Source organism: Mya arenaria, chromosome 3, assembly GCF_026914265.1.
Source record: "Mya arenaria isolate MELC-2E11 chromosome 3, ASM2691426v1".
Lineage (NCBI taxonomy): Eukaryota > Metazoa > Mollusca > Bivalvia > Myida > Myidae > Mya > Mya arenaria.
The window spans coordinates 15,394,453-15,505,054 of record NC_069124.1 but is presented as its reverse complement, the minus strand read 5'-3'; the positions used below and the strand labels follow the sequence as shown (position 1 = coordinate 15,505,054).

At 34.7% G+C, this 110,602-nt stretch overlaps 3 protein-coding genes across 8 annotated transcripts; 1 reads left to right on the top strand and 2 right to left on the bottom strand.

Moving 5' to 3' along the window:
• The first annotated feature begins 902 nt into the window (after positions 1 to 902).
• Positions 903 to 15,974, top strand: LOC128228457 (sulfotransferase 1C2-like). 2 transcript variants are annotated; one of them, XR_008259924.1, is made up of 4 exons: positions 903 to 1,137; positions 11,549 to 11,635; positions 15,096 to 15,279; positions 15,450 to 15,974. XR_008259924.1 is itself a non-coding variant. In XM_052939777.1 (4 exons), exons 1-4 carry the CDS (start codon positions 1,026 to 1,028, stop codon positions 15,554 to 15,556), a joined length of 459 nt encoding a protein of 152 aa, XP_052795737.1. In that variant the 5' UTR covers positions 903 to 1,025; the 3' UTR covers positions 15,557 to 15,974. The 2 variants fall into 2 exon arrangements, 1 of the variants encoding a protein (XP_052795737.1); XM_052939777.1 differs by having other exon boundaries at positions 15,127 to 15,279.
• Positions 15,975 to 32,158: 16,184 nt separating this feature from the next.
• LOC128228456 (multiple epidermal growth factor-like domains protein 6) lies at positions 32,159 to 55,413 on the bottom strand. Of its 4 annotated transcripts, XM_052939775.1 has the most exons (10): positions 46,304 to 47,370; positions 45,925 to 46,140; positions 45,229 to 45,423; positions 44,061 to 44,204; positions 42,828 to 42,965; positions 42,529 to 42,666; positions 42,127 to 42,261; positions 41,182 to 41,257; positions 38,700 to 39,609; positions 38,147 to 38,159 (listed from the first exon to the last, which is right to left on the bottom strand). In XM_052939775.1, the coding sequence occupies exons 3-9, from the start codon at positions 45,326 to 45,328 to the stop codon at positions 39,471 to 39,473; spliced, it is 870 nt and encodes a 289-aa protein (XP_052795735.1). In that variant the 5' UTR covers positions 45,329 to 45,423; positions 45,925 to 46,140; positions 46,304 to 47,370; the 3' UTR covers positions 38,147 to 38,159; positions 38,700 to 39,470. The 4 variants fall into 4 exon arrangements, 2 of the variants coding, with proteins under 2 accessions (XP_052795735.1, XP_052795736.1); XR_008259922.1 differs by lacking the exons at positions 38,147 to 38,159; positions 41,182 to 41,257; positions 42,127 to 42,261; ... (4 more) ...; positions 45,925 to 46,140; positions 46,304 to 47,370 and adding exons at positions 32,159 to 32,604; positions 33,254 to 33,407; positions 33,952 to 34,089; positions 36,790 to 37,023; positions 37,999 to 38,109 and having other exon boundaries at positions 38,700 to 39,467; XM_052939776.1 differs by lacking the exons at positions 38,147 to 38,159; positions 38,700 to 39,609; positions 41,182 to 41,257; ... (1 more) ...; positions 42,529 to 42,666; positions 42,828 to 42,965 and adding exons at positions 52,975 to 53,130; positions 55,298 to 55,413 and having other exon boundaries at positions 44,080 to 44,204; positions 46,304 to 46,546.
• Positions 55,414 to 69,102: 13,689 nt separating this feature from the next.
• LOC128228452 (receptor-type tyrosine-protein phosphatase T-like) lies at positions 69,103 to 90,636 on the bottom strand. 2 transcript variants are annotated; one of them, XM_052939768.1, is made up of 28 exons: positions 90,521 to 90,636; positions 86,926 to 87,081; positions 86,477 to 86,716; positions 84,539 to 84,781; positions 84,189 to 84,392; positions 83,531 to 83,725; positions 82,376 to 82,519; positions 81,619 to 81,756; positions 81,335 to 81,472; positions 80,939 to 81,073; positions 80,578 to 80,692; positions 80,316 to 80,437; positions 78,293 to 78,489; positions 77,973 to 78,060; positions 77,655 to 77,716; positions 76,470 to 76,506; positions 75,884 to 75,981; positions 75,521 to 75,649; positions 75,151 to 75,305; positions 74,697 to 74,832; positions 73,719 to 73,874; positions 73,333 to 73,441; positions 72,740 to 72,813; positions 72,352 to 72,483; positions 71,645 to 71,770; positions 71,399 to 71,550; positions 70,838 to 70,973; positions 69,103 to 69,542 (listed from the first exon to the last, which is right to left on the bottom strand). In XM_052939768.1, exons 1-28 carry the CDS (start codon positions 90,585 to 90,587, stop codon positions 69,450 to 69,452), a joined length of 3,777 nt encoding a protein of 1,258 aa, XP_052795728.1. In that variant the 5' UTR covers positions 90,588 to 90,636; the 3' UTR covers positions 69,103 to 69,449. The 2 variants fall into 2 exon arrangements, with proteins under 2 accessions (XP_052795728.1, XP_052795729.1); XM_052939769.1 differs by having other exon boundaries at positions 84,539 to 84,751.
• Between the last annotated feature and the right edge of the window lie 19,966 nt (positions 90,637 to 110,602).

Below are 110,602 nucleotides of genomic sequence, written 5' to 3'. Positions count from 1 at the left end.
ACATTTGTATCATTAAAGTTGCATTTGCTTAGCTGAGAACTCTATTTAAAACAATTGCGTATTGTAAATATTACGAATTTAAAATCTGGGTATTTCACATATTAATATTTTTTTTTGTATTTCTAAAGTGACACTCGTCTTTAAAATCAATATGAACATATTTATAACAAACCCATATTTTGAGTTATAAGCCTTTATCTACTTACTAATATGCATTTTGGGGAAATATTAACTACTGATAACAAAAACATAACCGTGTATCTTATATCTGAATACGGACAAATATTAAATGACTGGTGAATACTAATATATTTATAGTGATCAACTATCGAATTATGACGTACAACAACGTGTGTTCTGCACCGTTTCTTCAAATTAAACACGGTATCTTTCATAAGAACCATTGTTTTCGATATGCAATCATCCTTTTCTGTAAATTGTAACAATTTCATTAATTGTTGTATAAATTATTTCGGGGTAAGAGTGCATCTTTTATTGTTTAACCATAATTTGTGCGCTTTCTTCTCTTATAATATCAGATTATAAACAAAAAATGTGTGAACATTTAACAAACGTGATAACGTTAACTTTTCTATACGATTTATTTCTGTCAATTATCTATACGAACATTTTTCATCAATAAAATCTATGAGAAAATATGATTCTTACACTGTTAAACTGTTGAGCAAAACAGGGCTGACTAGTGGGAAAATGAGTTGAGTAAGTAAATGAATTATGACGTAACTATTTCCCTAAAGCTGGGGCCTTCTGCTACCTAAACGTTTAGCTGCTTCACACATTTTCACCGAGATGTAATGCACACAGTGGAAGTTAGTAATGCAAAACACATGCGAAATCAAGTTCAAATTATACAGTGTAGCGTGTTTGGAGATAAAGCTTGATTCTCATCATTCTGTGGCTTCGTGTTGTTGATTCTTTGGATGTAACCGTCACTTGATAAATGTGCGAAATTCATAATAACTGGTGATTAATGATTCTTCTGTTGTTTCCTAAACTGGTTAACAATGGCTGAAGAAATATCGGCTCCTCAAACTTTGTTTGAATATGAATATGACCGATTTGAAGCGATGTACACATTTGACGACGACATCCGGCTTTGTGGATACCCTAGACCAGGTGAGTTCTACTGAGATTCAATGTGTTGGATAATTATATAAATATTGACTCAAACTAAAGCAAAGGTAAATGAATAGCTGTACTGACGGATATAGTATATTTGGGTCGACTTTGCCTGATGCTGGAATACTGCATAAAACATCACGGTTTTTTCATTAAAAAGGAATTCAAAAAAAAGTAGAGCGCGATAAATGGATTTTTATCTCTTTGTAGTTATATACCTGATATAGTAATTTTGAAATTACTAGACAGAACCTCAAATTAACATTATTTTATCATATGATTATATATATCATATTACAGTTATTTACTTTGAGTAGTCTAGTGTGTGGCATGATATAGAGGACATTTGTTGATTTCAGTGTCAGATCGTATTTCATTTAACCAAGTAACATATAAAGACCTGTTTTCACAAGTTGCGAAACTACGAGTTAAATTAAATTTCATTCTATAAAAACGAGAAGCAAAACACGATCAAACATTGAATCACTATTAGTAGGATTTTAATATGCTTGGTTTCGGGGTTTTATTGGTATTTCATTTTTATAAAAAAACACACCCTTTTCTGTGTTATGAACGCCGCTACACACGAGATAACCCTCACGCAACTTTTTGACAGCTGATGACTTTGCTGTCAATTCAATATCCGGTCAGTGGATAAATTGTTTCAAGATATTTTGTACAATTTGTCATTTACTCGTGTTTTAGGGCTAACAGTTTATAAATATTCACCTGTGACATTTTATTTTTGCCTCTTTGTTCATATTTACTGGAAATACACGAAATATTTTTTATTGAACAGAGCATGCCGTCATAAACAAAAACAAACACAGGTCGCCATTAATTGAATGCGCATTTGGAAATGTCGAACGAGTTTTGAAATAAAAAAAATGCGAATAAACATTGGTTTAAAACAGTTTCTCTAGTTTTGGAGTTTATTTTAGAATACACTTGTAGACAGTCACAACTCATTGTCAGAGATAAAACTGAATCGCTTGAAGACGGGTCATTTTCCAGACAAAGACTGAAGTCATAAAGATATGAACATATATTTGCTTAATTGTACAACATTAAATATATGTTTGAGCAACATCTGTTTACTTTTGTTATTTGTTTTGTACGAACAAAAATCTTCGAACACTCAGCTTCATATTAAAAAGACAGTTTAAAAAACATTAAAAATATTAACTTGAATAAACGGTCAAGGGATCTCTTTCAAAAATATCTTTTCTGAACACATACATACTTTTAATATCTTTTAATTACTTCGGCAATATCAACAAGTTCAAATGTGATTAATTTAGTTTGGATTAAGGGGAAGTAATTTCCCTTATTTTTCAAATAAATCCAAAAGTTGATATTTACACACCTTAGTTTGCATTGAAAATATTCAATTTATATTTTCAAGGTTTTTTTTCACTGATAAAACTTCTTGTTTGATCAAAAATCATAAAATTAATAATTATATCGATTCTGGACTACTAAAAATTCAAGATCAAATTGACGAGAAAGGATCAGTCATATAAACTAGGGATGGCAATTGTAGTAAAAGTGGTACTCGAGTACTCGGACAATCTTTCGATCGAGTACTCAGGTACTCGTAATTACTCGGATAACTTGAATTAGTTTTCGGGGTAACATGTTTGTGTATACATGTATCGGTCATGTACATTGTGTGTTGGTCGTAATATTGGCCATTTCATCTTCAAATTAGACTGTCATTATGTACCGTAACAGAGAAATCAATAAAAAACAAATTAATTCATGCTTTAAATTGTCGTTTTTATTTCATTATACACGTATATGTGTTCTACAATATAAATGGAAAGTAAAACTCGTAATATGTTCGAGCGTCTAGATGATCGAGACTACATTCAATAATGAGCAACATTCAGAATTACAATAAACGAAATTTTCTATAAATAGTTCAGTTGTTTACTCTACGAAATACTATTTGAAATGACAGCTTTGTTGTTTTCCTCATAAATATTCATTTTTCTAATATATCCACCATTGAATTGTGATAATCAATGCAAATATTACGCCCATTTAGGAATCATTGCACGTAACGGTCGTTCCTAATTCGCTCATCATCGTCTATTGTTTGATAAAAACACACTAATTGGTATACCAATACAATTCTGTATGAGATGTACCGCTATCAAAACTTTGCTAATTGACATCAGTGCTATTTACAAATTACGGCCCCTTGTTTACATTTTGTAACTATCACATCAACTGTCAAGAACTTCTAAAAACATACACTAAAAGGGAAATCCTTGAAAGGCAAAAATATTTTCCAAAACTTAAAGATTTAAGTTCTTACTGGATTTAAACTGTTAACTAATAATTATGAGAATAACCATAATGTCATCGCTTTTAATGACAATTTTAAGGCTCATATGGACACATCAGACCAAAAGGCCAATATGAAATGACCAAATTAATAACATAATAAAATAATAAACCACGTGGCGGCTGTAATTATGTAAGATAATAATAACCGTACACCTTTTTAACCGTGTAAGGTAATTTCCACGTCATCTATGCCAGTTGTAGGTGTCGAGATAAAACTTGATACAGGGACATCGCCAGATTCGGGAGTGGTAAAGTTTTCTGTTAGCGGGGAATGGGGCGTTATCTGCGATATGAACTGGACTAATATGGACGCCAGGGTAGCCTGTCGGCACTTGGGCTTTAAAGACGGTTATGTTGGTATCAAGGTTATCAAATTATTAGAAACAGGTACAATACTCACAAAATGGTACTCCTTAAGAAATTATTTTAAAAACTCAGGCAATGTTGTATTCATTAGAATTATTTTTTTCTGTTATTTTGTTTAATAGGATATGACGATTATGTTTAAATCAATGAGTGACAATTTTAACAATTAGTATGTTTTAATAACGTATGTGACCAACATCTTAAATGGTGGTTTGATCTAATATGTGTGTTTAAACTCTTGTGTTTGTAGGGCGTTTATGGTTGTACAACATTGATTGCACCGGGGTAAAGCAGTCTATATTCTCCTGTCCGGCACATTTCAATGTTACGAACCAATAGTACAATGCTTACCGCTTGCCGTACGTTTTCTGTTCAAAAAATGGTGCGGTCACATTTGCATTTGTTTAAGTTTACAAAATTAGCTGTATTATATATTGTACAAGATAAGCTTACTTCTGCATCTGTTTAGTTCGCTCAAAATGGAAGGGTCTGACAAAGAATCCCTAATCGGGATCGTTCCGGTGCCTATAAATGAAGCAGAAGTATTGTGTATTCATACATTTTCTATGTTTGGAAATTGTACGAATTTGTGATAAAAAAAGAAAACCTAATTATGCTTAATGAATATGCTTTTATTGATGTAAAATCATACTTAAAAAATACGAATGTATAGTTCTGAAATGTTGCAATATGCGTTTTTATGAAATGATAATTAATTATCAACATTGTCTAGTCGTAACAACTTTCTTATCACTCACATAACTATTATCGTTACCAGTTCGTCTCCAATCCAGTGTGACATTTGGAGTAGTTAAGTATGGGACAGGGATAACTATCACCTTGTGTGTGCGGAAGGTTTTGATGTTCTTGCTGCACAAGCAGTGTGTCGATCTCTTGGGTTCGCCTACGGGACAAGCATATGCTGCTCCGCTTTCGGAAGGATGGAATACATCATTGTTTATAGCAATATGAAATATATTGGTATCTAGTCAGATTTACTCGAATGCAATTATGTTCAATACGTTCCCAACTGCACTTGTGGACATTACACCTATGTAGCGTTATCAAATAATCCTGAAAATGAAGGTTTGTTGAAGCATTTTATTCGTTCTCACGTTTGATCATACCAACGTATACAGTTTGTTACTTGAACAATTTTCTAAATAGTTATTCAAACGCTTCTGTTTAGAAACAATTTAAACAGTTCACAATTGTCTTCTTATCAAACGTCCGATTGTGTTTTAATCATGTTTGTTCGGAGTGCGATGATAAACAGTTGTTCGGGTTAGTTGAAGTGTCAATAATGTAGTTGTCTTTACCTGTTTTTCATAAACAACTGAGTCTCAAAGCATTCTTTACAGATTATAAATTAAAGATACATCCATCTGGAAAAGTAACCACTAGATATTTTGATAATTCGGGCTTTATCTGCGCTAATGGTTTTGACGATAAAGAAGCGACAGTTATTTGCAAGGAGATGGAATATAAAGGTGGATCTGCGTACTTCCATTCAAGGCATGCGAAATATACAATAGTCCCTCTTCTAAGTATATCAAATATTTTACTATAATGGAATTCCGATTGAGGCGAACGGTTTCCGTTTCAAATATATCTCGGAGTTTGGTTATCATTGATGATTTACTGTTTAGATAACACTCATTCTGTATGATTAAATGTTTCCAGTATTAAACTGAATAGAGTTAATATATCAAAGCAATGTTAGCAAATATTGCTTGCAAGGGAAACAAAAAGAATCTAGGAAAATGTGAAATAATCTGTTGGGGCTCAGTTGGTTCTTGCGATGATAACAGAATACCTGCAGTTTACTGTTACAACAAATCGGGTACATACGTTTTTTGTTGTTGAGCTTAAGCTTAGTTTAGGTCATGCGTACCTAAGCATATGTCTAGCTTAGGCTGCTCTAGATTGTTTTACCAATGGTTCTTAACCTTATTTCTGGATACGGATATTTCAGCAAAAGTTAGGCTACGGCTGCTCAATGTTAATGTTTCATGCTACGAGTTTTTAACAGTTTAGGCGAAGCTTACTTAACATTGTTCTAGGCTACATCAATTAAACTTAGTATTGACCGTTGTGTATTTAAGTTTTGTTAGGGTTACGCTTCCGTATTTATAATTTCATCCTAGCTTACAGGTACTTGAGTTTTATTATAGGCTCCTATGTAGCTAAATTTAACTGATTGCTAGTTATGGGAAAGAACGCTTGCATTTGGCTCTAAGTATTTGAGGCCACGGATATATACGAGTTATAACGCATAATTGTGTTGAAGCATGTCTCGTCTTCGGCCATGTCGATTTCTTGTATTCTTTGGATACTAATTATGTTTATTGTAAATTTGGAACAATTAATGTTTATGACCAATGCCAGTACTAACCAGTACTACATTTTTACTTCACGTTTATTGATACGACAAAACGGTTACTGAACGTTATTTAAGGCTCCAATCATGGTACTTTCTTGTCTTCTTTATCATGATAGTTTTACATTTGTTATCTGCTGTTATTTCCTTTTGAAATATACACAACATAGTTCATGCATTTTACGGGTACAAGGGTGTTAATTTAACATTTGCAAACACCACTTATCTTTAACAATAATGAACATCATCGACTAATATTTCATAGTGTTCCATGATATCTACGTGTTAATTTATTTCCTTTAAATACAGGTTTCGCTTTCGCATAAAGACATCTACTATTTCTTGAAACGGTATACCTGTAGCTGTACATATATTCAAATATATTAAATGTATAAACAAACAACCCAACAGAATTAAAGAAGTACATCCTCGTTCACAATTCCCGGCTTCGTTTTCAGCTTTCGGAACATTTGGAACACGGCTACTTTCAATGTTTCCCATGACGTGAAAAAACAATGGTCTTTTTTATTAATTGTGCATAGTTATGTTCGGATCAAATGTTATATCGGCTGAAAATGAATTCCCCAATAAATGTCCTTCTCTCTTATATGTAATACCCAAAGTAATAATTCAATCCTGCAATAATTTATAGTGTTGTCAGACTCTTCCTTTTTTCTAATTCAATGTATATCACATGAGTAAAATAATCAGGCAGTATCTTTGAAAATTGATCGATGAAAATTAAATTTTGAATCTCAGACAATAACTATTGTATGAAAGTGACAGAAAGTAAATACAAAATATATATTGACTACTTGTTTAAATGAGTTGTGATTTTCCATATGATGACTGTATCAAATGAAACTCGTCATTGCCAAAATATGCTTCGATTTACGATTGCTTGGCCTTAAATTAGGTTCTATTGTGTCGTCTGAAGAATGAATCAGATGAAAATGTTTTCTTTTGTTATTCTGACCTTAGAGGAGACATGGACATTCACATCTGGAAAATTTCTTCACAGACAATCATGTGGATATTTTCCCAGTAATCCTAGTTATGCCCCGAAGGTGAGCATATTAAAATCGCACCGTCCGTCCGTCCGTCCGCCCGGCTCTGTAACTTTCTCTTGTATGGACAGATTTCAAAATAACTTGCCACATGTGTTCCACATACCAAGACGACGTGTCGCGTGCAAGACTCGTGTCCCTACCTCAAAGGTCAAGATCACACTTAGTGTTTATTCACAATGGAGTGCTGCATATAAAGACATAGAGTAAAGGTTGTCGTGTCCGGGCTGTAACTTTCTCTTGTATTGAAAGATTTTAAAATAACTTGCCACATGTGTACCACATACCAAGACGACGTGTTGCGTGCAAGATCCGTGTCCCTACCTCAAAGGTCAAGGTCAAACTTAGTGTTTATTTACAATGGAGTGTTGCATATAAGGACATAGAGTATAGGTTGTCGTGACCGGGCTGTAACTTTCTCTTGTATTGAAAGATTTTAAAATAACTTGCCACATGTGTTCCACATACCAAGACGACGTGTTGCGTGCAAGACCTGTGTCCCTGCCTCAAAGGTCAAGGTCACACATAGTGTTTATTCACAATGGAGTGTTGCATATAAGGACATAGAGTATAGGTTGTCGTGTCCGGGCTGTAACTTTCCCTTGTATGGACAGATTTTAAAATAACTTGCCACATGTGTTCCACATACCAAGACGACGTGTCGCGTGCAAGACCCGTGTCCCTGTCTCAAAGGTCAAGGTCACACATAGTGTTTATTTACAATGGAGTGCTGCATATAAGGACAAAGAGTATAGGTTGTCGTATCCGGGCTGTAACTTTCCCTTGTATGGACAGATTTTAAAATAACTTTCCAAATGTGTTCCACATACCAAGACGACGTGTCGCGTGCAAGACCTGTGTCCCTGCCTCAAAGGTCAAGGTCACACTTAGTGTTTATTCACAATGGTGTGCGGCATATAAGGACATAGAGTATAGGTTGTGTCCGGGATTAACTTTTCCTTGTATGGACAGATTTTAAAATCACTTGCTACATGTGTTCCACATACAAAGATGACGTGTCGTGTGCAAGACCCATGTCCCTACCTCTAAGGTGAAAGATACACTAAGTGTTTATTCACAAGGGAATTCTGAATATAAGGACATAACAGTGTAGGTTGTCAAGTATGGGTGGTATTGTTTGATGTTCAGAAGCAATTTAAAATAACTTGCCATATTTATTTGACACGTAAAGGCAAGATCAACTTTTCATGTACTGACCTTGTTCGTAGGTCAATGTCACATTCGGGGGCATTCGTCACATACTGTGACAGCTTTTGTTATTTAATAATAATTACAAACAAAAACAAAATAAACAAAACCACGCTATGTTTTCACTTGTGTACCTGGTCTATAGTAATGATGTGAACATAGGAAAATAGTATTCTTGTTTATGTTGTGTTAATATGTCACTAAAATGCTTTCATTTAACATTTTAGTCACAACCAAAGACCAACTTGCCTATTTATATTATTTGTTATAATTCATTGTTTCAAACATTGAACTAACAATTTGATATTGCTCAATTTTTTTTTTAATTTAAGTCTCTCTCTTCCAAACAGTGACACTCGTAAGAAGGATTTTTGACATATTAACATTTTTTCTCTCCTTTAACGGATAATTGAGTAAAGAATCGTAAAAAATCTGTTGCTATCTGGCCGAATTATTATGAGATCTTACACTGAATAAACTATACAATAATGTTACATACTATAAAAATAATTATCCTCTTAAGTTTTAACTTATATACATGTACAATCATACAATAATGTTGACGAGAGTGCTTATGCCATCTAGAGCATGGCAAAAAAGTTATCAAGAAATGGTCATATAATACCTGTTTCAAAACATCATCAAAGCGAGAACTTATCTCAGACATTACCACCTTTTGTTCCAGGTTTTCGTGCAAAACAGACATTGTAAAAGGTATCATAGTAAAGCTATAACATGTTTAAGCTCATAAATTTGACTTTTGGATGTCTGGATGTTTGGATGTTACTTTTGTATCATCTTAAAAGGTTTTATGTCTAGAAGAAGAATATGTGAAAAAAGGAATATCCTCATGCAGACAAGCTGTTGTGGTCTTGTAACTGTATTAAATAGTTAATAAGTGGGATTTAAGTAGAAGCTACAATATTTATTTTCTGTCAGTTATATTACAGACAACTCATCCGCAACCAATATCCTTCAAATGAAAAAAAAAACAGGTATGAGGTTACCATGCACCAAATGATACTTTGTCATGATCTATATGAATCTGCTCAATGTGTATAAGCACAATTCCAGTGATACCCCATACTTTACTAAAACATGTGGACCTTGATAACAATGTATAAACAATTATAATATCGGCAACCCTCATAATTGAAAATGTTCACTCACGCTTAAGCACTCCTGTACATTTTCCAAAATCGATTTGTTGGTGCCGTATCCTTTGAACAGTTAATTATTTTTAACCAAATACTACACTGCTCAGTAGTTCATTTCATTTTGAATCTTAACCCTATTTTTTTCCAAATAAGAAAGGGTTAAAAATAAGAAGGGGTGTTAACCATACGCATAGTCAGGGCTTCGTGAAACACCCCGTTTTGTGAAATATATTATTTCCACATTTTTCTAGTATATGTATCAATGATTGGGGGTGATTTTACTAATCTGAAAGGAAATTTGCATTAGAATTCAAACAAAGCAGTTTGATTTTATACCTATGTAAGTGGAATAAAAATGCCTCTGTCTCGAGACAAATTGTGTGATTGTTAAATTGTTAAACTCAATAAATATGACTATTTTTGTTTGCTGAAATTGAACAAACATAATTATTCATGAGTGCTATTACGCATTTTATACTCTGTTTCCTCAATCAATATGTCCATAGGTGACGTAACTGTAATAGTGGACCTCTATGTTATACATTTGACTCGAATAATACGACACAAATTTCAACACACTTTCCGCCATATTTTAGTTTCAATCTATTAAACAGCCATGCTTGTAGTTGATATATGTCATGGTGTCGGTCAGCACCAGCAGCATCCATTTTAGGTCATTTACTCGCACGCAGCCAATCTGTCACACAGACATAGTGATGCATGGTAATAGAAGACGCTCTCGCGAATAAAGTACACCTGGGAGGAAATGTGTGCCCGGTATGGGCCTGGAGCCCATGAGCACCATTACACCAGCACGTTTCTCCAACCAACCAAGCACCCGCCGGTCCATCCTTACCCGTACCCACACACTGTACAATGTCCATATCTTTAGTATCTCTCACAAGACACTATGTATGTTTGCTGAAGGGGACACCCCTACCGAACATTCCGGTAAAACTTTTTAGTATACTTCTCTTGCACAGAATCAACATTATTTTAGTAGTTGTTTATTTATCAATCAGCCATGCTGATGGTTTGACATATGTTATCATTGTTTGACTATTTGTTTGAGTCACAATGAGTTAATCTCCCACAAACTCTAACCATACCTCAGTCATAGTGATTTCAAATAAAATTATTACATCATAATTATCATACCCATCTCAACTGTCAAACTGACAGTATAGACAACAACATATTTATACAGGACGTTTTACGTGACCAACTCTGCTAAGTGTTGACAAAAATCGAAATTATATCTGTAATCAAGGAGGAATGCATTCTAAATTATGTCCGAAATGTATTCCAAAATCCAACAATGCCCGTCGATGATGACCTAAATCCTCACCATCGTGTGTATGCATATTTTTATTGAAAAATTGAATACAAAGTATTTTTCTCCCAAAACATAAAGGGTAATTATTTGTTTGTGTGTTATTTAACTACACTGTTCGTATTATTTGTTAATAACTATACTTTAAAGAATGTTGATAATTGCTGGAGAACAATATTTTGCATCTAATATTCTTCCTTTTTCCATGTTTATATTTTTACTGCCTAATTTACGATGACGAACACTCTCGAATGCAGTTTTATCACGCCCTGATTAAATTTTGGTTTTCGGCATTCATGCGCTTTTTATAATTTATTGACCGGATAATAGTGGTTTCATCAAATTCACGTGTTTTTATGCTCAGAGTGGTTGAACTTTCAAAGGAAATTAAGGCTAATTGTAAACGCGTATACATATAGCCTTAATAATGTCGGCCGATAAAATGATTTCCATTCATAATCATTTCATTTGTGCATGAATGTTTTGACTTCACGTGTATATGTATATTTATTTAGAAAATGTTCATTTAAACACATTGTAGGTGTTGATGCCGTTGAAGAGCTAAAACGACCACGAACTGTTAAATGCCATCTTCCTTCACAAACAGCTTTAAGATGGGAAAGGGAAGGTAAAAGTTATATCTTTATCTTTAATGTTTCTTAGATAACATTTTTCACTTTTAAGCGAGCGGTTTTTGACAAAGACGAAATTAACAACAACAATCAAAGTTTATGAAAATTTCAAAATTTGAACTTGGTTTCCGGCACATTAAAGCAACGTTTAAGATTGCAAACAGGACACGTTTGCGCTACCCACCTTATTTTTCTAGATCAAATGTAATAATTGTAAGTGTGCATTTTGTTTTCCTTAAGGCGTTATGTTTTTTTTTCTTTAAGTGTTTGGCTTGCCTATATTTGTATTCATTTTAAAGATGTATTGCTTAAAGTTTATGCAACTGAGCTTGTCCCTGTAAGTTCAATCATTTGATTGCAATGCAAGGCATTTCACTATCCGCGCTCTGCTTGTAGACCAAAATGTAAAAATAACATCTCTGCAAGAAATAATGTATGTTAGTGCAGTTTCGAGTCCACCCTCTAAGCAGGGTTTTATACTTGTATGTTTGACCAATGGTCTTGTGGTAGTTGTTGTCATTGTATTATTGGCTCCAATTTAAGTATTTAAAAAAGGACACACATTTGGTTGGTCATCTTTGTCTGACCAGTTTGAAACTGAGGATAAAGTCGCTTTGAACCGCTCCACACGGGGAGCATGAGTCAACAAAACGCAAGGTAATTTTTAACAAATATCTTGGACATTTGTAACCGTATTCGTGTCACCATATAGACCAAGTTTATTATACGCTCAGGCCACAACAAATTGATCATTTGATTGTCGGATTGCAGCACCTAGAATTCGAAAAAAAATGCGCCTGCACATATTATTTGGCCGCGCGTATTTTTTTTTTGTATACTTCTGAATTTCCCCTATTTTCTGAATTTCTTTTACTTCAGATTTAAACCTGCAACGTCGACTTAGTCGTTTTTTAAGGTATTTCCATGCTTTACATTCTTCGCGAGCAAACTTTCCTCGTGTCAGGACAAAATCAGGTCCGGGTAACCGTAAAACAGCTGATATTTGTTGAGGCATATTTGGCAGGAAGCACCGTTTTTAATCATTTCCGGTATTAATTTTAGCTTACTAAATCAGTTTTCGTAATGTAAAATACACATTTTAAGTGAAAATCAGTTTCATAGTCAATGGATTACAGTCTTCAGTAAACAACAGCAGTTTCACAGCGTTGAAGGCAATAGTTATCTTTGTGTGTTTTAAGTAATTCATTGTTTTGTACTCAAAATTTGGTGCTAAATAATAACTAAATCAGATTTTGAGTGCAAAACTTCTATTTAAATTTACGCTGGACACATGACTTACAACCATTGAACATGTTTTCGTGAGTTTTTGCTTTTTTAAATTAAAATGCATTTCTTACTATTTATATACTCGTAAGTGTTATAAACAGATAAAAAAAAGTCTGTATTTACACATACAGTATTAAAATAACATCAGTAAAATCAGAAAATAAAACCTTTTATAAGTATAATGACTGTTTTAATTTTCTAAATTCTTTGATCTTATGCACCAGTCAATTGCAGCCAGGGCCCGCCCAGGTCCATGTGTATACCGGGGATAGCAGGGGAAATGGGCCGTGTTTTTACATGTATCTTCGAGGTGGCCCCGCATTGCCGGGTGGATGCTGTGTTTTTGTCTTCCAGCCAAATTAAGCGTGTAATGGGCCTTACCAAGAGTCCCTTGGGTGCGTGGGCATTTGGCGAGGGTTTCACGAGCAGTTTGTCACCACAAGGCGGGGACTTTGCCCTGGCTTGGCTGGACCGAAAGTCAAAGTCCTCGCTATTCCCCGGACCTGGGGGGCAGGTTACAATTGACTGGTGCATTATCGCACTTCATATCTTTGATCATCTAGTGATAAAGAGGCCTGTTTCTTACAGGCATTGAAGCTATGAAGGCTGCTTTGTTATTGTTTTTCAAGGCACGGACCTACGTGGTCAAGGCGTGGTCTTGAAACGGAAACATCTTTAATCCAACCCCTGCACTTAATATAATGACAATTGCCATGTCAATGTCACTACAATTTTATCGTGTGATTCAAGAGGGTCAAATTCAGACCTGACCCAATATTTAGAAATGCTCAAATGATGAATTACTCTTACTTTTCCAAAAAGGTTTTTTGTGATAGTAAGTTGGATTAGTACGGAATGAATACAATAGTTGTTCTTTTTGGATAATTGCACGTTACTGTGAGGAATGCTGTCTTTACAATAATATCAACATTTAAATTGCTAATGGAATGAAAGTTAATAGTAAAGCACTGGATCTTATTGCCATTTGTTAAATATTGAGACAGATTTTCATGTGATACAATCAAAACCTTTTCATTTATAACTGAGAACCTTTTTTGCAATTAAAAAGCATTTTTTAACATAGTTGTATGATAAATTTGATAAGAAATATACATTTTTTATTTTTCGCTCGCTCGCTCCTACTTTTTTTGGTAAAATCTGTAGAAAAAATGATCAATTTGTTGTGGCCTCAAAAAAAAATTGTTTCCATTTTCATATGGATATGGTCTCATTGTAGGATGTTTATACTTCCCGCAACCCAAAGGACTTTGTCCAGTCTTTTTTATAGGCTCATGGTGTGCTATTACCAGCTCGACGATTTTGAACAAAGTATCTTTATAACGTATCTAATCGGCAATGCACATTTGTATCACATATCTCTTCGCAGAAAAATAATGTTGGGTTCATCGTTTTGATATTTAATCGCTGTGCATAAGAATCAGAAACATCATTCACATATTGTATCAAGAAAGACGTGGTGCCATTTAACAAGCTGTAGATTTTGGTTGCTAGGGCTGTGATATAGTTAATATAGCAATACATAAAATAATTGATATAACATGCCAACCCGCAATCCCACATTTTTCAGTGTTTTATTATCACATCTAAAAACACTTTCATGAGATAAAAAGTCGTTGTGTAAATATTAACTTGTGTTTATGCGTAATTGGACTCTTCCGTCATATTTATAACACCAATACGTTATGACATTTTATATTATGCAAATTCTTGTGCGCAGTAAACAACATGAACAACTCAAACGGTTGTAAGAAAAATATGACTTGGTATCTTAATAGTATGGGCATTACAACATACCGCAACGCAATTTTTAAATTAAGTAGACAAACTTTACTTTAGGTGTATATTAACATCCAAATGATTCTTTGTGTTTATTAACATTTGCGTTGAATGTTCACATGGAGATGCACGTGAACCGGACGGCTAGTTGTTGGTAATCTAGCACTTTAGAGCTAGCGATTATCGAATCGACTATAACCGTTCATCAAATCGTGTATTTCCGTACTAATTATTGGTATGAAATATCATTATAGGGTTAATACATGTTTTTGATCCAGATGCCATCAGAACGGTTAACAGCCCTAATGCGTAGCAAGGGGGCTTAAAGGCTTATGGGGCTTGTATTCTTCGTTTTAACAAATTCCCTTTCAGGATTTGTCCAAGGCAGATAAAAATATTGCAGGCTTTCTAGGCAAGTCCCTAACGGAAGATGACGTCACAAAGATCAGTGCTCAATGTCACATAAAACAAATGAGCCAAAACCCGACAACAAATGGAGAATATTTTTCCAAGTACATGCACGCAAGGGACGGCGTTGGAAAATTCATCAACAAAGGTATCACTTTGTTTAAAAATAATACGTATTATATTAACATGGTGAGTAAGGACATTATTTTCGACTAAATATAACCCTTTCTTTGCTAATGTTAATATTAACCATCGTTTCAATGTAGTCTTATCTATTAAATATTGTTATAATTTTTACAGTCTATGTTTTTTTTACAGGACAGCCGGGGATCTGGCGAGACATTTTATCATCGGAAATGAGTGACAAGCTTGACGTGTTGATTAAAAGATTGGACGGATCTGGACTTTCATATGGTTTTTGTTAACGTGTTAAAATATTTTCTAATATATTCAATCAGAATGTTTATGAAAAAGAGTACTTGTTTTATGTGTCAAACATAAAATCTGTGTTGAAGTTTTACGTACAATTTTCAAAAATTGCACTAGAAAGAGTGTAATTAAAAAAAAATAATGTGATGTACAATTGATCTGCTGTAAATAGTAAAATATGTATCAGTATATGTGCGTGTTTGGTGGACATTTTTGGTGTGTAAGTATACACAAAATAGTATTTCCTTTCTATAAATGTGGATGGGAACGCGATTTTGATCATTGTGGCGCTAACGTGAATAACGAGAAAAGGTGAGAATAAAATCGCGCACTTTTTTCCCCTTGATTTTTCATGATATTTTCGAGCTTAAAACTTAGTTATTTGTTGTCAACATAAAAAAACACGTCAATTTCAGCAATAAACCCTCTACAACACTATTCGTTGACATTTAGTTGATCATAACCGTTTAATGTGTGTTTAATTTACCATAAGAGTTGGTCAGCTGACCTGTTCGGCTTTTATATTTAATATAGATTTATGAGTAAAATAAATATTCAGTAAACGTTGAATTTGCATATGATTTTTAAACTTCAGGATTTTAATCAGTAAACAAAAGCAAATGGTATTAAAAATATTAAGTTATTAGCCATGTAATACAACTCGGGAAACATCGGGTAACATCGACATATATCGCCACTCGCCGTAACAGATCGTGACGAACATCGGACGAATATTCGGCCTGTACCGGATGTTGCTATTTTTAGAAACAGAAGGTATTTCCCGGCTATTCATAGGTCAATAATGGAATTTCTACATCATAGGATTTGGAAACATTGTGATGTTTTTCTCATGAATATACGTTTAAAATAAATAAACACTAAAAGTACACGCTGACAGTTGATTACGATACATCTAACAATTTGAGTCATTACAGTTAAACATGGATTATAAGTGAAATATACGCGTAAGAGAAGATTTTCTCTCGAAAAAACGAACTGTCAACAATCGGCATGGAACTGGGATATTCGTATCAAAGGGCTCTGAATGTAAGTATCCTTGAGCAGTTTTGTACGTTTGTGTTCAAAAACGTTTGTTTTTTAATTTATCTTTGGAATTCTTAAATCATTTTTATTAGCTAAATGTTTAGACAGCATGTTCATATTTTACATGTACTTATGTACATGTTACATATTTTTATATGTACTTATGTACATAACTTATGTTTAAGATATAATATGAGTATGTAATCTTTAAATTGATTGTTTTATGTTAGAAAAATATTAGACTTAAAATTTTGTTTAAAAATGATGTGTTTTGGTACGTGACCTATTTCTAACATACCACAAAACATGTACATACCCGTTATTTGTTTACAAAATGCATATTTTCAAAATTAACCTGTGAAAAAAAGTTGTATGTGGTTTGGGGCTTGAAGCCGCATCTGCTAGGACACTTTTGACATTCATTGGCTTGGTGTAGATCTCGTTAAAACCCCATACTGTTGTGATTCATTATCAACCATATGCACAACAACTACACATTTGTGCCTACCAACCCTTACTCTTGGCTAAAACAGATTTTAGTGCAGAATGTATAATACTTGTGCATTTGTATTTTACGGTGGTAGTTTCTGCTGGTTGATAATTAGAAGTCTAATTTCTTCCAGGCAGGAAAATGACTGAATATTACATAGTCAACAACACTGGGTTATGAAGAATTCCAGCCTGCATTAAATACTATGTTGGATCCTTGAGAGCAGACTTGACAGCCATGTCCATCCACAAGGCCGTCGTATCTGATCGAGATGATGTGAGTATTTCATATAAAACATATTTGACTTGGTTTTTGTTTTTATAAACCTACGGTATTCAATAATCAAGTGGTGGTGGTGGTGATGGTGGTCAAGTGGTGGTGGTGGTGGTGGTGGTGGTGGTGATGATGATGATGATGATGATGATGATGATGATGATGATGATGATGATGATGATGATGATGATGAATTTTATTGATAAATTTAATAATTTTCTTTATATATATATATACATGTATGTATAAGCTTGTTGTTGTTTTTTCAAAGAAGAGAAATATTAAACTGTTTATATTTTATTTTGTATATGTATGGCAGTATAATTATCTATACTAATTAGTTAGAAAGGCTTTAAAGTACAACTTTTTTCCTTTACAGCACTAAACATTCATGATGGGTAAAGTACCTGAAGGTGCATGAAAACCAAATCAGCATTGACTCAGCATTGAGTTATCATCTGTGCACACACTACATGTACAAAGCATGGGAACAGACCAAACTTCAAATGTTGAAGAGTGAAGAATTATTGTAAAAAATACTGTTTGTTAGAATACCAATGACAAAATAAAACAAATATACATCAAATTACCCACAGAGATTGTTTACATGTTATAATATTAAAAAAAAAACATTAGTTGAGAACTTTCACTCTGATACTTTTGGAGGGGCGAGCCCACTTAGTGTTCTTGTTTCTTCACATATTTTAGTTTAAAAGTACACTCATTTGTTTCAAACTCTGTATTCTGAGTTAGTATCATAGGTAAAATTCATTTATTTGAAAGAGTACATTTTATGAATAAGTCCAATTAAGCTTTATATTTTTTTACAAGAAAAAGGTTGATTTTTAAGCATTTTATTAGCTATAAAAATGTATGGTAACATGACATTATGTATATTTTCTTCAAAACTGGACGGTAAACTATCATAAATTGTCTTTTAAATTGTTCAATAGACATCATAGATAATATTTAAAATGATTTCAGCAGCTTGTCTTATAGTTAACTATTTTTTTATGAATTTTATAAAACTGCTTTATATTTTCAAACATCGAAAAACTGCTCTTTTCCGAAGAATCATAAGATCAATCAAAATGATTTTTTCCATGTTTATCAATAATGTGTTCGTTTGAACTTTAGTTTTCTGTTAACTGAAGTTTGTTTTACCAGAAACTGTTGTGTTTATTTTATAATCTCTGATAATGCGAAAAAAAATCAAATATAGACAAAATATTTACTTGTCGCTCTTTGTAGCCCTTGGAGTTTGGGGGTGGGTGTAATGAAACATAAATAACTTTTTTAATTCATGGTAAAAAATCTTCAAAATTTGGATAAAAGTCCCATAGCGTACCGTGATTATAACTATGTTGTCGGTTAAAGCTTTTAAAAAAGTGCGTATTACGCGGCTAATACCTTAATTAAAAAATCAGTCCTTTTTCACCTTTTGTTAGCCTAAATTACGGAATCTACATCATAACTTTGTTATGGTCATTCCAATAATATCTATGTTAACTTATTGAACAAAGGTCCTTGCTTTCGCTATTAGAACGATTTCCCCAAAATGTAATAACTGTAATTTAGATTAAGATTAGTTGCTAAGTAATTCGCCAGCTACTTATTATGCTCTTGATCTTAATATAAATTAAACAAAATACCACATAGACCAGCTGGATTGGACAGTATTGCAGTTATGATTACAGTCAGTTTTAATGAAACCAATAGAGCTGTTTTAATACCTTGAATGCATTGTGTCCTTCTACAGAATCCCTATCTAAGAAAAAGCTCTACCATCTTCATCACAGAAATGTGGATACGTGATCCACAAGTGTATTCACGTTTGCGCAGGTAAATCTTAATTCGTAGAAATTAGAGTATATAAATACACAATTTCATATTTATCAAGATCATTAGTATGCATAAGTGCGTGTAGCAATTATTTATCCATGTTCGTATGGTATTATTAAAGAAAGTGTTTTAAACCAGTTTACATTTGACCCTAAATTAAATGCAAATACTCGTCAAGTATCCAACTGTATGAATATTATTAATTATTTGTTTGTGTCATCAATCAAAATTATCCATTCTTTAAATATTTAACCAACCAAATCATTTATATCTGCAATAAAGTCTTTTTCAACATGAGAAAAACGTCTCCAGTTATTTTAAAAATAAGCTGTTGTACTTTCACTACCCTACTCAATTTCCTAAAAAAAATAAGGAACAAGTTGCGGTGATCATTATTAGGGTATAATTGCAGTTTGGCTGGTTACAGTGTTTAAAATCCGAAGAACCAATAATTCATTGTTTCATTCAAGAATTAAATATAATAAATGACCTCGTATCATTTAAAATAATCTAACTGTATTTTTAACCCATTCTGTAAATGGAACCACCCGACCGTAATCGGAACCAGTTAGTCATATTAACTTCACAATAACGCGGGAAAATATCAACTACTTGAAAATCTTTTAAACGTACAATTGAAACACTTATTGATGAAAAAATGCAATTGACAATTATGCACGATCAAAAACAAAATAGGTTGAACCTTGCTTTTAATCCGGCTATCTGGAAGCAATACACGTCCACAAAAAGTAAAGCGTTTTAGTCAAAACTGTTCAGTTCACCCAAGACAACAAGCCTGGAAAAAGTGACAATGTTTGAGTCAATGTTTTGATATTATACATGAAACCCTGTTACACTGTTTCTCATGATCGAAAGTTAAATTTTCGCAACCAAACAACATATATTTTGATATGTTAGTGTATGCCTAAATTTGTATGAAATTACGAGAGTTACGTTATGTACTAGCCTTACGCGCACTGACGTCTGATGTTCAATGAAAAATATATATCATTTTACTCATAAATCTATATTCGTAGACAGGAAATACTATTTTTTGTATTCTTACACACCAAAAATATCCACCAATCAGGCACGTATACTGAAACATATTTTTCAATTAACTGCAGATCAACTTTACCTCACATTTAATAATATGTTTTTAATTACACTCTTTCTAGTGTTCGACTCGTATAACAGTAAACATGAAAAATAATTATCTTGTTATTGTTTGTATTGTGTAAGCAGGCCCTGAAAAAACATAAATCAACATTTAAGAAAGTGCTAATCTATGCTATGTTAACTTTTTTTTGTCATATTAAGTGTTTCAATTGTACGTTTAAGGGATTTCAAGTGATTTATCTTTTCCCGCGTTATTGTGAAGTTAATTTGATAAACTGTTTTCGGTTACGGTCGGCTGGTTCTATTTAAAATACAGTTAGATTATCTTAAATGATACGAGATAATTTATAAACATTCTTAAATGAAACAATGAATTATTGGTTCTTCGGACTTCAAACACTTTAACCAGCCAAACTGCATTTATACCCCGATAATGACATTATCACCACAACTCGTTCCTTAATATTTTTTTAGGAAATTGAGTAGGGTAGTGAAATTACAACAGCTAATATTTTAAATAACTGGAGACGTTTTTCTCACATTAAAAAAGACTTCATTGCAGATATAAATGGTTTGGTTGGTTAAATATTTAATGAATGGATAATTTTGATTGATGGCGCAAACAAAAAAAATAATCATTTTCATACAGTTTGATACTGGACGAGTATTTGTATTCAATTTAGGGTCAAATGTAAACTAGTTAAAAAAACTTCCTTTAATAATATCATACAAACATGGATATAAAATAGCTACAATCACTTACGCATACTATTTCTCTTAATAGATATTACCAAATTGTGTCTTTCTGTGCTATAATTTCTACGAATTAAGATTTACCTGCACAAACGTGAATACACTTGTGGATCACGCATCCACTTTTCAGTGATGAAGAATTGGTAGAGCTTTTTCTGAAATAGAGATTCTTTGGAAGCACACAATGCATTCAAAGTATAATAACAGCTGTATTGGTTTCATTAAAACTGACTGTGATCATAACTGCAACAATGTCCACGCCAACTGGTCTAGGTGGTATTTTGTTTTAAGATATATTAAGATCAAGAGCATTATAAGTAGCTGGCGAATTACTAAGCAACTAATCGTAGTCTAAATTACAGTTATATATTTTTGAGAAATCGTTCAATTAGCGAAAGCACCCATAATGGTCATTTGTTCAATAAGTTAACACAGATATTGTTGGAATGATCATAACTATTTGAAGAGATGATGCAGATTGCGTGATTTATGCTAACAGACAGTGAAAATGGACTGATATACATTTAATACCAAAGCTATTTGCTTTTGTTTACTGATTAAAATCCTGAAGTTTAAAATGCAAATTAGAATAAATTCAACGTTTATTGCTGTGATTTCCGACATGCCATGAATGAGCGCTTTTCTGATGATTAAGTGTAAAGGACTCTATATGAAGAAAGGTGTATTATATTCGATTTCCCCTAAAGAAGTTATAGGCGAATATACAATAAAGTGCAGAAGAGGCGTTAGTTAAAGGCACTGCAATGCTTACTTAGTCTAGCATGTATGACCCGCAGATTTCTCGTTCCCTGGTAGAAGTAGGAAGAGCAAGTTGAAAACTGAAGAAACCGTTTAAAAGTTAAAAACTATTCTGGGAATGTTCTGGAAGGGCATTCAAAGCTTCAACATTAGAAAACAAGAAAAGCAATTATCGACAGCTGGTACGTGAAAATACAGTTCTGATAAAAGATAATTGAGGTGTGCGCAATTCCGAGAAATGAGAGTGTGAGGGATGGAAAAAAACATTGGGTCCATAGCGTTCTACATTTTATATGGGAGACAAATAAATCGAAAAGAGTGGACTAGCTATGCTCTCTTTGCATGACAGAAAAAATATTCATACTTTGTCCCTATGCAGCTAATTTGTTAAGCCTCGTTCATTCCTTTTTTTCGTCGTCAGTGCAGTTAGCCACCCAAATTAACTTAGCAAATTCAAGCCATATGTATGAAAAATTGATAAATTACCTGCTATCAAGTGGAAATGTAAGTTTGTTTTTTTTAAATTATGCATATTCATATACGGATACAATCTGAGTTTTTATACCATGTACAGCCACTATAAAGATTTAAGACAAGGTGCTTATTATTAAAAAGATAATTTTTGAAACTGCTTGCCATTCAAAAATGCTTAGGATAGATACGAGGTTATCGTTTTCATAGAACATAATGAGCATTGTTTTCGCTAAACTAAACGTAACACTATTTTATGAAAACTACAGAAACAAGTCAGGTGGTCAAAAAAATAAAAATAAACTCCGTTAAATGGCAAAGACCCAAACCCAGAAACAAAGAACACCAACAAAAACATCCAGAAACAAAAACGCATGGTCTAGCCGTAAAACAAAGGTGACTGAGGTATAACTTACACCTGGGACTGTTCACCGTCTCGAACGGCAGCGTTCAACCGAGTAGTGTTGTCATATGGATTGGCGGAAAATACTTGAACTTACGCTCAAGCGGTGACATCGTTGAGGAGTAAGAAATATATTTTGTGATTTGACATCTTTGACCCGATTTCATTTGTTTGTCATTTATATGCCACAGCTCATGCCACGGTTGTGTACAAGATATCCACCTCCTGCTGTCTACCATAGACGTGTTACAATTTTCAACTCCAGGAGATGAAGCTATTCTGTGTTAATTTCAAAAACATTCATTTCTGGAAGTTGCGATATTTCTCCACGTCGCGACATAATTCCTAGTCGAATTGGTTACACTAAAACGATCAAGGCATGCAGCATTTGTTCCACAATCTGCGCGGGGCCTTTACCAATTGCGCCGATTGAGTTTGTAACCTATGATGCTAGTTGCGTGACCTTTTTTTGACCGCTAAATATATATTGTGCCACTAATAAATTTTGATATGTGTTCTAGTGCTAATGTGCTGTTTAATTCTTCTAACCGCAAAGTGTTTAATAATACGGGCTCTAAACCGAGCGAAGATCGGTGGAGCCCTATAACGGCTAGATTTAGCACTACTTTCTGTCAAAAGTGCAACCACTATGAGCCTCAAAAAAAAAGACGTAAAGGTGATGGAACCAGTATTTTACCAGACGACACCGAATGGCATATGTCTAATGAAAATTGAAACTACGAGAATGTCGGCGATATATATATTGTTTTCACTTGTTTATTATTGATATTCAAACGCATTGTTTACCATTCTAAACGAAGGTCACTGTTCTGACAGTTCATTCTCAAGTAGTTGTCATTTTAGATTTTACAATATCGATACTGTTTAAATGTTTGACAATTGTTGATCGGATAGAAATTGCGAAGAATTTATTCATGTTGGATTACCGATTTAATAACGACAATGGATTACACCGGTACACATAGCAGAGCTTATCACGTACATGTACAGGTATGATTTTTTTTTTTTAAAAAGAACACTTTTCAGTAGATCATAAAATGAAAATATCAAGTTATAAAATTATGATCTGCGGTTGACCAGTTCAGAAATCGCTATTGCTGAGCGAGATATTGTCACTGAAAAGATGGATGGGGTGTCTGTGAGCCACAACCATATTGCTGAGTGAGATGTTTTGACTGAGATTAAAGGATGGTAACACCTTTCAATTATCAACTCGCTGGTTGAGAGATTAAAACTAAAAATATATACAGGAATTGTGTAACAGGAAAACTTTTGTGCCATGCAACACCACTTTTGTGTGACAGATTGTTATTAAATTAAGATGCTGGATGGGGAGGATTTCGGATGGGTATCCCATCCTTGCAAGCGAAATCCATGGCTGCGCCCTCCGTGGGAGAATGCGTGATTATGACTGAAAAGATAAATGGCCAGTTGCGCACCGACACCATGGCTTTGTGAGTGATTGTTAATGTCAAGATTAAAAAGTAGAACGGGGACGGTGCGGGAGGGGTATCCCCTCCTGATAGGCGAAACCCTTGCGGCTACCGCCCCTAGCTGAGTGCGAGATTATGACTGAAAAGATAAATGGACGGTTGCGGTCTAACACCATGGCTTTGAGAGTGGTTATGACTGTAAAGATTAAGAAGTCGGACGAGGAGAGTGCGGGAGGGGTATCACCTCCTGCAAAGCGAAACACTTTCGGCGACCCCCCAGGCTGAGTGTGAGATTATGACTGAAAAAAATTAATGGACAGTTGCGGTACCGACACCATGGCTTTGGGAGTGATCGTGAATGTCAAGATTAAGAAGTTAGATGGAGAGGGTGCGGGGGGAAAGCCCCTCCTGCCAAGCAAAACCCTGGCTGCGCCCCCTGACGGGATGCGAGATTATGACGGAAAAGATAAGTGGACGGTTCGGTTACGGTCGGCTGGTTCTATAACACATGGCATAGTGATGTGGCCGTGCTGTGGGCCATAGATCCTGTGAAATACTTAACTTAATATTCTGTCCAGGGTGTGGGGAAGGCGACCCGTCCCACCAAACACCACCATGGCCGAGTGAGAGTTGCAGTACCCTTTTCAAATGGTAAGTTAAGCTGTACTGGCTTGCTGAAAATCAATCTCATGCTCAAGTTTGTTATAAATAGCCATTGTGTCAAAATTGCTGCAAAAAAAGTATCGATGAGATGCCCCAGACCCATTGCCGTTTGAAAGAAGTTTATGTTGTTACTTGTAAAGACTGTATACACCCTTTGCCTTTCACTCAAGTCTGCATGCGATAAGACCCCAGTTTCTCCATAAATCTCAAGCTTAACCAACTTAAATGGCTTGAACCTGTTATACTTTAATATGTGCTAGTCTAAATATATTTTAAAACATTAAAATGGAGGTGCACCTCTTTCATAAATACAACTGCACCTCTAAATTTAAAATGAAGGTGCACCTCTTAAATATATACAACTGCACCTTTTTATTAAGACCGTCATGCCTTTTCTAAGACCTGCTTCTTAAAAATTTAGGTGCAAATCCATTTTTTCAACTTACATCGCCATTTAGTAACTTTTCACCAAAATGGTAAGTCAAGCTGTACTGGCTTGCTCAAACTCAATCTCATGCTCAAGTTTGTTCATAGCCATTGTGTCAAAATTGCTGCTTGTTATTAAGTAAAACAGTCTGGATGAGATGCCTCAGACCCATTGCCGTCTGACAGAAGTTTATGTTGTTACTTGTAAAGACTGTATACACCCTCTGCCATTCACTCAAATCTGATTGCGATAAGACCCCAGCTTCTCCATAAATCTCAAGCCTAACCAACTTAAATGGCTTCAACCTGTTATAAATAAAATATTTCCATAAATTTGGGCAAAGAAACATGGCATACAAAATGAAAAAGTCATGTACATACAGTGTACTAATGCTAAAAAGCAATATGTTTGGTCATAAAGAACTTGTGTTACTATAGTATAGGACAATAAGATTTCAGTGTAAATCACTTGTCCATGCCACCTGGTTTCTGACATTACGGCTGTGGACTGATTTTCAGCAATGCAGGTATTGCGATTTTATGTTTAATTGGAGGCAATTAGTTTGGAAATAAACCGAACAATATTGTGCTCAGATTGGATTAGCGTGTCGTCATTTTACCATTGATATCGAGGTTACAAATATCAGCTATTCTTAATCATATAAGCTCATTGATATACTGTTTGTTTCTTTCCCAATTGAATTTCTTTCATGTCGTTTTTGGTGCTGCTCTGAAATAATATCATTTGCTAATGAAACTGCTGACATGTACCTTTGGTCTGTATTGTGCTTCTATTCGCACGTTTTGTTTGCTCTTTTTAGCAAAAATTACATTAATTGCAAACAAGTATCAAACTTTACTACACATGTGATGCAGAATGATGTTTCATTTAGTGGGCATATAATTTATAGCTAATGAACAAGAAAAACATCTACTTTAACAATCACAGCAACTCAATAGGATCCCTATCTAAACAAATATTGCTTCTTTTCATTTAATTATACTGTCAATCATTCATTAATATATTCACTTATTTGAAGTTTATACATTGAAAAACTTTACAATTCTGAAGGCCAAAGAAATAAAAAGTGAGCAGGTTTCATTGCGATTAGAACCTTTCCCTTAATGCATTAAAGAAAAAAACCTAAATACACTAAAAATGCCTGAAAGGGACTGAACACCAGATTGGCACCAAAAAGTTTTTTCTTTATCGAATCTCAAGACAATTATTTAATAAAATGTTGTCAAAACGTTCAATCTGTGAGAGTGCAGCTTTAAAACACTAATTTATTGTTTACATATGTAGCCAGCCTGGTTGCTGAAGTCACAGAGGTATTTTCAGGGAAAAGAACCAATGCTGATCAAAACGTGGTCTTGTGATGGAATTCCATACCCGTTCTCGGCATGGTCTACCGAGAAAGGAATATTGTCTCGAAGTAAGAAAGAATTCTAAGTATGTCTGGTTTCAACGGTTTCAAAATGCATCTAGGTACTCAATTAGTAAAGATTAACCTTTGAGTTGTTAAAAGGTTATTGCAATATGTTCAAAAGACTACATTTTTAATAATTTTTGTCATGAAAATCTTTGAATAAATGAACTTTTTTGCACCTTTATCACATTAATGAACCAGTGTAACCACGGACTCCCCAGGTCCGGGGGTATACCAGGGATAGCCGGGGAAAAGGGCTGTGTTTTAACCTTTCAGGTGTCCCCGTAGTGCCGGGTGAATGCGGTGGTTTTGTCTAAGCGCCAAATATAGCACTGAATTGGCCTTCTTAGGGTTCATTACCGCAAGGCGGGGATTTTACCCGGAATTAGCTGGACGAAAAGTCGAAGTCCCCGCTTTTCCCCGGACCTGGATAGAGGGAAGCTGTGGTTACAATTGACTGGTGCATAATGCCTACATAAAAGGTTTTGTATGCCTCAAATGAGTGTTTACAGGCATTATTCATACTTAAACAATAAAAGAATATTGTTTTTCTATTCTGTGTCAAACATTGATTTTGTGTCTTACTTGCAGATTACTATGTGCCAATAAGCTCCAGTTTGCTGCGGCTTTTTGCCCTAGGCAGTAGTCCTGCAATCTGAGTCCAGGAGATGCAGCTCTGAATCCCATATTTCAGAAGAATGAAGATGTAAGTCAGCTCTGTAGTACTTGTGTAAATGATTTCAAAGACTGAGATTTATAGCAAATCAGGTGTAAATAAGCAGCTTATCGACAATGGTAAAGTGCTGTACTCTTAATTTTAAGTCAATTCTAGAAACTTGAAACATGTAAACTTGAAACTTGTTTATTTGCTTAAACGCCTATTTCTACATATGAATACATATTCAATGGCGTTGTACAATAATGAATTATAAGATAATAAAAGCAATACAGCAATACAGACACAAGAATTCTAGCCTTCAAAACAGATACTTAAAGCAAAAATAAATAAATAAATAACACTGGGCATAATCATGTTATTGCTGCATTTTCTACATCATTTAGCCACCCCATACATGAAAACACTAGCAGTTGTCATGAATCTTTCAGTTTTGGTGTTTTTTGCCATTTCCTTTGCAGCGCCATTTGTCCCGGAAGCAAATAATTTGGCATATAGTGGTGTTTAGACTGTCTATTAACACATGATCAATAAAATTTAAAAAAAAACATTGTTAAACTGAACAGTAATGTTACCTTTGTATATTATTGGACCAGAAAAAGCATAAATTTGACTAGTTGAAGCATTATAGTTTGGCACTATGTCATTTTTATATAAAACGCTTTGCCGATTAAGTGGATTTTTTTTTATTTTGTTTTGAGGAAATCTTAAAACAGTAGGCAGGCCATTTTTGTGGTGCTGTTTTATGAACACCATTGAATGCTACAAGGAAAACTTTACTTGGTCAGATAATTCCAATGCATGAGGAAAAAATGGCTCTTCAAACGTTTGCGGCTTACTATTTGATGGAAATTGCTATTTCTGCTTTTTAAGAAAACACCACAGGTGCTTATGCTCATTCTTTAAGTGTTTAATATACCATTGCCAAACTTACAGTATGTGATGCATACAGCCTGAAATTGAACTTCAGTAGTTTGAAATCTGTTTCTTCAAAAATATTATATGCAAGGACTGTTTTGAAGAGATAAGCTTGGTTAGTGTCTATATAAAACATATAGTTAAAATAACTGTGGTCATATTTTTAACAACGGTGACTTCATTTGTTAGTGTGATAGCCTCTTCATCTGTGTCAATATGAACAAATTGACCCTTGTGTATTACTTTAGTTAAGTGTAAATCTGTTTAAGATCGGGATCCATCACTTCAGTACCGTATTCACCAGTAAGGTTTTATCCAGGATACCATATTGGCATCAGGGAATGATCACTTCAGTACCGTATTCACAACTTACATTTTATCCAGGATACCATAGTGATATCAGGGATTGATCTCTTCAGAACAGTAATCACCAGTTACGTTTTATCCAGGATACCAGAGTGGCATCAGGGATTGATCATTTCAGAACCGTTTTCACCAGTAACGTTTTATCCAGGATACAAGAGCGGCATCAGTGATTGATCACTTCAGTACTGTATTCACCAGTAATGTTTTATCCAGGATACCAGAGTTGACATATGTGACTAATCACATCAGTACCCTATACCAGAGTGCATGATGTATTTTGGATCGATGACTTCAGTACAGTAATCACCAATAACATTTGAAGTAAGAAACAAGAATTGCATTCACCAGTAATGTTTTATCCAGGATACCAGAGTTGACATATGTGACTAATCACATCAGTACCCTATACCAGAGTGCATGATGTATTTTGGATCGATGACTTCAGTACAGTAATCACCAAGAACATTTGAAGTAAGAAACAAGAATTGCAGCATCATAAACTATCATGAATATTTTTTATTTTTAATACCAAGTTAAGTTGGTTAAATTTTATGAAAAAAAAACATTAAAACACTAGTGGTTTTTTTTTTTGAAAGTGTTTGTAGAAGATCTTTATTTCCTTTACTTTACAAATCTTTCTTATCATATTATAAATTATTGAAATTGTTTTTAAACATCTTGCAGAATTGTTTTTGTCAATATCGTAGAATTACCATTTTATGTTTTTGTACCATATGATGGCATATCTTCTTTAGCTTATAAAGCATGTCCTGATTCTATGATATTTCCAATTTTCATAGATATATGTTAAATTTGTATATTAGCTCAAAAATTGAAGTTATCGGATGTTCATTTATGAGTCGTATAAAATAATGTGAGAGCGCTGTATATAATGTTGGAACTAACTGTGTTAGCCCAGGCACAGATTCAGCCCAGGGCTTTAGGGCTGAAGCCTCCCCCCACCTGCTGGACTCGAAGATATGCTTAGGGGACGGCTGGTCTTTTTTTTACTTGATTTGTTAACAAATGCAGGGCGGATGGGTCAATTTTGTTGCAGAGTATTCCCCACGATGTGCTCAAGGTGAGCTATTGTTATCGCCCTGTGTCCGTTGTAGTCTTCCGTCGTCAACAATTGGACTGTTAATACTCTAGAAGTCACAATATGGGCACAATCTTAATGAAACTTGGTCAGAATATTGCCCCCAATAAAATCTTAGACAAGTTCGATATTGGGTCATCTGGGGTTAAAAACTAGGTCACCAGGTAAAATTTAAGGAGAAGATTGTTAACACTCTAGAGGTCACATTTATGAATGTATCTTCATGAAAGTTAGTCAGAACATATGTATTAATACTATTTAATTCCATTTTTAAATCTGGGTCATGTGCAGTCAAAAACTAGGTCACCAGGTCAAACCATAGGAAAAGTTTGTTAGCACTCTAGAGGTCATATTTTTGACTGTATGTTCATGAAACTTGGTCAGAATGTATAAATTGATTAGCGCTAGGTCAAGTTTGAATCTTGGTCAGGTACGGTTAAAATTAGGTCACCAGGTAAAATTTAAGGAAAAGCTTGTTAACAATATAGAGGTCACATTTATAAGTGTTCCTTCATGAAAGTTTGTCAGAATGTTTATATTTATAATCTCTAAGTCAAGTTTATGACTGGGTCATGTACAGTCAAAAACTAGGTCATTAGTTCAAATCATAGGACAAGATTTTTTTGCACTTTAGATTTCACTTTTATGGCCATATGTGCATGAAACCTCGTCAGAATGTTCATAAAAATTCGAATCTGCGTCATGTGCGGTCAAAAACTAGGTCACCAGGTCAAATTTAGGGAAAAACTTGTTGACACACTAAAGATCACATTTATAACTGTATCTTCACGAAAGTTGGTCAGAATGTTTATATTAATAATCTCTTAAGTTAAGTTTGAATCCGGGTCATGTGTGGTCAAAACCTAGGTCATTAGGTCATTCATAGGAAAAGCTTGTTAGCACTCTAGAGGTCACATTTATGACTGTATGCGCATGAAACTTAGTCAGAATGTTTATATTGATTAGCTCTAGGCCAAGTTCGAATCTGGGTCAGGTGCGGTCAAAATCTTGGTCACCAGGTCAAATAATAGGAAAAGCATGTTTACACCCTAATGTTATAGATGTATTGTTTTTGAATGTTTATAATTCAGTTTAATGTCTTATACTCTATGCTGAGGTTGTCAAACCATTTTTCCGGATTATTTGCAGAACCTTAAAAATCTAAAATTTGCACAATGTTGTTTTGCATATTAAAATAGGTAAGTACAGGTTGATTGTCAGATAACTGTGATAATTAATTTTAAGTAAACTCAATCTGTTTCGTTAACCTTGTTATGTTTAAAGCAGGAATAATTATTTTATACTGTAAATGATTGGATGATATTCAGTATTTGGTAAATTAATATAATTGGGTTTGTAATTATGAGTTTTCTCAAACATTAAAATGATGAATTTGCTTTGGATTGCCTTAACCTAACTTGTCATGCACCTAAATAATCTAATTGGTCGTAGTCATAGTCATAGTATGTCATATATAATGAATTTTGCCTTTGACAATTGTTTACCTAAGAAAAAAATGTACTGCATTAGCAGTTTCTGAAGTTGATAACATACCTAGAGCCCGTCTAAGGCAGTGCCTTATTTCATTATATTTTCACCCATTCGTAATTATATCATAATAAGATTTGAAATTGTTATCTCAGATGTATTGTTAGTACAGATGAAAACACATACAGAAGTTTGATAAGTTATCTTTATCTTATGATTTTATTCCATATTATATTGGTTTGAGAGATATTGCCATTGATTTAATTTTCTTTCCATGTTTAATTGTACTGCATTAGCCTGATATGAGTACGCATTATTTACTTTCCGTTAACATCCCGGTCTTAGCATAGTGTACCTCATTTATGTTCTTGCACTCTGGCCTAGGGGCGTATGAAATCTCGAGGCGCTTGAATGTTTGGCTTCGAATAGTGTCCGATCGCGAGAGATATATTAGCTCCGATATGATTTAGATCCCGGTAAATTTGCATTCATAGGATACACAGATTTGTATCTTTTTATATTTTCAATTGTTCTTCCATTGTAACTTTAAATATGCATCTTGATTTCTAATTTCACATTTGTTTAAGCATAGTAACTGTCATATTGACAAAAAATCATTTTGATACAATTATGCACGTTTCTATATCTGACATTATTATATTGTTCTAATTACCATACTACGAGATAGTGCTTATTTATGTTATAACCTTATTAAACAACTTGAAAAACAGGATGAAAAACATTAGTAGATATTGGTGTTTTAACAAGTTCACAAAAAAAACTGCAATTGTTGAAGGTACAATTTGAACTATTCCTTGTTGGAATTGTTGCAATCGTACTTATTAGGTTAACTTGAAGTTGCTTTGTGAATACAGGTTCTGTGCTCACAGTAAGGAATATAAAGTCAAGTCAATATTTGTTTAATTTTGGTTGTTTTACATTCAACATTTGTTGAACATAAGCTATGTAAAGTTTTTACCGACAAATATTTAACAAATAACAACAGAGTCTATCAAGTTATTACCAACATAATTGCGGCATTGAATTAAAAACTTATAGGATAACTTATTTATATATAGTGTTTTGGTAACGTATGCAATACACAAGACGCATGAAGCATAACCCCGTACATATAATTTGAACACTGCAGTAGTAGCTCAATTTCACATCATAAATATGAGAATAAGACAGCATATGTACCTAAGAGCATTTACATTCATAAATGTACGTGGACCTTTTACGTCGATTGCTTCTTCCTTTTTGACACGTGTCACTTCTGAAGAGCCTGATACATATGTGCATCGCTGTTTTTACGAGTCATTTCGTAGTGGACCTCGGATGCCCTTACAGCATTAGCATATTCTGTGTTTCTGAAAAGGTTGATATTGTACAATCCCATGTTAACAATTATGGTTGATTTAAGTCTTATTGCTATAAAAAAGTTGTATATATAGTTTCTTTATTAAATTAAATGCACATAAAAAAGGCAGCCCTCATTTGATATCGAACTTGTGATCACCTCATGCTCATGAGGAGAATAAAAGGTATTGTTTATGGGTAAGCCTCAGCTTGATGGACATCAAAGCATACTTATTTCGGGTGTACGGTTAGGTGAACTGGATCTAGTAAAATATAATTACGGTTGTGTGCAAGGTTGCGAAATTTAGTTTGATTTAAACAAATGTGAGTTGTATGTTGAACCACACCATCCTTTCCTCATGACCATTAGATTTTACTTTACAGAAATTAATTTCGATTACATAACAGAAAACTACTTTATACATGTATTTCATGTAATGAAAGTGTCTTATGCGAAGTTTAACCAGTTATTGTTTTTAGTTGTATATACATGTTCGTCCATCATCTTTTTTACAAATCTTCGAAAATATTTCACAAACTTTTACTATGTATATTTATCAGAACGTACCTGTAATGCTCCAACATTTATCAATCGTCTCATGCATTATTATTGTTATCAACTATATGAATAAGCAAGCGTGAAAGTTCTATCTTACTTACTGAATAACGTCTCTTTTCTTCGATGCCGACTTGTATCTTCTATATACAAGAACACAAGCAAACACCAGCCCAATAAGAAACAGACAACCTCCTACTGACGCTCCAGCCACCCCGGCAACCTCAGAAGCCGTAAAATTCTTCTTGTCTTTCGCATCTGCAAAGTTGCAAGGTTAAAGATGATTTACTGCTCCCTTTAGCTTTTCAATGCTATGGCTTTTACTTAATACAAAAATAACTGATATTCATTATTTCTTTTATCGCAAGTCACCTTGTCGCTGATAGTCAACTCATTTGAGTGTATGTCTTAAAAAATAAATGCAAACGTCGAAAAACATTTTCGGAACATAAATAAGACGTTCATCGCGGAATTTAATGCTTGGTTTACGATGATAATTTATGAACAATGTCTGCTAATGATAAACAAACGTAGAATATGAAATAGTGAACAATTGCGATGTGTGTGTGTGTGTTATGTGAACGTTAGCGACCTTAAACGAAATCCATTCTCTTTTATGTATTCTTGCGAAAGAACCATGTTAAATCTTGTCGCTTTGTTGCATTTATCATTTGACCTGAACACAAAAACACATTTTTAAATTATTTTGGTAGGTTAAAAACCCAATTGTGACGGCTTTAGTTTAAATGTTACGATTCTGACTGACCCATGTTTTTATTCTCGTATTTTGTTCTTTACTAACCGCAAAAATGTCACTTCCAGCCGTCCGCACAGCAATTGCATGCCCCATTTACTTTGTTACATCCACCTTTACATTTGTAACTGCAGCTGGTGTTGCACATGCGTCCATATGTGCCACCCGGACATTCTGTATTAAACACTATAAAGGAGACACATAATTTACAGTGCCAACTCTGTATCAAGAAACAACAAAGACAAACCAAATACCTGACATTACAGAGAACAGCCTAGTATCTAGAAACTATAGGGACCAGCCAAGTTTCCATCATCGTCATTTTCGTTGTTTCTAAAAATTACAGGGACTAGCAAACTAAAACTACAGACAACACAGGCGGTTTTTTATGTAATCATCAAATGCAGGGGCCAGCCCATTTTTTAAATACTTCAGGGCTAAGCATAGTATCCGGAAACTACAATGACCAGTCAAGTGTCAAGACATTACAGGGACCACAACCTAGTAGTCAGAAAATACACGACTTATACCAGTATGCAGACAATATAGGTGCACACTTAGAAGTCAATTACATGAATAAGCCAAATAACTAAATCAGCCTACAAAAGCCAAATATCAAGAAATTACAAGAGCCAGCCTTGTAACCATTCTACAGGGATCTCTTTAATATTTAGAAACTAAAGAAATTCCAGACCAGTAATCAAAATCTTGAAATATTTGCATTATTTACGAGCATAATATTAATGATATCATATATATCGTTTGATTTAAATTTCCAAGTCTAAAGTTTCTATCAAAGTTCAAATGCGTTCGATAAATTACAATTGTTGTATATTTCTTAACCACAAACAGATTGTGACCCCGGAATGAATGGTCTCCACTGTACTGGTCAGTGTGGTCATTTTGGACAGGTTAACATGTATGTAGTTTCTTGATACTAGTCTGGGCTTTGTAGTTTCCGGAAACTTAGCTAAACCCTTATGTTTTCCTTGCCCTGTCAATTATGGCCACCGGGGTGGACCTTGTAGTTTCCTTGAAAACCGGGATAACCATTATTCTAATAAACGGTAAGTTGTAAATCTCCAAATATGTCTTTATTTAAACTTATGTAACATTTCTTTTAATTTTGAATGATTTATTTGCCAACATTTTCTGGTTCAAAGAAAAGTGTTTTGTTTTATATCAAGGGGAAGTTACTACAATGGGTTTTAAAAGTAGTTCTGAAAGTTGATATTTTCACCCTTTATTTTGCAGTGAAAATATCAAATTGATATTTTCACTGTTGTTATGTCACGGATAAAACTCCATATTTAATAAAAAAGCATGAACGAAATATGTAAATTTGTATTAATGCTACATATGAATAGAAGAATGAAGAGAAGATATACTTATTTCATGATGACCTAATAGTTTGAAACTAAGAAGTAATATGTAATTTCGTACACACTGGTCATAAATGTGGCCACTAGAGTGTTAACATGCTTTTCCTATTACTTGACCTGGTGACCTAGTTTTTGACTGCACATGACCCAGATTCGAACGTGGCCTAAAGCTTATCAATATAAACTTTCTGACAAAGTATAATTAACATACAGTCATAAATGGGACTTCTAGAGTGGTTACAAGCTTTTCTTATGATTTGACCTAATCACCTTGTTTTTGACCGCACATGACCAAGATCGAACTTGGCCTAGAGATAATCAATATAAACATTCTGACCAACTTTTCAGGAAGATACAGTCGTAAATGAGACCTCAGGCCTCAATTTCTCGAAACTTCTTAAGTCCCTTATAACCGGATTAAGCTAAACTCACTATTTTTGGTTTTCAATAATTTGGATAATTTTTACTTCTTTAAGAGTCTTTACACTTTAGATAGGAATTATCTATATGTTAGTTAAATTAAACCATTTTCATTTATCAAAATTTCATTCAGGTATGTATTTTGAGTAATTGAAATATTAAAAGCTACATAAGCCTGTTAAGCTTAAGAAGTTTCGAGAAATTGGGGCCTAGCGTATTAACAAGCTTTTCCTTCAATTTGACCAAGTGACCTAGTTTTTTACCACACTTGACCCAGATTCGACCTTGACCTAGAGATTATCAATATTAACATTCTGACCAAGTTTCCTGAAGATACAGTCATAAATGTGACTTCTATAGTGTTCACAAGCTTTTCCTTTAATTTGACAGGGTGACCTAGTTTTTAACCCCAGCTGACCCAATATCAAACTCGTCCAAGATTTTATTGAGAGTAACATTCTGACCAAGTTTCATTAACACAGTGCCCAAACTGTGACATCTAGAGTGTTAACAGTCAAATTGTTGACGACGGACGACGACTTCGACGGATGACAGACACAGGGCGATCACAATAGCTCACCTTGAGCACTTTGTGCTCAAGTGAGCTAAAACAAGCACATAGATTATTCAACAAAACAATAGTTCTTGTTATTGATACATATATATTTATGTTGTACCCTTGTAATATATGCACAATAAAGCAATTTAACTGTTCACAACATTATCAGAACAAAAAGTACTATAATTATGCTTACATTCATTCATTCATAAGCTCATTCAGTTTAAACTACAAAAAGTATATACTTTGCCAATACACTTAATTGTTCAGAAAGTATTAGGCTTTGTTTTAATTTTAACAATGTCACTGTATTTTAGACATAGTAAACTGCCCCCCTCCCTCCAGCAAGAGTTTAGCAGCCTACTGACAAGATGACTGTAATAAACTATGATGTATTGATCTATTGATAGGGGAATACTCTCCAAGAAAATTGATACATTTCTCTGCATTTAATACATATGCAATTCTTGTCTCTTATTTCAATTTTCATAATGATCACAGTACTGAAGTCATTGAGATACATACTGCTCTCTGGTATAGGGTACTGAAGTGATCGTCCCATATGCCAACTCTGGTATCCTGGATGAAATGTTACTGGTAAATACAGTACTGAAGTGATCAAATCCCGATGCCACTCTGGTATCCTGGATAAAACGTTACTGGTGAATCCAACATACTGAAGAGATTAATTCTAGAAGCCACTGATATCCTTGATAAACCCTTACTGGTGAATACGGTCCTATAGTGATGAATTCCGATCTGAAACAGATTAACACCTATTTTAAACTCAGAATATAATAAACAAGGGTCAATGTGTTTACATTGACGCAGATGAACAGACTATCACACTAACAAATGAAGTCACCGTTGTTAAAAATATGTAAATATGGCCTAAGACAACAGTTATTCTAACTATATGTTTCATATAGACACTAACCAAGCTTACAATGTATCTCTTCAAAACAGTATTTTCATATAATATTTTTGTAAAAACAGACTTTAAAACTCCTATAGTTCAATTTCAGGCTGTATGCAACACATTCTGAAAGTTTGGCAATGATATATTAAACACTTTTAGAATGAGTATAAGCACCAGTGGTGTTTTCATAAAAAGCAGAAATAGCTATTTCCATTAATCGGTAAGCCACAAACTTTTAAAGAGTCATTATTTTCTCATGCATTGGATTATTCTGACCAAGTAAAGTTTATATATATATATATATATATATATATATATATATATATATATATATATATATATATATATATATATATATATATATATATATATATATATATATATTAAGACAGCACCTTTAAAATGGCCTGCCTACTCTATTAAAGATTTTTTCAAAGCAAAATAAGATTTTTCCACTTTATCAGCTTAGCGTTTATATAAAAAATGACATAGAGCCAAACTGAAATGCTTCCAGGGACAAATGGCGCAGCAAAGGAAATGGTAAAAAAACACCGAAACTGAAAAAGTTAATGACAACTGCTAGTGTTTTCATGTATGAGATGGATACATGATGTAGAAAATGCAGTGATAGCATAATTATGCTAAGTTATAAAAGAAAATTGCTTAAAGTATCTGTTTTGAAGGCTAGATTTGCCTTAAAATTAAGATTACAGCTCTTAACCAGTGTCTATAAGTTGCTTATTTACACCTGATTCGTATAAATCTCACTCTTTGGAATCATTTACACACAAACAAGTACTACAAAGTTAACTTACATCTTCATTCTGAAATATTAGATTCAGAGCTGCAACTCCTGGATCTAGATTGTAGGACCAATGTACGGGCGAAAAGCCGCAACAAACTGGAGCTTATTGGCACATCTTATTCTTGAAGCAAGACACAAAATCAATGTTTGACACAGAATAGGACTCTTCTACTGTAAAAGTATGAAAAATGCCTGTAAACACTCATTTGAGACATACATAACCTTTTATGTAGGAATTATGCCACAGTCAATTGTAAACACCACTCAAGCCCGGGGGATAGCGGGGATTTTGACTTTCAGTCCAGCCAACCCAGGGTAAAATCCCCGCCCTGCACGGAAGAAATGATGTTAAATTACCCACCAAATGCCCCCGCACTGCTATATTTTGCACCAAGACAAAACCACTGCATTCACCCGGCACTGCAGTGACACCTGAATGGTAAAAACACAGCCCTTTTCCCCGGCTATCCCCGGTTTACCAATGGACCTGGAGGGTCCAAGGTTACAACTGACTGGTGTATTAATGCGGTAAATGTGCAGAAAAGTTCATAAATTCCAAAATATTTATAGCAAAAAATATAAAATATATAGTTTTTTGGACGATTTGCAAAATTTTAATAACAACTCAAAGGTTAATCTTTACTAATCGAGTACCCAGATGCATTTTGAAAGCCTTTAAACCAGACTTTCTTAGAAATCTTTCTTACTTACAGACAATATTCCTTTCTAAAAAATCCTTGCCAAGAACGAGTATGGAATTCCATCACTAGACCATGTTTTGATCAGCATTGGTTCTTGTCCTCGAAAATACCTCTGTGGCTTCAGCAACCAGGATGGTTATATTAAATAAACAATAAATTAGTGTTTTAATTTATTAAAGCTGCACTCTCACAGATTGAACGTTTGGATCAAATTTTATGAAAAAATTGTACCGAGATTCGCTACAGAAACTTATTTTTTTGGTGCCAATCTGCTGTACCCTTTAAGGCATTTTGAGTGTATTTAGGTTTTTTCTTTAGTGCATAAAGGGAAAAGGTACTTATCTCAATCCCCCTGCTCACTCGTTATTGCTTTTGCCATCAGAGTTGAAATGTATTTTTTTTCAATGTATTAACTTCAAGTAAATGAATATATTCATGAATGATTGACAGTATGAATGAATGAAAAGTGGCAATTTTTCTTTAGATAGGGATCTCATTGTGTTGCTGTGATTGTGTTGTGATACTTGTTTGCAATTAATGCAATGTTTGCTTAAAAGAGCATACTAAATGTGCGAATAGATGTACAATACAGTCCAAAGACCAATGAAGCTCAGAAGTGTTTTTTCGAAAATGATATTATCTCAAAGCCGCAACAAAAACGGCATGAAAGAAATTTAATTCGGAAAGAAACAGTTCATCAATGAGCTATTGAAATAAACACTGATGATGATGTCATAACAAGCGAATGTTAATATCAAAGAACAAGAAACATACTGGCAATTTATTTCAGGGAAACCTTGACAAAAGTCTGGTTTATTTCCAAACTTATTGCCTCCAGTAATACATAACAAGGCAATACCTGCATTGCTGAAAATCTGTCCACAGCAGTAATGTCAAAAACCAGGTGGCATTGATGCATTCTGAAATACAAAAAAGTCTGTAATTTGTGCTAATCTTACATATCCCATTTACAAGTGATTTACACTGAAATTTAAACTATAGTAACACAACTTCTTTATGACCAAACATATTGCTATTGAGCATTAGTACCCTGTATGTATATGAATTTTTGTATGTCAGGTTTCTTTGCCCCATTTTATGGAAATAGTTTATAACAGGTTCAAGCTTTTTAAGTCCGTTACGCTTAAGATTTATCGAGAAGCTGGGGTCTTATGCACCAGTCAATTGTAACCACGGCCCCCCAGGTCCGGGGGTATACAGGGATAGACGGGGAAATGTGCCGTGTGTTTACCTTTCAGGTGGCCCTCAGTGCCGGGTGAATGCGGTGGTTTTGTCTTCGCTTTAAGTATAGCGGGTAATGGGCCTTACCTAGGTTCCCTGGGGTGCAGGGCCATTTAGCGGGGATCTTACCATCCGTTCGTCCCCACAGGGCGGGGATTTTAGCCAGGGTTGGCTGGACCAAATGTCAAAGTCCCCACTATTCCCCGGACCTGGGGGGGGGGTGTACAATTGACTGGTGTATTATCGCATGCAGATTTGAGTGAATCGCAGAGAGTGTTTACAGTATTTACTGTCAAAAACACAAACTTCTTTAGGCATCACATTTAGACTTTTTTACTTATAAACAAGCAGAAATTTTGACACAATGGCAATTTTATAACCAACTTGACCATGAAATTGAGTGTGAGCAAGCCAGTACAGTTTGACTTACCATTTGGGTGAAAAATACTGAACGGCGATGTAAATTGAAAAAATGGAGTTGCACCTAATTTTTTAAGGTGCATGACTAAGATAAGGCATGACGGTCTAAATATAGAGGTGCGATTGAATATTAAAGATGTGCACATCCATCTTAAATATAGAGGTGCAGTTGTATTTATGTAAGAGGTGCACCTCCATTTTAAAGTTTTAAAATACATATAGAACAGAACGTATGAATAAAGAATTGAGCAGCTTGATAATATACAGGTGCACCTGTAAAGTAAGTGTATTTTAGTAACATTGATGATTCTCTCACAAAGCCATGTTGTTTCATTGTAAAGGTATGGCAACTCTCACTCAGTCATGGAAGTTGTTTGGATGGATGGTTCGCCTTCTCACACCCTGGACTGACTATTTAGTTACAATATTTCACACGATCTGTGGCCCACAGAAAACCATCCACCCGCATTTGCCGATTTGTCTTTCAATCACAATCTTGCACTCTTATGGTGTCAGCCTTCCTCTCAACATATTCAGTCACAATCTCTCATCTCCCATAGTGTTGCTTGGCACGAGGGGTCACACGGCACTATTTATTTGCAATCTTTCACACAATCTGTGGATCAAAGCAAAACCATTCATCCTTACAATCACAATAACTCACAAAGCTATGGTGTTGGACCGCAACTGTCCATTTATCCTTTCAGTCATAATCTTGCGCTCCGCCATGTTTTTTTTGGCAGGAGGGGTAACCCCTCCGGCACCCTCCCCTTCCAACTTCTTAATTTAATAACATCTGTCACAAAAAAGTGGTGTTGCATTTCAGTTACCTGGTTTTTGGACTGCAGTTGTGGCCAGTCGAGCTATCTGATTGGGGCGATTCGATCCCTTGGGTGATCTCTTGGTCTGAGAATTATAAAAATGTGTTTGTCACTATGTACTCTATTATACATATAATAAACAAATAATCCACTTTTGGTCGTATATTTTTACATATTAAATATTTTAATATTACATACAATCTTTATCATTCACATGGTGTCGGACGCAACCGTCCATTGATCTTTTCAGTCATAATCTTGCGCTCCGCCATGGTTTCACTTGGCAGGAAGGGTTACCCCTCCCGTACCCTCCCCGCCCAACTTCTTAATTTACACACAAGTGGTGTTGCATGGCACAAGAGTTCCCTTGTCACACAATTCCTGTATATCTTTTTAGTTTCAATCTTTCAACCAGCGTGTTGGTAATTGAAAGGTGTTCCCATCCTTTGATCTCAGTCAAAACATCTCACTTATCCATTGTTGAGGTTCACAGACGGTACACCCCATCCATCTTTTCAGTGACAATATCTCGCTCAGCCATAGCGATTTCTTAACTGGTCAACCGCATGTCATAAGTTTATGAAATTGATATCTTCATTGTATGATTTACCGAAAAGTGGTTTTACATTTTTACAAAATAATCATACTGTAACTGGCTGACGTGACAAGCTCTGCTATGTGTACCGGTATAATCCATGGTCGTAATTCAATCGGTAATCCAACAGGAATTAATTCTTCGCAATTTCTATCCGATCAACAATGTTTTGAAAGAAAGTTGTGCTATGTGTGACCGTAATAGGGCTCTGCCGAGCTTCGCTCGGTTTGGAGCCCGTATAAAACAATTATTTATAATACGGACCAGTTCATTGTGTTTTGATTTTGCTGTTGGATTCTGGCAAAGTTCTAATAATGTATATATTATAATTTGTCACCATATTAAATTAAGCAACGTACCAATGTATTTACAGGTTTCGCCTTTGAAACCAGATAAACATCCGCCCAAGCAAGTGCCCGTTCCCTTTTTACACCCCGCAACGCAGTTTCCGCACGTTTCTGAGCAATTCGAGCCGTACGTTCCATTTTCACATTCTTTGTTGAAAGGCGAAACATGTTTTAGTTTCAATTTCAAAATATGAACGTTACTTTACAACCATTTATGGTAGATATGTATTACACAAAATGGTCACTCAAAATTCACGTTTTTATACATGTGTATGTATTGAATCTAAAAACGAGTGTCACTTTAACCAATTCTTCTGCAAACAATACATTCAAATTGTATACAAAATCGGTGTGTTTTTTTTAATTATACACATCTCTAGGCATAAACAAATAATTAATTATCAACTGAATTACCTTGGTCACAAAGTGTACCGTTCCATCCAGCATCACACCCTGCTGAACAATTTCCAGAAACCTTTTCACAATCTAATTCTAGTCCACAGTGACCACAGTTTCGCGAACAGTTTAAACCATACTTGCCAAGGTCACATTCTGTAAGGAAATATTGTTGCTGTTTTTTTTTTCTTTAAATACTTGCTTTTAATTAAAAGTAATGATGTTGATGTTGTTCATCCGTTAAACCACTGAAATATGTTCGACAAATGTATTGTATTGTTTTACACGTCTGACTGATTATATATTCTCCTACTCACCATCCTCACACTTTGGAGTTGGCTTATAGCCCGCTGTGCATGTCTTGCAGTGTCCATTGCTGGCGTTGCAGGATTCTCCATTGTTGCAGTGGCCACATTGATATGTACATTCCTCTCCCCACGTGGTATTACTACAAACTGTTTAATTAAAGTACAAATAGCATAATACAATGGTAACTACAGAAACAAGTCAAATAACCTCATATACACTAAACAACAAACATATAACAAACTAAATAACAAAGACGAACTAAACATATCCTAATTATATTTGCATCATCATTCTTTTTTGGCAATTGGACAGTCAGCGAAACAAGAGAGCTCCTCTTTAATTCGCATTTGATTGATTGGCATCGAATACCAAAATACGTTTAATCGTTATTATTATGTTATTGAATTTACAGGAAGAAGATGAGCAGCTTAACAGTAGTTTGATGATCTTGTTTAATGGTAAAAATCGCGATTTTAACAGACACATATCACGGAATTAACAAGACAACACAAACGTCGTAAATGACAATAAGCCATTTATCAACAATAAAGGAAAGCTCCATACAAGACAGCATTCCTTCACAGCCTATTGACACTAACACAATTCCGTGTAAGTCAGTAAAACAGAGTATTGGTTGAGAAAAGTATTAATTGCTTATGAGCATATTTTGAATTATTTTAATAACTAGTGGGGCGCTATTTCGCCGCATCTTATAGTTTCAATTTCATGGGTCTGTTTTCTTCCGTATCGTCACGCTCTGATGACGTTGGTGTCCGGCATGCATGTGCTCAATATAGTTTATGAACAGAAAAAATACTGGTTCCATCACCTTTACGTTTTTTTCTCAGGCTGATAGTATGTGCACTTTTTAAACGAAAGTAGTGCTTTGTGTGACCGTAATAGGGCTCTGCCAAGCTTTGCTCGGTTTAGAGCCCGTATTATTATGTTATTGAAACTGCAAGGACAAGATGAGCTTAATAATAGTTTGATGATCTTGTTTAATGGTACAAAATCCAGATCATAACAGACAAACATCACGGAATTAACAAGACAACACATACTTTGTAAATGGCAATGAACCATTTATCAAAAATAAAACAAAGCTTCATACAATACACTATTAATTCATCGCCTAGTGACACTACAACAACTGTCTGTTAGGCAGTAAAAAAGAGTATGTGGGTTGAGATTAAAAATCGGCGAAAGCCTTTAATAAAATTGGTTTATCGAGATAAGCTTACCATGGTTGCACAAACCATTCCTTCCTGTCGCCCTGCCAGCACAACCGGAAGTACAAACTGCGGTCAGTTTGTCCTTCATAGGTCCTGGGATTCGACAATGACAGGGAACAGAACAGTTGTATCCACAAAAGTTCTCCGGACAATCTGAAAAATACAATGGAAACTACAAAGATAAGTCTTGTTTAGAGACACATGAACCAAACCCAAACCAACACTTTACATGTCATTGAAACACACAAGAACACAAGACAACACACACTAATCACATACAAATTAAAATAGTGTTATCAATAAAAAAACAGTTACACTTTATACTTAGTTGTAATACACTGTATTTGGCTCGTTTGTATTTGGATTATAAAATGCATGCTGGTGGAGAACGGAACACCGCTATGATTGAATTTATATCAATATGACTATTATTCAATACACATTTTAACAAATAACCACTGTTTGTAGAAGTTCACACATAATATTAGATATGGTGCTCCAACATTTATATTTAAAAGGTATGTTTCTACTTTCGATTGCCATATTTGAACTTTCTATATATTTTCATATATAATTTTGAAGTAAATTATTGTGTGTTTTTTTATGACCGTTTCCAAGCAAAACAAACATAACTCAAATAGAAAATGAAACAATAAATTTTTGCAGTTATACCCTTTGGTTTATGTTTTATCTAAGATATCATTAAAGCGTCAATACAATCGGTCTGTTCATTTTTTGTACTTTTCCTAAAAAAGAATAAGGTTGATATCCTACTAAGCTAGATAGGCAAAAAACAACTAATTATATTTACTGAAAACAATAAGGAAATGAAAATTACAGGTACAAGCCCATTTGTCGAACTTTAAAGGATAAATACTGTTTAAGATCACAAGGCACGGACCCAAACGATAATTAACTACAGAAAAAACGTATAACAACACATACACAAATACAAAAAACTAACATATCACACACACATCAAATTAGCTTTATCATAAATGATTGTTTCTTGTTTCTATATAATACGAAACACATAACATTAAATTGGATTCCTTATTTGAAAGAATGATCTTTTAAATGCCAGTCAACACAAATATACAGAAGTAAGTATTTTATGTGAAAATATTTAAGTCGACGCAGTTACCTTCAGCGATATGTCTTAAAACAATTAACTTACATCCAAAGATTTGTATTTCACACACAACAAAGTGTCGTTTACCAGCCATTTGTCGTATTTTTAAATACTGCCCTTGTGACGTCAAGAAAATTCCAGTCATTGGTCGAAAGTCGGTTCAATTATCAAAAACCTCTTTGAAAAGACTTGTTGAATCAATTGATACTTCTATTCTAACTCCAGAATCTAGGAAACCATCTGAAATAGAATGTGTAGGAAGTGTAACATATAAGTTAATCCATCGCATCAATTTGAAACAAACTGTGTCCATATGTAACATTAAATTACTTAAGACTTATTATTCAATTATTTTGATTTCATATGATAAATATTGATTTTACCTCAAAATAACACATTGGTAAAGCTATTCACCGCTGATTAGGAAAGTTGTTTCTAATTTAGAGCGATTATCCGCATTGTTGTCACACAATAGTTCTGACAGTAATTCGCACATAATTCGGTTCACAATAGATTGCTAATGTCAGCAATTTACAAGTATACAGTTATTTCCTTCAAGTTGTAAGCTTTGGGCATCTTAGTTTTACTACTACCCATGATTTGTAATACTTGCATTAAATTTAAGAAAACAATTTGTCCAAAAGTTGTTTTTTGCCAATTTGAGAGGGTGTCTTTAACTCTTTATACTTTAAAATAAAACATAACGATATTCTCCTTATTCAGACATGCACAAACGTGTACCTGTTTGATATGCAGTGATCACTATCAAGTTCAAGTCTATTTTTTGCATCAGATCTACTTGTATCCATTTAGGCTTGGTGTCATTGCCGAACATCCCAGAACAAGCGCGTACATGCGTATTGTTTGTGTTTCCATAAACTGCTCCTGTTGGTGAATACGGCCCATCTATGCTGTTCGGGCTTAGAGTTAGCCCTTTCCCAAACGCAATGTTCCTTCCTAATATACAACTATACATTTACAAACAATAGCAGACAAAACAATTAAACATACGTTCTCATACAATAATTGTGGCAATCGACTAATATGTCGGATTTATATAATTATACATTTAGCTACCTTAAAGCGTATTCAATACAATGCATGATATTGTGCTAACTACCTGCGCTTATCTTAATATCACAGAGAACCAGCTGACTGTATTTGTTGGCCATCTCAATCCTGACTGAGTTCCCAATCAAAGTCTTGACACATTGCACAACCATGGTTCGATTCGTGATTTCGCTACCGTCGTGCTGGTAACACAGGGAACGACTAGTGTTCCGCGGTATATAGTTTCGGTCGTCATCTTCGTAACCCCATGATGTCAGGTTTTCTATGTAGACTTTATATCCGTTAAAGTGCGCTGAATTATACAAATAGACTTGATCAGTAAATACATTATTACATACGGGACCGACCACTGTTAGATTCATTCGAAACATGTCATAAAACAAGAAAGAGCTCTTCGCGCTAGTTGAACATTGCACACATGAGCAGAAACGATATGATTTACATTTTACTTAAGCCCACATAGTTTACGTTGAAATTATGGTCGATAGGTATTACGAATCAAAATTCGGAGAAAATATTTTTGAGTCTAAGTAACTTTTAATTAAAAGGTAGCATGTCTGTATTAAAGCGGACATTGTTTATGTGTAAACCCTACGTCATAACATCCGACTATCACACGTGGTAATTATATTAGTTTGCAAATATGTTTTCAACAATATATGGCTGTTTAAACATCGACCACCCTTTGCGTTCATTATCGACCTTCAATGAAAACAAATTAGTACGCAGAAAGAAGTACATGACCAATGATGAAAGAATGGACCAGGAGGAAAACAATAAGTTAAATGTCAGAACTCTTTGCAATGTATAGCGTTTGTAACAAAATACATTGTTTTAAACTTGTAACAGGGTAAGACACCATTATATTTTTTTCGACTTTCTTGTAGTTTGCTTTTTCCACTCATGGAACAGTGGTTCAAATTCCTGTGTCGGAATAACAAACCCGTTGTCGTATCACTCTTGCTCGGGTATGTACTATGGTTGGTATCGTTCCGATGTTCGTGTTGAAGGTTTATTCCCGACTTTTCGTTGCTAACTAGTCAGTCGTGATAAAAGAGTGTTTAGATACAAACGAACTTGACACTTTAATCAGCATAAAATCCTGATCCAGCCCTGGTGGAGAACATGTTGGGGGCGGGGGGGGGATACATTGGTAAGATTTGAAGATACTAAATATACCTGTTTGTACTTTTGCTTATGTTTTTTAAACAGCGCAGATTGCTTTGAACCTTTCATATGCCCTTCGTATTTAGGAAAATTGTTAATAATCAGTGTTATAGTTCCTGTTATAGTACATTTAATATATTTTGTCATTTTTATGCGATATATTTTGTTATGATGATAATGTAATATCAAATAGAAATTGAAATAATTGCGTTTATAATATAGAATATAATACAGCTCTACCCAGACATAGCACATTTATTACATTACGGAATATAAACGTAAATTACTTAATTAGCTGTGCCTGTAAAAAGATCACGTGATCTAGGCGCGAACACTCGAATCTTGAATGTGAAAATAATTTTGGAATTAATTAAAAATAAAAGCTTTATAAGATTAGTTGAGTTGTGGATTTAATGTATTTTAGTGCATGGAACACATTCACAATGAAATATAATGACTAAATCTAAAAATAAAAAGAGAAAAGATAGAAATAGTAGTGACAATGAAACCAATATCCGGAAAATATGTAAACAAAGAGGCCGGTCCGGAGATTCGGACACTGGAATTACATCTGTAAGTGATATTCTAAACAGGACTAATTCTGTGCTTTACGGTGATGAGAATTTAGACGGTAGTGTATTTTTGAGCACAGTTAGTGGAGTTACAAAGATCAGTACAGCCATGGCAGAAAGCAGCAGTGAACCTACAAACCGGGACTTGTTGAATGCCGTGAATGGTAGGCTTGAAACCGTAGAAAAAAAGTTAGGGGCCATTGAATCCTTAGAAAAAAGAATGGCATCTTTTGAGGTCGACATAAAAAAGTTGTGGGTAGCGCTGGATGACCGAGTGAAGAAAGTTGACGCGAGAGTAATACGTCTCGAAGACAAGGTGGAGGGGGTCGATATGCACGCGGCTGTCCTGACAGAGCGGATGCAGAATCTGGAAAAAGAGAGAGATACTCTGCGTGACGACGTATCATATCTGCAGTCTCAATCTATGAGAAACAACTTGGTTTTCACCGGGGTGCCCGAGGATAACACCGACGGGAACGAGCAAGCGGAAGCGACAGAGCGGAAGCTGCGTCGGCATCTCCAGGACGCCTTCAAGATCGCTCGTGAGGTAGCGGACAGTATTCGTTTTGAGAGGGTTCACCGGTCACCAGGTTCCCCAGTTGCGGGCAAGACCAGGAATATTATTGCAAAGTTTTCTTTTTTCAAAGACCGGGAAATGGTTCGTAAATCATGGAAACAGCTTGATGGGACCCAGTTTCGGGTTTTTGAACAATTCCCCCCGGATGTCATTCAGAAGAGAAGGAAGCTGGTTCCCCAGATGAAAGAGGCGAGGCGGCTGGGTAAGAGGGCTTACCTAGCCTACGACACCCTCTACATCGACGGAACTGCTGTGAGGGCATAGGGGCACGACGGCGGTGAGGTGTCCATCCTGTCGTGGAACATCAATGGTTTAACTGATTGTAAAAAGAGCAATACTGATTTTACTGATTTGATTAGTTCATTTGATATTTGTTTTTTATATGAAACTTGGACAAATTCATCTAGTAACGTTAATTTAAGCGGTTATAGTTCGTTTAATTTCTACAGAAAATTTCAACACAAAAACGCCCGTAGAAATAGCGGTGGTATCGTTATTTACTTTAAAGACCATCTAGCAAACGGCATTCAAATTGTAAAAAACCATTATGATAGCATTATCTGGCTAAAACTAGATCGTAATTTCTTTAATACTGAAGAGGATGTATATATTTGTGCATCTTATATATGGGGCGAAGGTTCGCCAGTTTACAATACATTTAACGTAGATCTATTTGAAATTCTAGAAGATGACATCACATATTTTTCTGAATTTGGTAAAATATTTTTATCTGGTGATTTTAATAGCCGTGTAGGCAACAAATGCGATTTTATTACACATGATAATGTTAATACTTTTTTGACGACCTAGACTATGTCCCTGATTATGCCTCTGTTAGGGCCTCTGTTGAAAATGTACATAATAGTCATGGGATTAAATAGATCTTTGTAAATCAACTTGTATTCGCATTTTAAACGGTAGAATTGGTGACAGTTGTAAACATACTTTTTATTCTCATAACGGATCTTCGTAATTGATTACTTATTAACCCATGAATGTAACTTTTCATTGATATCCAACTTTACTATTGGCGATTTCAATGAATGGAGCGACCACGATCCTATACAGTTTTCATTATATTGTAATAATTTTTCGAATAGTTACGATACATACACTGATGTTAAATTTAAATGGGATAATACTCTACGTGAACAATTTCGCACTGGGATTATTACAAAATTACCTGTGTTCGATGATATTGTTGATTGTATAAACTGTTCAAATAGATTGTAAATTAATGATGTTTAGATAGATTTACGGCTACAATCCGCAGTGTCGCGGACCCGTTATTTTCTAAACGTTGTACTTACAGTAACAAACCATTGTTTGATATTGATAGTTGTACAAAAAATGCAGATTGGTTTGATAATGAATGTGTTAATGCACGGCGATTATACCAAGAAGCTTTACATATTTTTAATTCGATTAAAACCGATATTAATAGAGCTAGTCTCTGTGCACAAAAGAAGTCTTATAAGGCTTTACTTCGTAAAAAGAAAAACTTTGCTTATCGTCAAAAAATGAAGGATATTGAGAATTTAAGAAAAAATAAACCTAGAGAATTTTGGAAATTTTTTAAATCAAAAAATAAAGTTAATAATTGTAATATCCCTTTGGAAGATTTTAAAACATTTTTTAAAAATCTTAGCAACAATACGTTTGATTGCAATAACGACGAGGCTGAACAGTTTTGTTCAAGTAATGATTTTGATGAAGATAACTCTACATTTCCAGAGTTAGACCAACCTATTTCTATTATTGAAGTACGTAACGCAATAAAGCATTTAAAACGAAATAAATCGGCTGGTAGCGACTGTATATTAAATGAGTACTTTATTGAATGCGCTGACATATTAACAAGCCACTTTTGTGATGTATTTAATAGCATTTTAGCGTCTGGTTTTTTTCCAGAAAAGTCGACAGAAGGTGTTATCATTCCACTCCATAAAAAAGGTTCTGTTAATGATGTCAATTATTATAGAGGAATTACACTTGTTAGTTGTTTTTCAAAAGTATTTACAACAATTCTAAATAAGCGCATCGAGCCATTTTGTGAGGCTAATGCCACTATTTCGGATGCACAATTCGGATTTCGAAAAGGTTGCTCAACAGTTGACGCAATTTATATTTTAATGTCTTTTGTGCAAAAATATATCAATGATAATAAAAGATTATATGTTATTTATGTCGACATGTTGAAGTGTTTTGATAGTATTTATCGCAATGCTCTGTGGCTTAAGTTGTATAAATCTGGTATAAAAGGTAAATTACTTAGAATAGTGAAAGATATGTATGAAAATGTTAAATCTTGTTTGAAATCATGTACATCTTACTCTGAATACTTTAGTTATGCCGTTGGCCTGCGCCAGGGGGAGGTTATGTCCCCGATTCTTTTTTCCCTGTTTGTAGAGGACTTAGAACTATACATGCAAGATAGCATCACTTCCGGTTTAAGCATTGATGACATTGTTTTAATTATGTTGCTATTTGCTGACGATATGGCCATTTTAGGGAAATCGCCCGAGGAAGTCCAAAACCATTTAAACACTCTTTACTCGTATTGCAAAGCATGGGGGTTAAATGTAAATACATCAAAGACAAACATAATGGTTTTCCGTAAACGGGGTGGAATACGTCGTAATGAGCATTGGACATATAATGGGCATACTATCGATGTTGTTGATAACTTTAATTATTTAGGTACTGTGATAAACTACACTGGAAGTTTTACATTGAATCAAGAGCATTTGGTTGGAAAAGCTCTTAAGGACATGAATACTTTATTATGTAAATGCAAAGAATACGACCTTAAACCTAAAATATTTTGTCAACTATTTGATTCTTTTGTTGGCTCTATATTGAATTATGCCTGTGAAATATGGGGTTTTAGTAAGTCAAAAGAAATAGAACGTATACATTTAAAATTTTGTAAGCGATTGTTACACGTTAAAATAAACACATGTAATGCTATAGTGTATGGAGAACTAGGTAGATACCCTTTATACATTAATCGATATGTAAGAATTATTAGTTACTGGTTTAAGATTTGCAACAGTAATAACATTATAATAAAGTCCGTGTATAAACAGGCCATTGATGACTGTAATAAGGGTTATATAAACTGGGTTTCTAAGGTAAAAAAACTGTTAAATGATTATGGTTTTGCATACGTATTTGATAACCCAAATATTGCGCATGTTAATGTATTTATAAACGAATTTAAATGTAGAATTATAGATACATTTAAACAAGAATGGTATGGTAATATTAGTAACAGTTCTGTTTTGGATATGTATAGAATTTTCAAAACTTCCTTTGATTATGAAATATATTTAGATTTAGTTCCAAAGAATTTACGTTTATACTTTGTTAGATTGAGAGTTTCTGCACACCCTTTAAGAATACAAACAGGACGTTATGCACGTTACAATATATCTCGTAACGAAAGATATTGTTTATGTTGTAATAGTAGGGACATAGAGGATGAATATCACCTCATATGTATTTGTCCATGCTATCGTCAGTTACGTGTAACTTATATAAAACGATGCTATTATGTTAATCCATCTGTGTTCAAATTCCATCAATTATTGGTATCATGTGATAAAAAGGAAGTTTTGAATGTTTGTAAATATATTAAAGAATCATTTATTATACGCAACTCACTTATAAATAATTTAACTTGATATAGTAGTTATGAAACATTCTCTCACTGCCAAAGTTAACATAATAATTATTTGGTATCCAATTTACATAATATTTTTGCTTATATTTTATTTTATTATATTATGTTTGTAAGTTTAGATACGTGACATGTTTATATGTATAACTATATGTATTACGACGATGTACACATGTATAAGTCGAATAAACTGTCTGTTCTGTTCTGTTCTGTTCCTGTAACTAATTTTTAAAATACCTCTGAGTGTTTTATGGTCTGATAACAACAGTTGGAAATCATTAAATCGTGTTTTGTTAGGACGTAAATGCTCCAAAATGAATTGATATTTCTATCAAATCCAGCAGATGCGACGTTTGTTGAGCTACAGGTTAAATTGTCTCCATCTTGGGCAAGGTATGTATACTTGGGTGGTGAAATATTATCTAACTGTCGTGACCTGTATGCATTCCTCGTTCGATTCGGGTCAACAAATTCGTATGCAATGTTAAATAAGTGACTAATTTAAATTGTGAGTTATAATGCAAAATACAGCCTATTTTTATCATTTTATAGGTGTATAATTATAATATAAAAAGAACCCGTTAAAGGTTCTTGTACATGTTTATGAAAATATTTAAATAACAATATTGAATAGCAACTTCATCGAATAATAAATACAAATGACTATGCTGCTGACGATTATCCTTGTATTGCTGATACTGCATGTTAAGCGTTTGTCTTACAGTACTGGCATGCGGGTCCAAACCAGGGTACTTCACACTCGTCACACTCTCCTGTTACGTCATCACACCTCTGGTTTCTAACGTAGTGACAAAGGTGTTCACAGTTTGGCCCGAAACGATGAAAACCATTACTGTCGACATTGCAGGCTAAACTCACTGAAAAGTATATATCACAACCTTCGGAGATCTTATAAAGTAATACTTTGTAGTATTCCCCAATATGTTGATCAGTTAATATATACGCATGAACGATTTATAACGATAAATATAGGTACAATCAGAGAAACAAATAATCCCTGCCAAAGTATATGTGTTTTGTACAAGGAACTTTTGTTAATAAAGGTCGTTCAGCGCGCATTATTTGCATAATGGCCAGACAATAATTGCTCAAACTGTCTAATGTCTTAAATACCAAAAGACACATAAGTTAAAATTCACTGCAAATACCAGTAACAGATACGTATTACCCTTTTTTAAATCTTAAGCTTTATTCTCACATTGAAATTGTGGTCCTATACACCATTGAATGCTCACAAGAAAGAAACATTTGTAAAACGAATACAACCTATACGTGACAGCTCTTGCACAGCGACATTTAAGATTGATGCAGTTGTTTGCTGTTATAAATACAAAAGATTCCAATATTTGAAAATCACAAGGAGTTAGTACTTCATGTACAAATGTATTCAGAAGGAGCTATACATTGACATTAATTTGTTCAAGATTCATTCGGCATCCTCGTGTCTTCAATTTACATAGTATAAAAAATCAATGATGCTTGTGTAAAGCTTTAAAAATATATATCACTTAATTGGTCAATCATTGTACGAAAACCGTAGCTGTATTAAACTGATTACTTTTGTCCATCCTTGTTGTTTAAAACAAGCAACGATTCGAAGCGTTTACTTTGGCGAGAAAAATTATTTTGAAATGACATCACCAAAATGACTTCACAATGCTTTTCAGACGAAATGTTCATCATAGTGAATTAAATTGAAAATTGTCTCGTGATCATCAAAAGTTATTCCCGTGCGCCAAAAGTGAAAATACTCTGTTTATTATATAAGTATCACATGCTTGAAAAACAATCTTATAGAAGCACGCACTGCATCATGCAAAAGTATCGCTTAAACTTAGACATGTCATTGACTGTAAAATCAAGCGCTCGACATGATGCTAGCACGGGTTGGTGAAATATTATCTAAGTGGCGAGGCCCCGAGTAGAAATACTTTGTTTTTGTATGATCACGAGTGTAATTGTCTGTTTCTTTTATGCGTATTTTTTTTTTTTTTTTGCATTATAATTTTTTTCTAAATACCTTTTTTTAAAGAGTGTTTTCTACGCCGTTTCCAATGAGACGCTGCTCAGGCAAAATTATAGCTGATGACAATTTCCTATTTCCGGTTCGTGGAGAAAAAGTTATCTTATAAAGTTTATTATTCACTCGCGATTTAGTGCAAACATTTTATGAGCAATAAGTAATGAAGTTTAATTCATAAATGCATCTATGCTCCAAATCGTTATAGTAAAAGCACTTTTTAATCAAACAGGGCATGAATACATAACCAAATTACTACGCCGCAATTTATTGAATTTAAATTTTAAGTGTCGAACGAGTTAGCGAGGATGGCCTTTGTATAAAACATTTTTTTTTTATCGTTTTAGAGTTTGTTTCATGATACATGGGTATTGAGTCATACCTCACTGTCATAGATCAGTCTGTTTCGCTTGGAGACAGGTAGTTCTACAGGTAAAGAGTTAAGACCACGCTAAGTTTTTGACAAATCTTGAGGCGTTAGAGGGGTATAAAACTACCAGCTGTTAACTGTTAAGTGAACATGGTAATTATGTTTGAGCAGATGTGTTCGTCTGTAATTTGTTGCCTATGAAAGCAAATGTTCAAATATTTAGCTTCAAAGTAAAACGAAACGTGTGAAAAAGAAGGATTTCCATTTTTCAAAAAGATAGTTAATTGTTTATGTTTACATCTACATTTTTTAAACCTATGCTCCTTTTTTAAATATTATTTCATTTATTTTTAGCAATATTTTTCAAAAAGACATGATTCGTTTTGAGGAAGGGGAGGTCACTTCAATAAAGTTGATTTTCAGTCCTTATTTTGCTATGAAAATATCAAATTAATATTTTCCCTGATGTTTTTCTCTTATAATTTTAATGTTCTTTTCAACAACCCCGGTTAAACAGAAAAAAAAATCACTGTGGAAAACGTTCCAAACACCTTTTACCACAGTCGATTGGATAGTTTTAGGATAAACAGTATATTCTTTTTTAATTACTGATGTACAAATGAACGAAACTTACGTGAGGAGTAAAATCTATTAAGATACATTACAAAATAAATAAATCCAACATGTCGGCAATCCCACATTATGAACGAATGTGAGAATCTGAAAAAAGGAAGTTGGTGAATAAGTGCATCTTCATATCACGAACGTTGTCAGCAAATATAATTGAAACTCAGTTTCTGTCGCCCTATGGTTACAATAGATTCATTTAAGCACTTCATAGTACCACTCTTAATACATGCTTAAGGATTGAATATTTTAAAACAATAAGACAAAGGGGGAATCTAACAATTAAGTTTAACAAGTGGTTCCTTATTCCGTGCTGTTTAATCTTTGATATCATTTGTTAGTCTTAGTGATCTTAATTTACTTCTATTATGCCCTATTCTATAGTTATCGTATTGTGGGGTTCAATTCCAATAGTTAATCAATCGCAAATTACATAGTTTACATGTCTGCCTAGCTATAGAACTGACCGTACATTACAATTGATATAAGGTTGCTGATAATTATTATAAATTAATCAAAACAAAATGTGTTCCATGTCTTCTCTGATTCTGAAATGTTTATTCGAAATTTTAAACTTCAGCTTATGTTTGAGAGCATCTTATTAGGACAAATGTATTTCTCAATACTAACGGTTTGTTCATCTAATTTGTGTTAACCTTATAATCATTTGTTCCAATCTAATAAATGTTAAGGTACTTGATATAGAATAACAATGCACAGTAAATTCATTTCCTCTGTAATTAGAATTGAATAATGGCCTTTTAGCATTATTTGAATTGTCAAGATTGTTTGCTTCTGCTAATTGTCACGTTGTTCATGGTCTCTGCTGAAGGCGAAGAATGTATAGGCTAACGTTCAAGTTTTTTTTCAACGGTCGTTCATTGTAACCAGTCATACTACGAGATGGCGTGTAGAAACGAGGGTCTGCTAAGAATAGAGAATCTAAATGTAGCTACGTTTGAAGGTATTCCGAAGAAAATTGTGTATTTAGACATTATAAACAACAAGCTAAGCGCTCTTGTTGGTGGCCCTCCAGAATTCAGTGGCTTACAAACATTACTTGCCAGTGAAATTACTGAATTATGATTCGTTGAAGATAGTCGGTGGGTCACTAACGAATTTCAGTGTGAATATGTCAATTGTTTTTTTTTTCCAGAATCAATGCAACACCATAAGCCTCTAGAGCATTTAGAGCCCTTTGGACTGCGGTTTACGGATATCCCATTTGATGCGTTTGACGGTGTTAGTGAAGTTCTTTTGAGTTTATCAATAAAGAAATCTTACTTACCAAACATTCCACAAGCTGTGCTCGTTGAAAAACATGTTTCAACTAGATTTTAAGGCAGTGTTATAAAGAATTATACCTTCATATGTACTTTTCCGCTTGTATCCAAGCTAGATTTAAACATGAACAAATGCAGCCTCAAAATGTTTCCAAATATGCTGTTATTGTTCCCTGCACTGAAAACTCTTAAAATTGCTGTAACTCGAATCAAATACATCGAGGAATTTCACATAATTATAACTTAAAGGAAAGAAATGCATTTTTTTATCTAATATAATGTTCAGAATGTTACATTATTTGTCTTGAAAGACGACAAAGCTCTTGATTAGGTGAGAAATACAGTATATTTCCTAAAATCAAAACAGACATCGCAAATATATTGCAGGCCAAATGGAAATCCTGCTTTTCTTCAATTATTAGGACCTTTGCGCAAAAGCAGAAATGCAAGGAATAAAACATATAGTCAGGACCGTAAACCGAGGCAAACTCGGGTATTTGGATGTTTCCGACAAATTCAATTATTATGCCAGTGTTTTTGGCAAAATTCTTAGCCATTTTCTCATGTTTCTTCTCAATGCTTGAGGACATTTTTTTTGTTTTATTATACATCATTAACTGATTTACATTGTAATGCAGATACTTTACTTGAATTAAGTTCAACTGCATATTAAATTGTGTTGTATATTACATATATTGTAAATATTACAGTTGGAAAAAAGGCCAATAAGGACATTTAGTTCGAGTGTCTTTCCTTATGTAGCGATGAACCAAAGTCTGAAAATATCCTTTGTAAACAACATATTCAGAAGACAATATCAGAAGACAATATCATACCTTTTCAGATTTTAATTGTTTAACTAGGTGCATGGCATCCATGATTTCATGGTTTTGCGTCGAGGTTTACGAGTATAATGTTTACCTAGGATCTAAACTTGTAGAAGCTGACGAAAACTCTTAAAGAATGCTTCCAAATACATCGGTGTTGTTCACGTGCGGTATTCGTTTTTCATTCTTTAACAAAGTGTTGTATAAAGCCGCATTGAAATACCGCGGGGACAACCAAGTCGATCGATTCATTGGGATGGTGTTTGTCCAGGAAGAATACGTGATAGTGAAACTAGGAACACTTGTGTCGGAAAATATGGATATATTGACCGACATGAAACCTTATAAGTAGCGATATCAAACCTGATTACACCATTGCTGAATTGTGTTCTACAACTTGGAACAAAACAACTGTTTATGATTTTTCCTAAAAGGCTTGTTGATGTCCCTGTCAAAGCAATATTGTAAAAAGGCAGCGGAATAAGAACGCTCTCCGTGACATGTATATCTCATCAAGATATACAACATTCACCCTTGTATTGCCGCTATGTATTTTAATGTAGGGTACATGTATTTCATTATAGGTGGTTGATAAATATACTGCTCCGTAAATATTAGTATTTTACATGGAATATATGCATAAGCACAATCGTTGTTTTCAAACTTAGTCGAACCAATTTCTTTTCACGCAGATGTGCAAAACGATGAGGAGGATGTGACGGGTATGTTTCCAAATACCAACAGGCCTAAAAATATATATTTTGATAAAAGCAAAGTATATGCAAGGACATAAACACTCTGATGGAATATTAACATGCCTTTTGAGCACTATTCGTTTATTTCCATTATTCAATTCTTTGGTGTATGCTACATTTGATAAAGTATGCAAGTTGCAATCGTCAAAAGTAAACAAATACATCGAATATTTGAAACAAGTAATTCTGATTTTATTGTCTATAGTACAATCGGTAGAAATGTTTTATATTCTTCTATGTATAAAAAGAAGTGTGCAAATGCTCTTTACAATTCCAAGCCATTACCATACTACTTTTATTGAATTTAGGCCTAGGTCATAAGTTGATTGTGGATTACTGTCTTGCAAGTAGAAGTCAAAAGACAAGAAATAAATGGCTACACCGAGGATACGAAGAGCAAAACCCTCCTGAAACAGGAGAAATGATGACTGTTCTTGGGGATACATTCACGATTGATGTCGTGGTAAGAGGCGTGTAAATGTGGATTGGTTATTTACGTATCCGTTGTACAGAAAAACTTGTCATTTTAAAATGCCGTTATCGATAATGTTCAAATGTGATTCACAATGTTCCCATGTAGTTTTGTTTCCATTGGCTTCGTGTTTCCCATATAAATATAAACTTAAAATGAAATAGGATGTGACATGGCCTTGTTTGCAGTATTTCAATACTATAAAAGCATGTTTGTTAAACTTTTTCGGTATTTGTTTTACAAAATATTTTCGTTATTCTTTTAAAATAATTTAAAATACTAAGGAGTCATTAGGCGACTACATATGTATGCGTTGGATACCTTAGGTTATTCTACATAGTGATTCTAATGTACCTTCTTTCATCATACAATGCAATATGCAATTCCAATCGCCATAGGTAGATGGATCCATGGTATTAATTATCATTTATTTGATGTTTTATATAAAATTGATAGAACATTCAATGGACGGCCAGTATACGGATCAGGTTAAGAAAGTCACTGCTGCCGTAATTATATTGTGTATGCTTATGTAGCGATGAACCAAAGTCTGAAAATATCCTTTGTAAACAACATATTCAGAAGACAATATCAGAAGACAATATCATACCTTTTCAGATTTTAATTGTTTAACTAGGTTCATGGCATCCATGATTTCATGGTTTTGCGTCGAGGTTTACGAGTATAATGTTTACCTAGGATCTAAACTTGTAGAAGCTGACGAAAACTCTTAAAGAATGCTTCCAAATACATCGGTGTTGTTCACGTGCGGTATTCGTTTTTCATTCTTTAACAAAGTGTTGTATAAAGCCGCATTGAAATACCGCGGGGACAACCAAGTCGATCGATTCATTGGGATGGTGTTTGTCCAGGAAGAATACGTGATAGTGAAACTAGGAACACTTGTGTCGGAAAATATGGATATATTGACCGACATGAAACCTTATAAGTAGCGATATCAAACCTGATTACACCATTGCTGAATTGTGTTCTACAACTTGGAACAAAACAACTGTTTATGTTTTTTCCTAAAAGGCTTGTTGATGTCCCTGTCAAAGCAATATTGTAAAAAGGCAGCGGAATAAGAACGCTCTCCGTGACATGTATATCTCATCAAGATATACAACATTCACCCTTGTATTGCCGCTATGTATTTTAATGTAGGGTACATGTATCTCATTATAGGTGGTTGATAAATATACTGCTCCGTAAATATTAGTATTTTACATGGAATATATGCATAAGCACAATCGTTGTTTTCAAACTTAGTCGAACCAATTTCTTTTCACGCAGATGTGCAAAACGATGAGGATGATGTGACGGGTATGTTTCCAAATACCAACAGGCCTAAAAATATATATTTTGATAAAAGCAAAGTATATGCAAGGACATAAACACTCTGATGGAATATTAACATGCCTTTTGAGCACTATTCGTTTATTTCCATTATTCAATTCTTTGGTGTATGCTACATTTGATAAAGTATGCAAGTTGCAATCGTCAAAAGAAAACAAATACATCGAATATTTGAAACAAGTAATTCTGATTTAATTGTCTATAGTACAATCGGTAGAAATGTTTTATATTCTTCTATGTATAAAAAGAAGTGTGCAAATGCTCTTTACAATTCCAAGCCATTACCATACTACTTTTATTGAATTTAGGCCTAGGTCATAAGTTGATTGTGGATTACTGTCTTGCAAGTAGAAGTCAAAAGACAAGAAATAAATGGCTACACCGAGGATACGAAGAGCAAAACCCTCCTGAAACAGGAGAAATGATGACTGTTCTTGGGGATACATTCACGATTGATGTCGTGGTAAGAGGCGTGTAAATGTGGATTGGTTATTTACGTATCCGTTGTACAGAAAAACTTGTCATTTTAAAATGCCGTTATCGATAATGTTCAAATGTGATTCACAATGTTCCCATGTAGTTTTGTTTCCATTGGCTTCGTGTTTCCCATATAAATATAAACTTAAAATGAAATAGGATGTGACATGGCCTTGTTTGCAGTATTTCAATACTATAAAAGCATGTTTGTTAAACTTTTTCGGTATTTGTTTTACAAAATATTTTCGTTATTCTTTTAAAATAATTTAAAATACTAAGGAGTCATTAGGCGACTACATATGTATGCGTTGGATACCTTAGGTTATTCTACATAGTGAATCTAATGTACCTTCTTTCATCATACAATGCAATATGCAATTCCAATCGCCATAGGTAGATGGATCCATGGTATTAATTATCATTTATTTGATATTTTATATAAAATTGATAGAACATTCAATGGACGGCCAGTATACGGATCAGGTTAAGAAAGTCACTGCTGCACTAATTATATTGTGTATGCTTATGTAGCGATGAACCAAAGTCTGAAAATATCCTTTGTAAACAACATATTCAGAAGACAATATCAGAAGACAATATCATACCTTTTCAGATTTTAATTGTTTAACTTGGTGCATGGCATCCATGATTTCATGGTTTTGCGTCGAGGTTTACGAGTATAATGTTTACCTAGGATCTAAACTTGTAGAAGCTGACGAAAACTCTTAAAGAATGCTTCCAAATACATCGGTGTTGTTCACGTGCGGTATTCGTTTTTCATTCTTTAACAAAGTGTTGTATAAAGCCGCATTGAAATACCGCGGGGACAACCAAGTCGATCGATTCATTGGGATGGTGTTTGTCCAGGAAGAATACGTGATAGTGAAACTAGGAACACTTGTGTCGGAAAATATGGATATATTGACCGACATGAAACCTTATAAGTAGCGATATCAAACCTGATTACACCATTGCTGAATTGTGTTCTACAACTTGGAACAAAACAACTGTTTATGTTTTTTCCTAAAAGGCTTGTTGATGTCCCTGTCAAAGCAATATTGTAAAAAGGCAGCGGAATGAAATGAAATAGGATGTGACATGGCCTTGTTTGCAGTATTTCAATACTATAAAAGCATGTTTGTTAAACTTTTTCGGTATTTGTTTTACAAAATATTTTCGTTATTCTTTTAAAATAATTTAAAATACTAAGGAGTCATTAGGCGACTACATATGTATGCGTTGGATACCTTAGGTTATTCTACATAGTGAATCTAATGTACCTTCTTTCATCATACAATGCAATATGCAATTCCAATCGCCATAGGTAGATGGATCCATGGTATTAATTATCATTTATTTGATGTTTTATATAAAATTGATAGAACATTCAATGGACGGCCAGTATACGGATCAGGTTAAGAAAGTCACTGCTGCCGTAATTATATTGTGTATGCATGGTACTCACAAGCAGGAATATCGTGGCATCTGGCATTACCCTTTAAATAGCATAATTTTGTATAAACATGGTATTTCAGTTTTGAACTTACTTTTATATTTTATCAGGGAAATGCAAGCTTCGAAGATCCCTCAGCGGATTCAGACAGGAACATTCAGTTTTGGATATGCCGCTCTTGCGAACAAGGCTACAAAGTACGTCTACAGGTGGGCATATTTGAGCAAGAAGAAGCATATGGACATGTAGTTATTTACAAAATTAGTGGTGATACGAAAACAGAAGTTGCTAGACTAAGGATTCTACTAGAACCACCTCCAAAGCCAAATGATAAACAGACTGAACCTCAGCCAAGAAAGCAGGCGAAGAAAGCCATTCGCAAGCCCAAACCCACGAAAAAATCAAAACAAAAGAAAGAGAAGGAAACACCCCGAAGAGCAAGCAACGCATCTACCAGCATGTCCTTGTTGGAGTGGTTTAACAAAAGAGGTAACTATATCGTAGTAGTAGTAGTAGTAGGTAGAGGGAAGTTTCAACATAATGTGTGCGCTGAGCCTGGTGCCTTAGTGCCTTAGTGCCTTAGTAACTTAGTGTGTGTATGACGTCAGAGTATGGCGTACTCGGGTTTTGCGCAGCTGCCTGTCATTTTATTTCACGATGATACATCAAAATATTGCACAACAACGTTATACATCCTTTCTGGGAGGTAACATATCACTGATGCCCATACATACCCAATGTCGCAACGTTTATCACTGAAGTCACTTCTATCACTATCACACGAAAAAATCCCCGGGGAATGCCTGCTGCCACTTATTCATTATGATGCATTTGCCGAGTTTATTTAGCCTATCAGCGCAATCCTGAACTAACGAGTGACGCCACAATGTACAGTCAACATGTTTTACCTCTGACGAAGATGCTTATCCTCAAAGAAAATTTATGCTCTTTAATCATTACACCGACTCACCTCCGAGTACCCCCCTTTAGGTTTCATAATGCTTAGAACACCATATTCATTCCTTTGTCATACATTTATTCACTCGAGTAACAAATAACTGAGGGGCTAAAACGGCGCCTCTTCATCCCTTTTTACAAGATTTTACATGCAACTATAACAATGTGAATAAAATCGATTTTAACTAAATGTCACATTTATTCACAGAATGATTTTTACTAATGGAAAATTATCAATTTTTTAAATGATATGCTTTTGAAACCTTAATAAGCAAAACACAAATACTTGAAAATGAAATTTAAATCTAGCTTTCATGAACAAAATATATTGAACGAGACCTTAACCTTAATGAAAAAGTTTACAATTTCTGGTTCGAAGATCTACTGACAACCTTATTTCAGGCACTAAATCAGTATCCACATTAAAGGTTCTCAGTAATAATCGAAAGTCGTTAAATACTCTTACAAAGAATGCTTGACTACTGGGCCCCTTTTCCCAATGTATTATTGAAATAAAACGATTAACCACCGTGGAAAACATAATGATGACGGATTTGTTATTCTACGCCATTTTCCAAGAAACAGACCATTAAACATTTTCTGACTGACTGACCTTTTGATACATTTCAAAATATTTCGATAAACAAATCATTGATATGTTTACCATGATAACGCCAGAATTATTATCTGCATATGCAGTCATTTCAACCTCGACATCACCAGCCGGTACCACAATACCACGAGTTATTTTGAACTTTACGCATAAGAGGACACACAGCGACGGAGATAAACTGCAGCCCTGTCGGACATATCTTGTCAATGAAAAGTTATCAGAAATGTAATTATTAACTAAAATTGACGACCTTGGGTCAGAATATAAAGTACGAATCATATTAATAAAATTGGTAAAAAAAGCCAAACACTTCTAATGTACTCAAAAGCAAAGACCAAATTACCCTATCAAAAACTTTATCTTGGTCTAAATTACTAAAAGCGCCAGACAACTTCTGATAACAATAATAAAAACTATTTCGTAATAAATGAACATTATAAAAAATGGTTCGACCGAGAATAGAACAAGTTTGGCTTAAACTAATAATAGAAGGTAAAACAATAGACCTTCAAGTCGTCATAATAATAGAAAACACTTTCCTGTTAGTATTCAGCAAAGATTAGGTCTATGATTGCGAACATTTGTCGAGTTATTTTTATGTTTAAACAAAAGATAGATATGTGATTACTTTTGACTATTAGGCTCAATTTACATCCGAAGTTTCTTTCGATAGAAAATGACCGCGGATATTATACATGCTTCTAGTGTGTAAAATCTACGCTATAATCTTGGCAAAATAGCGAATTATTAAAGGGGTGTATACATGGCGTTATATAACTAGTAATTTGAAAGTAATGAAATATTCGTTTAAAATATTAATAATGGTAAGCCTTTAGCCAAGAATTTAAGTAAGTATTAATGTTACAGTAAAAGAAAGTATATGGTAAGAAGAAAGGCAAAATATTTTAATTCCAGCATTTAAAATCTGATTAAAATCATAGTCCATAAACTGTTCAAAACGAAGGGAAGCCAGGCCAAAACGGGGTTAAAATCATCAGACACAAATCATAGTCCATTTACTAGTATAAGGATGTCTAACATGAGGACTTAGGGCTTGTAACATGCTGTCCAGAAACGTGTCCTGAGATAAAGACAAGATACTAATCTGGTTAGTGTCCTGATATGACGCAATATTTCCCGCCATTATATATGTTTTAGGGGCAGTTGGGTTGGGTTTTTACATATCAGGCAGAGGGGCAATGTCAGGCAGACATTTGAATTGCTTTGCTGACAATCGTATCTTGACAGCAAACACGCCACTTTCAACTTTTAACGGAATAACCAAAGAATGTTTTGGGTTCCATCTTTACACCCTCCACAACACCATTAAACACAGTGTCTACAACAGCATCCCTTGTGTAAGAGGGTTGCCAATATAATCTTAGTTCTACATCTTTCTTTCCAAGATTCAAATACTTAAATCTCCTGTCCTTAATCATGGAATCACTCCCCCCTCACACACACCCCTACGAAAAAAGCATCAGCCGCCCTACCGAACAAAAAATAACCTCGAATATTCATTGTCCGGCACCGTTTCCCTCAATTCTGGTAATAGCTTGGACATTCCAGGGGTCGACTCCATCTTTTTTGTAAAACATGGGCCACATCCGCCATGCTTGTCAAATGCCCAGCTGTATCCCTAGTAGTACACATCAGGAAGTCATGGTCAACAGCGAGACGTCAAAACACTCGCCATCGCGCACGGTAAGCGTAGATATAAACTGATTAGAACAGATACAGCACTTTGGTTTTAGCCAAGATCAAATAAAATCAACGGATACCTGTTTACCGCCACGTTTGTGATACAGGTTGCATCATTTCTTGCGTCACCGGACGATTTTCAACCAATCAAGGGAATGAATTAGGGCTTAAATTAGGCAGGATCCCGATTAATTATAACGACATTTGTAATAGGGTGACGATGTTGCGCAATGTTTGATGACTCATCGGGACGTGAAAGATTGTAGCTTTAAGTACGGAGTCAACTCTGAGTGATTCCCGTAGACTTTAATATGAGGAATACGGGATATGTTCTTCCAAAGAAAGTTACATTCTTGATGTTTCCGCTGATGGTAAGGTTTTTATTCCCTGTATAGTTGGCTCCTGCTTAAAACATAGTGATACACCGACCATTCCAACCCCTGCTGTTAACGTTTATATTCCCCTTTCATTTCAGAACACCGTCCGCCATCTGCTGTTATGGAGCCAGTTAAAAAGTGATCGACAATACTCATCTTATGTTTTATAGGAAAATTTGAGAACTTTTGCTGCACTTGTGTTTATTTCATTTGTATGGTTAAGTCATCTCATTGGTTGTCCATTATATGCAAACATTACATCGCATAACCAGATAAAGATTCATTTGTAAGTAAAAAAAAAACATTTAATAGGTATTGATATGCTATGCTTTCTTGTTCTTACAACATACATCTTCGGAGCACTAGCGAATATGAGCAATGCACAGTCTTAAAATCCCTCTTAGGAGCGCTAGCGAATATGAGCCATGCTCAGTCTGAACATACATCCTCGAAGCACTAGCGAATATGAGCCATGCTCAGTCATAAAATCCCTCTTAGGAGCGCTAGCGAATATGAGCAATGCTCAGTCTGAACATTCACCCTCGGAGCGCTAGCGAATATGAGCCATGCTCAGTCTGAACATTCAACCTCGGAGCGCTAGCGAATATGAGCAATGCTCAGTCTGAACATTCATCCTCGGAGCGCTAGCGAATATGAGCTATTCTCAGTCTGAACATTCATCCTCGGAGCGCTAGCGAATATGAGTCATGCTCAGTCTGAACATTTATCCTCGGAGCGCTAGCGAATATGAGTCATGCTCAGTCTTAAAATCCCTCTTAGGAGCGCTAGCGAATATGAGCCATGCTCAGTCTGAACATTCAGTGCTCTGCCTGGACATTCATCCTAGAAGCCCCAGCTAATGTCATCCATGCTTAGTCTTGAAAGTCATCTTAGGAGCGCTAGCGTATTTCATACGAATGGAAATATAGAACAGAGCATTCAATGTCGAATGAATATCCTCAAAAACATGTTCAACATCTAACAATATGTTGTTCATGCCCGGGCATACAATGCCTTCCTGAAGCTACGCCATTGTAGAACTATAAGCTTACAAAAGTTAGCATATGCATGTTCTTACAATAACGGACGTTTGCAACAGATACATTGTTCCTCTTAACAAAGTCATTGTAAACAATGTTTATAGGTTTGGCTTTTAGGCTTGTTCCTTTATTCCATTGTAAGATAAGAAGACCGGTGAATCAATGTTGAGCGAGATAAACATTTAGTTAACAGAGCGATCGTCATCTACTTTAGCTAGCTTATTATTGTATTGGATATCACCATAAAACTTCCTGCTTATATTGAAGTCAACATTTTAGTAAAAATGGCTACGACGACTTATGGTAAGTGTTTTAACGTTTTAAGAGCTTATTGAAATATTTCAAATGCTTCCTTTAAACACTAGATTTTACATACTTTCATGTTTCTGAAAGAAATAAACATATCGATGATTTAAACCATAATTGATATTTAACTTAAGTAAAAACTGTTTTATCTCTGTTTTATTTACATTCAAATATATAATGTACATCATCTTAAAAAAGGTGTAAAGAGATGTTGATATTAATTCTATTTGAAGACCTAATTATATTGTAAATGTCAGTTGCAGATATGCGTGTTGTATGTAAATATAATTATTTCTTGGTTTAACTTGTATTTATTACACATAATAAATCATTGAAATAAATAAGTAAGAAAACTTAGCATTTATTCAAAAGAAATAAGTGCAGTGCATAACTGTTACAATGAACATGTTTTTCACAAACTTATGAGGTATGCATAAATAGTTTTTCAGGGCTTCTATTCCTTTTGTCAATATATCGGTTTTATTTATCAAAGCAGTTCAGAACAAATATATTTTTAAAAGGATTCGTTATATTTGGCCATGTTTTATGAAGTATAAATGCACTTAGAGAAACAAGTACGTAGCAAATGCTATAAAAGACGAACGATTTTGATCGATAATGAGAAAGCCATCAACTTCACATTAGATCTTTTTCATTTTTAAGCGGAACTTCATACAGTGAATTCTCCTCCACAAGCCCAGCCAGGGTACGGTTACGACCGTTCCTGTGAGGCTAGAAGTTATAATGTAGTGGTAAGAGCTGTAGGCAGTTTTGTCTTTTAATATTACCTTTTAAAAACAATATATTCTGAAAGCAGAACATCGATATTTTTTATAAAATATTTGTGAAATACTTCCAAAAATTGGCTGATCACTTTTCTGTTTTGTTCATTTTTTCTGATGATAGGAAACCTCGAGTTTAAATTGCAATGTTCGATATACTTTAGATCAATCCCAGGATATCCAGTACCGATGACCAGACGGCAACTCGCAACACGCGACGGGTAAACCGTTGTCTGATCGCCACTATCGTTCTTGGACTTCTCCTTGTTTTCTTCAGCAGCGCGTATGCGATTATGAACTACTTCGAGAATAAATACCATCCGTAGCAAGGATCTACGTTTTATAACAATAATATAACCTAACATCGCGAGCTTATAAAATAGGCATACATTGAATGCATAAATTCACACGTTTCTTTTTAATCGGCATTCGAATTATTTAAATTTCTCCGATGAAGGATGAGTCATTGTTTGTGTGTTACAGAGGGGAACTAACGATATGTTTTAGAGGTTTGTTATTTATTGGCAGAAGCGAAACATGAGAGTGCAAATATAAAACATCGAGATTTTTGTGTATCCTTTTCAAAATTGCAGTTATTATGTTTACTTTCTAAAATAAATCCAACAAATGCTTTTAAAAGGTCTACAATATGATTAAAATGTGTTTTTATTTTTTTAATTTGATTTTCCCTTGCATTTCATATATTTTGTGATTGATCTATTTTTTGTACCTAGATGCCTTTAGCTGATTAACTAGAATGAAGTCTGCTGCATTTTTTATTGACTACACATTGTTGCTCTCGTTAACCCTGTTTATATATTGATTCCGCTATAAATAAATAAATCATACATAAAAAACGACTTCATTGTTCGAGCGAGTGTATACCAGGTTAAGCTCTCGAAAACCCTTTAAATCGCAGTAATTTATTCTACTGACCTTGACCTATAAAACATAATTGTATTGATATTCACTGATTATGGGATTTAGTTTGATATTTATATGATCTGAATGTCAGAAAAGGGACTTTGTTACACATTATTTTCTTGGACAACTATTTTTCTTGACTGAATGATTGCACATTTATAGCAGTATGTGGTAAAAGTGATTTAAAGCTTGTATCATGCAAATGTCTATCATATCCGGTCTTTGGAGTCATCAACTGTGAACTACGTTAGTAACATAATATGGACAAAAATACATATATTCAAAGATGACAATACTACACTACTATCAAACATGTCACGTGACTATACTGCAGGTACTTGTGCTTAATTAAAACGAGTGCTGACAAGTTTTGATGAAACGTTGGCATATTCTGGCCAAAATAACAAAAATTTGAATTAAATTTAATAAATTTAAAAACAACAACGTGTTTAAGCGTGCTTTTTTCTTAAATTAAAAATAAAGTCAGCATATATTTAGAGTATATTTTAAGAAAAGTATAACACTTGTACATAAGAGGTATTATACGACGTGGATTACAATCATACATGATAAAACCATGGTAAACATTGCATACAAAAGCTTCTTAAAACGTAGCGATTCCTATTCGAAGGCACTTGCTTTAGTCCCGCTTTATCAACAAATATATAGTCGCATTTTTAAATCCCTATCGCAATGCGGTAATACAATACAACGCTTTCTTATAAAGGTTCCTCAATACGTCAGTTAGCTATCACACACACTTGTGATCTTTAAGCTGAATATAATGTAAACACTAAGCCAATCACTGTCATTCGAATTTATAGTCTACTTCCTAATTAAGCATCACTGCCGGCAGATTGCAAGTTTGCATAAGTCATGCTGCTCTCTAGATACTTTGCTGTGACATTATGGCAATACACATACTGCTCCTGAAATGACAAAGGGGTGAAATCAGTGACTGAACAGGGCATGTCAATGACTTAAAGTTAGAGGAGGCTCACTTTTTCAAATCGGCATCATGATCACCATCCTGCTCTCTCGCTACATTTCTGTGACATTATGCAAATACATAAATTGTTCAAGAAAGGACAACTGGCAAAGAAGTCAGTGACTGACCAGGGACAAGTCAAACATATAACAGAAGAGGGGCGCACGTGTTCAATTAAGCATCGCTTTCAACAGATTGCGTGTTTGCATAAGTCATGCTGCTCTCTAAGTATTTTGTGTGCCATTGTGGCAATACATACACTGTTTATGAATGGACAAAAGGCAGAAATCAGTGCCCGACAGGTCATGGATTTTAAGTGAGAGGAGACGCACGCTTGTAATTTCGAGGACAATGAAACAATTGTATTGCCTGCATAATACATTTTTTTTTTCAAATGAGATAATTGAACTTTAAAAGTGCTTAGCTTAAATGTCTGCATTTATATGGTATAAATTTGCCCTGTGTCATTTACTTGGATGTGCTTTTATCAATTCAATGCTGTAATTTAACAGTTTCAGTATCTGTATAGATTTGTTGTGAAAATAAAACCTGTACATAATCCGAGGTGTTTGTTTTATAATGAAAGTACGTAAATCCTGTTAATATTGATGCCTGTGTCGTATGCATGGTTATACGTTGGATGTTGGTCGTTATCACGACGTTGGAACAACGTCGGGGTCTGACTTAAAAAAATCATTTTCAATCAATTTACAACGTTTATTCAAAGTCATTTTTGACGCTATCACAACGTTTATCCAAGGGTAATTATTTGCTGGTTCCTGATGATCTGAGAATTGACTAAGCTTTTAAGTCGCACAACATACCATGCCGTCTATTTGACATCTTTGACAAGCCAGAACGTTCATCTCTACATAAGATGAACACTTTTCTCCAAACGAACTTACAAAGTTAGGAATGTTCTAGTGACTCCGTGACTTGAGATGTCTGCAGTCAATCCTTCATCAAATGAGACATTACAGACGTAATTTACTCGTACTTACAAGGTTGTGAAGAAAACTGCTGTATCCGTGACCTGGGATGCCTGCAGGACATTATTCACCAAAACGAGGAGTTACCGATGCATCAAATCGTTCTAACAAAGAATCGGACAATTGATTTTATCCGTAACCGAATATGTCTCATGACATTATGAATGGATACTTCACCATCCACTCAACATCTGTCCAAGACGTTCATTAGTACAATAGACAAACACTACACTCAAAACATACTTACCAAGTTCGGGACAATCTGCTTTCTCCGTGACCGAAGATATCTGATGACCTGTGGGATGGATACTTCGCCTTCCACTCGACATCTCTCCATGATGTTCATCAGCACCACAAACAGACCGCTCCTCTCTGCTCCGTTCCTATTTTGTAAGTTAATTATACAATGGAATCTACGGGCGCGAAGGCGCCAGCAGTCCAATACTTTGTCAAAGAGTTTGCCTATAGGCACACTGATCATATCCCAACATACATTCAACGACACACATAAAGCCACACGAAAACATTTCAAACGTAATTACAAAAAGGGATAATTGAAAATAAGTTAGTTATCCATAAAAGAAAGTTTAACATTGACCTGAGCAATCTACGCTTCGTAATTTGATTTTTTAGTCTAAAGATATGAGAAAATATTTTCACTTTTGTCTTCACAAGGCTTTCGGTAAACATAAGACAATGACTGAATATAACTAGATTTAAGATATGTTTTTCTTAAAATCGTGTAAATGTTAAGAAGGTAATGAATTGATACATCAAATAAATTGTAAACTATGTAGATCCAACTTACAAACAAAGCACAAGAATAGGAGAATCCCAATTATCTTCTGGAGACTGCTGTCCCTCAACCTCTTTTACAAGATTCAACAAAGAGCTGCTGTCTGGGGGAACCAATCGATTTCTAGTCCATTTCTTGAACAGAATGTGTTTGAATGTGCGTGTCTGTAAAAACAATGTAGAACATTTTAAAAGTGTTATAACTTTACTGCACTATGCAAACAAATGTAATTACGCATTAGTTATAAGTACTATTTACCCTATGATTCAGTTTTAGACAGACTGTCTGTATTTGACAATCTTGCCCTGAATACGTTCGTACTCGTCTAACTTCAAACGCGTCTATTTTCATTTTTTCTTCATTTTCAGGCAAGAAACGTCCAATCTGAAAGGGTAGTTTTAAAATATTTAAAAACACATATAAACATTCGCATGCTCTTCGTAATGACGCACAAAAACATAAGTCAGCTGCAACAACATCGTGAATATACTAAACCAAATGCCTATCACTCAGCCCGCTAAATATTGTCTGCGCTATTGCCATACTTTAAAAATGAGTACATGTGTTGCATTTATCAGAAAAAAGTGTGAAACCCCGAGAACAACTACTCATTATTTGGATTATTAGAAGGTTAAACATACGTAGGGTGAATCTGTGCTTATGTTCTGTATATTTCAAAATATTGGTCGAATAGATCATTTTGCAGCAAATAAACATTTAAGGTTTACGTTGACCTTTCAAAAACGCTCTTTTGTATGCCTTTACAACCAACTGCATTTTTAAATACCATATTTCTTAGTAACTGCTAGTTCATTAAAAAACAACAACAATACTTCAATCCAAAATAAGGTAGATAACTATATTTTCAATTTAGCATTATCAGGTACGTTTACAGTTTTGTTCAGTATATTTTCTTCATCAGTGCAATTAGATTTCTACTTCAGTAAAATATAATCTCTATATACCTCTTCTTTCCCACTATCATCAAATTGAACAACAAGATTGATTTCCTCGTCTATAATGAGTCTGCACACGTCGACAGCTGTACTTGGAAGAGGCATCTGGCTGATGATGAACCCCTTTGGGTTGGTGTAGCTCTACCGGAAAAATAGGAAATTGTGAGAATTAATCAGTATGTTACTTGCAAGCTTACCACATTAAATTCATACTTAAACCTATCCCTTTCTCTTGATTTAAGTATTGTTCATATTCCTTTATCTAGTAACCGCTGTATAACGTAAGCTCTTTTCTACGTAAGCGGCAAATAACATCTTTTATCTTACCTGGTCATTGACAAATGTATATATGTATTACTGTGTAAACTGGATATCTATTTCAATGCAAGTCACTTACCGGCATAAAGACTGCGTTAATGTAGTTGTTTCTCCCCTGACATTGGCTGCGCAGGAAGGGGCGATATTCATCCGCTGCAATATTTATAACTAACTAAAACGTTCCTAGAACATTAACACATAGCATTTAATTTTCTACCAGGAACCAACCAATAATCCCGAACTATAGAACACTGTATCAACCAATGATATGAAGGTTTTCACCCCTGCCCAATAACTTAACATCAGTGTAACAATTTAAGCACGATTGTCTCGAAAATAAATGATCATTCAAGTTGTTGTAGGCAATTGGTGTATGTTCTGATTTGTTTTTGAGATTTATTCGGCAAAGGGTGAAACAGTCTTGCAGACCATGTTATGTATATAAGTATAATCATCAATTTCTTTTCACCATTTATTACTACTACTTATGTTATTAATTATTGGACAGGCCTAGCTGCCCCATTTATGGTCTTTTATAGTGGCACATAATTGAAAAACAAAAAAACGTTCAATTTTACATACACACAAACAAAAACGCACATAATTTACAAAGTAAAGTTTTTATCTCAATATATATAATAGAGATTAAGTTTTGTAAGGTATATGACGTACCTGAAAGTATATGGTCAAATCTGTTTTTGCTGTAATTGTCAGGTAAAAGTGCAGTTGTGCAAGCAATGTCGTCATCAACACTATCCATCTCAAGGCCTTTGTCTAAGTCCTGACAGAACCATATATTTATTTATTGATAATTTGTCGAAAATTAGATTAACGTTCATTCTTCAAAATGTAATAGTTGTCAAAATATGTCATGTATATCTGTATACATGTACATACGGTGCTTACGCATCATATATTAATTTAAAGCTAAGAGAAATATTTCATTTATCTTTGATTTATAATTTGCTTATAAATAATGCATTTTTAAAGTGTGATCAGTTTTTTTTGAGTCAACTTTTTTCAGTCGAAAACGGAAAGAGAGAATCCTTAGATTTAACCTCGTATTGAAGACGTAATCTGGATTTTCTAGACTTTGATTTGTGTGCCACGCGGGACATCTCTCTAAAGGTATTGTCAAAGAGCTCGTTTCGTACTGGTTCAAATGGGAGTACGAATAATTCCAACATCAGACGATGAAGGAGCCGGTACTGGCCCTTAAATATGAATGAAGAGTAGAATTGTTACGTACGTTTTAATAAATACTTTGAGTATGTTGTTCTTGTTTTGCACTTGGTTCACTTAATAATTCGTTATGATGATACTGAAACAAACAGAGCTATCACAAGAGCAATGACTACCACCGCACGCCGCCCTGACTCAAAACATTTCAAATAATATAAGTCAAAGTTAAGTTTTAAGTTAAAGTTAAAGTTATTATTGTAAAACAACGACAATATTTACCAAATATGAGAATAATTCATGTATGACTATGGGAGCAGTTCGCGCTGAAGTTAACGCTTGAACAGTCAAGTGTTCAAGAGCTTGCAACTAGCAAAATGTATGTTTGTCACTAGCAAATTTTATTGTGTTCATGTGTATCAATTTGGTTTAAGAACGACCCCTTTTAAACAGTGTAAAACGTCTGATTAAGAAACTTAAGAAACCAAGAGCCATGTGCAAATAACCCGTAAATGATTTGCTGCAATTGTAAACAAGTGCTAAGCACCCTAAAGTGATCATGTGTATCAAGTTTTATTAGGATCCCTTTTAAGCTGTGTAAGGAATATGCTACACAAACCTTCATATATCTAATAAGTTCCATAAATCTTAACCGAGTAACCCAATTGGCGAATTATTTGTTAAGAAACTCGTACACGTCATGTGTGGTATTTGTACCTAGCTTCAGAACAATGCATCCAACACTATAGAAGAAGGTCGCTCCGTAGGTTTTACAACATACCGCCCTTCAGACCAACCGACAAACCAACCACCCCACATACAAACGGTATGGTAACTTAACACTACAAGCCTCTTACCACTGTTTGCACCATGTTAACTCTGTCCTCTCTCAAATCTGTGACACACTGTGCAATATCAACAACTTCTGTCGCTGTTCCCTGGTCGTAGAGAAAATCCATGGCTATGAATGTCCCCGTTCTGCCAATCCCCGCACTAACAAACACAACAGGAATTTGTTTGAAGATACATTTATACGCCTTTAAAAAGAGCATAAACAACCAAAAAAAACCTCATACTTCAAGCTTCAAGCGTCTCACATAAAAAATACAACATCACAAATTACCGGAAGTCGATAAATGTTACTACATCCGTCATTAAACTTTAACGTGTATTAAAAAATAGCGTTTTGAAAATGCATTAAATGCATTACGGTTTCTATAATGAAGCGTACAAAATAATTTAGATATATTTTGTAATGATGAAAATGTTTGCATGTTTTGTAAATTATATAATGCTAGCAATGCTATCGACCTGCAATGCACAAGCCACGGATGTTTCCTTTGGCCACCACGAAGTTTGACTTTTCTCCAGAAGTGTATAAGGCTTATAGGACTTTGTGGCACATCTTTGTCCGGCCAGGATGTGTAGTGAAACTGTGTCAGTTTACGACGTTCTGATGGATGTATCTGAAATATTCATATCTATAGGATTATGTAAAGTATTTAAAAATAGTTCAAGGTCGACTTTTTACATCACTGACATTTACCAAGGTCAAACGTCATTAGCAAATTGACCTAAGAAATGACTTCTTTTAACATCAAATGCAAAAACGAAACATACTTGTTTGTATAGAATAGTAAATGTGTTAAACAGGTCATATTGTAATCATATAACGCTATACCGTTCTGTGAAATCCAACTGTTCTTATACAGAAATCAGCAAACACTTCCTCCTTCATCAAAGTAACTTCAAAATTGCCATAAGTCGTCTGATGTTTGAGTCCTTCGCCCCAGTACTGTAGACATTTCATCTAAAGACGAACAGATATGTATAGAAAAAAAGGCAAATTAAAACATGTTCAAATGTTTCACATTTAAGTATGAATTTAGATTACATTATGTTTTCAAATGTTTACTATGTTTTCAATCCTTATTTTTTGTATTGTTGTTAAAAAACCTTGCATATGTAAATTTGAAACAGATACTGTTAAAACTAAATGTTTATTATCACCGATATGTGTTATGTTTGGATGAGAGATTCAAACCTTTGTTTCCTCCACCAGATTGGTTACCATAACAACCGTTTGTATGTTTTGTTCCCAAATCATCTGCCAAAAATCCTCCATGTTGGATTCCATAGGACCTTTAAAAGCGATATAAACGCAATAATCACATCGTTTCTGAGTTCTTTGTAATGTTAACATGGCTTCAATAGTACGGTTTACATTTACAGCCTCCAGAATTCGTGTTTAGCTCGTCTGTGTTTAGACGATAATATTTACATGGCTTCAATAGTAAGGTTTACATATACAGCCTCCAGTATTCGTGTTTAGCTCGTCTGTGTTCAGAAGAAAACGGTCAAGGTATTTCATCACGAAATAGTCGTCGTCGTAGTGAAAACACTTAAACATTGGCCAAAACAAGAAAACAAACGCTCAAGATTTTTAAATAACTTGGTACACATTTTGCTAGAGAAAGTAAGCACATATTAGCAAGGCATGCGTTCTGGTTTTCAGAAATTTTGAGTAAGGTTCCTAATTCAGTGAAAAAAAAAATATCTCAAGATGTGTGTCGCAGCACAAAGCTCTGCTCTTGTTAGATCTTTTTTTGATTCGTCAAATAAGTACATACCCTGAGACGCAACATAGGAAATTGTCTTTTGAAATCCCTGAAACACAATGGAACGGCAGTTGTACATAGATAATAGTTACTGTGTGATTTTCTATTACAAAACTGCAGATATAAATGTAAATCATACGCACTTAAGCCAGATTGTTTATCTTTGAATTTACGAGAGTTCATTTCAAAGCTATTGGTATGGAGGAGGAAATAATGTTAAAAGGTCCTGATGGAGAAAATAAAACACAAAAAAAACGGGTTTTTCCTCGACCTTCCTTTTGGACTTTTTAGACATTCTTCAATCATGAAGTCAAAATACGCCTTACTTGAGTCAGTCTGTCCAACGGCGAGAGTGTGAGAAAATACCACAAAGATTCAAATGCATTCATTAAGATCCTTTAATAAACTGAAAATATTGAACTGAACACAGAATTCAACTGCTTATCGCTATTCATTTTAACTGATATACTTGTTGAAAATCAATGTCAAGGGCTTTCTTTTAATAATAATTTAAATAACATATTAAGAAAACTTTTTTGATGGTTTCTTAGAAATAATGTCGAATTCCCTGACGGGGATAAAGTGGGAATGTAGAAAAAAGCAGAGTAATAAAACATATGGTGTGATAAAAAGTTAAAATGACCATTACTCTTTGAAATCATTGGATCTGATGCTAAAAATAAACACATCTCATATTCCACGAAAAACCAATGGCATAATGCAAACATTTCACAATATACACGACTAAATTTCTCAACGGTGAAATTTTAATAAAAAACATAAACATCGGAACACATTTGTGAATAACTTTTCAATATAGTTGCAGCGCTTGCGAGAATAGATAAGTGCCTGAACAGGACGTTATAACGGTTACTAGTACATGTTTCCCGCGCATTAAGTATACGTCATATCAGAGTAATGACAATCGGTTCACTAGCTGGTTCCGAGATGTGGGTTATTTGACACTAATTCTAACTTTGGAGGAACGAGCGGTTGAAATAATAAAAATATTTAGATACGGCGCTACCTTATATCTATAAATATAAAACTCCGGCCTAAACTCAAGCCTATTCTTACTTTGTGTCATACTTTTATAAACATTACAGATTTTAAAACGTCGTATTCTATTTTCTAAAACAAAGAACTTATTTATATAAAAATTAGTTACTAGCAATTTTCGTTCACATCCGACCTTACTTTTATAAAGCAGGCATTGATGTAGCTCATCTCGGTTTGTATGACAACTCTGGAGTGGTCGTCTGTAACAATGTTTTACATAACATTTATAAATTTAACAGATATGATTATGTAATACCTATTAATATGAAATCTGTATCATGCTACGTAATTATATATATATTCCCATAATTCAGTTTATCATATTAATAATTAATCATTTGTATACAAAACATGTAGCCACATTACTCATAGAAGATACTTTGTGAGCTATAAATATACATTCGTAAATCTTTTTGATTATATATATATAGTGGAAGAGTAAACATGACAACTTACATGCATATAATCCCTTATATCGGTTTTTGCCAATATTTTCGGATCTTTTTGCTGCTGTTGTAGGGAATTGAAGGCCAGAAGGGATTTTCTAAAAGAGATAATTATATACTTGGTGTTCAAGTGTTTTCATTGGTGGAGGGGCTGACACACCTCAGAAGATGAATCACCGGCATTAGTTGTATTGCTATAAACAAACACGTGTGAATAACAGACCGAGATTGCGATCAAATAAATCAACAAACGTGTATCTTTAAACTCTTTAGAACATTAATGTAGTAAATCGAGAATGAACACTAAATGTATTACAAAGAAAACTATACCTGAAATCTTTTTTCGAAGAAATCAATATCATTGTAGTGTACTTTCAAATACCCCTCAAGTTCACTGACAGCGATGGGATTGATCGAGTGGTAAGACGCTTTTCTTTGGAAAGCTTCTGTATTGTAATACACAGTCGGTTCATCACATTCTGTTACGTTAAAGGCAGCAGAGGCAATAACTGTTGCCTCGCAGATGTCTGAAAAGAAAAAACAGACCTTCGATACAGCTATTTTGATGCCTGGTTGTGATGATTGTACGTGTGTATGCGGTGTCAATACGTTTGTGTCTCTAGTTCATTGTCGTTTGTGTCTCTAGTTCATTGTCGTTTGTGTCTCTAGTTCATTGTCGTTTGTGTCTCTAATTCATTTTTTTTTTGTGTCTCAAGTTCATTGTCGTTTGCGCCCGTACTTTGTGTCTCTAGCTCATTGTCGTTTGCGCACGTACTTTGTGTCTCTAGTTCATTGTCGTTTTTGTCTCTAGTTCATTGTCGTTTGTGTCTCTAGTTCATTGTCGTCTGTGTCTGTCTCTAGTTCATTGTCTTTTTGTGTCTCTAGTTCATTGTTTTTTGTGTCTCTAGTTCATTGTCGCTTGTGTCTCTAGTTCATTGTCGCTTGTGTATCTAGTTCATTGTCGCTTGTGTATCTAGTTCATTGTCGTTTGTGTCTCTAGTTCATTGTCGCTTGTGTCTCTAGTTCATCGTCGTTTGTGTCTTTAGTTCATTGTCGTTTGTGTCTCTAGTTCATTGTCGTTTGTGTCTCTAGTTCATTGTCGCTTGTGTCTCTAGTTCATCGTCGTTTGTGTCTTTAGTTCATTGTCGCTTGTGTCTCTAGTTCATTGTCGCTTGTGTCTCTAGTTCATTGTCGTTTGTGTCTCAAGTTCATTGTCGCTTGTGTCTCTGGTTCATCGTCGTTTGTGTTTTTAGTTCATTGTCGTTTGTGTCTCTAGTTCATTGTCGTTTTTGTCTCTAGTTCATTGTCGTTTGTGTCTCTAGTTCATTGTCGTTTGTGTCTCTAGTTCATTGTCGCTTGTGTCTCTAGTTCATTGTCGTTTGTGTCTCAAGTTCATTGTCGCTTGTGTCTCTAGTTCATCGTCGTTTGTGTTTTTAGTTCATTTTCGTTTGTGTCTTTAGTTCATTGTCGTTTGTGTCTCTAGCTCATTGTCGTTTGTGTCTCTAGTTCATTGTCGTTTGTGTCTCTAGTTCATTGTCGTTTGTGTATTTAGTTCATTGTCGCTTGTGTCTCTAGTTCATTGTCGCTTGTGTCTCTAGTTCATTGTCGTTTGTGTCTCAAGTTCATTGTCGCTTGTGTCTCTAGTTCATCGTTGTTTGTGTTTTTAGTTCATTGTCGTTTGTGTCTTAAGTTCATTGTCGTTTGTGTCTCTAGTTCATTGTCGTTTGTGTCTCTAGTTCATTGTCGCTTGTGTCTCAAGTTCATTGTCGTTTGTGTCTCAAGTTCATTGTCGCTTGTGTCTCTAGTTCATCGTCGTTTGTGTTTTTAGTTCATTGTCGTTTGTGTCTTTAGTTCATTGTCGTTTGTGTCTCTAGTTCATTGTCGTTTGTGTCTCTAGTTCATTGTCGTTCATTGTCGTTTGTGTCTCTAGTTCATTGTCGTTTGTGTCTCTAGTTCATTGTCGTTTGTGTCTCAAGTTCATTGTCGTTTGTGTCTTTAGTTCATTGTCGCTTGTGTCTTTAGTTCATTGTCGTTTGGGCCCGTACTTTGTGCCTCTTAACCGGATTTATATTGGAATATTTGACTACTGGACTTGTCCCTGTAGTTTTCATTGTATTAATACAGTATCAAATTATATAAAGAAACACACAGGCGTAACAATATAATGCCAATGTTTCATTTTGACCTGGCACATAGTATAATTGTAGCCTATTCCAAAGTTCGCTCCATGCATAACATTGCTTTGAGCAATATGTACACTTAAATTTAGGAATGTTTATAAGTTTAACAAGATACGTATTTAACATAAATGTTTGAAACGTAGATATATTTACGTCATAAAACATGCATATACCGTGTGCAGTGCTCGTCTGTTGAACAGCATCGGTGTTGATGTAAACAATGTTTTCCCCATCCATGTTCATACCAGATTGGTCATCTTCAGTTCCATTTGCATACGGCGATTTTGCTTTACGTCTGGAAATATCATGAAATACAAACACATCATGTTACCCAAACAGCGAATTACATTTCATTCATTCTCAGAATTGTTATTGAAAGAACTTTAAGAATACAGGTAAAGAGGACACTAGCTAAATCAAAAAGTGTGTGTGCACCGTTTTATGGGTTTGGCCTTCCTTCGTCTTATGAATATCACAGAGATGACAATGCCGACAGCGATAACTATAACAACCACAACGCTTCCACCAATAACGGACCCTGACGAAGACGCTGAAGAAGAAACACACATTCGAACAATTCATTATGAATGCTGTATTTGTTGGTTTATGGTAAATGTTCGATTTTTAAAGTAGAAGAGTACAAGTACATAGAATACGATTTCAGTATTTTAGTATATAAAACAACTATTTATGATACGGACCAGTTCATTGTGTTTTAATTTTGCTGTTCGATTCTGGAATATTTCAAGCTATGCATATATTATAACTTGTCACTATATTACATCAGGCAACGTACCAATATCTTTACAGGTATCGCCTGTGAAACCTGATAAACATCCGCCCAAGCAAGTGCCTGTTTCCTTAACACACTCCGCAACGCAGTTTCCGCACGTTTCTAAGCAATTCGAGCCGTACGTTCCATTTTCACATGCTTTATTGATATGCGAAACATGTTTTAGTTTCAATATCAAAATCTGAACGTTACTTTACAGTCATTTATGGTAGATAGGTGTATCACAAAGTGGTCACTCAAAATTAACGTTTATTATACATGTGTATGTATTGAATTTAAAAACGAGTGCTACTTTAACCAATTTTTCTGCAAACAATACATTTAAATTGTATAAAAAATCGGTGTTTTTTATTTATACACAGGCATAAATAAAATATTATTAATAATAAACTTAATTACCTTGGTCACAACGTGTACCGTTCCATCCAGCATCACATCCTTCTGAACACATCCCAGACACCTTGTCACAATCTAACGCTAGTCTACATTGACCACACTTTTGAAAACAGTTGAAACCATACATTCCAGGGTCACATTCTGTAAAAAGGTATTAGGTTATTAAACACTTGCTTATAATTAAAAGTAATGTAATTGATGCTGCTCATCCATAACCACTGAAATATACTTAACAAATGTGTTTATTGTTTACACATATGACTCTGATTATACATTCTCCTACTCACCATCCTCACACGTTGTAGTCGGTTTATAGCCCGATGCACATGCCGTGCAGTGTCCATTGCTTACGTTGCAAGAATCTCCATTGATGCAGTGGCCACATTTCTTTTTACATTCCTCTCCCCAAGTGGTTTTGTTACAAACTGTTAATTAAAGCATAATGCAACGGTAACTACAGAAACCAGTCAATTAACCAGCCATACATTTATCGAGAAACATAAAACAACACAAAACATTGAAAACAACAAAAGGCGGACAATAAATATCCCAGTTATATTTGCATTAACATATGTTTTTAATAAATGTTTTTTTTATGGAAATTAGACGGTCAGCAAAACTAGGGAGCTCACCTTTAATTCGCGTCTGATTGATTGGCATTGCATGCCTATAATACGTTTCATTATTATTATTATTATTATTATTATTATTATTATTATTATTATTATTATTATTATTATTATTACGTAATTCAAACTACAAGGACAAGATGAGCAGCTTAAAATAGATTGGTCTTGTTAAATGGTACAAAATCCCTATTATAACAGACAAACATCAAGGATTTAACAAGACAACACACACTTCGTGAACGGCAATGAACCATTTATCAACAATAAAACAAATCTCCATAGAAGAGAGTACTCATTCACGGCCTAGTGACACTAACACAACTCCCTGTCAGTAAACTAGAGTGTGGGTTGAAATTTAAAATCAATCGGCGAAAGTCTTGGGTTTAATAAAATTGGTTTATCGAGATTAGTCTACCATAGTTGCACAATCCATTCCTTCCTGTTGACCTGCCAGCACAACCGGAAGTACAAACTCCGGTCAGTCTGTCCTTCATAGATCCTGGAACTCGACAGTGACAGGGAAAAGAACAGTCGTATCCGCAATAGTTCTCCAGACAATCTGAACAATAAATGGAAACTACAAGACAAGTTCAGTGGCCTTGTTTACGGGCGCATGGTTCAATACCCAACAAACAATTAATATGACACACACACACACAATATCTCATGACAACAAACACGTGCCACATAGGCATTACAGTTGTGTCAATAATCAAAACATTTAAACTTTATACTCAATAATAATGCAGTATTTGACTTGGTTATATATGGATTATGAAATGGATGCTGGTAACATCGCTATGATTAAAATTTATAACAATATGACCGTTATTCAAAACACATCTTAATAAATAACCACTGTTTTTAGAATTTCACACACGATATTGAAAATTGTGGACATACATTTGGAATAAAAACGTATCTTTTTCTTTCGATTACCTTAATTGAAATTTCTTTATATTTTCATACATAATTTTGAAGTCAATTGTTGTTTCTATAGGACCGTTTCCAATCGAAACAAACATAACTAAAAATATAAAAAATGGAACAATAAATAGTTTACAGTAATTCACATTTGGTTAATGTTTTATCTTAGATATCATGAAAGCGTCAACACAACCGGTCTGTTCATTTCTGGCATTTTCCTGTAGAAGGGTAAGCCTGATATCCTACTAAGCTATACATACTAAAATAAATAATTATATTTACTGAAAACAATAAGAAAAATGAAATCTAAAGGGATTAGCCCAGTAGTCTAAAATTCAAATCATAAACCCTGTAGAGGCACAAGGCAAAGGCCCATGCGATAATAAACTAGAGACACAAACGTATAACACCGCATACACAAATTAAAAATTCACACAACTTTCACACCACATACGCATCAAAAAGCTTCATCATAAATGATGTTTTCATGTTTCTATATAATATGAAACAAACAATAATAACTTGGATTCCTTATTGAAAGAAAGAACGTTCAACGCAAATACACATTAGTAATTATTTTATGTGTACAAATTCATGACGACACAGTTACCTTTTATGATATGTCTTGAAACAGTTAACTTACATCCAAACATTTGTATTTCACACACAGCAAAGTGTTGCTTTCCAGCCAATGATCGTATTTTAAAATACTGCCCTTGTGACGTCAAGACAATTTCAGCCATTAGTCGAACGTCGGTTGAATTATCAAAAACTTCTTCGAAAAAACTTGTTGAATTGTTGTATACTTCAATTTTAAATCCAGAATCTGGGAAACCATCTGCATTTGAAAGTGTAGGACGTGTAAAATATTGATTAATCCATCGCATATATTTGAAACAAACTCTATCCAAAGGAAACGATTAAAACTGATGATTTAATTAGTTTGTTTGTATACGATAAATAGTCATCTTAAATAACACAATTACTGGTAAACTTAATCACCGCTTATTGGGAATCTGTTTCAAATTTAGCGCTATTATCCGCAGTGTTGTAACAAGATAGTACTGATAGCAATGCGCACATATTTACAATAGCTAGTCAATGTCAGCGATTTTAACGTTTAAAGTATTTTCCTGCTAGTTGTAAGCTTTGAGCATCTTATTTTTACTACTATTAATGATTGGTTATACTTGCATTAAAGTTAGGAAAACATTTTGTCCAAACATTGTTCCTTTAAGTAATTTTACTTTAAAAGGAAACATACCGATATTCTCCTTATTCAGACGTGCACAAACATGTACCTGTTTGATATCCAGTGATCACAATCAAGTTCAATTCTACTTGGTGCATCAGATCTACTTGTATCCATTCAGGCTGGCTATCATGCCCGTACATCCCAGAGCAAATTGTGTCTGTGTTTCCATCAAATGACCCTGTTGATGAATACGAACTCTGTATGTTGTTTGGGCTTGGGGTTAAACCTTTTCCAAACGCCATGTTCCTTCCTGATGTACAAAAATACATTTACAAACAATAGCAAAGGACATATATATATATATAATTGAGGCAATCGTCTTATATGTTGGATTTATATATCCATTTAGTTACCTTAAAGCGTATACAACACAATGCATGATATGGAGCTAATTACCTGCGCTAATTTTGATATCACAGAGAACTAGCTGTGTATCTTTGTTGGCCATCTCAATCCTGACAGAGTTCCCAATCAAAGTTTTGCCACACTGCACAACCATGGTTCGATCCGTGATTTGGCTTCCGTTATGCTGGTAACACAGGGAACGACTTGTGTTCGGCGGTAGATAGTTTCGGTCTTTAATTTGGTAACCCCATGATGTCAGGTTTTCTATGTAGATCTTATATCCGTTAAAGTACGCTGTATAATACGAGTACACTTTACAGAAAATATATTATCATAGTCAAATGAGTCTTCGCGATAATTGCCCTAGTTGAACAATGAGGGGAAACAATAAAAATAATTATTTAAATAAGCCATAATATTTTACATGGGTAATACAAATAAAAAATCAGAGATAATATGTTTATTCTGGGTAGTATTAAATGCTAAATTAAGTTAGCAAAGGGGATTTATTAAAGTGAACATTGTTAAGCTGGAAGCCCACCGATATAAATCAGACCAAGGTAAAGTATATGGACACATTCCACTGTCATATGTGGCAATCATATTGTTGTACAAAAGGTTTTCAACAATACATGTGTTGTAAGTTATCGCCCGTCCATTATCGGACTTTAATGAAAGAGACATAGCTCGACGAATTGCATAGAAAGAGGTGCATGATGAAAGATGGAAGCAATGGAATGTGGTATCAAATTAGCGGCGGTGCATACCATATTTAAAGATAAAGATAAGCTTTGCAATTTGTATGCACGATGGGTACGTTATAATTTGATCCAGGAGGAGAAAAACCATAATTAGAAACTCTTTGCATTGTGGCCATTACAAATGTGAGTGACTGTATTATTCTAAAATTGCAACCGTTGAAACCTTAATTTCATTTTACAAATAAACTGAAAATAGAAGCAAGAAGGTCAGGATCGGAGAAGACAAAGAAAAAAATATATTGTATTCGTCCACGTGCAAAGGAAAATGGCAAAGATGCCTGTGTTGGAAGGACAACCTGTTGCCTAATCGTTTTAGACCCTATACATACTACTGCAGGGTACCTGTAAAAAGGCCCGCTCACGTTCCGGAGTATGCATGTTGTCAGGCTTTTACGACAATGCCATTGCTTACAAGTCAGCCGTGGTAAAATAGTATTTAGCAACTAACAGAATTTAGACACTGCAATTTCAAGGACATATTCCTGATCTTGTGGTTTCGAGGACGAACAAGGAATTAAAAAAGACTAGCCTTCGGCTCAGACATATTCCGGTATTAAAACACTATATTGTCCGGTTAGCGCAGTGGTTAGCGCACTCGCTTCTCACCAAGGCGACCCGGGCTCGTTTCCCGGCCTGAGCGCAGGTGAGTTTGGTTAGTAATCACCAAGCCGGACAAGTGGGTTTTCTCCGGATACTCCGGTTTCCCCCACAACACATGACCACACTCCCGAGTAACATCGTGCCAAAGAGAGTGATTAATATAAGTTGCAATAGCTTGTTTCACAATCGTTGTAAAATTAAATAAGTTTAAACTAAAGCACTATACAAGAAGAAGGCTACCAAAATTCATTTTAAATGCGAACGCGTGTAGAGGTAGGTACATAGGGAAAATTAAGAGAGACTACATTGAAATACCACACTGTGTTTCATGACATTTCATTTGTCCCTCGTAATCAGGGGATTCGTTTAATTTTAGTGTTAATACAAAAGTAAATAGCAACGGAAATAACTGGACATAACGTCGTTTAGCGGTTTCATCACATTTAGTGTTTTTGTGATTTTGTCAATGTAAGTGCGATATATATTGCTATGATGACAATGTTATTTTAAATGGAAAGTAAATAAGTTTGTTACAGTTAATAGAAATTCATATAACTGTGTCGGAAATTAACATCTTTAAATTATCCAGGAATACATATGACTTTGACAGTTACTGATTTTAAAATACCTCTGAGAGTTTCATTTTCTGACAACACCAGTTGGATATCATTAAATCGTGTGTTGTTTATGAAGTAAATGCTCCAAAAGGGAGGGATTGCTCTGTTTCCAGCAGATGAAATGTTTGTTGAACTACATGTGGAAAAGTTTCCATCTTGGGCAAGGTCTGCATATTTGTGTGGTTTAATGTTATCTAAATGTCGTGACCCGTATGCTTTCTTCTTATCAATAAATTGAAATGCAATGTCATCTGAAATGTACACAATTGTTTATATAGTAAGTGTCTAGTTTAAATTGTAAGTTATAATACAAATTACAGCTTGTTTAAACCATTGTTTATACGTATAATTATCATGTAAAAAAAAACCGCGAATTCGTCAAAAACAGACACCAATAATGATGTGGCTGATGACGATTATCCTGCTAGTGCTAAAACTGCATGTTAAGCGTATGTCTTACAGTACTGGCAAGCCGGTCCAAACCAGGGGTCTTCGCACTCGTCACACACCCCTGTTGTGTCATTGCACATTTTGTTTCCAACGCAGTGACAAAGGTGCTCACACGTTGGCCCAAAGCGATGGAAATCATTAATTTCGACGTTGCAGGCTAAGCTCTCTGAAAAAATCATAAATTTTAGCCAAAAATAAAGAGAATAGTTCAATATTGAAGTAATATCGAGCTATATATTTCTGTCGTGATAACCAAACATTATACGACGTGAAAGTAATGCTTCAGTGATCAACAAATTTGTCCGTCGATCGTCATGAAGCCAGCAGCAGCGTGGCAGCGTGAACTTAGCAGCCTGGCAGAGTGCTATTAGCAGCCTAGAAGCCTGGCTGAGTGCAATTAGCAGCCTCGAAGCCTCCAAGCGTGAAGTTAGCAACCTGACGGCGAGAAGCCAGCAGCAGCATGGCAGCGTGAAGTAAGCAGCATGGCAGCGTGAAAATATCAGCTTAGCAGCCTAGCAGCGTGAAGTTAGCATCTTGGGAGACTGGCAACATTAATTATTCGAATTGTATGACTTTAACCGGAACGAATGCATAAACAGCAGACAACTGCTCAGTTTTAATATATAGGTAATCAAATATTTGCTAAACATACATTTTGACACAACATTTGACATTTTGAAGCATCGACTAACAAGGAAAACACCCAAGCAACTTAGAGCAAAAAGAAGCCAACATATTTATAAATGTTTTTTTTTAAATTTATGTATCATTAAATAAGTTAGAGCCTTGAACACAAATGAAACATGTTCTTCTCTTAATGACCTGAATCCAAAAGGTGTGTTTCCACTTTCCCAACCGCTAATTTTTCCTGTAAAAATTGAGGTTGGGGTTGGGGAGATGTATTGTGTGTTGTAACAATAGAGTTGATAGGTGATAATTGGCGAACATTGCTATACTGTGCTAAAAGAACAGAACAGAACAGAACATAATTTATTACACGTAAACTATACAGTTTTTTTTGTGTTTCATATACATAATAAATATATTACAATTACAATTATACAGTGTAGTGTGAAATATTAAATAAATATTATAATCAACTTTTTTTTAAGGATGAACTGTGATTGTAAATCACAAATCTATCAAACTAAAAAGTATACAGAACAGAACATATTCTATAACACGTAAATTTAACAGTATGTGTGTTATGTTTACATATAAACATATCAGCATTACATTTAAATTAACCTGATAGCGACTAGTATTATTGGCATACAAAGGATGAACTGAAAAAAGTGTTATTGCAATCATTACAGTAAGTACAAGGTTTTTATTTGACATTTGTATATGTATACATGTTGGAACAATCATTTTCAATATATAATAGAATACATGACGACAATAGAATTAAATATCATAACTTAAAGGTAAAACGTGATTTAAATATTCTAAATGATAACGTAAAAAATAAAAAAACTACTTATTACGATGAACAATTAATGATATGGTTTATATATTCATTAATAAAGTATAACGAATCTTAAATGCTTCCGATATATATTTACCGAACATAAATGCTTCAGATTTATTTTGTGTATTTAAAAGCTGAACAAGTTTAAACTTACTAGGTCTAACTCTGTAATAACGTTTAAAATAATTTTGTCTTAACATAACATATAATGAACACTTAAACATAAAGTGATACTCATCTTCTTATTCATTAGAATCGCATAATTGACAATGACGCTAAAAGAGTTGCATGTCTAGTTTTGAGATAGTTGTTTTTAAATTTCATAAAATAACACAAATAAGGAGCTGATTTTTATTTGCAATTCATACTTGAAAGTTCATATAATTATAAATGCAAGAATATAATGAATATATGGTAAAAAACATAAGAATTGATAGTACTATATAATTACTCAACACACTATAGATAGAATTATATTCTTCAATAGCTCAATTTACCAGTATAAATCTCATCAGAATACTGATTTATAAATCTTTACACAATTAAAGAAAATAGGTTAGTTTTTATAGATATGCATTGCAAACAAATGACAACTTTATAGTTATATTCTACAATAAATATGCATTTCAAACAGAGTGAAACAATATATCCGTAATAAAACAACAGTGAAATAATATTCTGCAAGTACAAGTTTTTGTGTGTATAGTTCATTTTTTGTTGAACAGTATAGAAAATACAGGTAAGTTTGAGGTGCGAAGAGATAATTGGTGATAATTTGTAAGTGTGAAAGTTAGCGGTTGGAAAAGTGGGAACAAACCATCCAAAATCACGTGGAATGTCAGATACTGAGATTTTGAACAAATACTTCTATAAATGTATACTTTATAAACCTCGAAAAACACCTTTACACCCGGCATTCGATATATATTTCTTAAATATAATATGCTGAATGAAAATGTTAGTATTACGAATTTTTAGACTGCCACGCCGTTAACAGACTTGATTGAATCTCATGACTCGATGTTAAAAATAAGAAAATAAAAAAAGTTGTTGCTACTAAATGAATTAAAAAGTACGAGCTTATAAACGAAACACAAATACTATTTTTATTTGTTCACGGCGTTCTTTTTGTTATTAGAAAATTCTTCTAAGCGACAATATGGGATATTTTTCGCTCCAGATTCAAGTCTTTATCCTACTCTATACAAAAAGTGAAATAACGTTTCCAAACGTATTCGGAGCACAAATTTTGTTTCGCGAATATCAACTTTGTTTAGGTATGTGTATTATATGCATTCGTGTCGTTTGAAAACATGCAATATGAATGTATCACGCTGTCAGGCTGCTACTTCAGTGAGCCACGCTGAAAAGCTGCTCATGTCACGTTGCCTTGCTGTAACTGAATACTCGTTGTCGAGTATTCTGACTGCTAACTGAACGTTCTAAAGTTGTCTGACTGCTTGGCAGCTAAATTTACGTTGCCAGGATGCCATGTCAGGATCCTATCTTTACGCTACAAGGGTGTTAGTCTGGAAGGCTGCACACTTTTTAGAATTCAAATATCATATCATCTATATACATTATTTTGTATGATGTGTATCATAAAATATGCTTGAAGAGCGATGGTATAATAGCACACACTGCATGGGAATTTGACTGCGACTTTTCATTGACTGTTAAGAGCAGGGGCCTTATTCATAATGCATCTTAGTAACACAGTTCACTGTTCATGTTAGTGAAAAATTGCCTTTTTTCTAATTTGAATATAAGAAAACGAACAATGTGTGTACACCAAAAATATGAAAATTAGCACGAAAATGGTCTAAACAAAATATGCATATGAATAAATCTGATGAAAAGCAGCAAGTATTTAAAATAATTGTTGGCAAAAATTACGAAATTTTACTTATTTTTACTGCGACTTTTCATTGACTCTTAAGAGTAGTACACTACATGATGTTAGCACAGATAAGCGGATAATGTATTTCTTTTTATTTTAATGTTCTATTCAATAACCCCGATTAAAGAGAAAAAACTACACAGTTCGAAACCCTTTTCATCAAGCTTAATATGATTGTTTAAGGATAAACAAATGATTTTTTTAATCGCTTATGTACAAATGGATGAAACTTACGTGGAAAGTAAAATCTGTTAAGATACACAAAAACAAAAATAAATCCAACATGTCGGTAGTCCCCCATGCTGAACGAATGTGACAATCTCAAATAAGGAAGTTGGTAAATAAATGCATCTTCATCTCACGAACGTAGTTATTAAATGTAATTCAAACTCAGTTTCTGTCGCCCTTTGTTTACAATAAAAGCATTAAAGCACTTCAAAATACCACTCTTAAAACACATTTAAGATTGAATATTTTGAACAATAAAGAAAAGGGGAATCTTTTAAATAAATTTAACAAGTAGTTCCTTATTCTGTGCTGGTCAAACATTGATATAATGTGTAAGTCGTAGTGATCTTAACTAAATTCTTAATTTCTAGTATGCTCTATGCTATAGTTATCTTGTGAAGTTCAATTCCATTCATTATCAATATTTCATCATGATTTGCAAATGACATATATTAAATGACTCCCTTATTATACACCTGATAGTAAGTTGCAACTGATATAAAGTAACTGATAAGTATTCTTAATGTATCAGAACAAAATCTGTGCCATTTCTTATTTGATTCTAACATGTTCATTCGAAACTTCAAACTTAGAGCATATGTTTGAGAGCTTTTAATTCGGAAAATGTATTTCTCTAAACTAACGGTTTGGTTTTCTAAATATTGTTTTCTTTTAATCATTTGTTTCAATCTTATACATATTTAAGGGCTTTGATATAGAATAACATTGCACAGTAAATTTATTTAATATATATTTAAAATAGAAACAAAATGCGTTTTAGGATAAGTTCAGATGTCAAATATTTCAGCTTCTGGTAGTTGGCACGTTGTCCATGGTCTCTGCTGTCGACAAAGAATGTATAGGCCAACCTCCATGTGATTGTTCAACGTTCATTCTTCGTAACCAGTCTTACTACGAGATGATGTGTAGTAACGAGGGTCTGCTGAGTATCCCCAAGTTTGACGAAATCAAAGTCACAAACGATGCATTGGATATAGACCTATCGAAAAACAATATCACTGTAATTGGTGACAGTGCCTTTGCAAACTTTCTCGTGGGTGACAGCACTGAAATTGAAATAGATTTATCATCAAATCGTCTACAGAATATAACGGCGGCTGCATTTGAAGGCATTGCGAAGTTTAGACCTTAATAACAACAATCTAAGCGCCCTTGCTGGTGGCCTTCTAGAACTCAGTAGCTTACAAACTTTACTTGCAAACGGAAATCCTGTGAAAATACTGAATGATGAATTGTTTAAAGTAGTAGGTCAGTCACTGACGTATTTCAGTGTGAATATGTCATTGGTTGTGTTTTGGCCAGAATCAATGCAACATCTTATGTCTCTAGAGCAGTTAGACCTCTTTGGACTGCGGTATACGGATATTCCAGTTGATGCTTTTGACTGTTTTAGTGAAAGCCTTTTGAGTTTATCAATAAAGAAATCTTACCTACCAAACATTCCACAAGCTGTGTGCTCGTTGAAGAACATGTTTCAACTAGATTTAGAAGGCAGTTTTTTAAAGAATACTACCTTCATGTGTACTTCACCGCTTGTTTCCATGCTAGATTTAAACATGAACGAATGCAGCCTCGACAGGTTTCCAAATATGCTTGCATCATTCCCTGCTTTGACAACACTTACAATTGCTTTAAATCAAATCAAAGACATCGAGGAATTTGATATTCCGATGAACAATTCGTTGGAGAATTTAGACATGTCTTTTAACCGTCTTCAAAGCATTCCATACGCTCTCACAAAATTTCACTTAATGGTAGATCTCGTTCTAAATTTAAATAATATCATGTCGGTTCAAATTGATGATTTAAAGAACTTCACTTCATTGATATGGCTAGACCTGAATTCGAACGGTATTCTTAAGATTTCAGACGACGCGTTTCAGAATAATGTCAATCTAGATGAGATAAACCTAAGTGCGAACAACTTGACGAAGATTCCGTCCTCTGTCAAAACCCTTAGCAAACTTAAATACCTCGACCTATCATTTAATGCTCGAATTTCCACTTATTGAAAGGCTGCAAAGTTTCAAACGACTTGTCACTCAGTGGATACTGCAACCAGGAAAAGTCAAGCCTTGAGCTCTACATTAACGACCGTCTCCCGTACTGCTTGTGATAACCAAGTTGGATTTCATGCTTTTTTATGGTTTATTGAAAAATAAAGGTGGATTGTATCCTAATAAACTCATTTTTTAAACATTGTGTTTTCCGATATATTGTTTCACTGTTACAATCATTTTACTGTTACCCCGTTGTAAAATAAAACCCGAACAAAAACGTGATGGAAAGAACTATCTGTGACGTCATTTTGCACGAATTCCGATAAAACATGATTAATTAAATCATGATTATGATAAATTATATCAGTAAACAAAAGAAAATAGTTTGTTTATGTACAACCATGTAGCATATTTTACCTGTTAACACCAAAAGTGTAATTACTATTTTTCACTAATACCAACAACTATTCTCTATATATTCACATGCCAATTATGCAAATTATTTTTTATACGGAACACAAACAATATGGCCACAATAGCCCGTATTCGATCTAACGATAAACTGTTTAATATGATTCTTATGATGTTGCTCTACAGAAATAAGAAATATTATTCGAGGACCACCATTTGATGCTACATACCAAATAGCAAATGTCTTGGCCAAGCCATTTCGGACAATATTTTCAAAGAATTATCTATATATCTCTATGTAAAACGGTTGACCCTCGGGGCGTGGTCAATTATTACCCTTGAGGTATATTTTATGGAAGAGAACCACTAGACGTTTTTTAAGAAAAAACAAGAAGTTTTACTTTTCACCAGAGTACTGCATGGACTTAACGTGTTCGAACAATCTTGTACGGGCACCATCCAAGAAACATTCCAGTGAAGTTTTATCTGAAATGGCCACGCGGTTTATAGGAGATGTCTTTCGAAGCAATTGTCGACGGACATAGGACAGACGGAAGACGGGCATGCGACGAACGACGGACGGTGGGTGATAGGAAAAGCCTGAGTGTGAGCTAAAATGTGACATCCAGTGTAGGCGAATATCTTTTTACATGTCACAATTCAATAGCAGTTTTAAGTAATTTAAAATAGCCTTATAAGTAGTATCGGACTCCATTTGCTATCGATAATCGAATCGAATCGGACCAAGCATTTCGATTTACTATCGGACAATAATCGAAAGTTCATAAAATAAGTAAGGAATACATTCTTTATACATAATATCATCTTGATCATTTAAATGATTAAACCTGGAATCAGTACGTGTGATGCTGAAGTCATGCCTTTTGCAACACTAATAAATATCCATAGCCTGTTTCTGTCTTTCATAACTAAACGAGGAAAAAACAACATTTCAACACAACACAAACTTAACAATTGCACATCAATTGCTATCAATTGATATGCGCAACTTCCGGTGAACAAGATGGCTGATATTGTTAACGTGGCACGTTAAAATTATTAAAATTATTAATTTGAGCTACAATACTCGATAGCGGTACGAAGAAATGGACAGAGCAGTATATTCTGGCAAGTATCTACCCCTCAGTGATGGGTTTATGCACCAAACGCCCAAGAAACGTAGCCGAGACCAGCTAGGCTCGTCCTCGACGGGTGGGGAAAGGTCACCTCCGCCACAACCATGTACTCTAGACAGTAGCCCCTCACATACCGAACCCATTGAAAATGTAGATATGACAGGGAACCTTTGAAATAGTGGGGCTTTAGCCGATATTGACTTACTAAAGCAATTGCCTGTAGACGAAAAAATGAATGTTTTGCTCGAGAACATGGTGACATTGAATTTGGCACATATACGACTAAATAGACTAGAGCAATCGTGTATTTATAATCTTGCCTCAAACGATATTGTGGACGAACGACTGCGTCTATTGGAATACAAATCCATTGATCTGGAGGTCCGTCAGAAGAAAACTAACATTTTTATCGGTGGCTTGCAGGAAGTCGTCGGTGAAAACTGCACAGAACTAGTCCTTAGCGTCATAAAAGACAACCTCCAGCTTCATGAAAATGACTTTGCAGTGATTAGTGCCTACAGGGTGGGACGTAATTTCTATAGTCAGGGTACCCATAACCATAGACAGATCTTTGTTAGCTTTCCAGACCCAGGCCAAGTTAACCAAATCATGAAGAATGCCTACAAGCTAAAAGGCACCAGGGTAAGCCTCAACCGAGATTACCCTAAAGGGATCAGGGACGCGCGGCAAATGTTGTGGAGCGAGTATTAGGAGTACAGGAACAAATTTGGTAATAGCAATGTGAAAATGAGGTTCTCTGCAGCCCTAGTGGTCAAGGGTGAAATAAGATGAGTCATGTTCACCCATTGGTCTAGTGTACTTGCACAAAGCAGAGCCACCAACCTCCAGAAACGTGTAATGGGAGCTTATGAATTCCGGAGACTGGAAGTACACCAGTCACTACCACGGGAAATGCCGGAACTACTAAAAGCAGCATATTCGCCGGTAACGAAACAATCTGCAACCTCCGGAGAACCACCGACTGAAACAACGCCGACAGATCAGGGTCCTTCGGAGAGTGAAGCCGTCCAGGAAACCCCACGGCTACCAGAGCCCAGTGCGGCGATCCCCAGCGCTATGAGTGCGAATAAAGCAGAACCGGAAGGACGAACAGCACGGGACAATGGCTCAAAAAACGCTCCATCGCTAAGAAAAGGAAGTAGCGCCGTCCCTCGTGGTCGCGTGACACCGACAAGTGCAAACAAAACCAGTGGCAACAGTGCTCCAAGTAAAACGCCTACGCAAAAACATGATTCCACCGATGCCTACAAGCGCCCCGGGAGGTCTTCCGGCAGACCTGGTAGCAACGCTGGAAACAGTAGACCGGCATAGGACTGGAAGGGTCCGGTGACCCAATCATGTTGTGATAAGTCTTTCTTTAACTTAGGTTGCCTGAATGTATGTGGTCTAAAACTAAGGTCAAATTATCCAGAATTTGAAGGATTGTTAAAAGATTATGACATATTTTGTTGTACTGAAACCATGTTAGCAAATTTTGATGTTATAGATGTACCTTAGTATAGTTTTGTATCACAGGCAAGAAAACAAAAGTTTATTAAACGATCCGGTGAAATCGGAGTATTTTGTAAGAGCCATTTATCTAAATCTGTTTCTGTTGTGGAAACTGAATCTGATTATGTTCTGTGGATTCATATAAAAAGAAATATAATATTATTAGATACAGATTGTATTTTAGGTGTAATCTACCGGAAACATCAAGATTCTTTAATTATGACGAATTTCAACTTTTTGAAACTGAAATTATTGATATGTGTAGCAAATATTAAAATGTTATATTATGTGGAGACACAAACGGGCACACATCAAATATGTGTGATTTTTTAGAAGCCGATGAATATATTTCTGAATACTTCGATTTTGATGAGGAAGTTTTGGAATACTTCAACCAAGTTAAGGAATTAGATAATGAATTATTTTCTAAATGACGCGTGTCTGTCGATACAAAAGTCAATAATATTGAAAATAAGATTATTGATATTTGTAAGAATAATAACCTTTTTGTTTAAAATGGGCGATTTGGTGGGGTTAAATCAATCGGGGGCTCGACTTTTAAAGAAAATTCCGTAATTGATTATTTCTTATGTTCTGCAAATATGTTACGAAATTTAAGCATGTTTGAAATTATAAACCTAGATTCACTGTACTCGGACGGTCATGCTATCTTAAAGTTAGAGATATTAAACAAAACTGTCAGACCAAAGCCAGTAGAAAATAATTGTCACGTACATTATAAACATAAATGGGAGGACCAAAATGCAAAACAATTTACCGAAAATATCAACTTGTTTAAGTTGCCGAAATGGAAAATCTTCTCCGTACCTTAGTTAAAAACCAAGAAAATATTGATAAAATTGCAGACATTTTATCGGATATATTTAACGAATCCGCACAAAAAAGCTTCAAACCTAAGCCAATGTTTAATTCCCAGAACATATGCACCAATCGTAATAAAAGTAATAAGCCCTGGTATGGGCCTCAGTGCAGAAATAAACGGATAATTTATAACCAGGCTAGAAAGAGATATTATATAAAGAAATCGCAAATTAATAAAAACTTACTCAACCGTGCGAGTCACGATTATAAACGTACTATGAAATGCTATATTAGGCAATTTAAGTTCAATAAATCGTCCCGCTTGCGTGATTTACATACAAACAACCCGAAATCATATTGCTCCTATATAAAGTCGCTCGACAATAATAAGAAAACAAGCAAAATCCCAGATTTGAATGATTTTTTACGATTTCTTTAAGAATAGTAATGATGGTGGGGAAACGGAGAACCTGGGCAATATAAATATAAATTTGCTAAATAATGAGGAAAAATTAAATTCACCAATTACTAAGGAAGAAATAGAGAAAATGATCAATAAATGCAATAACGGCAAGGCTTCAAGCCCATCTGATAGCATCTGTAACGAGCATATAAAATCGACGAAACACTTCCTCCTACCGTTTTATACCAACTTTTTTAACTACATTCTAGATACAGGAATATACCCAAAGTGTTGGTCGGAAGGCTACATTGTGCCAATATATAAGCAAAAGGGTAACTCCATGTTACCCGAAAACTATAGACCAATTACTATTCTTAGTTGCCTAGGCAAACTGTTCACATCAGTACTTAACCAAACACTATTCTCAAATAAATATAAAGTATTACTTGAAAATCAAGCCGGATTTAGAAAAAACCGTTCAATCGTTGACCATATATTTACATTACATTTCCTAACCGAGCTTCTTAAGTCAAGCAAACAAAAATTATTCGTCGGATACGTTGATTTTAAGCGGTGTTTTGACCTTATTTCGAGATTTGAGCTTTTAAATAAACTAATTTCATTAGGGATTGACGGCAAAATACTAAGAATAGTCCGTAACATGTACTGAAACGTAAAGTCTTGCGTTCAATCTTGTGGGGAAACGTCCTACTTCTTTGTGGGTAACCTTGGTTTAAGGCAGGTTGAGAGCTTATCACCGATTCTTTTTCCTACTACTTAAATGATTTACTGGATTTCTTAAAATCAAAACATAATCAGGGAGTTAAAATTGAATATTTTGTAGACGGCTTAATTCACTACTTAGATATCCTGGTTTTGTTATTCGCAGACGACACCATCTTGGTTGCTAGGTCAGCGAATGAATTTCAGAAATGCTTGAATGACTTCGAAGAATATTGTAAAACATGGAAACTCCACATCAATATAAATAAAACAAAGGTTATGATATTCGGCACCAACAAAAGAACATGGAGAAACTACTCATTTAAGATTAACGATGAATTATTAGAAATAGTAGATAATTATAAATATCTCGGTATTGTATTTAGCCCAACAAGAAAGTTCAATTAAGCGAAAGACCATTTATTTCAACAAGCAAAAAAAGCGCTCCACTTATTATATAGAAAAATATATAATCTCGATCTGCCAATAGATTTACAACTTAAGCTATTTGACCACACAATTTTACCAATCCTTACATATGGTTGTGAAGTAATCGGCTTTGAAAATACTGATGGATATGAAAAAATTCATTTGGATTTCTTACGAAAAATTACAAATTCTAGAAAAAGTACTCCAGCGTATATGCTTTACGGAGAATTAGGCCGGTATCCTATTAAAATGACTATCAATAAACGAATTATTAATTTCAGGAACAAACTAGTCATTGAAAAGGATTCATATGCAGCACTGGTGTATAGAACAATGGCTCAAAGTGAATTAAATTTCAATTGGCTAAATTATGTAAAGTCGTTGTTGAACAACACTGGATTTACCTATCTATATAATAACCAAGAAACGTTGACCCGCAAAATGTCTCTATTTTAATAACACAAACCCTAAAAGACCAAAACGTGCAAGTCTGGCGAGAGAAAATGAACGAATCGCACAAAGGAATATTATACAGTAGTTTTAAAGAAGAAATTAAGCTTGAGAGCTATTTACTGAATGTTCCACGAAATATAGCTTTGGGCATCTATAAATTAAGGAGTTGTAACTTTAAATTTCCTATCGAAACACATGCGTGGCGAGGTATTCCCTACAACGAAAGACATTGCCCTTTTTGTCCAAATACCATAGGAGACAGCTTTCACTATATAAAGTGTTCCGAATTTCGAACCAAAAGGGAAGCCCTGATCCCGAGATATTATAGACAAAATCCAAATATAATTAAATTCGCAGAGCTTCTTAATAACATAAATAACACGGTCTTAAATGATCTAGGCAAATTTGCTATTCTTCTGATTAAAAATGTAATTGCCTAACCAACAATAAAAAATAAGGCTCAAGACTACCTGCTGCTAGTATATCCACGCTGGAATGTCATTCACTCTAAAGTTTAAATAAACACATCCATTCACAAATGTATATTGCACGTGGTTTACATGGTGTACTATAGAAATAATTTTCCGTGAATGACCCGCACTTCATATCGATCTGTGCCAGATTACACTATTTTTTAAGCGTTATGTTTTCATAGCAGTATTTATAATGAACAATGCATGTATAATTATCTGTTGTTGTTGTGTTTTTAATAATACAACTATTTACTTGCTGAAAAAAACAACTAATACCATAAATATTCTACATTTCCTCTCCAAAGTATTTTACTTCAAAATGTTAAGACAAATTGTTTAACTAACTTTACCCATGTCACTGAACCCGCAAATACGTTTATAAAGCTTTATTTCAGTTGTACGTGTTAACATTATTATATTTCGTAATAATTTCACTTCGATACCATCTTGTTTACCGATGATTTATAGGAATTTTTTAGTCTGTTGTAACAAATGTTACCATGACAAATAAAGGTAATTGTTGTTGTTGTTGCTAAATGATGCACACCGCATCAAGTAAGTTATCTTAGCATTTCATCCATGTAAAAGGTTTTGAAATATTTGGTAACCAGCTTAAAATTCAATTACCTATTATATTGAACATTTCAATCGAATATCATAATTTAAAAAAACTTTCACAAAAAGTGAATTAGTAAATTACAAACGATACAAAAAAGGTATCAAAAACAAAATGCATCGTGCCAGGATCACCGGTATTTGCAGGTAAGACCGGACCAACTAAACCATAGAGACAGGTTATTGAAGGAGGTTTTATGAAATATAAAAACAATTAAAAACAATTTGTGATTTTGGGAGAGTTTGCAAGTTTTAAGCAAAAGTGTTTACATTCATCGCATTATTCGACTTTTCACCACAAAAACAAATACGAAGTTACCGAAAGTAACATAAGCGACATCGATTTTGGACAACTACTATCGATTGTCGCCGACATATCATTGTCAGCGACGATTTATCGATCTACTCGATAATCGTTTTATCACTACTTATAAGCAGTAGAATTTCCCTAACTTTCTCCTGTTTATGTGTAATGTGAAAACATGTTTTCGTTTCCCAAATTACATATATAAAATTTGAAATCCAGATTTTTCTTCAAGTTGAAATTGAAAGTTCTGCTAACCACTCTAGTGCGGGAGCTAAACAGTACGAGATAATTTATTGTTTTTCACTTTTGTGCTTGTTACATTCATGGCGCCACGCTCTATGCTCTACGCTCTATTGCTACCCAGCTTATCACTGTTACTCATTTGAATTCTGTATACTTTTGTTTTATTTTTCAAATATATTTACTTTACATATTCAAAGACACCAAATTAAGTAATAAGGTGGTCATAAAAACGGGTAGCTTATTGTACAAAGTATTACGTATAATATAGTTTTTCTGGGCCCGTATTTATGACAAAATTCTAAACCGATTTTTAAATTAGCTATTTGGAAATTTAGATAAAGGAAATCAGTAAGTAAATCTTTGTTCATATCAACACTATTAAATTATTGTAGAAATAATGCGTACTATTTTGTTGAAAATTGGTAATTTGAACAAATTAGTGAGTGAAATACAAACACGTTATGTATGGTTTTTCACAGACACATATTTAACAAATAAACAAATGGTTCATCAAGTAAGCAAATAAGGCAGCATTTAAATAAAACATAAGCTATTATGAACGAAAATAAATTGATATGTTTGGTAACATATGCAATACACAGGGCCCATGAAAGCAACACGACATACAGTCGTAAATTCACGACGACATATTGAACAATTCAGTTGATAAAGTTAACATTCTGTTTATGAGGATAAGATGGTATCTTAGACCATTGTCTTTTATTCAACTACGTAGTTCTGCTTTCTTGGTGTTCGCTATAACTTTAACTTAAGATAGATTTCGCCATTCCCAAATACATTGAAATACCACATAACGGCTGTGTAGTTAAATATGGAACAATACAATTAACATTAAGGATTTAACTTCATTCGACCTTGGAATATACTGGATAATGTTTTGACCGATGTAAAATTGGTTTAACTTACAACAACGATTTTCATCAATCATTTAAGGAATAACTTGCGGGATTGATGTCATTATCGGGGTTTGAACGCATTTGGGCTTGTCAAAGTGTGTGAAGTCTGATGTCAATAAACATGTTTGCCGCGTAGTTTAGCAATACGTCAGCGCCAAACAAACCGAGGAATGTCAATAAAACAGTATCAAAGTACATTAACTTAAGGTCATGAAGACAGTACCCGTGTTTCGCAATCCATATACGCATACCATAATGCAGGAATAGTAACTATAGGATAAATTTGGCTTAGCGTTCAATGTTCTATAATCACATTCACCGGCAAGTTAAAACACATTTGTTCGTATGAATGACGAATCTCAATGTGTTAACAATAGGATAAAACTCGTATCAAAACGGCTTATACAATGTGCCGGTGACGTACTGGAAAACAAAAAAGTGAAAACAGGTGAAACATCATAAGCCGACATTTAAGTCCATTTACGACATACTGAGAGGAAACACAGGACTAGAAACTGAAGCCTCGAAAAACGTCTGTCAGTGTACAAAGAATACCAAAGGCCCGACAGTTTCCCTTAAACAGTTTCTTCTGCTTCAAAATGATTTGTAATAGGAAGGTCAAAAACGAAAGACAATAAAAGAAAAAAAGTGACGTCATTCAAGTGTTCATGTATCACTTTCCAATAAGGGCCAGAGCATCGGATGTACAAGACAGCCATTGTGTACATAAGCAAAAATGAGGTTAGCCACGTGAGACCATCAGCCCGATTGGACGGATAGAATTGACGACTTTTTCAGAAGTGTACGGTTTAGTTTCTTGTGAGAATAGCGACTGCACGATTGGATATACATGTAAAACGCTCTCATGAATATAATAAATTTGTAATCAGACAAACTGTTTGACGTGTTCAAGTAATTGCAGACGTGTCTAAAACATAGCGGTTTGTTTGTCAAGATGGAAAACACTTCAGCAAACATGGGTACAACTTTACTTGTACTCACCATGAATGAGACCATTAGAATAAACTTAATCTTCAGTGTCAGAAACAAACTATCCTACGGCAATAAATGCATGCAATGAATGCTGCCGTAAACATACTGACATTCGGCAATGGACCAATAGTCACAAACAAGTTCCAATGCCCAAATCTCAACCCTGACGCAATAGCAGTAGGGAAAACGGGGTTGGGTATTACTTTGGTTACAATCATTAAACGTCATGTATCTCGCCAAGGGCAGCCAAACGGAAACAGAAAGAGAAAACGGTAAAACACACATAAGCATTCTGATTCCCGCCGGCTGACCAAAAGAATATAATAATTGGCAAATTACTGGCTTCCATCAGCGGCATACTGTCAAATACCAGTGCTAGTCAGATGAAAGCGGGCATATGGCTTGGCAAAGGTTGGAAAACTGCCAACAACCTCTTGTATCTCACCTCGGGAAACCGGCCGAAAGTGGTTGCGGTGCCTGACATGCGTTCCGAAATAACGAGCAATATTCTGGCACCCGCTATGGGAAGTACGGTATAAGCTCATACAGTGCCGGACCAGAAATCTGAATCTATACACAGCTTCATTCAAGGCACCACATGCAGCAAGGCGATAGCAGATACGGGGCCGTAGTATAATCTGGAGAAATCAAGTATAGTCCAGCCATATCTGGTGAACATCCATGCGGCAAAGGATTGGATATGACAATTTACATCCAATAATTATCAGTGACATTCTGTATGGCGCCAGGGGAACCCAAGAAGAATTGAAAATAAGGCTGGTAAAATTCAACGTGCCACAACCAACTTCATGCATATTACAATGGACAGATTGGTGAAAGCTGATATGGATTAGAACTGCTTCCCAACCGTCCACACATACTGCAGGGAGGATGCGGAAAACATGTACCGTATTGCAAATTTTCAAAAGGATGATTTCCATCCTGGACGAAATACATATTATACTCCATATTCGTTTCACATTGTTTGTTATCAATAAGACAGCTCCAACAGACACTACCATTACTACGGGGTTTACGTTTTAACTTTTGGCTTGCTATATCTCCTACATAGGAACCATAGGACACAAAATGTTTTATTTGAATGCTCAGAGTGGTTATGAATCCAACGTGGACTCTACGTTTATCCCCAATAAGTACAGTGCTCGATCGTGTAGTTATTGAAAAGTTAACACCAACGACGTATGCTCATACAAGTACCACCTATTCAAGTTCTTGAGTCAGACCATCTGTCTATATAAGTTTCGTTTAAAATCAATAACTCTGATACGATCAGTGAATATCATCGATGAAGTCCCGACACTCTCATTAGGCAAATTATAGATCATTTATAGCAGCACAGGTACGTGCGATCCGGAAGATTTGCACTAAACACTCGTCAGTGCACTATATGTGCCTTTGCACATATTCCGGCCAGTACCTTTAACGAGCACTTGAAACCATACTGGTCCAGAGGTAGGTCATTCCTATGCACATGCCCGATGTGCATAGAAACAATGGCACGATCATTGTAAACCCTGCGACGACCAATCACAGACTGAAAATACAATAGCGCCAAGACTGATATACGGCGCACACAGCGGCAACATCGTGATCTAAATGAAAATAAAGTATTTGTATGACCATGATAAAGCTGCTGAAATTCATAACATAACTTTTTGGTAATTATTGCGAGCAAGAAGTGGTTAAAACGAAATTGTAATTGCAAACACGAGCAGGTCGCTTAGGGATTTAAACACCACTTCTCGAAAGAAACTGATAAACTAGATACGGAATTAAATGATTCACAAGAAGATTCGTACCCAACTAACACTATAACCAAATCATTACATTCACGGAGGTGAATGATATCATTAAAAGCCTTGCATGAACAAAAAAACATGGTTTAGAAAACAAATTAAATGAACACGTAATTAACGCCGGTCCAGAGTTCACTTCGGGATTGACTAAACTGTTCAATTGCATTATCGCGAACGAACGTGTTCCGTTATCGTGCCAAACGAATGTTCTTATCCCAGTATACATGGGCAAGGGTAAGAATAAATTGCCCCGCTAGTTATCGGCAAATTTCTCTGTTTTCATGTTTCTGCAAAATATATAAAAGGTTATCTTTAATAGACTCGACACATTCACAAAATTAATGAAAAATGACTGCACTTGCCAACAATAACACGGATTTAGGAAAAAGCTTCAACTGCATAACAACGTCCTTCAACTTTCAAAACACTGTTCTGTACAATATCGAACGTTGCAGCGACGTCCACGTGGCGTGTCTTGACCAGAGCGCCGACTTTGATCCCATGCGCCCTTTTGCTGAAGCTAGGACATCTTATCGTCAGGGGTAAGCCCCTTCGCCTGCTTCAGTCGTCATACAATAACCTGCGGTGCGTCATCAGATATAGTGGTCATACATCTAACGCCTTCAAAATCGTGCATGGGGTCCGGCAGGGTCTACGTTTTTTGTATCTGGTCTACGTCGACGAGCAACCCCATACTCTAGAGAAAGTAAATATGGTGCAAAGATGATGTCAGAAAATGCAACAGCCCTACTTTCGCAGACGACATTTCCTTATTAGCTACTTTCTCAAACAGTCAGCAGAGTCAAGTAGACGTTGTTGTTGATGGAATATTGAAGTCAACGTAAAACAATCTTCAACCATAACACTTCAAAACGTCGCACTCCCCTCCCGATTAGTGTCGTCTATGGCGACACTCTTATATTTGATGCACCTTCTGCAAATTATCTCGGTTTACTTCAACAGTCAGGCAAACAAATAAGCGGTATAATTGAAAAGCCTCGAAACTCACTGTTTTCCATTATTTCACAGGCACAAACCCTCTTACCCCAATTAGATTGTATAAGAAATTTGTTCTACCAACACTTCTGTATGGATATGAACTATGGAATGACATTTCTAAATCCTATGATTAAAAAATTGATGTATTTCAAAATTTTGTATCAAAGAAAACTGGGAGTATATATATATGTTTATTGCATCCATGTATCATACAATGTCATTTAATATGTAAGTAAACAACGATCATTTCGCAACACCTAGCTAGTTATTGCTAAACTCTGCTGCAAACCAACTGCTTTAAGGAACATGTAGTGTCTAAAATGCACTTATGAAAAAGAATTGCCGCATGTAATTGCTTAACGCACAAAAACTGTCCACTATTTACTTGATGAGTTTTTAGTGCATGTATTGTTAATGTGTTTAAATAACTTTGTAACCGAACGTGTTAGCCTCGTTGCCATAGGTCTGCCTCCGTTCTCTTGGCGCACCTTTGCCGCCATTACTTTATAAATCTAATGAAAATGATTTTCTTAACGCTTTTCTTACTATTTCATTGTTGACTGCATAAAAGCTAACTCTCCTTAGTCAAAATTGATTGATGTTTAGGTATATGTACAAGTAGTGAGCGACCTCTAGCATATGTTTCTGTTTTCTAATACACCGATGTAAAATATTTTCAAGTCGTTCAAGCAACGTATGATTACATGACTCGCACATTGTATATTGACTATACATAGAAATCTTACACTATCTCCATAATGCGCACTTGCAATATAGTGTTTTCTTTCTATTGTAAACATTTATCCTGCTTCCATTCAAAATACAGTCTTTTCCGTTTCGTAAAGGTATTTATTACAGTGAACACCTGGTATATTTGTTTCATATTTAGTCATTAAACAATAGTTTATATACATGCTATCTGTATGTGTATGTTTATTAAACAATTACTTTTGAATGTGTTTTCCTCATTATCTATTTATTTTCCTATTCACATACCTTCATTTTTGAAGGCAATTAAGAATTAAGAAATCGAAATATTGTTTCAAAACGTAGGCGGAGCACATATTTTAAATCGCATAAATCAAACATGTTTAAGATTGTGTATTACATGCATTGGTGTCGTTTGAAGACATACAATATATGAATGTTTAACGTTTTCAAGCTGTACTTCTGTAAGGCTGCACTTTACGCCGTCACGCTGCCATGTTGCCAAACTGCTCATTTCATGTTGCCTGTCTGCTAGTCTGCTAATGCCACGCTGACAGTCGGTCAGGCTGTCTTGACGTAGTCAAATTGTCTTACTGCTAGACAGCTAAATTTACACCGCCAGGATGCCAAGCTGTCAGGATCCTTTCTTAACTCTACAAGTTTGTTAAACTGTTAAGCTGTCAACTTTACAGTCATCAAACATCGTATGTGTACATTGTTTAGTATGATTTGTATTATTTGCTTGTGCAAACTTCAAGAAAATTCTCTGCATGCGAATTATGAAAAAATCTTGCTTTCATTGTAAAAAGTACTCTACATGATGCTAGCACGGATAAAAGTGGATATTCCATTTCTAATAATTTCAATGTTCTATTCTATAACCCCGATTAAACAGATTAGAACCTACATTGCGGACAGTGTTTGAAACACCCTTTACCACGCTTGATAGAATTGTTTTAGGATAAACAGTCCATTCATTTATAATTACTAATGTACAAATTGACAAACTTACGTGAAAAGTAAAATCTGTTAAGATACACACAAACAAAAATAAATCCAACATGTCGGTAGTCCCCCATGCTGAACGAATGTGGCAATCTGAAATAAGGAAGTTGGTAAATAAGTGCATCTTCATCTCATGAACATAGTTATTAAATGTAATTTAAACTCAGCTTCTGTCGCCCTTTTGTGACAATACAATAAAAGCATAAATCTAAAAGCACTTCAAAATACCACTCTTAAAACAAGTTTAAGGTTTATTTTTTGAACAATAAAGATCAGGGGAATCTTTAAGCTAGGTTCAACAAGTGGTTCCTTATTATATGTTGGATAAACGTTGATATTAGTTGTAAGTTTATGTGATATTAATTTGCCTCAATTATGCTTTATTCTGTAGGTATCTTTGTTTGAAGTTCAATTCTATTCATTATCAATATTTCATCATGATTTACAAATGATATATTTGAGATGACTGCCGTACTATATATCTGACCGTAAATTGTACTTATATAAAGTTACTGATAAGAACTATAAATGAATCAAAACAAGTTCTGTGCCATTTCGTATCTGACTCTTACATATTTATTCGAAACTTCAAACTTCATCATATCTTTAAGAGCATCTTATTCGTAAAATGTATTTCTCTAAAAAAACGGTTTGTTCATCCTAATTTTGTTTTTGTTTTAATGATTTGCTTCAATCTTATACTTATTTAAGTTATTTGATATATAATAACACTGTACAGTAAATTCATTTACTCTGCATTTAAAATAGAAAAACATGCATTTTAGCATAAGTTCAATTGTCAAATCTTTCAGCTTCTGGTATTTGGCACGTTGTCCGTGGTCTCTGCTGTCGACGAATAATGTATAGGCCAACCTCCATGTTAGTGTTCAACGTTCCTTCTTCGTAACCAGTCTTACTACGAGATGACGTGTAGTAACGAGGGCCTGCTGCGTATCCCCAAGTTTGACGAAATCAAAATCACAAACGATGCATTGGATATAGACATATCGAAAAACAAAATCACTGTAATTGGTGACAGTGCTTTTGCGAACTTTCTCGTGGGTGACGGCACTGAAATCGAAATTGATTTATCATCAAATAGTCTTCTGAATATAACCGCGGCTGCGTTTGAAGGCATTGCGAAGAACATTGTGTATTTAGACATTAGTAAAAAGCGCCCTTGCTGGTGGCCTTCTAGAACTCAGTGGCTTACAAACTTTACTTGCAAACGGAAACCCTGTGAAAATACTGAATGATGATTTTTTTTAAGATAGTAGGTGAGTCACTGACGTATTTCAGTGTGTCATTGATTTTGTTTTGGCCAGAATCAATGAAACATCTTATGTCTCTAGGGCAGTTAGACCTCTTTGGACTGCGGTATACGGATATTCCAGTTGATGCATTTGACGGTTTCAGTAAAAGCCTATTGAGTTTATCAATAAAGAAATCTTACCTACCAAACATTCCACAACTTGTGTGCTCGTTGTAGAACATGTTTCAACTGGATTTAGAAGGCAGTTTTATCAAGAATAATACCTTCATAATTATGTTCTTCACCGCTTGTTTATATGCTAGATTTAAACGAATGCAGCCTCGACAGGTATCCAAATATACTTGCTTATCATTCCCTGCTTTGAAAACACTTAAAATTGCTTTAAATCAAATCAAAGACATCGAGGAAGTCTTCATTCCGATGAATCATTCGTTGGAGAATATAGACATGTCTTTTAACCGTCTTCAAAGCATTCCATACGCTCTCACAAAGTTTCACTTAATGGTTTATCTTGTTCTGAATTTTAATAATATCATGTCGGTTCAAATTGATGTTTTAAAGAACTTCACTTCATTGATTTGGCTAAAACTGAATTCGAACGGAATTCTCAAAATTTCAGACGACGCGTTTCAAAATAATGTCAATCTAGATTGAGATTAACCTTGGTGCAAACAACTTAACGAAGATTCCGTCCTCTGTCAAACCCCTTAGCAAACTTAAATACCTCGATCTATCATTTAATGACATAAAATGTTCGTGCTCGAATTTCCACTTATTGAAAGGCTGGACAGATTCAAACGACTTGTCACTCAGTGGATACTGTAATCAGGAAATGTCAAGCCTAGTGCTCTACATCAACGACCGTATTCCGTACTGCTTGTGATAGAGCCTCGTTTTATCGTTTTTAAATGAACTCGTTTAATAAATTCGATACAAAATAATCCCTCATTTGAGATCCCCTATATATTTTTCACATTTTATACGGAACACAAACGGTATGGCCATTGCCCCTTATTCGATATAATGAGAAACTGTTTAATTTGATTCTAATTTAATTGCTGTAAAGAAATAAGAAGGATTATTCAAGGACCACCATATGATGCTACATACCAAATAGCAACCGTCTTGGCCCAACTATTCCGGACAATATTTTCAAAGAACTCGCTATATATCTCTATGTAAAATGGTTGACACCCGGAGCGTGGTAAATAATTAAACTTGAGGTCATAGAGACAGTACCCGTGTTTCGCAATCCATATTCTGTAACACACAAAATAATGCAGGAATAGGAACTATGGGATGAATTTGTCTTAGCGTTCTATGTTCTATGGTCACATTCAATGGCAAGTGAAAAACAATTTGTTCGTATGAATGACGAATCTCAATGTTTGAGTAATAGGATTCAAAACGGATTATACAATATGTCGGTGAAGTACTAGAAAACTTCAAAAAAGTGAAACACAAGTGAAATATCACAAGCCGACATTCAGAAAAAGTTTCAGTCAATTTAAGACATACAAAGAGGAAGCACACGATTAGAAACTGAAGTTCAAAAAACGTCTGGCAGTGTACAGAGAACACCAAAGGCCCGAAAATATCCCCTTAAACAGTTACTTCTACTTCAAAAGTATCTATAATAGGAAACTCAAAAACGAAAGACAAAACGAAGAAAAGGGACATCATTCGTGATCAGCCGCGTGAGACCATAAGACTGATTGGAGATAAAATTAATGGCTTGTTTAGAAACGTAACGTTCAGTGTCATGTGAGAATTACGTCTGCACGATAGCTCCGCGATAGGATATACATGTAAAACGCTCTCATGAATGTTATGATTTGTAATCAGACAAACTGTTTGACGTGTTCAAGTGATTGCGGACGGGTCTAAAACACAGCAGTCAAGACGTAATACACCTCAGCCAAAAAAGGGTACAAGTTTACTTGTGCTCACCATGAATGAGACTCACCTTTAATATATTTGAATCTTTAGTGTCAAAAGTGAACTATCCTATGGCAATAAATGCATGGAATGAAAGCTGCGGTGGACATGCTAACATTCGGCATTGGACCAATAGTCACAAACAACTTCCGATGCCAAAATCTCAACCCTGACGCTATAGCAGGTTGGAAAACGGGGTTGGGCTTAACTTTGGTTACAATCATTAAACTTCATGTATCTCGCCAAAGACAGCCAAACGGAAACAGAAAAACTATATGGTAAAAGCCCGCAGAAGCCTGCTCCCCACCGTCTACCAAACAAATATAACAATTGGCAAATACCAGTGCTAGTCAGGTGAAAGTGGGCGTAGGGCATGGCAAAGGTTGGAAAACTGCCAACAACTGTTTGATTCGGAAAACCGGCCGAAAGTGATTGCGATGCCTGATATGCGTTCCGAAATAACGAGCAATCTACTGGCACCCGCAATGGGAAGTACGGTATAAGCTCATACAGTGCCGGACCAGAAATCTGAAACTATACACAGCCTCATTCAAGGCACCACATGCAGCAAGGCGATAGCTGATACGGGGCCGTAGTATAATCCGGTGAAATCAAGTTTAGTCCAGCCATATCTGGTGAACATCCATGCGGCAAAGGATTGGATATGACAATCTACGTCAAATACTTATCAGTGACATTCTGTATGGCGCCAGGGGAACCCAAGAAGAATGGAAATAAGGCTGGTAAAATTCAACGTGCCACAATCAACTTCATGCATCTCACAATGGACAGATGGGTGAAAGCGGATATGGATTAGAACTGCTTCCCAACCGTGCACACATACTGCAGAGAGGATGCGGAAAATAACTACCGTATTGCAAAACTTCAAA

Bases quoted from the DNA above. Each gene is read 5' to 3' on its own strand.
- LOC128228457 (XM_052939777.1), top strand. From the start codon at position 1,026: ATGGCTGAAGAAATATCGGCTCCTCAAACTTTGTTTGAATATGAATAT. The intron at 1,138-11,548 runs GTGAGTTCTACT...AACACATTGTAG, and splicing joins TTGTGGATACCCTAGACCAG to GTGTTGATGCCGTTGAAGAG. The intron at 15,280-15,449 runs GTATCACTTTGT...TTTTTTTTACAG, and splicing joins TGGAAAATTCATCAACAAAG to GACAGCCGGGGATCTGGCGA.
- LOC128228456 (XM_052939775.1), bottom strand. From the start codon at position 45,328: ATGACTGGAATTTTCTTGACGTCACAAGGGCAGTATTTAAAAATACGA. The intron at 42,262-42,528 runs GTAATTCAGTTG...CTTTCAACAAAG, and splicing joins CGGTACACTTTGTGACCAAG to AATGTGAAAATGGAACGTAC. The intron at 39,610-41,181 runs GTAACTGAAATG...TTTGTATTTCAG, and splicing joins AACTGCAGTCCAAAAACCAG to AATGCATCAATGCCACCTGG.
- LOC128228452 (XM_052939768.1), bottom strand. From the start codon at position 90,587: ATGGGGGACTACCGACATGTTGGATTTATTTTTGTTTTTGTGTATCTT. The intron at 78,061-78,292 runs GTATAGTTTTCT...TATCTCTTTTAG, and splicing joins TCTTCGAAAAAAGATTTCAG to AAAATCCCTTCTGGCCTTCA. The intron at 72,814-73,332 runs GTACGTCATATA...TAAATATTGCAG, and splicing joins ATTTGACCATATACTTTCAG to CGGATGAATATCGCCCCTTC.